The sequence below is a fragment of the Lepidochelys kempii genome, chromosome 14 (genome assembly GCF_965140265.1).
Source record: "Lepidochelys kempii isolate rLepKem1 chromosome 14, rLepKem1.hap2, whole genome shotgun sequence".
In the NCBI taxonomy this organism is placed as follows: domain Eukaryota; kingdom Metazoa; phylum Chordata; order Testudines; family Cheloniidae; genus Lepidochelys; species Lepidochelys kempii.
In genome coordinates, this window is record NC_133269.1 from 8,433,982 (window position 1) to 8,553,347 (window position 119,366).

The 119,366-nt window shown below is 39.6% G+C and overlaps 2 protein-coding genes across 12 annotated transcripts; one reads left to right on the plus strand and one right to left on the minus strand.

Annotated features, from left to right (window-relative positions):
- The first annotated feature begins 12,594 nt into the window (after positions 1 to 12,594).
- On the plus strand, positions 12,595 to 105,150 carry BPTF (bromodomain PHD finger transcription factor). Of its 9 annotated transcripts, none has more exons than XM_073310727.1 (32): positions 12,595 to 13,497; positions 34,478 to 35,300; positions 49,988 to 50,211; positions 52,911 to 53,120; positions 53,672 to 53,860; positions 59,076 to 59,246; positions 59,379 to 59,554; positions 64,005 to 64,360; positions 64,911 to 65,042; positions 65,719 to 65,848; positions 67,114 to 67,249; positions 68,542 to 68,793; positions 70,308 to 72,723; positions 75,632 to 75,756; positions 76,670 to 76,798; positions 77,658 to 77,808; positions 78,924 to 79,047; positions 80,775 to 81,021; positions 81,748 to 81,909; positions 82,969 to 83,120; positions 84,073 to 84,196; positions 84,772 to 84,998; positions 86,444 to 86,666; positions 87,879 to 88,789; positions 89,483 to 89,565; positions 91,634 to 91,859; positions 93,392 to 93,726; positions 97,340 to 97,513; positions 98,388 to 98,580; positions 99,718 to 99,802; positions 101,891 to 102,077; positions 103,470 to 105,150. In XM_073310727.1, exons 1-32 carry the CDS (start codon positions 12,855 to 12,857, stop codon positions 103,474 to 103,476), a joined length of 9,723 nt encoding a protein of 3,240 aa, XP_073166828.1. In that variant the 5' UTR covers positions 12,595 to 12,854; the 3' UTR covers positions 103,477 to 105,150. The 9 variants fall into 9 exon arrangements, with proteins under 9 accessions (XP_073166828.1, XP_073166827.1, XP_073166829.1 ...); XM_073310726.1 differs by having other exon boundaries at positions 84,073 to 84,181; positions 104,234 to 105,150; XM_073310728.1 differs by having other exon boundaries at positions 78,924 to 78,966; positions 104,234 to 105,150.
- Positions 105,151 to 110,699: 5,549 nt separating this feature from the next.
- Positions 110,700 to 118,304, minus strand: C14H17orf58 (chromosome 14 C17orf58 homolog). 3 transcript variants are annotated; one of them, XM_073310734.1, is made up of 5 exons: positions 117,923 to 118,296; positions 115,038 to 115,670; positions 114,817 to 114,906; positions 112,999 to 113,190; positions 110,700 to 112,279 (listed from the first exon to the last, which is right to left on the minus strand). In XM_073310734.1, exons 1-5 carry the CDS (start codon positions 117,984 to 117,986, stop codon positions 112,089 to 112,091), a joined length of 1,170 nt encoding a protein of 389 aa, XP_073166835.1. In that variant the 5' UTR covers positions 117,987 to 118,296; the 3' UTR covers positions 110,700 to 112,088. The 3 variants fall into 3 exon arrangements, with proteins under 3 accessions (XP_073166835.1, XP_073166837.1, XP_073166836.1); XM_073310736.1 differs by lacking the exon at positions 112,999 to 113,190 and having other exon boundaries at positions 117,923 to 118,304; XM_073310735.1 differs by lacking the exon at positions 114,817 to 114,906 and having other exon boundaries at positions 117,923 to 118,297.
- Positions 118,305 to 119,366: the final 1,062 nt, after the last annotated feature.

Sequence of the window (119,366 nt, forward strand, 5' to 3'; positions counted from 1 at the left end):
TCTGCAGATTAGAGCCCCTGCACTGCTTTGGGATCTCATTTCTTAACCAGCTCATGAAACAGCTGTTGTAGAAGCAACCCCATGACTAGTGGCTCAGTCCCTCTATGAAAAGGGCCTTATTGGGGGTCATCACCCCTACTCAAAGGGTTGGGGAGATGGGAGTTCTGATGGCAGGCCCTCCAATGTAAAGTGATCTCCAGGGAGAAGGTATCCTTACAACCTCATTCAAAAATTTTTACCTAAAGTTTCTTGAGTTTCATATTAACTAAACTATTCACCTTCCTTTTCCCTGCCCTGCCCTCCCCACCCCCCAAACTGCATCAGTCTACACTGTAATCTGACTTCCACACACTAAATGTTCAGAGGGCCTTAGCCTGTTCCTTGGACAGAAGTAGGCCATTCAGGGAGGTGCCTAGACTGTTTCTCTCGCAGGTTAGGTCTAGGGGAGCCTCTGTCTCCACTCAAACTTTCAAAATGGATCTCTGGGTGCATTATTGCCTCTTATGGTTCCACTGACGTTCCACTTCCCCCATAAGTGACTGCACGTTCTAGTAGATTGCAATCTATCTGTAGCATTACTCAAGGATGTTCCAGTTGCTGAAATCTGCAAGGCTGCAACCTGGTTGTCTTGCAGTGTGAACCAAAGCATATGCACAGATCAGACACTACAGTAGGCAATGCAGTTCTTCTCTCAGGGACTCTGTTCCGAAAATCCCACTGCCTTAAGGAATTACTTCTAGGGAGTCATCTGAAGCCGAGCACCCCCAGGGATGCTACTTGGAGGAGGAGAGGTGTGATATTCCACTACCTCCCCTCCTCTGCTCTAGAATTTCCTCTGTGTAATTCACAATAGAGAAGGAACTGAGGGTAGTTCACCCGCACAGCCCTATAGAACTTCAATACGAGGAATGAGGATATGTAGGATTCATGTGCAGGCCAATCAGGCATTGCTACCAAAAATCTCCAATCAAAGGCACAGGGCCCATGCATGCTATAGTGGGGCACCCACAGAGGGACACATCTTAAAGAACTCTGTTACTGCTCCAGTTACCTCTCCTTTCCAATTCTTGCAGCTCTTCTTTGACCCCTCCAATTAATTCATCAACATTCTTTTTGTCGTCAGTTCTGGTGCCCACAATTCAATCTTAAGATTCCCTTCTTCTGCATGATCAAACCTGTAGTAACAGTTGATAATAGAACTTAGCCAAACTGTTGGTGTGGTTTTTGTTTTGTTTTTAAGTTTAGCCTCTCACTAGAAAACTCTGGGGGGAGGGAGGGAATTAGTGCAGTTTGAATCCACAATAGATTTTTTTTTCCAGTTTTTCTCACCAGAATTAAACTGAACTTGATTACTATTTGCAAAATAAAAATGCATGTAACTAGTATGGGCCAGGACTCTGCTACAAAAGGGTTCTGAACCTCTGCAGAGGTATAATATTACTGGAATAGATAATTTATATAATTTTAAACTTTTATAGCAAGGGATAAATATTTCAGTCAAGAATCCAACTGGCTGGTTATCCTGTTGAGAGGGTTGTATTGTCTCCTGAGAGTAACTCACATAAATTTTGTATATTTACACTTTTGTTCCTAATCATATTCTGCTCATTTTTGACTGGCCTTTATTCAAATAAGACGTTAAAATATATTGGCTTAGTTCAAACCTAATCACATTTATTTTAAGAACATGTCTTGGCCAGTGCCTACATCTGTACTCTGCATAATTAGTGCAACATCTTTTCCAGGGTTTTTTTTTTTTCTGAAGACACCTAGCAACTTTTCCTTGTTAGATGGTAACCACAGAGTGGTTTTGAGTAATAAATCCTCCCCCGAGCAGTCTGTATTAATCAAAGCCGAAGTCTGTCTAAATAGCAGCTTAGCTCATGTCACAACTAACATTTGTATTATTGTATTATTTGTATTATTGAATGCAGTCTGTCAGCAAAGGTCAGATGGAAGTGAGTTGCTTAATTTCTCCGGCAGAGCTTACTGCTCTATGTAGTAAAAAACGTGGATATCACACCATATTTTTAGCATGGACATGTAAAAGTAATATGTAAGCTCAAAGGCCTGGCCCATATGCAAGTCATAAAATAATTTGAAAAGAAGCACAGTTTACAAAAAAAAGTACATGATTTAAGCAGGTCCCTACTGTAGTAAAGGCCAAGATTATAACAGGATTCAAAAAAGAACTAGATAAATTCATAGAGGATAGGTCTATCAATGGCTATTAGCCAAGATGAGCAGAGAGAGAGTGTCTCACTTGTGTTTGCCAGGAGTTGGGAATAGGCGACAAGCGACGGATCACTTGATTACCTGTTCTGTTCATTCCCTCTGAAGCATCTGGCATTGACCACTATCAATAGACAGGATACTGGGCTAGATGGACTTCTGGTCTGACCCAGTATGGCCATTCTTATGGACTGCTATACCTAATTCTACCAAGCGTTCCTATGGAGTTGGGTACGGCACCTGGCTGCCTCCAGATTGTCCTAGGGTTAGAGTGGAAGAGCCAGCAACATAAGTGGAACAAGAAATTCAGTCTTGGGGAAGGTCTACGCTACAAAGTTAAATCAGTATAGATCACCTTACGTTGACCTATTAGTGCATGTCTCCACTCAAATTTTGTCTCCCACCAACATAAGCAACACAGTAAAACCACACCATGGAGCCATGGTCAACTTATGGCAGTCAACGTAGCGTGAGAGTTGACAAGGGTTCGGCAATGTCTACATTAACAGTCTTCCACCGTCTGTCCCACAATGCCCCATTGCCTGCAGCAGTGATGTACTGCTCTGGTCACAACTGTGAACTCCACTACCATGGGGTCATGGAGACCAGAAGCCATAATCAGTTTAGCTGGCATCATTGCAATAAATGGGCTAAGGGCATACTGACAGGTGGCTTTGGGACCCCAGTAGTAGCTGTTTTCTGTGCTTTCTGTTACTCTCAACTGTGAGATATCAACTAAAGTCACCACCACCTCTGGAAAATAGCGGCAGTTTTCAGTGCCATTGCCCTATGCTTATACCCATGGAATAGAGAACAAAATTTGATTGCTTTGTGCAACTGAAATTCTTTTCCCTTGCTGGGCCATACTCACCATATCTGAGGTTGGGGAGCAGTGCTGTGCAGAGATGCTCCACAGCTAAAGTGTCAATAGGCATATCTTCTTAAAAGCTTTTATAGCAATAAGAGAAGGGAGTTTTGAAATTTCTTTCCTTTTCTGTTGTTACTGCCAATCCAATGCTACACCTGTCTGTTTTTATCAGCAACTGCTGCAGTTGCGGCCTTGAAGGCTGCCTCTCTCACATGTTGGTGCCTGACTGATGAGAAGGGAAAAGAAGAGGACTAGGGAGGACATGTTCACTGAGATCCTGCAAGCTAGTGCTTCATTGACTGTGAACACAGGGCCTGGAGGGCTGATGTGGCAGATGGCGTAGAGAGCAGAGCATACAGGAGACAGGCCCAGGAGAGGAATGCACCAGGACCTGATGGGTCTTCGTAGGCAGAAACTACCAATGCTGCAGACCCTGGTTGACCTACAGGTCCAAAAATCCCAGACTCCCCACTCTTTTGCAGTCCTTAGAGCACTCCATAGTAGCATCTCCCTTCTTCCCCAACCCTGCCATGTGGCCTGACAGGCTGTGTTCTTCCTTACTCCTACCACTCCACACCATGAGACACCAATGAATATCACAGCTTCATGTAAACTGAGTCGAGAGAACCACGGTTTGTGTGTGCATGTGGGTGCAATGGGCTACATTTGTGCACTGAAAGGGGCAGAAACACTTGTTGCCTTTCCAATTGCAAAGTCCCATGCCATTCATTTGTTTAAACTGTGTATTGCATTGCCTCCTCTTCTTTGCGCATTGTTTTTCTGAGCCTGAATTAGGTGGTGCTTTGTGCTTTGACACTGCAAAATGCATAGCAGTACTATGTTTGGAGTGGACAAAAACAGTGCAGAAAAAGTCATATCAGTAAATGTACACACATACCACATAATTCATAGCAGCAGCCAAAGCTCCAGGTCCAGAGAACAATCCAGTACAGAACACTATTGGCTGACTGTTAAAATGGTCTTTCAAAGCCTCTCTCAACTGCATGGCTCCAGGTTGAGCTCTTGTAATGGTTTGTGTCTGGTTGTTTGAAGTCAGCAAACGGCTCCTTCACCTCCACCGTCTCACAGCTTTTCCCCCTTTGCCTCACAGATACTGTGCAGGACACAACAGGCAACTATAACCAGTGGGATATTTTTCTTAGTGAGATCCAATCTCATGAGTAAATACTGCCAGCATCCCTTCAATTTATCAAAAGTGCATTCAGTTGTCATTCCACGCCTGTTGAGCTGGTAGTTTAATCTTTATTTGAGCTGTCAAGTGGGCCACTGTATGGCTTAATGACCACGGGGAGCATTGTGTAGGTTGGGGTCCCAAAAATCAGTACTGATATTTCAATGTTGCTTGTGGTAATCCACCAGTCAGGAAAGAATATTCCTGTTTACAGTTTTCTGAACAGTCCTACGTTCTTAAAGATGGAAGCACCATGCACCTTCCCTTACTAGCCCACACTGATAACAGTGTAGTGTCTCTGGTGAGCCATCAGTGTTTGCATAACTGTATAAAAGTAGTTGTTTCTATTGATGCGCTCTGTGGCAAAGTGTGGGGGATGCGTGCCATCTGTCGCCTCCACCCGCCACCCCGCAGTTCAGGAACTTCATTGCTGCAAATCCATCCACTATGTCCCGCCCAAAGCTGAGAGTCTCAGTCCTGTGTAGTGGAAAACGATTAATGGCCCTACACACTTGACGATAGCCCCCACTACGGATTTTCTGCCTCCAAAATGAATTCCTACTGACCGGTGGCCATCCAACTTTGCAAGAGTCAACGATGCAATTGCTACTCGCTTCTCCGCTGTCGACGCAACTCTAATTCTGGTTTCCCTATGCTGGAGGTGGGGGTGAGCTTGGCACAAAGATCCAGGAATGTGACCTTTTTGCATCCAAAAGTTCTGCAGCCTCTGCTTGTCAACCCAATCCTACATTATGATGTGATGCTACCAGTCAGTGCTCATTTCTTGGGCCCAGAAGTAAGCTTCACCATCTGCAGCTGCTCTATGGATGCCACCAACATCCCTTGAGTTGTCTCTCACCAAACTGCTTGGAGAAATCATCATGTCCACTGTTGTTGCAGTACTTCCTGCAGGTTTGTGAATACATAAGGATCACACATCTTGTATTTGCAACATTCGTGAGAATAGTGCAGAGCTCTGCAGGCTCCATGCTTTTGTCAGAGAGGACAGACCCCGAAAAGTGCCATGCGGGTTTGTAGGATTTTTAAAAAAAGGCAGGCAAATTATGGAATTAGGGATGGCATAAAGGGATGGAGAAAATTGCATGCTGCAAACTTGAGACTTGGCTCTTAGAGATCCTTGGCTGAATAGTTTTGTTTCTACAACATCTGAAAATTTCCCAAAAGGCATTATGCTAGACAGCGGTGCATGTCATATAGGGACACCTACTGGTGGTCCACAACACTTTGCATCAACACAAGCAGTCCTGGGTTAGTACGTATAACATTGACGCAAGCAGCTACATATGCATGTGCATGAGTGATATGTTAATTGGTGGCTGTCAGCTCATATGACTACAAAATTTGGTCAACAAAAGTTTAGACATGGCCTTGGTCTGTACTTGAAAGTAATAACACCATAGATATGTCAGTCAGCTGAAGAAAAGAACACACCCCTAGCTGATGTAGCTAAGCCAATGTAACTCCCAGTTTAGATGCAGCTGTGTCAACAAAAGAGGGCTTTACATTAACATATAGTGTGTCTACACTGGGAATTTTGTTATAGCTATAGCTAGCAGAAATGTGTGTTTTTTTTCATCGCCCGGACAGACATATACCTATGCTGATATAACTTTTAAGTAGGCCTGTCAAGTGATTAAAAATATAAAACAAGAATAGAATACTATTTATATAAATATTTTTGGATGTTTTCTACATTTTCAAATATATTGATTTCAATTACAACACAGAATACAAAGTGTACAGTGCTCACTTTATATTTATTATAAATATTTGCACTGTAAAAATAAAAGAAATAGTATTTTTCAATTCACTTAATACAACTACTCAAGTGCAATCTCTTTATTATTAAAGTTGAACTTACAAATGTAGAATTATGTACAAAAAAAAGTGCATTCAAAAATAAAACAATGTAAAACTTTAGAGCCTACAAATCCACTTACTCCTACTTTGTGTTCAGCCAGTCGCTCAAACAAGTTTACATTTGCAGGAGATAATGCTGCCCACTTCTTGTTTACATTGTCACCTGAAAGTGAGAATAGGTGTTCGCATGGCACTTTTATAGCCAGCGTTGCAAGATATTTACATGCCAGATGCGCTGAAGATTCATATGGCCTTTCATGCTTCAACCAGCATTCCAGAGTACATACGTCCATGCTGATGATGGGTTCTGCTTGATAATGATCCAAAGCAGAGCGGCCCGACGCATGTTCATTTTCATCATCTGAGTCAGATGCCACCAGCAGAAGGTTGATTTTCTTCTTTGGCGGTTCAGGTTCTGTAGTTTCTGCATCAGTGTTTCACTTTTAAGTCTCCTGAAAGCATGCTCCACACCCTGTCCCAATCAGATATTGGAAGGCAGTTCAGATTATTAAATCTTGGGTCGAGTGCTGTAGCTATCTTTAGAAATCTCACATTGGTACCTTCTTTTAGTTTTGTTAAATCTGCAGTAAAAGTGTTCTTGAACAACATGCTGAGTCATCATCCGAGACTGCTATAATATGAAATATAGGGCAGAATGCGCGTAAAACACAGAGCAGGAGACATACAATTCTCCCCCAAGGAGTTTGGTCACAAATTTAATTAATGCATTATTTTTTTAACCAGTGTCATCAGCATGGAAGCATGTCCTGTGGAATGCTGGCCAAAGCATGAAGGGGCATATGAATGTTTAGCATATCTGGCACGTAAATACTTTGCAATGCCGGCTACAAAAGTCCCATGCAAACGTCTGTTCTCACTTTCAGGTGACATTGTAAATAAGAAGTGGGCAGAATTATCTCCCATAATGTAAACAAACTTGTTTCTCTTAGCAATTGGCTGAACAAGAAGTAGGACTGAGTGGACCTGTAGGTGCTAAAGTTTTACATTGTTTTTGTTACATAACTGCACTCAAAAACAAAACAATCTACATTTGTAAGTTGCACTTTCCTGATAAAGAGATTGTATGAAGTGAATTGCAAAATACTGTTTCTTTTGTTTATCATTTTTGCAGTGCAAATACGTGTAATAAAAATAATATAAAGTGAGTACTGTACACTTTGTATTCTGTGTTGTAATTGAAATCAATATATTTGAAAATGAAGAACTTCCAAAATATTTAATAAATTTCATTTGGTATTCTATTTAACAGTGCGATTAACTCAAAAAAATTAATCACCATTAGTCACAGTTTTAATTGCGTGAGTTAACTGCGATTAATCGACAGCCCTACTTTTAAGTGTAGACCAAGGTACTGTAGAGTCTAGTAATCATGTGGCCATACTATAGCTGGGATCTTAGCATAGGCCTGTGGCATTCATGCCTTAATATCCAGCCCTAGGTATGAGCCAACTGGCTGTATGTAGGAGTTTTCTCTCAAAGAAAGATGTTTCTATCCCCTGTACTGTTCAGCTTCATTTACTCTCACAAACCAAAGAAGAGAATGAATGTCAATATCAACAAAAATGTTTTACTTTGCTGTACCACCTTTCATCCTGAAGGAACTCAAAGTAATTCACAAATTCTGGACATGTATATATTGCTAATCATAGCAGAGAAAATGTATCCATGAACTCACTTCCCAATGCTCAGAGAGGAGTCCTATATACATTTTAGTGCACTATACTTGTTGCATGAAAATAGGTATCAGGACGAGTGCTGTTTATTATACTGTTTTTTACAGCAGCCAGAAATAAAGTACTATTTATTTTGTTTCATATCCTGTGATAATTACTTGTGGCTGCATATTAATAAAGTACAAGTAAAACATTAAATATGCTAGTCATAGCATGAAAGCTAGCACCTTTGTGCTATAATGTGTATTTCTCCTTTTCTGGCTCTAGGTAACAGTTGAGACAAAAGTTTAAAACCTGAGCTGCGTGAGTTGCAACAGTTTTGGTATACAGGGGATTCATTAATGCCAGCCTCTTCTGATTCTAATTCACATGGGTTTTTGTATTTATTCCTTTGAGTTTAAAGTTTGACTTCAAAGCAAATTAAAACAAACCAGTTATGTTTCACCTGGTTTAGCATCAAAACTATAAACTGGCTCAGTTTCATGCTAAATGTTTAGTTTGGGGTTTATAAATAAACAGAACCAGATGCACTTTGTGGTTTTGGGCTCCATAATGAAAGTTTGGTTCAGATCTTAAAACTTGTGGGCCAAATGCTGTAAAATCATTGGGCTTACAGAGGCATTCTCCTTTTGGAAGGCTTTTTTCTGCTTTGCTTTTAATAATAATAGTATTTTTATAAAGCACCATTCCCATCCTTCTCCAACCCAACAAGCAGGTTTGTGAGCCTAACAGGGTTCGCAGATGGAGCAGCAAGTTAATTTAAAAATAGGCACCTTTTAAAAGAGATGAAATGTTGAGCATAGAAGAGTGCAAATTAAGTACAGGACTGTGGATATAATTGACAACTTTGGGGTGAGCAGGGTTGTCAGGCTGCGCAATAATTGCATATAGTGGACATGCACCCAAAAGGTAAAAGAACACAGGAGCATAAGCTGGGTTTGCTTGGTGCTGTAGCTGAACCTTGGAGTCTAGCAAGGTTCTAAAGCGCTATGCAACAGTACATTTTAAAAAGTAGAACTGAATATAAATGACGAGGCAGCTTTAAACATGACTAAGTCAGGTTTTGTCAACAAAACAGTGGAGGTGTACACACAACAATGCTCCTCCTGCCGATGTAACTTTCCTGCTATGCTGACATCATAAACCCACCTCGAGCTTTTTGTGATGAAGTTAGAGCAACTCCGTGTCAGAGTACCCATTGCACTTGCTAGGTGGTCCACAATAGCAATGCCCATCATGACCACTCTGGTAAGCAGTTTCTGCTCTGCTGCCCTGCAGCCAGAAATACAAGTATGTGCCCCATCCCTTCTAAAGCCTCAGGAATTTTTTTAATTCCACTTCATTTTTGCTCCTTGTGGACAGCTCACATTGCATCTTCCCAGCTGACCCCATGCCGGCTTTCCACAGGAAACACACTCCTGCCTGGAGTATACCGGAGTTACTGGGTCGATAGGGAAAGGAGGCTGTGCAGTGGCAGCTCCGATCCAGCCATAGGAACTTGAACACCTGTGAGCAGATTGCTCGTGGCATGGATGAGAAATTACATGAAAGGGACACGCGGCAATGCTGTGCTAAGACCAAGGAGCTGAGGCTGGTGTACTGGGAAGCCAACCATCACTCTGGTGCAGTGCTGAAAACATGCTTTTTCTACAAGGAGCTGCACACCATCCTTGGCTGTGACCTCACCTCTACCGCCAAGAGCTCCGTGGATTCTTTGGTGTGACAGGAGGCAGCGGACAGCGAAGTCAACCCCTAGGATGAAATGGATGAGAAGGTTGAGTTGAGGGGGACGTGGGACAGATGAAAGGCTCGTCTAGTGCCATGGTGAGCCAGTACCTCTTTTTGATTTCAGAGAGGTCTAGCCAGTCCCAGCAGTCCGGCTCTGGCATGCCTGAAACAGGAGAGGGGTGCTCCGGTAACTACTCATTTTGCTTTGATACTGCACAGTTACATGAGATAGAGGTATCCTTTATTTTCTTACACGGTGCACATGGGAGAAGGGATTGAAATTAACAACACAGGGTACTGTTTGCAAATGCTTCTCATTTCCCTGTGCATCTACACAGTGGGGGCCCTGCAGAAAAGTTTGGTAATGCAAATTGCACACCTAGATCTCCTGGAAATCCTCCATAGAGATCTCTAGGAAACTTGCCTGCAGGTACTCTGCAATCCTTGGCCAAAGATTCCTTGGCAGAGCTGCTTTGTTTCTTTCCCTATTGTAGGAAACTTTTCCATGTTAATAGGCAATTACTTCTGCAGGAACCAAAGCAGCACACAGGCAAGCAGCATATGGACCCAATTTGAAGCCGCACACGTGCAAGAGATGCACCCTTGCATCTTCAGTTACCCTCAGGAGTGTGATTTCAGCTTGATCACCCCCCATTTGTGGAAAACGATGCCAGTATTCAGAATAGTGTCCCTAGCCACTTGTGCTGATTCCCTTCTGAAGCCAACCAGACCCCTTTGTCTCATCTTGCACTTGTTCACCCCCCCCCCCAGGGTGAACTCACTATGTTTAATGTTTTGGCCATGCTGTGTGCTTGCCAAGGGAAAGTGAGAAAAAGGTTGTATAACTTTTATGATTCAAGACTGTGAGTGCACACACAATACTGACTCTGTGTATTGCTTTTTCCTGTTTCTGCAGATATGTTCTTGAGGGACAGCTCCTACACATCGGTGGAGTAGCTCCATCAGATAAGGAGGTGAATGAGGAGGAGTAAGAAGGACATGTTTTGAGAAGTGCTGCAATCATCTGTTCAAGCCAATAGCAAGCACAGAGCCTGGAGAGAGACTGTAAATGAAAAACTAGACATGGATAGCAAGAGAGGAGAGGGGGCAGGAGCGGATAATAGAGAGTCAGGAGCAGATGAGAAAACTCATGAAAGACCAAACAGAGATGCTCAGGTCCCTGATTCTGCTGCAGGCAGAACACATGTGTGCTTGATGCCCCCTGCAGCCCATACAGAACTGCATTCCATGCCCTCCCCATGCATGTTCCTGGGCTGTGTTAGTACCTCTTGAATTCCACCCCAAGGACATTTTCCATAACAGCAGCTGGACTTACACACAGCTGTGAAATCCTCATTTCAGAGAGTGCTGCTCAGTGTCATGTCCTTTTTAAGAAATGTTAATCTGTGTATTGCTGTTTAAGAAAAATTTAGTCTTAAAAAGACACTGATTCTTTATTTGTGACCTACACAAGGTGGTTGCAATAGAAATGTATACACAGTGGCAATTGGCACATTGGCAGACTACAGTTAATGTTCAGGCAAGAATCATTACAAGGGTCATGCGAGGTGGCAAGTAAACAGTGTCTGGCTGAATGCATTACAGAAAGACCTATTGTGGGTCTCATTGTCAAAATGCTGCTTCAAAGCCTCCCTGATTCAAATGGCCTCCCATTGAGCCCCTCTAATAACCCTGGCATCTGGCTGCTCAAAATCATCCTCCAGACAATCCACCTCAATGCTCCAAACTTTTCTCCTTTGGCTTCACAAATTTTATGCGGAGCACAGCAGGCTGCTATGACCATGGGAAGATTTTCCTCATTGATGTCTAACCTGACAAAAAGGCAGCATCAGCAACCCTTTAATCTGCCAAGCACACATTCTACTGTCCTTCTGCACCTACTGAGCCTGTTGTTGAAGCACGCCTTGCTGCTGTCAAGGTTTCCAATGTATGGCTGCATGAGCCACAGGACTAAAGGATAGGCTGGGTCTCCTAGGATTACTATGGGCATTTCAGGTCTGAAATGAAAGTCCCTGCATGCAGCTTTCTATACAGGCCAGTTTTCTTGAAGATTTATGTCCCGATATTTGGGGCTTTGTCTTATATAGGCACCTATTACCCTCACCCCCGTCCTGATTTTTCGCACTTGCTGTCTGGTCACTAGTGGTCTGGCACTGTTGCTTGCTTGGTGTTGGCTGTGGTTAGACATTGTGGGGGTCTAGGAGGGTTCTTAGCTACGCACACAACAGGGATGAAGACTGAAGATAGAATAGAGCAAGCCCGGTTACCTGCCTGGTACTGGGCTGTGTTGGAGGCAAGTGGGGTGCAGTAGAGCTGCCAGCTGCTATAGGAGGATAACACTGAGGACAGCCCTGCCCTCTGCCTGGTGAAGCTGGGAGAATCCCTACTGAGGGTGTGTGGTTTGGGTGGGAGTGCTATGGCTGGCCTGTGCAGCACTAGAGAGGGGGAAGAGCCCTGTGCCTAGACTCTGGAGCAGGGGGGAAATAGCAGACAGAGGGGATTGAAGCTGGCAAGGGGTGGAGGGATGCCGTGTTTTGTACACAGGTATAGAGTGGAGGGAGCCCTGGGGTTGGACTGTGTGAAGAGCTGAAGCTGTGAGGAGGGTGAGGCGAGCCCTGCGGCAGGTGCAGAGGCTAGAAAAGCCACAGGGAGCAGAGAGCCCTGTGGCAGGTGTTAGCCACAGGGAGCAGAGAGCCCTGGGCGGGGGCAGCCCCTGTGCTCTCTGTAGCTGTGGTGTGAGGAGAGCCCTGGGGTGGCCGCAGGGGCCCAGGGAATCGGTCGAGGGGAGCCTCGCGCCCTACTCTGCGCTGAGGGATGCGGCGCAGGGGGGCGTGAGAGCCCCGCAGCGGGGCTCGGGGGCTGGGAGCGCTGCCCGCCGCTGGGGCTCTAACATGGCTCTCCAGCCGAAGAGCGGCCGGCGCCGCAGCGCCACCTGGCGGGGCTCGGCGGTCTGGCAGGTCACGTGAGGCGCTCAGGGCCTGCTGCTGCCGCCGCTTCCCCCAGTCAGAGCGGAGCGAGCCGAGGCAGAGACGAAGAAACAAGATGGCGGCCGGTAGCGATCCGGAGCGGGACGCCGGCAATTCGGATTGATCCCCCGGCCCTCGCAGTTCGGCGGCCCCCCTCCCCGGCCCGGAACCCTCGCAGGGGGGGGAGCTTCCCCGCAGCTGCCTGTCCGGACTCCGAGCGCCCTCCCCAGCCTTCCCCGCCCCTCCCTTCCCCCCTCGGCCAGCGCCCAGAGATGCGGGGCCGGCGAGGCAGGCCGCCCAAGCAGCAGCAGCCTGCGGCGGCCACCGCTCAGGCGAGCTCCCCGGCTCCGCCCGCCCCACCGGGCCCCATTGGGGGGCTGAGGTCCCGGCAGCGGGGCAGCAGTCGGGGCAGGTGGGCGGCCTCGGCCCAGGTGGAGGCGGTGGGGCCCAGGCCGAGGGGGGTCGGGGCTGTCCAGGCCTCTTCCTCCTCCACCGCCTCCCCCAGAGCGGGCAGCAAGAGGAAGGGCGGCAGCGGCAGCAGCAGCACCCCTGGTGGGGGAGGCAGCAGCAGTAGGGGCAGGGGCAGGGCTGGGGCTGGAGGAGCAGGAGCAGGGGGAGGAGGCGCAGGAGGCAGCTGCAGCAGCCAAGGCAGGGCTGCCTCGTCCAGGAGGAGCATCAGCAAAGTGGTGTACGATGATCATGAGAGTGAAGAGGAGGAGGAGAGCGTGGTGTCCGAAGAGGAAGAGGAGGGGGACCCCGAGGATAACCAGGACTCCGAGGAGCAGGAGGAAGAGGAGATCATGGAGGAGGACGACGACGACTCCGATTACCCCGAGGAGATGGAGGATGAAGATGATGCCAGCTATTGCACTGAGAGCAGCTTCAGGAGCCACAGCACCTACAGCAGCACCCCAGGTATACAGTCAGTGGGATGTACTGTAAAAGAAGGAGAGGGCACCCCACATGCTCCCTCTAGGTTTGCAAACACACATTCACAGGGGAGGGGGAAGGCAAGCAATAGTAAGGGATGCCTGCAAGTAGACACGGGGGGAGAGAGGCATGCAAATCAAGTGGTGCTGGTAACCACACAGATGCGTTGAGAATGAGAAGGTGCTCATAAACTCTCACATGGAAGGAGAAATAATATGTGCACTATAGGGATGCTATCAGACAGAGAGAGAGAGGACTTGCAATTACATAGACGCATACTACACCAGAAAGTGTTCACAAACAGTGGCGAAGGAATTGTATAGAGCATCCAGTGGTACTTTTATAAAGGAAAAAATATGCATTCATACAAAAAGGGTCCTTGCAAATACATATAGACAGGGATGCCTGTAACATCAAGTTCTTCTTGTAGACATAAGGAAAGGAAGTGCATGCAACATGAGGTGTCCTCCAGAAATTAAACTCTGTGTGCCTTGCAGACATGCATACAGTATCTAGTGGCCACAGAACACAACAAGCTTTACTAGAAGGAAAAGGAGGTGCATTGTTCAAAATGGAGATTGCATTGTTGCAGTTTGGGGGAAAATTCACAGGGTTTCATTGCACTGGTTTAAACCCAGTTTTAGTTACTGGAATGTTTTAAAAAAACCCACATCCAAACATTGAACTGAAAGTGGTAAAAATGGAAATCAAAGGTGAAGTAGGTTTAAGTCTTCAGAACGCTTGCCTTTAAACACTGCATTTATTTTAAAATGTGGCAAACTTTAAAACTTGGTTTATTAATTAGGGGTTTGAGGCTCATTTTGATTATTTGGATTTACAGTTTATCTATTTTAATTATAAAATGTATTCATTCTACATCAGTAACAAATCTGGGCTTCTTTCAAGTTTTTAAACTCTACTCTCCTTTTTTCCCATAATTTGCTTTATTATAGGAGTTTTTGAAGCTTAACTCAAAAATTATGATTTGTCTAGATTTGCACCACTTTTTTAAAATTTAGGGGTTACTTTCATTCCAGTAGAGTTTAGGCTTGACCTTTTTTTTTTTTTTTTTTTTTAGGTCCTGATTCAGGGAGGCATTTAAGCCCAGGCATAAATTTAAATTAACTTGTTGAATTGGGCCATAGATTGCAAGAGTGTTTACCTAAGTTTTTAGGTATGGGGAGAAAAACAGATAGCTTGTGTGAATTTATTGTACTTAATAAAATAGCTCTGTGGTCTTGTACAACTTATAGACAACTTCTGAGAAGGAGAAAAAGAAGTTCAGGTTGCTAGAACATGTCACTTGTTTTAATTATTTGCCTACTTAATGGACACATGCAATGGGGATGCCATTATGTGGCTTTCAAAACTTCTAAAGGAGTAGAATTATTTTTAAAAGGGCACCTCTTTCATATCCTAAGGATTCTAAATGCGGTAGTTTTTAAAAAGAAATTGCAAGGCAATTTAAATGTAACTGCCAAAGAGAGATCATCTTTTGGAAAATGGATTTTAGTTCACCTGTAAGGATAGTACTTTGATCAGTTTGATGACTTTCAAATAGTTCTTGTTTAAAGATGAACTCTTGTACTAAGTTAGACCCAAGCACTGAAAGTTACTATTCTGCATTTTCTTAACTGTTACGTTTCTATTTAGTTATGTGGGAGCTTTTCGTAGTTACCCACCTTCTCCTGTTCGGTCAAGGGAAGAATTTGTTTGCTGACTTCATAGGCTTATGCTGAGAAATATTTTGATGCCAAAAATCCAGATGTAAGATCCATTTTACAGAATACAATATAGAAATACTCAAGTCTTGAGAAAAAGTACCTAAATTAAAGAGAGAGCTTTGGGCACGTGTGTGTATTGTCACTGTATGCATACACACGTATGTGGTATTTAAGTGCCTACTACTAAAATAATAGTACACTTTATAAGAACTGGTAGAATTATAAATGTATGTGCTTATTTGAGTTTAAATCTCAAATTTAAAAATGTGTACATTTAATGTTGTCTTTTGAGGTATCACATATATAGACCCCATACTTGTTGCTGAGTTGCCAGTTATATTGTAGCATGGCTGGTATTTTAGCGGTATGCTGAAAGGCTTACTTTTTAAGTTACTTAAATAATTTTGAGCCTTAAGTTGCTTCTCAAATTCTTATCTTCAGAAAAGAAGCAAGTGATGACTAATGTTGCTTATTGCAGTTGATGAATAATAAAATACCAACTTTTAGTTTGACCAGCTGTAAGTCTGTGTCCAGTTCCTGCTGAACAAATACATCTATCACAAAGACTGCCACTTACAGGTAGCAGTAACTGACATCTTAATCTCATCAGATCCTAGAAGTGATTTGGGAATGGAACCTGAACTCCCCTTTCATTGGAGATGTGGTCCTATTCACAGTTGCAGCATTTTTGCAGAGATGTGTGAGAGGAAATTATGATGCTGCTGCCTGTGCTGTGCAGACAATTTAAGTACAGGTGTCAGTCAAACACTTCTCACCAGCCTTATGTGGACACTTCAAGCAGAAATCACATTCAGTTTACCTGAATGAGAGAGATTTTTAAACTTTTAAGAATTGTATTCTTATATTGAAAGATAACATCATGGTGAATGTCCCTAGAACATAAGAACGACTATACTGGGTCAGACCAAAGGTCCATCTAGCTCAGTATCCTGTCTTCTGACAGTGGCCAATGCCAGGTGCCCCAGGGGGGATGAACAGAGCAGGTTATATCAAGTGATCCATCCCCTGTTGCCCATTTCCCAGCTTCTAACAAAGAGAGGCTAGGGACTCCATCCCCGCCCATCCTGGGTAATAGCCATTAATGGACCTGTCCTCCATGAATGTATCTAGTTCATTTTTATACCCTGTTATAGTCTTGGCCTTCACAACATCCTCGGGCAAGGAGTTCCACAGGTTGTCTGTGCATTGTGTGGAGAAAAAAGGGCTTCAATTTTTTTGCTCTACTGGAAAGTTAGTGATATCTCTTGAATGTGCATATTGGAGTATCTACTACTTTTGATGTTACTTGAATTTTAAGTTTAGGAAATAAAAAAAAGTCTTAGGAATATCATTATGGCATTGATATAAAGCTTGACAATTACTGCAGTCAGATTCAGTTGTAAGCACAACCATTATGGCTACTTGTTGCTTCCAAGGGATGCGATGTTTTTCTTTTGCTGGGGGAGCAAGCATCAGTCGTGGGACTTTGATTAGTTCAGCTAATTTACTGTAGTTTGACACACCCCTGAACCAGGTATCCCTACTCTGTTACGCCTTTGACTTCCATTATTTTGGCAAGCAAATTTTGAAATAGTTATCCTTTGTGTTCTGTATTTCAAAACATTGTTGCCACCACCTGTCCACTGTAACCTTTTACTTTAAGCTTGTTATGATGTAATTATGCATATCCAATACTTCAGGTACGTTGCTTAATTTAAAACCACATGTTTAAGCACGCCGAATGGCTAGGCAGCAGTTCTGCAGAAAAGGACCTGGGGGTTACAGTGGACGAGAAGCTGGATATGAGTCAACAGTGTGCCCTTGTTGCCAAGAAGGCCAATGGCATTTTGGGATGTATAAGTAGGGGCATTGCCAGCAGATCGAGGGACGTGATCGTTCCCCTCTATTCGACATTGGTGAGGCCTCATCTGGAGTACTGTGTCCAGTTTTGGGCCCCCCACTACAAGAAGGATGTGGAAAAATTGGAAGGAGTCCAGCGGAGGGCAACAAAAATGATTAGGGGACTGGAATGCATGAGTTATGAGGAGAGGCTGGGGATGTTTAGTCTACGGAAGAGAAGAATGAGGGGGGATTTGATCGCTGCTTTCAACTACCTGAAAGGGGTTTCCAAAGAGGATGTTGTCAGTGGTAGCAGATGACAGAACAAGGAGTAATGGTCTCAAGTTGCAGTGGGGGAGATTTAGGTTGGATATTAGGAAAAACTTTTTCACTAGGAGGGTGGTGAAACACTGGAATGCGTTACCTAGGGAGGTGGTGGAATCTCCTTCCTTAGAAGTTTTTAAGGTCAGGCTTGACAAAGCCCTGGCTGGGATGATCAAATTGGGGATCAGTCCTGTTTTGAGCAGGGGGTTGGACTAGATGACCTCCTGAGGTCCCTTCCAACCCTGATATTCTATGATTCCCGAACAGTCAGTCTTATCTTACCCTCCGTCTCAATTATTTTCTCCTTGTCCCACAAAACCCTGGGAAAGCAGTTGGTTCTTGCAGCATGTCTTAAAATCAGGGTTTTGGCTAAGTCAGAGAATGAAATGTCAGTGTGGCTGACAAATTATTCGAAAGCACTGGATTTGTGAAGAGCCAGAGGACTACGTATAAACACTTCATTAAATTTCTTGACTTGGATTCTGTCAATGTGAAAGTTAATGCAGCTATAAGCCATCATTATTTCCTTCTGAAACGAGTCACTTTACCAGAGTGCTCTTACTTTTGTAGCAGAATTATTCTATTGGAGAATTATAAGTGTTGCACATCTCTCAAACTTTTTAACTGTTTGTAATTTTTATTGCATAATATTCTTTTATGTCCCAGGTTATTTAAATGAAGGAGAGTTATTTAAATGGGGAGTTACTTAAATGAAGGCACTAAGGTTTGGTATTGAGGTATGTAAACAAAACTTTACTGATCGTGTCTGCACTGTCGGAATATTCACACAGCACTGACTAAACTCCTGAGGTCTTTACCCAGCATGCACTGGGCTTTAAATAAAACCTGGCATGGCTTCTCTTGAGGCAGTCTCTAACTGGTGGTTTAATTATGTAGAGGAGATGTCACCAAGATATCATGCTTATTATGAAGGAACACAAGCGATGATTTGACAATCCTAGTGAGAAGTTTGTGCAAAAGAACAAGTGAATAGGTTTGTGCCTAATTGTGTTGCGTTGACTTGCAGCTTTTACCAGAAAGGGGAGAATTTGCATGCAGCTTTTACCAGAAAGGGGAGAATTTGCATGCCAGCTCAAGAATTCCTTAAAAATCCATTTAAAATAAAATCCTAAACAATTATGGTCTATTTGCATACATTTTAAAAAGGAGCATTCTTTGTGTGAATAGTTGGATCTGGACTCCTTCTTGGCTTATTAGCAGTTGAATATTGTGCCATACCAGCTACCTTGTAACTTTCTTCTAGTTCTGCAGTAAGGTTTCAAATTTGACCTATGACCTCAGTGTCACATGGTATTAATATACAAACAAATAATTATTATAATTGATGAATATACTTTTTGGTGGATTTTCTTGTTTTTTTCCATGGAGAAATTTAAATATACATTATTCTAATTCCTAAATTAAGTCTACATATGGTGAACATAATTGTAGCTCCACTAATAATAAAGTAAAGCTGTCAGTCATCCTAAATTGCTGAAAAAGTAGCTAAATTGCATTAATCCTGTACATTTTCAATTTTGGATCCCTGGGTTGAAATTTTGCTTAGATGATAGGTGACTATGAGTACCTCTCAAATGGCCACACTGTACTTAAGTATTGATACAGTATATCTCATACTATTCACCAGAACATTTAAAAGGATGCGGGAAGTAGTTTAGGAAATGACATCATCTTTGTAGTTGACTAGTATTTAGAGGGATCCATATAGTTTTCATGCAGATGGTCAGGTTTTTAAGAAACTAAACTTATGTAAAACCAGCGTGTATCTGCTTGTTTCAGAAGCAACTAACACCCACTGTTTTTAGAAGTGTGCTGATATCCTTGATGCTCAAAAAAAAAAAAAAAAGCCACAATAACTTCAAATTCCATTTCACAGCAGTGTAAGTGGTGGGGAAGGGAGGGGTGTATGTTTGGGTCAGGTTCAGTGGCTCTCAGGGGAGTGCAATATTCTATAAATCATAAATTGAGCCCAGAAAATGATGCTCAAGCTCCAGTCAAAGGACCATATTCTGCTGTCTCATCCCTGCTGTCTGTGCCACGGTTCTACAAACAATTTGGTGTGTGGTGTTTTATAGGAAGCTGGTACAATTTCTGTGGCTAATCTTGATTTCTTTTTCAAGCAATATAAGGAAACTGAAAAAAGGTGCACCTTTTGCATAGCAACATCCAAACTGGTCCCATAGTTGTGAGTAGAGCTGGTCAGAAATTTTTTGACTGAATGTTTTTCTGTCGGAAAATGCTTATTTGTTGAAACTGAAACATTTTTTGGAAACATGTCTCGGTGTATGAAATTTCATTTTGAAAGAAAAATTGAAAAAGTATTTTGGTGAGGTTGAAACGTTCCATTTCGACCTCTTTGGAATAGAATGATTTTCCCTTTCAGAATGACTTCTTTGTTTTTTTATTATATAATATAAAAATGTGAAATAAAAAGAATGACCCAAAACAATTTTTAAAAAATTATTTTACAGGAAATATGGTTTTTTAATTTTCTTTCCATTTTGGATTGAAAAAACCCTCAAAATTGCGAATTTTCCTAGATATAGAAAATCTAGTTTGTGCCTAGCTCTAGTTATATCATCTCTTCAAACTATGAAAAGTTCTGTGGCACAGCACTTTTATCTGAAGCTTGGATAACTCAAAATAATATATAGTGTAGCAATCAACTGATCTTTAAAACTGCCTCTTTTCATATCTGTTAAAAACAAATCTTTAAAAAAAGGTTCTCTTTGACTAAGCGTGGCAATGTATTGAAAAGTGAGAATGCCTACTAGGTAGGAGCTGAGGAGAGCACCTGTTTCTAGGGAATCCTCATGCCTCCAGAGCAGCACATTATTAATTGGGAATAAACCTTCATGTTGAAGATGCTCTGTACAGGCCCTAAATCTGGAAGAAAATCCTGGTTTTATTTTAGTATGTAACTAGTCTGACTGGGTTATGTATGCATTACATTGTTTGAAAGATTCTGTGGGAACTGTCACCAAATACAAACAAGTAATCTCTCCTCTTCTTGGAGCTGCAAAACTCTTCACCTGCTAAGATCTGAATACTGAATTATGGGCTTGGGTTGTTTTTTTTATTGTACAACCTGACGAGGTCCTTTTCCTAATAGGACAGGGAACATCCTTTTGTTCCATGTGCTCTTTTATGTGTCTCCTGGCCTCTGTAAAAGGTGATGATATAACACAAAACCCTGAACTGAGGTCTTGGCAGGTAATTGAAGGAGGATTCGCAAAAAGAAAAGGAGGACTTGTGGCACCTTAGAGACTAACCAATTTATTAGAGCATAAGCTTTCGTGAGCTACAGCTCACTTCTTCAGATGCATATCGTGGAAACTGCAGCAGGCTTTATATATACACAGAGAATATGAAACAATACCTATTCCCACCCCACTGTCCTGCTGGTAATAGCTTATCTAAAGTGATTTCCAGCACAAATCCAGGTTTTCTCACCCTCCACCCCCCCACACAAATTCACTCTCCTGCTGGTGATAGCCCATCCAAAGTGATAACTCTTTACACAATGTGCATGACAATTAAGCTGGGCTATTTCTTGCATAAATCCAGGTTCTCACATCCCCCCCACCCCCATACACACACAAACTCACTCTCCTGCTGGTAATAGCTCATCCAAACTGACCACTCTTCAAGTTAAAATCCAAGTTAAACCAGAACATCTGGGGGGGGGGGGGGTAGGAAAAAACAAGAGGAAACAGGCTACCTTGCATAATGACTTAGCCACTCCAAGTCTCTATTTAAGCCTAAATTAATAGTATCCAATTTGCAAATGAATTCCAATTCAGCAGTTTCTCGCTGGAGTCTGGATTTGAAGTTTTTTTGTTTTAAGATAGCGACCTTCATGTCTGTGATCGCGTGACCAGAGAGATTGAAGTGTTCTCCGACTGGTTTATGAATGTTATAATTCTTGACATCTGATTTGTGTCCATTTATTCTTTTACGTAGAGACTGTCCAGTTTGACCAATGTACATGGCAGAGGGGCATTGCTGGCACATGATGGCATATATCACATTGGTGGATGTGCAGGTGAACGAGCCTCTGATAGTGTGGCTGATGTTATTAGGCCCTGTGATGGTGTCCCCTGAATAGATATGTGGGCACAGTTGGCAACGGGCTTTGTTGCAAGGATAAGTTCCTGGGTTAGTGGTTCTGTTGTGTGGTATGTGGTTGTTACTTACATTTTACCTGGCCTGGCTGTTCCTATTGGCAAGGAAAGTTAAGGGGAAGATTTTGGAGGAGAGAAACTAAAATTAGTTGAGAGCTTTCTGATCTAGCAGATGCTGGAAGCAGCTCCTATTGGTCTCGAGATCATGTTTGGTCAATTTAAGGCATGGCAGTAACTGTCTTTGGTGGAAGTAGAGTTTAAACCTTCCCTTGACTTCTGATTGGAATTCAATTTGTTGGTTCTTTATAACTTTCAAATTGGTTTTGGACCTGGTTAGCTGAGAGATTGCTTCTCCTTGTGTGACGCTACTGCATTTGTGGTTAGCTGGAATACACTCCGTTTAAACAAGAGGGGGCTTCTGAGAAGGCCTTCTCCATGAAGGTCCCTCCCACTGGAATTTGTTTCTTTCCTGCCCACCAGAGCCCACCTTTGTTAACTTTCAGGATCTGCTGCAAAGGCCATCTCTTCTAATACATTTAGAAGTGGCAGTATATGGGATATAAGATACAGCTTGGTTTTTGATTAACAGGTGAATAATTGAATCATTTAGTCTTTATTGTATTTGTTTTACAATTAAAATACACAATAATTAACTGGAAAAGTGCTCACAGACCTAATGGGTGCTTATTGTGGGTTATAAAATAAAAGAAATAGGGATAAGAATGGGCACAGTGACACAGATATATGCAATGTAATTGTAGCTGTGTTGGTCCCAGGATATTAGAGGGACAAGTGGGTGTGGTAGTATCTTTTCTTGGACCAACTTCTATTGGTGAGAGAGACAAGCATTCAAGCTACTCTTCAGGTCTGGAAAAGGCACTCCCAGCATCACAGCAAAATGCAAGGTGTGCCAAACTTTGTTTAGCAGCCTAAGTAGTCAGCATATTTTGCAATATGCTTGCAATATGCAAGGGACCATCTAGGGTAGAGTGGCCCATTAACACTTCTGTAGTCATAGGACAAAAAGAGAGGGTTAGTGGGTTACAGATCGTTGTAATAAGCCATAAATCCACTGTCCTTTTTTCAGTCCACGATTTTTAGTGTCTATCAGAGTAATGAATTTAAGCTCCTAGGCTCATCTTTTGAAAGTATTGTGCAGGTTTCCTTTGAGGATGAGGACTGATAGGTCAGATATAGAGTGATTGCTTTGTGAAGTGTTCACCCACAGGTGATAGTTGTTTTTTGTCTTTTCTCATTTTTTGGAGGGTGTTGGTTTGAGAGCATAGTGAGTGTCTGGTGTCACTGACATAGTTGTTGTTGGGGCATTTAGTGCAGTGGATGAGATACACCACATGTTGTGATAGGCATGTGTGGGATCCATGAATCTCGAAAGGTGTGTTGTGGATGTTCGTGGGAAAAGCAGTCGGGGAGGGAAAATTCTAAAGGACCTTGTAAAGTCAGTTGTGGGCTTGAAAAACCTTTGAATGCCCTCTTTAAATAAATATTCAATTTTCCTGTTATTGGAATGAAGATTTCTGAAGTCCCAAATCCATGCATTTGTTAGTATTGAGTTACATGTTATCTAATATCTAGGTTTATGGGTTGAATCCAGCCCAAGGAAGCAGTGACCAAAATTGTTGGCTGCTTGCTAATTGTTCACTGTAAAATGAGTTTGATCTCTGTTCCATTCCTGTTTGGTGAATTTTGTGATGTAGATGTTTATCCATCAAAGTTGGTACTAATGGACAGCTTTGATGATGATCTCAGCAAAAATAACAAGGATTAAGTGGTAGAGAGTGCCCCTTTATTCCTAGATCTGAACTGGATGTCATGGTGGGGATTGGTGAAACATATTATACTGGTAAAAATTCCTTCCTACCAGTAGAATTGTATACACAATAAGGGGTTGCACTAAGTTAACAACATTTTTTTTCTGTGCTGCACCAATAAACCGTAAGTCTGCCTCTCCAGTGACAATCCCAGATTCCTCTCATACATTACTCATACTGAGGGTTGTGAGGATCGAGCCTCTATATTACAAAATGTCATTCTTGGATTGAGGATTTATTTTCTAGGGGCCTCCAAAAGTTCATTAGAACTTGTGGCTGTGTATAGCTTAAATTTAGAAAATCTGTTGGCATAGTGACCATACCATGCAGCCATCTCTTGTCATTTTGTTAAAAGAATTTAAGAAATTTATAGTACGTGGCTGCAGAATTCTTATACAGCTTCTGTGTCGAGCAGTTATAAGTGTGTGTTTGTCAACACACCAATTATCTTGATGCTTCAAGTCAAAGCTTTCTGATCTGGGCATATTAGATTTATATGAATGCTCTTTCATTATTAATACTTGAATAATTGGTGCCTCATCAATTACATGGTTGTATTTAAAACTAAAGAATAAACAGTCTCCTCAGTCAGAGAGTAGAAAATGGGAAGGGGCTGCTAAATCAGGCTTTCTCATCTGGAAACTGCTGCTGAGCGGTAGGGTCTCATGCATACCCTAGATCACTAGAAAGCCATGGAACATGAGTTGAGCAGGAGTGGAGTTCTGCTCCTGCTTTGATTGGGCTCACCCAGAATGGCCTTGCTGGTGGGATTTTGATTCAGGGACTAGGTGAAAGGGTATGCATGAATTGTGAAAGGATGCATTACTCATGAAATAAAGTCCTGCTTCTTTGTGGGAACCAAAAGTATGAATAGTATGACTCTTTAAGTGTTAGGTTTAAATTTAGACCCCATCAACTTGAAATCTAGCCAACTAAAATAAAAAATGAAAAGTAGTTTCAGGTATTACACCTGCTTCTGAGTCCTTCTGACAATTTGTTGTGGTTTTTACAATCACGTTTTCTTTCTTTTTTTAAAATATTCCTTTCTGTTGCTATGTGAGAGAAAACAGCTATAAACTGACTGTAAGGGAAATAGCGAACTTGAAGTGGTACATAGAAGTGGAGTAAATCTGACTCTGATGCATATGTATTGGTGACATCAAAATAACCATGCCCCATGCATGTATTTCAGTGTGTAATTGTTATGAACACAGCTGTTAGTGTGTACATGTGATCTGATTTTTTTAAATCTTTTAATAAAGCTGAAGAAAGAGATGTCTAAAGTCATGTCTGCATGAGAAAGCTACACCAGTTTAATTTATATTGGCTTTTGAACAGTTTAAACTGATACACACCTCTGTGTGGACACTTTTTTAATTCAGTTTGTGTGGTTTATTTTAGTTTAGCATTAATAAAGTTAAACCAAGCGAAGCCTAGTTTTAAACCAAAATAAGTGTCCACACAGGTTTGTACTAGTTTAACTAAATTGGTTTAAAATCTTACGTTTAGTGTTGGTGTAACTTTCTTAAATAGACAAAGGCTAAGGCCTGTCTGCATTTAAAAAATAGATCGACCTAGCTACATGGCTCATGACTGTACAAAATGTTGTGCCCAGAGTGCTGTAGTTTTGACCTAACCCCCAGTGTAGACATGACAAGTTAGACTTTTTTAAAAAAAGTAAATTGTCAAATCTCAGTGTCTGAAAACTTAACCATGGAAGACATCTTCAGAAAAAAGCCAAACAGTTTTGCAAGGCAATCTTAAATCTCAGCCCAAAGGGAAGCTTTTGGGGAGATGTGTATACTTGAAAATAATGGGTTATAATGTAAATGCTCCCTCTGTAGTCATATTATTGTTAGAGCTGTCCAGCAATTAAAAAAAATTAATTGCGATTAATCGCCTGATTAAACAATAATAGAATACCATTTATTTAAATAGTTTTGGATATTTTCTACATTTTCAAATATACTGATTTCAGTTACAACACAGTACAAAGTATACAGTGCTCACTTTATATTTATTTTTATTACAAATATTTGCACTGTAAAAAACAAAAGAAATAGTATTTTTCAGTTCATCTAATACAAGTACTGTAGTGCAGTCTGTTTATCATGAAAGTTGAACTTACAAATGTAGAATTATGTACAAAAAAAGAACTGCATTCAAAAATAAAACAATGTAAAATTTAGAGCCTACAAGTCCACTCAGTCCTACTTCTTGTTCAGCCAATCACACAGATAAACAAGTTGCTTTACATTGCAGGAGATAATGCTGCCCACTTCTTGTTTACGATATCACCTGAAAGCAAGAGCAGGCGTTCACATGGCATTGTTGTAGCCGGCGTTGCAAGATATTTATGTGCCGGATGCACTAAAGATTCGTATGTCCCTTCATGCTTCAACCACTGTTTCAGAGGGCATGCATCCATGTTGATAATGGGTTCTGCTCGATAACTATCAAAGCAGTGTGGATCGACGCAAGTTCACTTTCATCATCTGAGTCAGATGCCACCAGGAGAAAGGTTGTCTTTCTTTTTTGGTGGTTCGGTTTCTATAGTTTCTGCATCGGAGTGTTGCTCCTTTAAGACTTCTGAAAGCATGGTCTGTACCTCATCCCTCTCAGATTTTGGAAGGCACTTCAGATTCTTAACCTTGGGTTGAGTGATATAGCTATCTTTAGAAATCTCACATTGGTACCTTCTTTGTGTTTTATCAAATCTGCGGTGAAAGTGTTCTTAAAATGAACAACATATGCTTGGTCGTCATCATCCGAGACTGCTATAACATGAAATATATGGCAGAACGAAGGTAAAACAGAGTAAGAGATATACAATTCTCCTCCAAGGAGTTCAGTCACAAATTTAATTAATACATTTTTTTTTTTTTAATGAGCATCATCAGCATGGAAGCATGTCCTCTGGAATGGTGGCTGAAGCATGAAGGGGCATACGAAAGTTTAGCATAACTGGCGTGTAAATACATTGCATGCCGGCTATAAAAGTGCCATGCAAACACCTGTTCTCACTTTCAGGTGCCATTATAAATAAGAAGCGGCCAGCATTATCTCCCGTAAATGTAAACAAACTTGTTTGTCTTAGCAATTGGCTGAACAAGAAGTAGGACTGAGTGGACTTGTAGGCTCTAAAGTTTTACATCGTTTTGTTTTTGAGTGCAGTTATGTAACAAAAAAAATCTACATTTGTAAATTGCACTTACACGATAAAGATTGCACGATAGAGATGGTACTTGTATGAGGTGAATTGAAAAATACTATTTTGTTTGCCATTTTTGCAGTGCAAATATTTGTAATAAAAATAATATAAAGTGAGCACTGTCAACTTTGTATACTGTTGTAATTGAAATCAATATCTTTAAAAAAGTAGAAAAACATCCAAAATATTTAATAAATTGCCATTGGTATACTATTGTTTAACAGTGCAATTAAAACTGATTAATCAAGATTAATTTTTTGAGTTAATCGCATGAGTTAAATGCGATTAATCGGCAGCCCTAATTATTGTTCATCTCTTAGACTGAGAAATCCATGTGATTAATGATGTATCCAGTTGAAGTCACAAATCAAAATATCCATATTCTTAAAGTAAAATATCTTAAATTACTTTTGAAAAATTGGGACTTCCCTGAGATTCTAAAAGAAGAAATAAACTGAATTCGGATTTTGGAAAGTTGAATCCAACCATTGTTGCAGAATTGTACTTCAGAATCCAAGCTTTTATTTTTTATCTTTAAAAGCCTTTTTCTTTGAAAAAGAATTTGAATGTAATAGCTCTGAGAGTTGGTAACTGCACTATCCATCTCAATGGAATAATTCCAAAACCTATAGATGATGCTTATCAGAATCATACACACAAATATAATGTGGTTGTGCCATGGTCCAAAACTCTTCTCTTGCCACGGAAGGTGCCAAAAGTCCCAGGTTCATCCTCTTCAAATGCCCAACTTCTCAGCTTCACCAGTAACAAATTCTGCAGTGTAATTATGTATTGTCAGTACAAAAACATATATAGAATATTGTAAATATGGGATGGTGTAAAATTGAATTTAATATCAAAATGGGCTGTGGTACTCCTGGTTTGATTTCATGTGTAATCATAAATTAATTTTAGTTTAAATGAAGCTGCCACAGTGGTGCAGAATTTAGGAACAGTTTACCCAGAAAGTACAGATTCTTCATTAGAGACTAGATTATTTGATTTCTTTTCTGTAAAGTTGTCGTTCTTTTTCCTGACTTATTGTTATTACAGTTCTGTGCTACATGTACTAACAATAATACGTTTACACACATGTAACATTATCTTCTGAATATTCCAGTGCATCTTGTCTTCTGTGTCTGTCTCATAATCTTCAGGCTTTGTGAGGGAGGATATAACACCAACCATATTAACAAATAGTATAAAAGCCCAAGATTGGCCTAAATACCATGCAGCTAAGCCAGTCATATAAGAAATGGCTGGGTATTGTTCTTTCCTAAAATGTTCTGCAACTTTTGTATGCTTTTCTTGCCTGGTTCTGGAAGCCACTCTGTATACATTGCTGAATTACTCAAAACAAAGTGAAAAGGAATACTTGTGGCACCTTAGAGACTAACCAATTTATTTGAGCATGAGCTTTCGTGCTTCCGCCGACGTGCACGGGCTGAAATTGTGGAAAAGCAGCATCACTTGCCCCATAACCTCAGCCATGCGGAACGCAATGCCATCCACAGCCTCAGAAACAACTCTGACATCATAATCAAAAAGGCTGACAAAGGAGGTGCTGTTGTCATCATGAATAGGTCGGAATATGAACAAGAGGCTGCTCGGCAGCTCTCCAACACGAGTTTCTACAAGCCATTACCCTATGATCCCACTGAGAGTTACCAAAAGCAACTACAGCATTTGCTCAAGAAACTTCCTGAAAAAGCACAAGATCAAATCCGCACAGACACACCCCTGGAACCCCGACCTGGGATATTCTATCTGCTACCCAAGATCCATAAACCTGGAAATCCTGGGCGTCCCATCATCTCAGGCATTGGCACCCTGACAGCAGGATTGTCTGGCTATGTAGACTCCCTCCTCAGGCCCTATGCTACCAGCACTCTATGATGGATCGTGTGGTGTGGTCAGGGTGAAAGCTGGAGGCATGTAGGTAGGAATAGCGGTTAGTAGGTTTCCGGTATAGGGTGGTGTTTATGTGACCATTGTTTGTTAGCACTGTAGTGTCCAGGAAGTGGATCTCTTGTGTGGACTGGACCAGGCTGAGGTTGATGGTGGGATGGAAGTTGTTGAAATCATGGTGGAATTCCTCAAGGGCTTCTTTTCCATGGGTCCAGATGATGAAGATGTCATCACTATAGCGCAAGTAGAGTAGGGGCTTTAGGGGACGAGAGCTGAGGAAGCGTTGTTCTAAATCAGCCATAAAAATGTTGGCATACTGTGGGGCCATGCGGGTACCCATAGCAGTGCCGCTGATCTGAAGGTATACATTGTCCCCAAATGTGAAATAGCTATGGGTAAGGACAAAGTCACAAAGTTCAGCCACCAGGTTAGCCGTGACATTATCGGGGATAGTGTTCTTGATGGCTTGTAGTCCATCTTTGTGTGGAATGTTGGTGTAGAGGGCTTCTACATCCATAGTGGCCAGGATGGGGTTATCAGGAAGATCACCGATGGATTGAAGTTTCCTCAGGAAGTCAGTGGTGTCTCGAAGGTAGCTGGGAGTGCTGGTAGCATCATCATGTGCCAGCAGTGCCCCTCTGCCATTTACATTGGTCAAACTGGACAGTCTCTACATAAAAGAATAAATGGACACAAATCAGATGTCAAGAATTATAACATTCATAAACCAGTCGGAGAACACTTCAATCTCTCTGGTCACGCAATCACAGACATGAAGGTCGCTATCTTAAAACAAAAAAACTTCAAATCCAGACTCCAGCGAGAAACTGCTGAATTGGAATTCATTTGCAAATTGGATACTATTAATTTAGGCTTAAATAGAGACTGGGAGTGGCTAAGTCATTATGCAAGGTAGCCTATTTCCCCTTGTTTTTTCCTACCCCCACCCCCCCCAGACGTTCTGGTTTAGCTTGGATTTAAACTTGGAGAGTGGTCAGTTTGGATGAGCTATTGCCAGCAGGAGAGTGAGTTTGTGTGTGTGTGTCCCTGGAAAAAAAAGGGGGGGTGTGTGAGAGAGCCTGGATTTGTGCTGGACATGGCCCACCTTGATTACCATGCACATTGTAGGGAGAGTGGTCACTTTGGATGAGCTATTACTAGCAGGAGAGTGAGTTTGTGTGTGAGTTTTTTGGAGGGGGGTGAGGGGGTGAGAGAACCTGGATTTGTGCAGGAAATGGCGCACATTGTGTAGAGAGTTGTCACTTTGGATGGGCTATTACCAGCAGGAGGGTGAATTTGTGTGTGGGGGGGTGAAGGGTGAGAAAACCTGGATTTGTGCTGGAAATGGCCCAACTTGATGATCACTTTAGATAAGCTATTAGCAGCAGGACAGTGGGGTGGGAGGAGGTATTGTTTCATATTCTCTGTGTGTATATAAAGTCTGCTGCAGTTTCCATGGTATGCATCCGATGAAGTGAGCTGTAGCTCACGAAAGCTCATGCTCAAATAAATTGGTTAGTCTCTAAGTTGCCACAAGTACTCCTTTTCTTTTTGCGAATACAGACTAACACGGCTGTTACTCTGAAACCTGTCAAAACAAAGTGTGCCTAAGCTGAGAGAGATGGCTCTGAGGTCTTAAGGAGAGGCTGTCAAATAATGTGTGTTTTACAATGGTATTAGTTGAAGTGGAATTTGAAGTAGTGTAAAGGAGAACCAGGTATGCTAGGCTGTAAACAGGCAATTTATAAAATTGTAACACAGGAAATTGATTAGGTGCATACTGCATGTGAATTTAATATTGCATAATGTGACCTATCATTGCTCATTTGCCACCCCTTAGATTTATTGCAATTTACCCCTTTCTGCTTTATACCAAGGCAAACTAGAGGCAAAGAGGTGTCAGAAGATACTTGAATGCTAATTGCAACCTATGTCCTGAAGTTAAGAGCTCAGTTTAATAATTGAAGCAGGTGTGAGAAGTAATGTAACTGGTATTTTACTTCTTCTGAGGGTCATCGGAGACCACAGTGTGTGTACCACTATATAAATAGATTTTCAGTAGAAGTTGGAGCATGATGGGAAGAATATAACTGTAACTGGTGCATTATTTCATATGCTGAACTGAAGTGCTTCATTTTGGTAAATACATTGTAAGGCTTCTCCATATTTTGACCAGTTATAAGCTTTTTTTCTTTGCATTTGAGACCAGCAGTTTCTCCTCAAAGTACTTAAAAAAAAATAATTTTTTTTCACCATGACAGGAAAGGCTAGGAATGCTCCACTTGATTGTCTTTATTTATGATATATATCAATTTTGCCTCTTAGGCTGGGAATACACAACTGAATCAGAGAAATGTAGCTCAATCTAAGTATCTGAGGGGTCAGGGTGAAGCCTTCAGTTTTCTCCAGTCTCCTAGCCAGTCATATCCTCTTCTAGTTCACTTCTGAACTCTGAGTACAGAGTTCATATTTTGAAAGCCTGATGATTTTAAGTCAACATTGAAGATGATCCAGACCTATCTTTCTCTCTCTTTGGGCTTCTTACTCTTCTTCTGTGGCCACCTTTATAGTACATAGAGGAGCTCTTTTAATTCAAAACTTGGGCAGCAAAAATTACATTTGTTAGTAGATTCCCTTGCATTTGGTTGAACGTTTCAGTGAAAAAAATTTTGAATAGGACCACAGCTACTGGGTTATTCTCCAGATTGTTCCACGGGAATCAGAAGTAAGTTTCAGGAGTCTAAGATAAATTCCAAGGAAATGCATGTTCTTTTGTCGTTGCTGAGTGTCTTCTTCAAACTGACTTTCAAGTTTGAGCCTAAAAGAATTCTGAATCCCAACAATAGAAGGAATGAATTATTCTACATATTCTTGCTGCCAACAGCATTTTGTATCTGTAGCTGTGAAATCCCGATGTTCTGCTGTGTCTGCCATGTTTAAACATTTTCCACTGACTTGTGCAGCTGTTTACTGAAAGAATGATTATATGCCCTCCTTCCATTTTCCGCAGAGTAACTGTAGCTTAACTAAACTTGGAAATTTATTTTTATACACTTCTCAATCTTGATTTATTTCTTCTATAATGGAAACATCTGGCAGTTCATCTTTTATACTGTATTATCCTTTCAGAGTGTGTAGTTCAAATGTTGCACAAGATTTTCATTCACATTATAAAGTAAATGTATTAAACTTGAAATTAGATAACTACTTTAAGGTTGGGAGCAATTTACCTAATATAGTAATTATTTTGAGTCTGTTATCCTCTTTCTGTACTGGCTCAACCCTTGATTTACTATTCCTGTAATGGAACTATCTGTCAAATCATCTTTTATGGAACATAACGCTCATTAAAAATAGATGTTTCTTTTTGTTTTGTATTTTTGTTAATTGTGAGTTTTTCTCTTTAATACCACCTTAAAGTTTGGGTGCTGCTTTAAAATGTATTCTACTCTGAAAAAACCCTGCAAAAATGGCACCCTCTAACTCAACAGTTCTGTCCTTTTATGTATTCATTCAGTCATCTCTCTGTCAAACCCTATGGCTGATGGATATCTGCTTTTGTTAGTGATTAGTTCTTTCAATTACAGGGTCGATAACTTACACCAGTGAAAACCATTTGAAGACAGTGGGGTTGAACAATGGTCGTCACTGAGGACATAATTTGGCCTGCCTGACCTCTCACTGGTGGCAATACACAAGAAGGAAAGAATCCATCTTGACTTTCAAATGTTGGGGTCAATTTGAACTTCTGTATAAACTCTGATTTTAGCCCATGAGGTTTAATATTATAAATACAAAACTTTATATAAAGTTTTATATGGCACTGTCTGTTTTAATTGGATCATTGGAAAATGCATCTAATTTATTACCTGTAATTGGAATTATCCTTGTGGATAATTTCACTTTCTCATTTATTTTTGTTTAGATTTTCCCTGTAAAGAAACTCTGGCAACAGAGTTCAGCTCAAACTGTTCCTTTTACATATTGACAGTTGCTGAGTTATTGGCTAAAATACAGCAAGATTACAAGATTGCTGTGTTGAATGAAAGAGACACATTTTTTAAAATTAGGTTTTCTTTTCAGTCTTTTTTGATTTTTAAGTTAATATTCACTTGTCTGGATGCCTAACCCTTTACTGAGTTTAAAAGCTCTAACAGCTTTGGTGAGTTCATCTGAATACTCAATCTAATATCTCCAAAACAATTACCTGTAGTTGAATCCTTTTAAATTAACCCAGTAAACATTGAACATATTTGTAGGTTTTTAAAAAAACTGCTGTAGCACCATGTAAAGAATAAACATTCCTTATCCTTCTTTATGATATTTTTTTTAAAGAAAAATCTTGTGACATTGCTCCCGTTCTAGAAAGCTGTGCTGATTATGCCTGGTTTTCCTGTGTGTGTTGAATAGCTTTTCTGATTGGTTAGGTGAGCTGGGATTTCCCCTGTCCTGCCCCTCCCTCCCCCTTTTCTAGGATGCTTCCCTGAAGAGTGACCTTCCCTCTAAATCTAAGGAAACTGAAATATTACTTTGGCGTTCTTAGGATCAGCACTGGCTTCTGATAATTAGAAAAGGCATAAGATTAATTTTTCTGAGGCTGGAAACTTTCTAAGGAGAGGTCCTTTTCTGTTTTATTGAAAGCATGGTTTTAAACATTTACCAGATACTGACAAGCCAGAAGTGAAGATCAAGTATAGATCTTTTTATTTTAGGGGTGGGTGTGTATGTGTGTGTGAGAGAGAGAGGGGCAGGGGGAAAAGAACCACCAGCAATGGCCAGAGGGAGTACTCTGGTTAGAAAGCCAATTTATCCGCAGTTCCCACCTGTTGTAAAAGGAGAGGGTGCTCTAACTCAACCCTGACTGGGACTCCATTTTCAGTAAATTTGAAAACCCCAATTGTCTCCTGATTGCAAAAAACAAAAGAAAGCTCTCCGTTCCAGAGTTTCCTGAAAGTTAGGGGTGGGTCTTTGCTAATCTGCTCCTTGCCTATTCTCTCTTTATGTCCTCCCCAGTAAGTAACCTACAGTGTTTGGCTCTGGTACTTCTGTCTTCCCCAAGCAGCTGCAGTGAAATTGACATACTGATCAGTTTCACCACTGGCATAAATTTTCATTAGCAATAGAGATGCTGATCAAACTCCTGTTAATTTTACTCTTCAGTTGATTATAGACAGGCAAAATAGCAGAGCATTGTATCTGTTTCCAAATTTAGGAAGACGGGACATCAGTACGTATTTGGAAGCTTTCCTTCACAACCATGTGGGCTGGAAACTTAATTTTTTTAAAGAAAAAACTTAGTTTCTGTAGAAACTGATAGTTGAAGACACCCACTTGCCACAAAGTGTTTGTACACCATTGCTGAGTAGGCAAATAGCAATGTGGTTTGTTGCTAGTACTCCAGTTTCATTTGAATAAAATGTCAATTTGAAGAATCGTATTAAGTATAAAAATCAATTAAGAATTAAAAGCTTTCAGAGATAGGAAATTTTACTGAAAGCTTTGGCAAAACAGCTAGCCATACTGAATTAAAATGAGAAACTATCAGTGTTTTGGGTGCTGAGGGCATTTGTCTACTTGTTTTCAATTTATTTAGGTTTCTGATTCTGCTTACTTTGCCAATATGAATACTCAGTCTGGATTTTACATTTTATTTTAAGAATTAGATGTCAGATTTAGATTAAAGTTAAAAACAATTTCATGAGTATTAAAAATTTGAAGTTTAAACATGAGTGTGAAGTGAGACTTGTGATCTAGACTTGTGAAGTAATTTTATTTAGTACTCTTAAATATAAGGGTAGGGTGAAAATACTGGGAGTAATTGGAGAAATACTACATTTAGCTGAGTGCAGCTGCTGATAAAACATGAAGATTTAATTTCCAGTAGCTCTGAAGGAAAATTTTACACGTGAAGTCTGTTCATAGGAGGCACACTCAAGTATACTGTTTTGTGATTAGCAAAACTCTTACTGTTACTTTTATTTACAGGTAGAAGAAGACAAAGAGTGCATCGTCCACGTTCTCCAATATTGGAAGAAAAAGACATACCACTCCTTGAGTTTCCTAAATCCTCTGAGGACTTAATGGTGCCTAATGAGCATATAATGAATGTTATTGCCATCTATGAGGTACTACGGAACTTTGGCACTGTTTTACGCCTGTCTCCTTTTCGTTTTGAGGACTTCTGTGCTGCTCTGGTAAGTCAAGAGCAATGCACACTTATGGCAGAGATGCATATAGTGCTTTTAAAAGCAGTTTTACGAGAAGAAGACACTTCAAATACTACCTTTGGACCTGCTGACCTCAAAGATAGCGTTAATTCCACTTTGTATTTCATAGATGGAATGACGTGGCCAGAGGTTCTGCGGGTATATTGTGAGAGTGACAAGGAATACCATCATGTTCTTCCTTATCAAGAGGCAGAGGATTATCCTTATGGACCAGTAGAGAATAAAATCAAAGTTCTACAGTTCTTAGTAGATCAGTTTCTTACAACAAACATTGCACGTGAGGAGCTAATGTCCGAAGGTGTTATCCAGTATGATGATCACTGTAGGGTTTGTCACAAACTGGGGGATTTGCTTTGCTGTGAAACTTGCTCAGCTGTGTACCATTTAGAGTGTGTGAAACCACCTCTTGAAGAGGTACCAGAGGACGAATGGCAGTGTGAGGTCTGTGTAGCACATAAGGTGCCTGGTGTAACTGACTGTGTTGCTGAAATCCAAAAAAATAAACCATATATTCGACATGAACCCATTGGATACGACAGAAACAGACGGAAATATTGGTTCCTGAACAGAAGACTTATTATGTAAGTAAATCCGGTCCTTTAGTCTATTCTGAAGAACATTAGGATGTTAAGTATTTGTTTAAAACCTTTTTCCTATAAGTACTGTTTTCATCTTAAAGGTGTGTGTGTGTGTGTGTGTGTGTATATATATATATATATATATATATTTTTTTTTTTTGTAATATAAGACCAAAGTTCCTGTGTACTTTTCTATGTAGGTTCCAAAATCCATGTATTTCATCCATGTAGTTTTGCCAAAACGAATGTTTAAATACTCTATGTATGACAGAATTTCAATACTTTCAGCCCAATGCTCATGTGCAAAAACAAACCAGCGTGTAGTAGGCATGAATGTGGGATAAGGGAAATGGAATCTCAGTAAAGGAATATGTTTTGGTCTTGAGCATCCACAGAGTTATTGCAGACAATAAGAGACGACTTTAAAAAATAAGAAAAATAACATTACAATATCCTTTCTAAAAATATTGAACTTCTTGTTAACATCACTTAAACTGGATCTATCCAGTGCCTTCGTAGCAGCAGGCTGCATAGAAACCAGGATTTAGGAGCAACTTCAGAATACTGTTTCCCCCTGCTGATGGAGATTTGATGGTTGAATATTGGTGACTGTTGATGGTCTGCCTGTGCCTGACTAGTAGAAATCCTCTTGGATCACTCTCTATTGTTCACAGCCAGGACTGCAGTGATGGAGAGCATGTACAAATGAAATAAGTCTTCAGGCTATAAAGAGGAAGTGAATGCATAGACCTATGAGTTCAAGCTGTCTATTGTTTTGTTTCTACAGTGCCTAGCACTTTGGGGACCCATTCTTGGTTGGTCTTTAGGTACTACTGTCATAAATGTGATTAATAATCATAATCTAAGATGCTTTATGGTAGCTCAGGGTACCTGATCTTTTTTTCTCCTCCCCGAAAAGTTAAATTTGGAGTTGTAAACAGATCTTTATTTTCTAATAGAAAATAGATAGTGGAATCCTGGCTACTACTGAAAATCTTGTCTAACACAGTAGCTGTGAAAAGGGAAAAGAAGTGGAAATTTATGAAGAGAGAAATAAAATGCTTAACATAGTGAGCTTTATTATCTCTTCATACCATCTCCCATTAAGCATTCAATCCTGGAGAAAATAGTCCATAGTAAGTTACAGTTAACAAAATTTTACAAAATTAATTACATTGAAATATATCAAAATGTTAGGTTTCAGAGGAACAGCCGTGTTAGTCTGTATTCGCAAAAAGAAAAGGAGGACTTGTGGCACCTTAGAGACTAACCAATTTATTTGAGCATGAGCTTTCGTGAGCTACAGCTCACTTCATCATGAAGTGAGCTGTAGCTCACGAAAGCTCATGCTCAAATAAATTGGTTAGTCTCTAAGGTGCCACAAGTCCTCCTTTTCTTTTTATCAAAATGTTAGACTCTCTGGGAGGAGGGGCCATCAATATGATTCTGTCACTTGCAAGACATCAGGCCAAACCATGCATTTGTAGTCCTTCAGAATGTACTGTCATCTCTTCCTGCTAGCATTAGTACATAATCATTCATTGATACTTAAAGTATTGACTAGTTCTTGAGGTTAAATCCACCAAGGGTATAACTTCAACTTGTTAACAGAGAATATTAGCATGTCCTATAATTGTGAGGTGAGGGTTTTTCCTGTCATTTTAATTACTTCACCAGATCATAAAAGCCACAGTTGTAGCAGTTAATCTTCTGTAAGATTCTTGAGGCTAACTGCAGCCTATTATGTATTGCTGAAGTTGATCAGCCTGATCTTGTTGTCAACTTTATTCTGTATGTGAGACCTCAATCAGATGAGGGCTGCCCTCTGTTGGTTTCTGTTGAATTACGTAGCCTGATTTGTCAGGCTATGAGACACGCTGCTCCTCAGCTCTTTGGAAGTGGGCATTTTCCATTAGTAGCAGATTATTCATCTGAATTCCCACTCGTGCATTTAAAGATTTGGGGAGCAGCTTTCATCCTAGGAAAAATATTAAATCCATTCACTACTTACAAAAAATCCAATAGACAGTGGCTATTAAATAGCACATTTCCTTCTCCAAATCTGACACCATAATTTCTATGACAGCATGAAATCATAAATCATAGAATCTTCATTTTACTACAGACTCAGAGAAACTGGAAGAGTTTCAGCAAAATAGTGATTTTTAACTTGTCTTTCCTCTTGCACTCCTGTAGTTCTGCAAAATACATACCCCATGATCAGAGATCCTGCTTTGTTGAGATTATCAGAATACTGCATACTGGGACATGTGAGCCCCTGTGATCAACTCCAGATTAGGGACTTGGTCTATGACAAAAAGGGGAATTTTTTTCCATAATAGTGAAGTTTTGTATTTCAATTAAGCAAGGTTGACTGCTGAAAGAATGGACATGCCTTTTTGTTGTTAACTGGACTTGGGAGCTTGCCCATCTGTTTTCTCTGCACTTCCCAGACATTATCTTTCTCTTGGAGGAAGGGTTTGAGGTGGAGGAATCTGGCAAATGTTAAATTTGTGTCCAAAGTAACTTTTTTCCAGTTAAACTGAATTTAACCTTTTATTCCATGTATGCTGTATTAGCATAACTTTTTAAAATTGAGCTGATTTAAATACTTCAGTAGACTTCTATACATTCTTAAATCTGATACACCACGCTTTCTTTTTAACCCCCCTTCTTATTAGTATAATCCAGTTTTTAGGTGTACATATCCACAAGGTGACACACATCTACATATTGTTTAAGGTTCATAGATTTGATATTCTATTGTAGAGACCATTATTGAAATAGATAAGTTTCAAACACGTATTTATGTTTAGAGATGGGGGTTCTCTACTTTAGTATGTCCCACTCTCTTGATGTACTAGATCTTCTGATTCTTAAAGTAATCTATAATATGACTTTCCAGAATGTTAAAAACTGGTTAAACTGTGCTGATTATTAAGGACAATCATGTTCAGCGCAAAGCATGAAAAAGATTGTATTACAAGAGGAAATAGTGATAGTATAGCACTCTCCTAGAGGGCAGGAAAAGGGGATGCCGCTTGGCAGTTAGAAAGCACTAGAGGAGAGCAGTAGCTCAGAACTGAAGACGACTAGGGTATGTCTTCACGGCAATCAGGAGGTGTGATTGCAGCATCTGTAGGCATACCTGATCTGGCTTTAATCTAGCTAGATCAATGCTAGCTTGAGTAACAATAACAGTGTAGCCATGGTGGCAGGGGCTATTCTCCTGAGTATAACCCTGCCCAGGCCCCTAGGTACATACTGGAGCAGCTAACCTGGTCTGCTGCAGCTACACTGCTATTGTTACTTAAACTAGCTTTGATCTAGCTGGGTAAAAGCTAGTTTGGGTATGACTACCCATTCTGCAATCATATTTCCTGTTTTTAGTGTAGCCATACTCTGTCAGAGGCTGCTGAGAGGTAAACAAGCAACTCTAAAAACTTTAAAATGGGGATCATTGGAGAACTTTAAGGAGAACTGACACTTCCTTTTCAGCTGAGAGGATTAGTTAGTCACAGTCTTTGCAGGAGAATAAAGAAGAAAATGAGGTTCGTGAAGGGTAATTGTTCCTAGGTTGTATTTACTCAGAGGAAAAAGGCTATCTAAAAATATATATTTTTCCTATTTGAATTATTTTGATTTTTTTCCGAACATCTCTTTTTGCAATAAACTTGCACTGGAGATGCATATGCCTGACTTTTCCAGCGCACTTCCTTTTTCCCTCAGCAAATGGAGGCTAGCAAATAAAGTGCTAAAGATGTTTGAACTTCCACTTCAGTCATAAGAGAATAGTCAAACATTTAAGAGTAAAATAAGTACTTGCCTCACTGCTCAAAATATAGAAGTGAACTAGTGGTGTAAACACTTTTTTCTCTTAAATGTTTTTTACAGAGCAAAGACAGAGTTCATCTCTGCATTGTTTGTGTGCTGATGTTCAAGTACTTCAGTGGTCCTGCATCATCTTGTTACCACCTTATTGTTACAAGGCTGGAGTCAGATGGGAGCTACTCAGTGTGTTTTCAGTGAGCAGCATCCTCTTGTCATTTTCCTCCTTAAACCCATTTTTGGGCCTAATCCAGAGTCCATGGAAGTCACTGATAATTCCTGTGGTTTTAGTGGGCTTTAGAGCAGACCCTATATGCCACTAGTCTTCTGGGGGAACAGTTGGTTGGAGGCTGTAGTTGAAACATATGTGGAATAAGATTTACATGTGAGAGTTTTTGGAACCACAGCTTTAAAGATTATACCTAAATGCACTGTACAGTACCCAGAAAGTAGTGATCTGATTGGTGTGCGAATAATTCTAAACTCTAAGTATTTGGAATCTTAAATAAATGTGAACACTTTAAAAGAAAATGAAATTGAGTCTCTTTATTATCTAAACTGCTTAATTGGAAATCTTTTAATTCTTTAAAGGTACATTGTCAGGTGTATTAGGCACAAAATATAAAGATTTTTTTGAAAAAGGGGGAAGACCTAAATTTCAGTTAAAGATTTTCCTTGAATTTAGACATTCCCTTGTAATATTGCCAATACTGATAATCCCAGTTGTGTGTGTGAGAACTAGAGCATGAAACTGATTAGGTTAAAGATTTTTGTAATACATGCTAACATAAATTCAGATAATGTTAATTATCTCCTCTCCCTTCCCTAAGATTCCAAAATGGTGGTGGGAGAAACTCAGTTCAGTTATGCAGGAGAAAAGGTTCTTTACAGTCTGAGAATGGTTACAGTATATCAGATTTAAATAATTTAGAAATCTTGTTATGCTAACATTACACTATTAAAACTGAAAATTAAAATTTTTATTTTTGCCATTTTTGGCACTATCTAGGCTTTCAGATACTTATCAGTGATTTACTTCAGTGTTAATATGGAGTCTCTACTCTTGCAGGTACAATTTGAAATTATAGTTTGCCATGGAATGGAATGGAAATCTTAACCCTCCCATTAAACAATCTTAATAACAAGAGAAAATATACCAGTATGGTTTGTCACAAATTTTAGTTTTTACAGTACTTGTTTTTCAGATTTAATTGTTGATGGTTGTTAATTGCAGTGTCAAATTTTACAGTCACAGTTTTATTGTTTTTTAGTGCATTTTTTGGTACTGAATATGCATTATGCTGAGTAGTAACTACTAACCTGAAAACAAAAAACAACTAAGGAAGGGGAAAAATTACTCCTGGGGGCATTCTATACCCAAAATTAAAAATTTTGCATACAGTATTTTTGAATTCTACAAAATTCTGCAAATTTTATTATTATAACACTACATAATCACACCAGTTTCAATTATTTTGGTAATTTATTTCAAAATGCAGGGTTGTCTTCACTACAGGGGTAAGTTGACCTAAGTTACACCAGTCCAGCTGCATGAATAACTTACTCCTGTGTCTTCACGGCACTGAATCGATGGGAGATGCACTCCGGTCGACTTCCCTTACTCTTCTCGGAGAGCTGGGGTACCAGTGTGAACTGGAGAGCATTCTGCCGTCGGTTTAGTGGGTCTTCACTAGATTGCAGCAGTGTCAGTCTCCCCAGTAGTGGAGACCAGCTCTACCTGTCAGCAAGTATGTCTATAATAATACAGACACACACAAACATTCCCCCAGGAATAGAGCATTAAAGAAACCCCTATGACAACCCCGTTCCTGTTTCTCTGCCTCCCCTGAGCCCAGCCAGGAGGCCAGACACCCACAACCCTCCCCGCAAGAGCCCAGAGATACAGAGGGAGAAACAGCCTTATGCTTGGTACCAGGCTTGCATGGAGTTTCCTGCACACTGCTTTTTCCTTCCCTCACAGAATGCTGGGAACAGCAGCTGCCAGGAACCTTCTAGCTCCCTCTCCCTCCCCCAGCAGTGTCTTCTATGTGCGAGTTGGGTTCTGCTGGGTCCAGTGGCCCCTGGTGGCAGCTAGCAGCACTGCAGCCCATTTCTGTGGGGGAAAGAAATTCTGTGCACACGTTAATTTCTGCAAAATTCTGCATTGTGCAGTGGTGCAGAATTCCCCCAGGAGTATACACCTGTCAGGGATGGTCTAGATAATACTTAGTCCTTCCATGAGTGCAGGGGACTGGACTAGATGACCTCCCAAGGTCCCTTCCAGTTCTATGATTCTGTAATTCTGTACATTAGCGTGCCACAGGAGCGAGCGAGAGGGACCGACCAAGTTTCACTCTCTCACACGCATGACTGTCCATTTTCCCCCCCACCCCTCCAAAACCTGTGATTGCCCATCCCCCCCCCCCAGTGGTGATTGCCCATCCTACTGCCTGCTACCCCCCTGCCCCCAACCGGTGACTTACGTTTCTACCAGCTGCTCCAGGCACCCAAACTGACTTGCCTGCGCTGCTAAGGAGGATCACACGACCGCTCTTGCGGCTTCCCTTTGCTTCCCCATCAGAAGTCATTTTTCTGCAGGGAAGCAAAGAAATCTGTGGGGGACATGAATTCTGCACAGAATTCCCCAGGAGTAAAAAATGCAACTAAAACAGTTAAATCAGTACGTAAGATAAAATTTTGAAGAAAGCTTTGCCCTAAAATGAGGACTGAGAGGGCAAGAAGGGGATGATGGTAGTTTAATTATCTAACATCTGTTAGTAATGTCAAATTTAGATCCTTTTTCTGTAGTAATTTGATTCTTACAAAACAGGTCTCAGATTCTCAATTTTGCGTTGATGTAACATATTTCAAAGTTTACCTTGACAAACTTCCATCTCCACTCAATACATTTTCTTAAAACTTAAAGCCAAAGGTGGTAGGTCGTGGCTCCACCAGTTTTATCAGGCATAGTGGCCCCAACTCAAACTTGTACCTCCCCTTATTAAGTCATTCTGGTTACACTGAAGGTCTTAACATTTTCCATTGGAGATATTGCTTAACCAGAATCTCTGGAAATGAGGAGGAAGTGGGAGAAACATCAACTGTAATAGTTCGGATTAACAGAGAGCCATAAATCAAGCTCCCAGGCTGTTTAGCAGCCTCTGATCCCTCTGTCAAAACTCAACATACTTACTAATATTAAATATTGAATTCCACACTTTAAAGATAAGATAGGGAATGTCTACACAGTGATTAAACACCCATAGCTGGCCCATGTCAACTGACTTGTGCTGTGGGACTGTAAAATTGCGGCGTAGATGTTCAGGCTCAAGCCGGAGCTCAAGCTCTGGTACCCCACAAGGCAGAAGGGCCCCAGAGCCTTGGTTGCAATCTGACCCAAACAGCTACACCACATTTTTACAGCCCTGCAGCTTGAGCTCTGCAAGCCCAAGTCAGCTGACTCAGGCCAGCTGCAGGTGTGTTGTTACTGTGTAGACATACTAAAATGTAAAATTTGTCTTGAGATTTCCCCCTCTTAAACCTGATATTGGCTAGTCTGGTAGCATGCTTGTGGTACTGCAGCCATATTTAAACCCAGACTCCATTTCAAGGCAGACAAAAGTTCCTCTGGGATGTTTGTGTCCTCTTTTTAGGCAGAAGTTTGGCCTTCTTTTTTTTCCCCTCCAATCCGCCAACGAATCAGGTGTGTGTGTGTGAGGGGAGGGGGGGCACTTTAGGGCAGTATATCAAGGACACCAGGGGGATTCCTTTTACTCAGTACTTCCTGTTTCGGTTGTCAGTAGTGCTGAGGTTTCCATAGGTTGGAGTCCTCTGCTCCTGTTCAGCTTTGTGTATGTGTGGTCTCCCGCACTCCATAGCAGCATCAGGAAGGGCTGGAAGCCTGTTTACTGAAGCAGGACCAGGCTTTACAGATATTCACAGTTTTTTCCTGTGATTTCATTATGTCAAGCTGAACATGTCCTCAAAACGAAAAGGCCAGGTTGGACAGAGGGGAAGAAAGTGCCCAAGGTATGGGAGTTTCCACTGACCCGTGCTCTAGCAGACTCCTTTTGTCCCAAATGCATCAGAAGCAGCAAGAGTCCTGGGCCCCATTCTGTCTCTCTGGTTCTATCCTCCGCTGTCTCTCCTGATTCATTCTCTAGGAGCAGTGCTGACTAACCCAGCCCAGAAATATCAGGTGTTTCTGTTGAAACAGCTTCTTTGAGTGGCAATGATCTACCTCCCACACTGTCAACACAAACTCCAGATCTCATCTCTCTCATTCTGTAAGGCTCCCAGCAGGCCCAGATCATGGGCATCAGTAGACCTGAGTCCTTGTTTTCTTTGGATCTCTTCATGTCTCATGCCCTTTCCAATCTTTATTTGACATCATCCCAAGAAGGGAAAATCCTCTGGCAGGGTGGATTTGATTTAAACCTCTAGTCAGGAAGACTCAATTTAATCATGGATTTCTACGTAAAAGTGCATTCTTGTTGGTTGTTATAACCTTTAATACATATTCTTCACAACTCAGAGATAGAGATGTAGGTTTCATTTTTAAAAGGTACACACTATACGTTTTTAAAGTGATTTATTTTGAAAACTTTTCAGATTAGTTTTATAGTTACATTGGAAAATGAATTATTGTTTGGTTATTTCATTTACCAAAGGTAATTGAAGCAGATATTTATGAAGTCATTGGGAGGTGAACTATCTCCAATTCAACAGGTTAATCATTAATATTTGGAGGATTTTCTTGCCATGCTGTATTAGGAGGAGAATATCACCAGACATTTAAACTGTTTTATTTGACTAAATCAATGTTGTGTATTCTGGATTTTTTTCCTTCAACAGCAAGCATATAATATTTTAACAAAACAAGCATATGAATTTTTGAATTTAAACATTCAAGTTTTTTAAAATCAGGTTTGTTTTTGTTAAAATTGTTTTTAACTAAAATAGTTAAATGACATTTGTTTTTTTAAATAAAAATTAAATCAACTGTGTCAGCCAGATCAACATGAGGAACATAAAATATTGGCTTCTGCAGCTAACTCAGTCATCTTCTGCTTCATTTTCCTGTTTGTTCATAATCTGGAAAAGAAAAACAAGCTTTCCTGCTTTTTCAGGTCCCAAACGATTTCTCAATTTGGAATGAATTAGTCCAAAGGAAGAAAATATTCTTTCTGCACCAGCAGAAGAAGCTACTGCTGTTAAAAGTGAGATTATCACTTCAACAGTCTCTGAATTGAAGTGCTTAAGTGACTTCCACCAGTTCAATGGAGTGACTTTCTTTAAAACATCATCAGCAAACATATATTTCTTGAATGGTGTATCATTCGCTCTGAAGTTTATTATAGTTGGCATAATGGAGGGATGATTGCTGGATATCCATGTCATAGCCAATTCCTCTTCTTCAGCAGTTAAGGTTTGACCCTGGTACCGAGTATTGCAAATATTGGCAAGAAAATGAGCTGGAGACAGTGCTTGTCCCATTCGTTTTTTTTAAATGCTTGTAATTTAACTCTGTCCTTGCATATTTATCTTTTTAAGATCTCAGTTCCTTCCAAATTTCAACAGCATCGGCAATAGAACAGCTATTTACAGCTATTTCCCTTCATTTTGTTCAAGGCTATAGAAATAGGCTTCAGGGCGCTCAGCATGTGTTCAACATTTCTCTTAAGCCCAATGTTGAGAACTTGGGCTATTTTTTCACTATTTTGTTCACAAACTGTCATCAGATTAGGCCAGATCTTGATATAGTGCTCAAAACAGTCCACTACTGAGTTCCGTCGTACGTCTTGTGGGAGAGTTAGCTTGGTTCCTCCCACTTTTTCAGAGCAGCTGCTGCAAAGTGGTTGTTACGGAAGTATTTTGCAATTTCAATATTATTAGCCTTTATTTCTGGAACACTGAAGTCTTTGGCTAGGAGGTGCATAAATGAGCACTGCAACCGTATGTTATTAGCTTGGGACTCTCTTCTCAGTTTCTTCTAATCTTGGATACATTTGTAGCATTGTCTGTGACCAAGCTGCATACTGGACATTTGAATTGTTTTTCAGTTTATTGCTTTTACTGCTACTTCTTGTAAGTATTCCGCTGTGTGTGCATTTCCTGATATATCAGTTGTTTCTATAAGGAAGACATTCCCTTCTTCAATGACAGGTTTCAGAGTAGCAGCCGTGTTAGTCTGTATCCACAAAAAGAAAATGAGTACATGTGGCACCTTAGAGACTAACAAATTTATTTGAGCATAAGCTTTCATGAGCTACAGCTCACTTCATCGGATGTGAGCTGTAGCTTATGAAAGCTTATGCTCAAATAAATTTGTTAGTCTCTAAGGTGCCACATGTACTCCCCTTCTTATTCCCTTCTTTGATTGTCAGACAAGCACATACAACAGGATCATTGTGGACATTGCTCCACCCGTCAAGACTCAGGTTAACAATTTCACCTTCTAGACCAGTGTTTCCCAGACTTGGGACACCACTTGTTCAGGGAAAGCCCCTGGAGGGCCCGGCCGGTTTGTTTATCTGCTGCATCTGCAGGTTCGGCTGATCACAGCTCCCACTGGCTGCGGTTCCCTGTGCCCAGCCAATGGGGACTGCGGGAAGTGGCAGCCAGTAAGTCCCTTGGCCCACGCCACTTCCCGCAGGAAGATCTGCCTATTTCAGCTTTATTTATTTTTTATCACAACTGCATCTAAAATGATAGAGTAACAAATATATTTTTTTGCTCAGACATGAGAATTCAAGAATAGACCAGAAGGAAGCCCTTAAGAAAGAAGTAATGAAATAAAAAAGTTTACCAACCTGAAGATTCTGCATGTTCAGATGTGTTCCTTTCATCATCTTCAACGCAGCTCCTTCCTGAGAAGGAACACTTCTAATGATGTTGTTTCATTCGGTCAACCAGGCTTTGCATTGCTTTTTTTGCACTGTTTTCGTTTTGCATGCATGCCTCTCTTACCCACAGGTAGAGGAACTTCATTAAAATATTCCCAAACTGGGTCTTTTTTACGGCCTGCTGTCATTATAGGTTTTCCCTTCTAGTGAGAGAATGGTATGGTAGATCTCAAATCAATGAGGGCTACACTCAGAAAGACCTCAAGACTTCTGGAATATGCTGCTCAAACAGTTTCACTTTTGTTTCTGCTGCCTGTCCCTCCCTTCTCACATTTATCTCTAGACTTCTTCTCCTTGTCCAGATCTACTCTGCCCCCAACAATCTTCTATTCATTGAACTTTCTGAAACTTTGCACTTTTAAAGAGAGGTAAGGGATTGACTCTTTGTACACAAATTTGCAGAGGGACAGTAGGGTTGAGGTCTGTTATTTTTCATCTCTCTAGATATTTATTTATTTTAAAACATTTTTGCTGTTAACAAGCATGTTATCTCTGGAGACACAAATCCACGGTTTGAGAACTGCAAACTAAGCATCTCTGATGGTATCTTCTAGACTGAGCACTGAGTCCCATTGGGTAGATAGAAAGGTAAACTAAATCTGTACAGAAGCCCCTGGAACCGCCTAAGATTGGGTCCCTAATCCATGAACTATTGGAACTCATTTACCAACTTTTCTTAAACATTATGTGAATATATTGTCTCATATAATAGAATTAGAATTTAAATCCCTATTCCAGAATGAGATGTTTTTGAGCTATAATGTATCTTAATTAAAACTATCTTTAGATAGGTTTTTTCCCTCAAAAAGCATTTTATCAGAAAAATGGATTTAAATAAAAAAATCAGATTTTTTATTTAAAAAAAAAATAATTGATTTTTATCCACCCTGTCCTCTGGGAAGAGCAGTTTCTAATCTAGAAAGGAACAGCCATTAGCTGAGTGTTCCTAAACCTCTGACTGGACAATGGAATGGATCACTCAATAAGTTGCTGTTTTGTTCACTCCCTCTGAAGGACCTAGCACTGGCCGCTGTCAGAAGACAGGATACTGGGATATATGGACTATTGGTCTGCCCAAGTGTGGCTGTCCTTATGTTCTTTGTAGCTTTCTTGCCAGGGAAATACCATGCCCAGTGAAACCCTGTGAAAAAATTAGATGGCACTCTCAAAAAATACTTTGTTTTTTAGTAGTCTGTTTCCTGTACATGATCAGAGCAGTCATGAAACGATTAGAGCTTTGACTAGATCCAGAAAGTTTACCTTTGTGGTCTCTCCTGTAAAATATCATCCCTTTGTGATGTAGCATCCATCTGGGTGGCTCAGGATTCTTTTGGGGTGTCAGACTATAACATGGCAATTTATAGATGGTAGGGTAAGCTCTCTGTCTCTATGCCTGGAGTGGAGAGAGAAATCTACTAGATGTGAATCTACATTGCTGTATGATGGGGTGACCTGAGGGAGCCCTGCAACACCGGAGTAAGAAGAAATGAGAACAGAGGGAGGGGGAGGAGGAGATGGGTGTCTTAGGCTGGGTAACTGTATGGTCAGAGCAACAGATATGACTTTAGCTGTGGCATTTTGGATTCATTGGTAGGAAGCTAGGTGGGGAAAAAAGGAGGTCAGAGGAAGAAACCTGCTTGATGGCCACAGCCAAAGTCTCGGTAAGTCGCGTAGCTTCTTTCTGCGTCCATTTCCAATCTGTAAAGTGGGAATAACAGTACTTTCCTACCTGACAGGGATGTTGAGAATAAATACAGTAAAGACTGAGAGGCACTCAGATACTTTGATAATGGGAGTCTTCTAAGTAGCTAAGATAGATAGGTGAGGTGGGCTTCTGTGTTGGTTAGCCAGTAATCTTGTGTGATTTATAAATTGGTTTCAAAATGAAAAACAAATATGCCTGCTGCTGAGTAATTAAGTAATTTCATAAAAGTATAACTCTTATCAACAATTACATGTGCTCCACAATATTACTAAGCAGCAAAATGACTGTCTAGCTCCTACAACAGCTCTGCCAACCCTTCCCACTCCCATCATTGCAGTGGTGTCTGCCAGGGATATAAAACGAGTAACAAATAAATACAACACTGTAAGCATGTATTCTTTTTTCTTTTCCTCTTGCTCTTTTACCACTTTTTTTCTCTTATCTGTTCTTTTCGTTTACAGTCTGTTCTTCTTTTTCTGAATAAGCTATATTGTCACTTGCGTGCTGTTTTCTCTCCCTTCTCTTCTTGAGTTTCTGCCTCCTCCTGCTTTTCCTTTCCATATCCCAGTAGTTCGACAGTCTCTTCACTCATAGGATTTGAAGCACCTATCAGACTAGCATAATTTTTTCTTAGTTTAGATGAAATATGGTTTAACCATTAACTCTGTTAAGTTTGAAAAACACATAGGTGGCTAAGTGTTAGAGTACACCACAGAGATAAATAAGAACAAAGAGTTGACAATATAAAAACTATTTTTGAACTATCCGTTGGATCTGTAATCTGTGTGAACAACTTGAAAATTTTCTTAAATAATCATTTTTGTTGGAAACCTTTTAAAACCACTAAATAACTAAAACATGCTAAACTATGAAGATCAGATGGAGATTAGAAAGACTAGAGCAGTAGTCCCCAAACTATGGGGCGTGCCTCTCTAGGAGGGCGGGGGATGCGGCGGGGCAGGGGCTAGCCCCCAAAGGGGGCAGGAAGGGAACACCACACAGTCCTGCTCTGCTTTGGCACTAGCTCCTGGCCTCGCTCCTAGCTCCCAGTGGCGGCTTTGGGGAAGGGAGGAGGTGCAGACAGCGGTAATGGGGACCCCCTGTAAAAAGTTTAGGGACCACTGGACTAGAAGAATAAATTAACTAGAGTCTTAGTTGCCTTCCAAAAGCAAGGAAAGATTCCCCTAAGTCCTTTTTAATGGAAAGGGTAGTATTTCTTTGCGATATGCCAGATTCTGTCAGCCAGTCAAAAACATATTTTGAAGTAATGTCTAGAAAGGTGTTGATTTAATGTAAAGTCATATTGCCATTACTTCCAAGCTCCTGATATTTTTGCAATTTTGAGGATGATTGTCTTCGTAACAACACTTTGGTGAATTTGAGTTTTTCTGCACTGTCTGTGTGTAACTGACTGTTTAGCTTGCTTTATAATCTTAATTTAAAGTATTCTAATATGTAAATAAACTCATCAAATCACTAAGGATACTTGTGTTCCTGAATGCATAAGGCCAAATCATATACTTTCATTGGGGAGAAAAAACACTGGAGAGGGCCAGTAGTGAGGGAAATTCAGCAAGTTCCCCTGATCGGGTTGCTTCAGACTGGTTTGTTTGGAAGAATTAGGTATAGAGGAGGAGCAGAGCATTGTGCTCCCCAAACCTCCAGATTATAGGGATCTGAATAGAGATCCTCTGCAGCGAGCGCAAGGGCCTGTGCCTTCTTCACCACTCTGATGCGTGCGCACACAGGTAAATACTATCTGAATAGTAATATAAAACATTTCATGGTGATTATGGGATTCCCCATCTTTAAATTTTCTGACTGAAATTTTAAATATATCAAAGCCATAATATTGCATTGGTTTTAGGAGTGCTTGGTAAGCATAGGCATTTAGTAATATTGTAATCATTGAAAAATAACTGTAGTAAATCCTACTGGAAGATGGACAAACCAGATTTGAGGCAATGATTTAAAAGCTTTTCTTTTAACCTCCCTGGGAAGTGATTGTGAATATTGGCTTTTTTGAGGGAACAGGGAGGAAGTGGTGTGAAAAGAACATTTGGAGGTGGAAAGAGAGGGAGCTTCTTTAGAAGCTTGGGAGGCCAAAGGTGAATCTCGGGTGTTAATCTTATTCAGCCCTTATTGCTTAATATTTTCTTGGAAAAAAGGAGCAGGTAAATTCATCTTATCTAATTTTCTTCACTTATCTAAAATAAATGTATAAAACAATTGTTCTCAAACTGTTATTGCAGAGAGGAAGATTCAGACAACGAGAAGGATAAGAAACTCTGGTACTATAGCACAAAGGTCCAGCTGGCACAGTTAATTGAATGCCTAGACAAAGATTACTGGGAAGCTGATCTTTGCAAAACTCTTGAAGAAATGTGCCAAGAAATCCATCGGCATATGGATATCACGGAAGACCTTACTAACAAAGCACGGGGCAACAACAAATCTTTCCTTGCTGCAGCAAATGGTAGGAATATCTGTCTATCATGGGAATGAATGTTAAACACTTTCAGATTATGATTTTACTTCAGAGTCTTTAAACATTGCAGTAATGTCTGCCCCCAAGTTTCACATATACAAATGCTTTTTTGAAATGTATTGTTAATAACTTTCTAACGTCAACCTGGCTGGCAGTAGCAATGTTAAGAATTTCTGAAGTTGCTTCCATACTTCCTGTTTTAAACAGTTTTAGTCCTGCTGGACTGCTTGATATATCCTCTAGACATATTTTTCTAGCACTGCCAAACATACTTATGTCCTGAATTTCCATTGACTTAATGTTATGTTCCACGTAAGAGAGAGTGTGTGGTGGGGAAAGGGAGAGAGATGGAGTGTTCATTAGTAAAATGGTTAAGTATCCTGTTAACTGAATTTTATGTGGTGATATGACCATTCCAGAGAAAAGTCCAAATCTATACCTTTTTTGGATTTCATATAGATATTAGTGGCAGGGGTTCAAAACGGAGTTGTCCTTCCTGTTAACTCTGTCTGGAGGTAATATTCTTTGAAGGGGTAGAATACAATTTTGAATTACCTGAGAAATATGACTTATATAACTTTTTAATTTTAGGTCTGTTAAGTTTTGTTTAGAGACCTAGACGTCTGCATCTGCAGGTCCACATATTTAATACTCTAGTAGCTTTCTAATTATTAGGAAATTTCTTCTGTACTTCCTATCTAGTACTTTGTAAACATTGACACTACAATTATGAATGAGATCTACTCAACCTTGTTTTAATTTAACATTTTTACTAACATTTCATTTCTCCACAGAACTTCTTGTTAAAAATTGAAGTCTGAGCCATTTGTTTTAATAGAATATTGTAGACTGCTGTCAAAGTACAGTCCCTTCCAAATGAGTGCCAAAGATATAAATTCCCTAATGTTAAATTTTAGAATTTCTAATTATCCAGCAATCTGGTGTAAAGTAAATGTTAAATGCTACTACTAACTGGGGGAAGTACATAATGCTCCTCAAACGCAACTGTATAATGTTACTAGTAAATGAAAGAATTAAGTGTTTTCTATGAGTTATGTGTATTGTGGCAATAATTCTTGGTTCAGATGTGAAAGATTTAAAGGAACTCCATGGATGTATGTGATTTGGCATTTGGTATAATCTGTTTTCTCTAGATAGCTTTGACAAAGTAAAAAATCTAGGGAAATTCTAGGCAGAGAAAACAAGCAAGATGAAGTATCAACTACATAGAAGCTGTATCTGAATCCTTGTTTACATGCGTGCCCTACACAAGCTAATGATTTGTATCACCTGTGTGGTTTCCTCAAGGAACGAAGGCTGTAACTTACACGCTCAATATTTATTTCAGCCTTTTTTTCTTACTGAAATACAATATGCATTTATGTAGCTTTGGCTATATTAAATTAACAGTTTAAGCAATTCAGCTTTTTATGTCTTGATGAAAGGATTTTTATTAGTTATGAGATATAATTACTGAAAGTATGAAGTCTTTCAAAGTTTAGAAAGCCTTCATTCAACATTGTGAGCAAAGCAGCTATTCTTACGTCATTCAGAGAAGGAGTACAAAATAACAAAAACTAGGAGGTAGGATGGTGCAGTATTATTGAGTTTCAATGATTAATGCTCAAATCCGTTATACTTTACTGGAAGCCAAAGTGGGTAAGGATAAGAATGGCATGACATGGAGAAGGAATTGACTTGGTGAGAATTCAGTCACATGCAATCTGAATTGAATTGAGAGCACCCTCAATTAATTCTCAATAATAAGTTACAGTAATCAAGTCAGAATCACTATTTCAAGGTTTTACTGGTCAAACCGGATCTTATAATGGCAGTATAAGTGATGTTTAAAAAAAATCCCAAAAAGACCTGTCTGGAGACAGTCTGATTCCATAATTAATTCTTTCTGCTTAATACTCAAAAGTTAAAATGTGAATGTGAATCGCCATGGGTGGAGTGCTGCTCAGCAGATATTTGGAGCCAACCATCAATACATGTACTCAACTCTCAGTAAATTACATGGCTTGGATTTTTATAGAAGCAGTTGAACAGAAATTACACTGTACTTCAGTGCTTAGCATGACAGTCTCATATAGCTGGTCTTTGGTGTATAGATGTGTAATCCCAAGGGAAGGAGACAAAAGGAAGCAACTATGTAGACCACTTTAAAAAAAAAAAAAAGGCAGAAATAGATTTGATCCTGACCTCCTGAATTCCCCCAGTGTAAAGAGGGGCAGGAATAAACAGGCATATGACACTGGCCATGCAAATATTTTCAACAAAAACACTGGAGCAAAACCCTAATCTTTTAGAGAAAGTGTGATAGCATCTTTAAACTTTATGTAGAACCCCATAAACAGTAAGTTGAAACTCAGTTTATCTACCATAGAACAATAAAGGACTGTGTAAAGGGGTTTGGTATTTTGTACATAACATAATGTTGAGAAATCAAGAACTCGAGCATTCCAATTTCCATGCATCTGAAAATGGAAAAAGGAGTAAGAACTTGGATGTTAATTTTTGTTCTTAGCTCCTGGCTTTTGTTTTGTGATTGTGAAAGGTAATGCTTTAAACCTGAAGGCCATCTTGATTTAAATGACTTTTGATTTAAGACTTCTACTTAATGGCTCTATAAAGGGTATTTTGATTCTTGTTGCCTGAATTTTACCGGTTTTTTCCTACTGTAGATGAAATATTGGATGCTCTTAGAGTCAAAAAAGGAGAAATAGTGGAGGATAAAAGTCAAGCAGCTGAGGAAACAGATAAGGACAAAAATGATGTTGAAAATAATGACCAAACAGATACTGAAAAAGGCAAGGAAGAACCTGCAGACCAACTACAGGAAAAAAATGAAGACACACCATCTGAACAAGACTCAGAAAAAGGAAAAACAGAAGGTAAAGAAACTGACCTTGCATTAGCAATATTTTTGTTGTTTTTAAATAACCTTTTACTAGCACATTTACTTCTGGAAATATTAATGTAATTTTTTACACTGGCAAGATTTTTTTAAAATTGCTTTTAAAGAGATAATGCTAGTTTGCTTCTTTATGGTTATATACCATTGTTTCTCTTTGGTAGTGTTGGATAGCTCATTTTCCCTACTGCTGTTTTACAATTTGACTCCATTTTTGCTTTGAGATGTCTGGCTTTTCTGGCATGAAGCTCACTGATGGCAGTCAATATGTGTACATCCACCAGTATCAAAGGATTGATTTCTAATGCTATTTTTAAAGTAGAATTAAGTAGTTTTGGCCTGTTTCTGTTCTCTGATTCTATGAAGACACTATCCTTACTGCAGAAATACACTCAATATATTTTGGTGCTACAAAGTGGACATAATACAAGGAACTGCACGAAGTCTGCTTTTTAGCATGGATAAGGCCAGATGACATCCTAAGGAAATGTTAAGAATATCCTTAAAGATTTGTTGTGCATTTTACTGTAGAGCCAACAGACGTTGGGGATAAAAGTAACTCTGGGGCATCAAGCACAGACGGCAGCACCACAAATCCTTCTGCAGGAGAAACTAGTTCCTCTGAAGGGAAGAACGCAATGGGGTGTCAGTCAGAAACCTTTGATAGCAACAATGTGGCAGAGAAGAAAGTGGCATCAGAGCTCCCTCAGGATCTCTCAGGTACAGAGGGCGCTGTATCAATGCCTCTGTAATTTGGGGAACCTTTAAGATTTTCTTCTTATAAATTATGGTTTGTCAACTAAAACCATTTACAGTGTATGTTCATTCATGCTATTTGCTTTCACTGCCATCCTTTACTGCTGCATTGTCATCTAACATTTAGAATTTTTTAATGTGGTCCTCCCTGCTGTTAGCATATGCTTCCATGCCCTCCAAAGATTACTGTGGCTAAGCTTTTCTCATATTCTGTTTACTATATATTTTATTTTTCTTCATTGCAAACCGTAGTGGTGGTGAACATCCTACAAAGGTTTATTTCAAGCTTTTATTTGCTAATGGCTGTTAAATCGTTGAACCTGTAATGTACTGTAAAAATAATTAACAAGAAAAAATTAGTATTTGCAGTTATTCATATAGGTTCTTGCATTGGGTTGCCTGGAGAAAAGTCTTGCATCATCCCAAAAATCTGTAGGCTGAAGCTTAATAATGTATGTACAAAGTTTGTTTTTCTTTTAAGCTGTTTTTTTTATTTCGTGCAGTAGTAATTTGCTACTCCATAAAATACAATTCTTTTCTTGAAACTCAGGAATGAGTATGACTTGCTTAGGTCTGGAGCATTAATTAGTACATTAAAACCATACAAATACTTTTTAGAAAAGAGAGAGAACATTGTACTTTTGACCAAATTCCTACATTAGCAACAGATAAGTTAATTTGAATAACTCATAGCATTAATTAAGATCATGAAAGTTGTATTTTCACTTGAATCAATATTACAACTAAGGTACATGCATCCGATGAAGTGAGCTGTAGCTCACGAAAGCTTATGCTCAAATAAATTTGTTAGTCTGTAAGGTGCCACAGGTACTCCTTTTCTTTTAACTAAGGTACTGCAGTTGAAAAAAGCACACTTGGTATGTTAGATTTGAAAGTTGGTTCTTGATAACTCATTGAAAAATATGGTGTGCTGTGTTCCAAGAACAAGTAAAATGCCTCCATACAGACGTAGTTTGTAATGTTTCTGGGTGGTTATTTAACTTTTAAAACATTACTGTATTTAATTCTTTTGTATGAAATGACCCTCATTATTCTCCACCACCAGTTAGTTTTATTTCTCTCCATTAGTAAATAGCTTCATAATTGGATTAGCAGTTTTATGTACATCTCCAATAGGGAAAATGTGCTTGTGCTTGGGGGAAAAAAAACATATTTTTGTTTAGGATTTATAGATCAAGCATAATTTTTTTCCATTACTGTTCACAAATCACCTGTTGAGTACATATTTCCTTTTAGAGTTAATGAGGAAATAATCCTTTTCTTACAGGATATTACTGAAGGTGCATGGGGAAAGCACATATGCTTGATGATTCAAAATTTGAGTTTATATTTTTTGTTGACAAATGCATTTATGAAGATGCTTATTGGGCTGGACTCGGGGCTGCTGTTCCTTGTTATGTTTTTGCAAGTAGCTCTAGCTGGTTGCATCCAGCCAAGCTTTTCTACCTGCAGCCTACCCTGAATTCTTTGCTACCTTGCAGTAATAAGTCTGCTGCTACTGCACAGTCATAGGGACCTTTATTCAAGAGCGTGGGGAGACCTATGACATACAACAGGCAGGCATCCATTCCCACATAGGTGGAGCAGAAGCTGAGATGTAGATATGGAAGAGAGAATCTACCTACTTTCTTCCCAGCTATATGCCCTCTGGATCTCAGTTCATCATGTGAATGTAGGTTGGGAGGGGGTGGTCTACCTTCCCGTTCTCCTCCAAACTCCAGGCCTTAGATGATTCTGTCCTCCCCAACCAGCAAATGGGCAGGTTTGGGACCAAACAATACTGATCATGTTCTGGATCTGTGTCTCACCCAAAACAAGGTGCAGTGAGGTTACGGGTGCTCTGAGAACCCTTGGATTCTCAGCAGATTTATTCCTCTGCTTTTTTGATGGTGAGTATTTCCCAGAGAGGGAGACATGACCCACCACCAGTCTCAAAAGGATGACAGGACCTTTCTGTTCGCCATTCTGTTCTCTATTCTATATAGGGCTGTATACCACTTCGGTATACTGTATACTACCAAAGTATCTGAGCACCTGACCTTCAGCACCCTTGGGGAGGTGATGTCCAAAGTCTGGATTTTGTCCAGGGAGGACTCCAGGAACAGAGGGCCCTCGGGAAGAGGTTGTTCAAGTTCAGGAAAAACCCCTCCTTGTGTTTCCCTTGTACAAGGTTATCAAGGAGATAGGGAACCCTGAAATAAGCCCAATGCTCACCAGGCCCTAAACCTAATTGCACCTTTTCTTTTCTGTGCCTGCTTAAGAGATAGTATGAGACCCAGGGGTCCGTCCTGCATGTTGGCATCCTAGTCACTAATTCGGAGAGTCCGAGTTCTAGATGGAGGAGGTGTGTTTCTTCTGTAAGATTCTGACCTCAGGAGAAATCCATGACCTGATCACAGACCATATTGGCAGGTTCATCCATAGCCTTTTGTTCCAAAACATCAACTGTTTGGTTCCAACTTCTGAATCTAGACTCTTTGACAGATCACAAGTACATGGAGATCTGGACCAACCTGCTTGGTTTCAGACTTACTGCCAGAGGTCTCCCTAGACACACAAACCTTGGTCTCCTTTCTACTTATGAGTAACCTCATGGTGGGAAGAGCTGCTGGTTAAGGGCAAGATGCCAAGAGCGACAGACGCTGAAACTCATTATTGCTGCTTTAAAAGTGGGAGGCCTTGAATCAAGCTCTTCAGAGCTTCCAGGTTCAGGACTGCCTGTGGAGCCCAAGTAGTCTTCTTTCGTCCTTCTTTCACTATAGTTGCTCAGATTCTCTTAAGTCTTGCTACCAGATGAGGTTCCAGAAGTCGAGGACTTTAAGGGATGGGCTCAAACTGGCAGACCAAGTAAATCAAACCAACTAAAATGTTTTTATGTCAGGGAAGCAAGACTCTTCCCATCCCTTTGGAGGGGCAGTCCATTTCTTCTACCAGTAGTGAGGGGATGGAACACGAAGTACCTGCTAGGTGGCCAATTACTTCACTAGAATACTTCATGGACGTCCACCCTCTTCTGAGTTCCTAAAGATTTTGTCCATCTTCTGTATCTCATAGAACAAAAAGCCAAAGCAGTAGGCAGGCACATCATTTTTAGAATATCAGAACCATCACAGGCGTGTTCTGCAGGGATCTACTCTGATTTTGCTAATTATAACATGACATGGATAAAGATTTAACTCTCACCATCCTGGATATTCAGAAAGCCATTGGAGTAACAGGAAAACATGATCAAATCAGGTTACATTAAAGATGTTATAGATGTTAATTCTGAATTTCCCTTCTTTTGTTACTGTCAAAACTGTTTAATTTTGTTGTAGAAAATGTCCTTTACAGATGTTACAGATAATAGATGGAGGGTCTTCATTTTTCATGTGGGCACTTGAACACTACAGTTATTTATACCATATATGTGAACTAGTCTGTGTAGAGACTTGTTTCCAGTATATGTGGACAGGTTTGGGGTTTTTTAAGAATTTCTAGTTTAAAAACGGCAATTCATCCAGTCAGAGTAGATGTTCCTATGTATATTCATTGTCTTGGTGAAGCTGTTGCTTAGCTCTAAGAAATGAGGGAGGAACTGCATTTTAAATACAACGACAGGCAGTGTGATCCATTTACATCTAATTCCGAGATGGTAAATAAAATACAGATTAAAAAAATACTTTATGGGCCACTGTCAGTTTAAAAAAATGTTCTTTATCTGTTACTAATAACACTTTTAATAATATAAACTGTAAGAATTCTAAAAAAACTTCTTACCATTAATGTTCCATTTTTGCATTCCCCCTAGTTTGGATAACAAAACAAGCTAGTCACTTTCATTTCTTGTTTTTTATTCTCTAGCACAGTACTGTAATGCTTAGGTTGCAGACACAAAACTAGGGAGTCTACTTTGTTGTATTAAAAAATATACTCAGTAAAAATGTATATAAAAATTAAAATGTTTGACTTCTATATAGTCTGTTTTACAAGGCTTGTTTTTATAAAACATTTAGGTTTTGTAATTTTGGGAAAAAAAGTTGTAAAAGTATAGCAGATATTTTTTTAAAATTTAAGTATTCTTCTTTGATGGATCCAGTGCTCTGGATAGAAGTCATAACTCATGGGTATTTCTCTGCAGTCTAGCAAAAGTCAGAGTTTCTTTGAGGGGAGGAGTAGGTCCTGGAAGCATCATCACCTGCACTCGTGCTTGCTGAATTAATCACACCTTTCCTCAGTAAACATTTCCAAAGAAGCAAAACTTAATTTTTTTAATTTTTTTTTAATGAGTTAAGCTAAAGAAATCCTGCTATTATGTTGTCAACACTGCATCAATTTTTAGCATGATTTAACATTCCCTCTTGTCCTGACTTGAAGACAGATAAGAAAATCTCATGCTAAACCAAACCTGTATAGAATACTAGACAAGTTTAGGGAGTATCTGTCCAGAGCACTGTATCTACATGAGGAGAAACCAAAACTGCAGGTAAGAAAACTAATTTTGTCTTTCTCTGAGAGTTTGACAGCATAGATCGTTTTTAACTTAGTATATGTTTGGTCTTTGCTGATTCACTCTTTCTTAATTTGTATTTTGATGAACATATATTTTGGTAATGTTAACCAGCAGTTTCAGAATATCAGGATGTGAAGAATATCTTGAATGGCAGGTTAGGCAGAAAATCCGGTTTGAAATCTAGGAGAGGTTAAATACAAAGAACAAAAGAAATAGTGATTAATTTTTTCACTTGTAGGTTTCAACTACTGAAAAGCATGTAATTGTCTATAAATAGACAAATGTTTATATTGGTAATATTTATGAAGATATTTATTTATGTAGAATTTGTCTATTTAATGCTTTGGGTTAAAACAATCACTTATTGTTTTTACTTTCTTGCTTATTTGACCATAGACATTTTGAACAGCTGTGATTGATTTGAAAGCTGATTGGGGAGAGGGAGATCTTTGTTTCCAGTAGGTGCATATGCCTGTGTATGCTTCATACATTGTTAAAGATTTTAGGTAGACTTTTTGAGGTAATTTAAAGCCACCAATTCTTCCATGTTACAAATGAGTTATTGATGTTTCAGTAGCTCATCTGACTCTTTGAGTTTTTAACTTTAAGAAAAAAAAGTAAGCTTAATTGATACAGTACTAAATATCTAAAGTCCTTCTTTTGTAGAAGAAACTGGTCAGATGACCCCCAGCATCAGTCCTAGTGCATCCGCTGCACCCCTCCAGTCTGCCGAAAACAGCAACAGCAGTGAGCTAAATTCTATGCAGAATGACTCCATTAAGACATCTGATGATGCTGAAAATGCAGAAGGAGGATCCCAGACCTCAGAGGAAACAGGTAAAAATAAGTGTCACTAAACTTGTTTCTAAACTTGATTCTTAAATTTCATAATTCCCATATATAAACACATTTGCAATGTATTACCTTCGTTCTTTTTTCATGTTTGTTTAAATTATGTTTTTGTGGCAGGGGAGAAATCCAATGGTGAAAGAAGTGATTCTCCATGCACAGGGAAAGGCACATCAGGCTCGACACGAATGCTTACCCGATTACGAAATCCAGATAGCAAGCTGAGCCAGATGAAAAGCCAGCAGGTTGCTGCTGCAGCACACGAAGCAAATAAATTATTTAAAGAAGGCAGAGAGGTTTGTACTCACTTTGAGAATTTCTAAAATATAAAATTATATTGGTAACATAAGAAGAAACCACCTTCCTGCTACAGTCTTAAGAAAATGGGGTCAGTGACATACTAGGAGGTACATGAGAAATTCACAAGTTGGTAGAATTGCCATATCAGAGGTAATTCTTAGGTTTTTTTGGTCCTTTATTCCACCCCCTTTCCCTCTGTGTAGCTGCTCTCTGATTTGCTCTCTGTAGAGTGGTGTGACAATAACAAAGTGGAGTAGAGTCGCTTTTCTTTAGTGTGAAGCAGGTTCTTTTGGTTTCCTTTTCCAGGAGAGTGATGCAGTGGGTATGGTGTACACATAAACTAGTTAAATATATTTTTACCCCTATTTTCGGTGATCAGATATGAAGAAATTCTCTTGCTAGTTGTAACATCCTGGTACTTTATGGTCATATTTGACTGTCATGTGCCTTTGTGTATTCCACTGAGGGGTGTGCATACGCTCCATGCCTCTGAGATTGAGGATTCTTGCTCGCAATGTGTGTTGGTCCATGCCTATTCCCTTCTCCTCCTCATGCTCTGAACTGAGGGCATAAGGGGCAGCAAAGACGGACAATTTCTGCAGTTCCTTTCTACTTCCTGTGGTCTGAGATGGAACCTCTTCTGTGTCTGCAGGGTTTGCTAATTGCTTCTGCGTCAAACTGTAAATATTTGTAAATAACTTTTAGATACAGTTTTTAGATAGATTTTATACTTTAGGTATAGTTTTGAGCAGTCAGGACCTTGGGAAGTCTTCCCCTACCTTGAGTCCCCACCCATACGGGGTGACCAGTATGCCCAACAACCATGCATTTAAGAACTGCGTTTCCTGCCGTTGTGCCTTCCCAGTCAGCGGTGGCCATCTCAAATGTTTCTACTGCCTCAGGGAAGCTCACGTCCCCTCCAAGTGCACTTTTAGCCAATCTATTCCAAGCTGAATGCATCAAACCTCTGAATATAGACTCTGGAGATTCCTAATAAATCATGCTATGAGGTGCCAGTTCAGCCTTCGCCCAACAGACCCCTATGTACATCAGGCAGAGGCATCAAGAAGTGCCTGTCGGAGCACAGTGACCTCTGCGGCTGTGGGACTTATAGGAGTAGAGCTGAGGACTCCTCCAAATGGACATGAGAAGAGTAGGAGACATTCTGATAAGAAGCAAGAGAAATCTGCCTCCAGGTATGCATCCGAACAAAGGACCTCTTCTCCGACATCCCCTAAGGCAGGTGTGGCTCTGTGCCCTGGTGGGAGTGTCAGGAGCTCACAAGGAGCACATCATTGTCTCACTGCTCCAAAGAGTAAACCACCCCAAAATTGGCATTAACCACAGGAGCAGGATCATACTCATTACCGGTCAGAGAGAAGCCAAAGTGGATGCCTTCTACATTGGTGGTACTGTCGTACTATGAGAGGGAGATGTCAGTACCAAAGGCCGTGACAAGATCGAGACTGCTGGTGCCACCGAAGAAAGAGAGTCCATGTCCATATGTCTGGGGATAGATACCCCGCCCCCATAGGACTTTGCCATCCTCTCAAACCTGGACTCTCTCATCCTGTAAGAATGGATCCTAACAAGGGAGATCACCACATTATCGATCCAAGGGATGGAAGAGAGGGAGAGCCGCTCACCAGTACCATCTACCAGCTGGAGCATATCAAGGTTGGCACCAATGTGGGAATCTGAAGCTACTGCCTCCTCTGAGTCAGTGTCAACACTACCATTGAGACATAGGGTCAGTCCAGACAGAGGATCCAGAGTCTCTTGGGCACTATCCTGATCTTATAGGAGCGATTATGCACCTCAGGACTCCATGGAGACCACCTCAGTTCCCATTTGACCCCTCGCACTGCCCTTTTGGGATCCCACGGGACCCATACATGCGATATCCCGAGTCAGACAAAATGAGCAGTGTGCTACTTCAAACAAGGGAGAGCAAGGTCCGCAACTCTCTGTACAGAAATGATCAATCTCTCAAACTGGTGTGCTTGCCACCAGATCATCCTCTCAGCATTGCATCTCCCAGGAATACACCACAAGTTAGACAGCCTCAGCAGGCACTTCTCCAGGGACAGCAAAAGAGAACTACACAATTTGGTAATAGAGAACGTATTTCAACAATGGGATCCCCATCTTCGGACTTCCTTGGGCATTTCTTGTTCTCTTGAGATGCAATCTGCTGTTGCAAGGGGACTCAAGGTCCAGGCTCCAAAGGAGAGGCATTTTTAATCCCTTTAATTAGTCAGGACACTAATATACACCTTTCTACCCGTTCCACTCTTACCTCAGGTTCCAAGAAGGATCAAGCAAAAGGGAGCATTGGTGATTCTTATTGCTCCAGATGTCCCAGATGGTTCTGGTTTCCCAACATTCTGCAGATGTCAAAATGTTCATACAGCTGTATTCAACTCTTCCCAGATTTATTGATCCAGGGACTGAGACAAAATCAGGCATCCCAATCCAGCATCCTTCCACCTAACAGCTTGGCATTTGGCTGGATGATGACCCTAGAAAAGACATGCTTGGAAGCAGTTCATTACCTCCTTAACAATAAAGGAGGAGACCATGTGAGAGTGCCACACAACAAAGTGGAAAAGATTTTTTTGATGTGGTGTCAACATTGTCAGCCCCAGGGGATTCCAATATCTGTGTCCTCTTGGAATAGCTTCTCTTCTTAAAGACTTCATGTCTACTGGTTAAATCCCTGTGGATGCAATTAGCAGCTGTAAGTGCCTGTCGCAATAACTTGATCTCCACCATGTTGTGACAGTTTCCTAAAGGGTATCGTTAAAACCTTTCCCTGGTACTGAAAATTACCCTGATTTGGGACCTCAGCATAGTCCTGTTGGCATTAATGGAGGATCCATTTGAACATTTAGACATATATTCCTTAGTCCATCTATTGATGAAGGTTGCTTTTTTGGTGGCCATCACACCAGCCATGTAGGCTAGGGGACCCTCATGGCACATCCACTGTACACAGCCTTCCAGAGGGACAGTCTCCTGAAGACTACACTTGAAATTCACACCCAAAGTGGTCACAGAAATCCATCTAAATCAGGCTGTTCACTTACCTGTTGTCTTCCCAAAGCCATATGCCACCAGTGAGGAGAGGAAGCCTAACTCGCTGTATGTCTGAGCCTTGGCATTCTACTTCTAGAGGACTAAACCTTTTAGCAAAATCACCTAGATTACTTGTATCCCTTGAAGAACATATGAGAGGTGAAACAATCTTGTCCCAAAGACTGTCCAAATGAAGTTTGGACTGCATCCTGCTCTATTACAAATTGATTCATAGATATTAAGGTCAGAAGGGACCATTATGATCATCTAGTCTGATCTCCTGCACAAGGCAGGCCACAGAATCTCACCCCCCTTTCCCCCCAACTCCTGCGAAAAACCTCTCCCCTATGTCTGAGCTATTGAAGTCCTCAAATCATGGTTTAAAGACTTCAAGGAGCAGAGAATCCTCCAGCAAGTGACCCGTGCCCGATGCTACAGAGGAAGACGAAAAACCTCCAGGGCCTCTTCCAATCTGCCCTGGAGGAAAATTCCTTCCCAACCCTACATTGTGTGAGGGACCACTTGACTGACCCAGGCTGCAATGTTTCAAGGAAATTTGCAGGGCAGCACTGCAGGGTTCTGTTCACACTTTTACGAGATATTACGCCGTAGTTTAAGCTTCTACAGCTGAGGAATCGTTTGGCAGAGCAATCCTCTAATTGGTGGTACCGCTAGGGTCCTCACCCTTCTCTTCAATGAATTGCCCTCAATAGAATATACATATGGACAACTCAAAGAAAGTTAGTTAGTTATTTACCTTATAATAATTGGAGTTCAATGAGATTTGTGGTCCCTATCAGTATTCTAATACTCACCCTCCTTCCCCACTGCTGCTGAGTCTTATTCTAAGGTTACTTGCATTAGGAAGGTAAATAGAGGGGCAGTCTGTCCACGCTGCTCCTCGTGCTCCAGACTGAGAGCATAAGGACCCAGGCGTGGACCTATAGACAGTGCTAGCTAGAATTGTCCAATCTGAGACACATGAAGCGCCTGCACATCCGTCAGTGGAAGACAGATAGGGACCACACATCTCGAAGAACTCCAGTTACTATAAGATAGGTAACCTTTATTTATTTTACTTATTTGCATACACAAATTCTAACTTCTTTGCACACCTATTTTGTGGGTGCAACTTGGGTGTCTACATTAGAAAACTTGGCCCCTAACTTTAATACTGTTAAAATGTTTTGAAGGTAAAAAAGATTAAAGAAGAAGAAACTAATACAATATATAATTCAGAATGAATGGATGTGACTTTGAAAATTGAAGGCCTGTATTGTAAACAGGAATATAATAGATATTATTAAAGATTTTAAATAAGTTAATTTAAAAAACAAACCAAAAAAACCCTTTTGTTTCTTTAACAAGGTTCTGGTGGTTAACTCCCAAGGGGAAATCTCCCGGTTGAATACCAAGAAAGAAATCGTGATGAAAGGAAACATCAGTAATTATTTCAAGTTAGGTCAAGAGGGGAAGTATCGTGTCTATCACAACCAGTATGCCACCAACTCATTTGCATTGAACAAACACCAGCACAGAGAAGACCATGACAAGAGACGGCACCTTGCGCATAAATTCTGCCTGACTCCTGCTGGAGAGTTCAAATGGAATGGGTCTGTACATGGGTCCAAGGTTCTTACCATATCTACTCTGAGGCTAACTATCATTCAGCTAGAGAGCAACATCCCTGCATCATTCCTTCACCCCAATTGGGCCTCCCACAGGTAAAGAAATAGCAAGTATTTTTTGATTACCCATATTTTATTTAATAACATTACTTTGTGGCACAGGTGCCAGCTTCCTCCTTTCCCTAAGGGTGTTCAACCCCTGCTCTGCCCCAGGCCCTGCCTGCACTCCACCCCTTCCCCCAAGATCCCACCCCCAATTATACCCCATTCCCACTCCTTCCCCACTCCCCCAGCGCTTCCTACACACCGCTGAACAGGCAGGCAGGAGGCTCTGGGACGGAGGGAGCGGGAGGAGCTAATCAGTGGGCCGCCAGCTGGCAGGAAGTGCTGGAGGGTGAGGGAGGAGCTGATCGGAGGGGCTGCCGGTGGGTGCTCATGCTTTGTGGTGTCCTAAGTCATATCACTCACATAGACAATAGATATCATTGGAACAGACACTTGAATAAATGTGATATGTAATGCATAACTGAAATAATGCAGTGTTTTAGCAAAGATATTTTAATAGTTTGTTTAGCCTACTTTAAAATCCTGTTGACGTATTGCTCATAAAATGAACTTGATATATTTTACATTCTTTCTAATGTAGGTCTAACTGGATTAAGGCTGTTCAAATGTGTAGCAAACCTAGAGAATTTGCACTAGCTTTGGCTATATTGGAGTGTGCAATTAAACCAGTTGTCATGCTGCCAATTTGGCGGGAGTCCTTGGGGCACACTAGGTAAGAGAATCTTTATGAATGTATTCTACTCTGATCTGCATCATTGGTTGAGCTAAAACTATAATTGAGAGTATTGATGAGAATTCAGTCAGACATCAAACATTCTACTAAATGATACTGAAATTCTTTATTGACAACGTATCCTGTTTCATTGCTCCTTTTCCTTCAAACAGTGATTTACTTAAACCCAATGATTTACCTAAGCCCCAGCCTCAAATGACATCAATGGGGAAAGTCTAAGAAAGCAACAGTGAAGAACTTTCAAAAACCCCAATTTGTTGGGATCTGACATTGTTCTCTAATCTTGGGATAAGAGTAGGTGTCACATTCATGATGTTGAATACTCTTGCCATCAACTGCTTTTGCAATTGTGTAAATGCTCATAAAAGCAACAGGTTTCAGAGTAGCAGCCGTGTTAGTCTGTATTTGCAAAAAGAAAAGGAGTACTTGTGGCACCTTAGAGACTAATCAATTTATTTGAGCATAAGCTTTTGTGAGCTACAGCTCACTTCATCAGATGCAACGTTATCACCAGTAATGTATATTAATGTTATTCCTTAACTTAATATTATTCATTGATAGTTTTTTCCCCTCATCTAAATCTTAGACATTCAAGGAGGTAGTATATGCCATTATTAGGGTGTTCAAATTTGCTTACAAAATTTGCCTGTATTAGATTACACAGAATGACAGCTATTGAAAGAGAAGAAAAGGAAAAGGTGAAAAAAAAAGAGAGGAAACAAGAGGAGGAAGAAACAATGCAACAGGCTACGTGGGTGAAATATACCTTTCCTATCAAACATCAGGTAACGTTTCTGCCTAGCAGTTTATTTTTAGAAATAAAAGGCTTTATTTTTGTAGCAATTGTCATTTATACAACTCTGTTTTATACTTAAGATGTTAATGACCAAATTCTTCACTCCATTGCATCAGTGAGAGCCATGTGCACATACTCAGAGTTAAATTTCTGATGTTATTTCTGGACTTGATCATTTGAGGTTGCCTGTGTCAAAAATTTTTATTTATGATTCAAAATATGCAACTGTTTTTAATGGAAGTATAATAGGTGAACAGTGGAGTATCATTGAATATAAAAAGTAAGAAGTCTTTTAGCTAAATTGTGCTGAAACGAGATGTGAAACAATGAAACATTGCTGTCGAAACACAAGAGTTACACATTAAAGGCTATGATATTCTTCAGTGGAGATTCATTCAAGGAATTGACTTGGTTGCATTTGCTTCTGAATTTTTTAGGGGATTTGGTTTTTGTTGCTCATATTCTCTAAAGTAGAAAACAACTAGAATAATATCCTGAGCTCAAGGGCTAACAAATAAAGATAGTCTTATTTTAAGCTAAGATTTTTTAGAATTTTGCTATCGGACTGAGTTGTATTGTCAGTTTATTTTTGGGTATACATTTTGCAACAGACATCTTCCAGTATGATGCAAAAGTGAACAAAATTGTTTATCTGCTGCTTTCAACTTATTAAAGAATTCCTACCCAGTGATGTTGGCATATGTACAATCTTCATAAACACGCCAGTGTAGTTAGACTGTGTCCAAAAGCTAAAATTTCTGGAGATTTTTTTCCCCTTCACCCCTCAAAAAAACCCTAAACTTTCTTACAACATCCTTTCATCCACCAACTGCTCCCTTCCCTCCAGATCAAAACCTTGGAGAACAGATAGGCTTCACAGCATGACCTGAAGATTAGCAAATTGGGTCTTGGTGGAAAGCGAATTCTAGTCAATGACTTTTTGCTGAAAACATTCAACTCCCAGCTGCATCACTGTTAAATTAGGATGCTGTAAACTGGAGTCCCTCAAACAAAGCAAGATCACACAAGGGAGGAAGTAAGGGAGTTACCAGCACCCAACTCATTTAAATGATTAAGGGGGGTAATGAATTTTCTTGAATAAAAATCTTTCAGCCTAAATTATTGTACTCCTGAAAAGTGCGACGTAAGTGCAAAGTAATAGTGTTATGGTGACTTGCCACACTTCTTTAAACCGTCTTTAAAGGTTTCAGTAAACAATGTTTTAAAAAATTAATGTTGCAAAATATTTAACAGGTTTGGAAACAAAAAGGAGAGGAATATAGAGTAACAGGATATGGTGGTTGGAGCTGGATTAGTAAAACACATGTTCATAGGTTTGTGCCTAAATTACCTGGAAATACTAATGTCAATTACAGAAAAGTGCTACCAAGTAAGTGAAATTTTATTTATTTTGAATTCATAACATACTACTTACTGAATTTACTGCATATTTAGTAGACTGCATCAAAAACATCCCAGATAAGTAGGCTTTGTTCTAAATAGTGTTCTATGTAAACTTTAGGAATTTGCTGTCGCCTTTTTTCTGTATATAGCGTGTATTTCAGCTGTCCTACAAAATTGATCATGTATGTTAAATTGGCTCATTTATGAAGTTGAGGTAGTTTGTAGTACTTATATATGTGCATCTTCACATCTGCTTTGTTCGTGGACAACCTATGTCCAAAAATAGCATTCATAAGCTAGTTATTGTAGATATATACCTATTTTCTATATTAACCAAATATTGTGCCATTAACCAGCTTGATTTGGAAACCATAGTTTTTGCAATGGGGAAGGAAGCCTGTCTGTACAGAAATAATGAAACGGGACTTCAATTTTTATGGGGAAGCGGTCCTATGAATGAACGTGACCTAAGCTCCATTTGGTACCGCTGACCCTTAAAATTGTCTGTCTGCAATTTTATTTAGAAAAGTAGTGGTTTGCAATTAATCTTGGAATTCCTTTTAAATATTAGAACATTGTGCGTGAACTTACTGCTATGAAACTTTTAAAAACATTTTCTGGAGTCCACAAAAACATGCAGGCTCCCTCTGCTGTATTACTTGTGGACACAGCCTTTGGGTTCCCTTTGTAACTGCTAGACTGGATTATTATTGCCTCATGGAGTCCAGAGTGCCAGTCAGGCACAAAATGTTTGCCAGTTGGATAGTTGGGTCCATCCAGGGTTTAAGGTGTATAGGCCAAAATTAAATAAATAAATAAAAAATTTGGAAGCCTATCTTGAGACACTGTAAAAGGGCCTGATTTTCAGAGGGTGGGTGCTCAGATCTTTCTGGAAATAAGGTCCTTTTAAGGTATCTCACACTGGGCTTCCAAAAACACGAGTTGCTTTTTAAAATCCAGACCAAAGAGCCTGAGCCTGCAGTGGATGGAATTTTTACTATTTTCCAGGATTGGGCCCATAGCATACATGTATATATTCAACATTTTGAGCCTGTTACTTGAATATATCACTGAAGTGTTGGGTTCTCTTTTGACATATTAACCGTGCCACGTGGTTAACTTTGATTTCAGGAGGGCTGAAAAGGTAAAATAGTGTACGTGATGCTTGTGAAATGGAGGAAATAATGTAATTAAATCATTAACAAAATGTACTGAGTTATTTTGAGCAAGTTAAAACATTTAAAACTTTTTTCTACTTTTTTAATCTATTGCTAATAGCAAAGAATGATGTTACCACTGAAAACCAGTGCGAACTGGATAAAAGAAAAAGTCCAGCAAAAGTAAAAATAGAGACTGATTCTTCTAAAGAAAGAATAAAAGATTCTCATGATCCACAAGAGAAGGACCAAACGAAAATAGAAATTTCTGAAACCTTGGAGAGAGCCCAAGTAAAGGAAGAAAACAAAATGAGTGAAGAAAAGGTGGAAATTGATATGAATTCTGAAAACTTAGATAATGCAAAAGCTGAAGGTAATACAGACATATTTCAGACCTGAATGTGACACATCAGGGTGCAGTCCAGACCAGTGAGGGACTATTTACCCCTGCCCTGCAACTTTGTGTGCCTTACAATACCTTGCTGTTAGTAGCTCCTACCTGGGCTGCTCACAAACAGCCTTCCAGCATGCAAGTCACACCCTGAGTGTCTGTGTGTAACTGCAGCCTGCCAGCCACACTTTTGTGTTACACTCTGGCTCTCACCAGCCTTGGTTTATACTGCAGGGTGACCCCACCACACTCCCAGTCCCAGATTCTTCCCCAGAAATGTATGTCTTATACTGGCCAGCCTTCTCCTGGAGAGTCTGAATATATTAAGTCCATTACTCTTTTAAGGGACTAATATACATCAGTTTACTGCCTTAAGTGGAGTCACCCAGACACTTTAAGTTAAACACTGGATTAGATAAAACAATAAAACAAGGTTATTAAGTACAAAGAGAAGTTTTAAGTGAGTACAAGGAATGAGTCATAAGAGTCAGAAATGGTTACAAGAAAAATAAAGATTTAAACTATATTAGATTCAAGTAAAGTTTCTCACCACGTGCTTCCAATAGCATTACTGACCAAAGTCTTCAAGTCAGGAACTCTCCCCCCAGAATCCAATGGCTGTTTTCTTTGTCTTCTCAGGTGTGGAGAATAAGAAGGGCAGGGGGAAGGGAGAGGGAGGGCCTCTTGAGGTGTTTGCCCCTCCATTTTATAGTTTCAGTCCCTCTTTGAAAGGCATTTCCAGCTGAGAACCAAGAGACTGGTCTGGTGGAGGAAGGAGACCTCATGCTGTTTCACTGCTAAGATGGAGATCTTTGTCCCTGCCCTCCTTCCTTGCCAAAAAATGGCCCCTTGATAGGTGGTAACCCATTAGCTATGTTGATGCCTGGATGGGGCATCGGCTTGCCTTTTGTGTTTGAGAAACTGGTTTAGCCACCCCCCAGATTTATCTGAGAAACACACTTCAGTCCTGATTTCAGCTGATGTTTATCTATAACTTTACACACAGTGTTGCTACATGCATTTTACCATATTACTGATCAACAAAGTATAAGTTTTTAAGTGATACCTCACAAGGCAAGCCTTGTACACAGATTATTACAATAGCGTGTAGGGTGTGTGAATACAGGGTTGCATTCTGTCACATTTTTATATATCCTACCTAGGATATATGTTATGTATTTTTATGTATGTTAAAGCACAAGAAATCTTTTAACAAATCCTTTTTTAGTTTTGAGAGTCTCAGGTGAAGTTTTTTGACTAGTTTTTAGTCATTGTATTTCATACTACTTGTCTGCAGTAGCGTACCGTATGAGAATGTCTTAAGAGTTCTCTGCTTCATGCTTTTCCTAGCCCAGTTAATGTCTATCCAGCCCTTTGAACATGTGTACTGCTGTAAGTGCAGTTATTACTTTAAACTTCATGTAAAATTGAAAGTTATTTATTGTACTGTCATTACTGAAAGGTCCTTCTGATTCAAAAATATTTATTGTTCACAGCGGAAAGAGAAGTTGATTGTATAAATAGAGCCATCAAAGAAGAACCCATGGAGATAGATGATGTAAAAATGGAATCCCCCACAAAAAATGAGGATATTCACTCTAAAGCAGATTTAATCAATGTCAGCGAGGGGTTTCACTTAAGGACTTGCTACAAAAGAAAAGTAAAAACATCAAAATTAGATGGACTACTTGAAAGAAGAGTAAAACAGTTTACGCTGGAAGAAAAACAGCGCCTAGAAAGGATGAAGCTGGAGGCTAGTTCTAAACCTGTAGGCAGTAGATCTGTGAGTCCACAGAAAAACATAGATGAGCCACAAACAACTAAAGCAAAAGAAGGAAGCCAGATTGACATGTCTCCCCAAGACAGAACCCATATTTCAGGTAAGATCCAAACTGAAGATTCAGTTCAGGACTGCTTGCCAACCAGCAGTACACCTTGTACAAAAACCAGTGAACCAGACCAGCCTTCTTTGCCTTCCATAGACAGACTGTCAAAAAGAGAAGGCCAAGTACTGGATGATGCCTCTGAAATTCAAAGCTCAGTTCAAAACATCACTAAAGAAGGTGATTCTGAACCAGTCGCTACTGATAATAGTCAAGGACAAGAAGTTCTTGAAAAGAGAGAGAGTGAGAATCCCCTCATGGATGACTTAAAACAAACACACACAGAAGATATAAGCAAGAGTGGCACCTTAAACAATGAAAAATCTTCAGAACAAAAAGTATTTAATACCACAGTGTCTCAGAGTAAATGTGAAAACCCCTTACAGCCAGTGGTAACTAAAAGCAGCTGTGAAACAGATGTTCAGCCCATTGCTGAAAAAGCAACCTTGAAAGAAAAACCTGAAAAACAGGTCAGTGACCCAGAAAATAATTGCACGCTGAAAAGCCATTCTGAACCAGTGTCCCCACAAGAAAATGATGAGGGAAAAGATATTGCTCAGAAAAGCAGTGATGGTAAAACTGAAAACAAGATTTTATTTGATCAGAAACAATCATTAAAAACCAAGTTAACTTTAGGAAAAACACCTGAAAGCCAAACTCCTGAACACATTGGTGGAATAAATGTTAGTGATGATTTATTGAATTCTAAAGTCACTGAAGCTAATGGTGAAAAGCAGGGTCAGGAACAGAAAATGGAAGCAAGTACCATAAACAAATGTCTCGATCAGCTGAATCTAAAAAGTATCACTGACAAAAAGAACAATAAGAATGGAGAAATAGAGACTAAAGTTGAGAGAGAGAAATCGGTGGCATTTCAAATTAATGGAAAAGACAGTGACATTAAGATATTGTCAAATGAAGAATGCTTAATGAAAGATACTTGTGATACTAAGGCAGGGAGTGATATTGAACCTAAAGTCAATAATATTAGTAAATCCATTCCTGAACATGAAATAAAACCATTGACTATTAAAGAATGCTCTGTAAAGCCATTAATGAATGGTGATATCACTATGGAGGATACAGATTTAAAAAATAACTTGGATGCTAAATCATGTTTACAGAGTTCTGCGGAGATTGGTGGTGAATCTGGAGAGTATCCTCTGCTTCCAAATAAAATGTCCAAATGTGTGCAAAATATTGGAGAAAAGCAGCATTCTCTTGAAAGATCCAACTTTGTTGATAGTGCTTCTACACAAGCACAGCTTTCCTGTAAGGAAAATGTGATTAGTGAAGCAGAATCCATGGAAACTGAAGCTGTTATGGGTAAGGACGTTGCACCCTCACCAGTAACTTCTTGTGAGGAATCTAGCTTGAGTAGTGACTTTACTGATCAGAATGGCCTGCAGATGTATAATAAAGTTGAAAATATCAATGGAGAAAATAAAACAAAAAATAAAACTGTTATTACAGAAGTGACCACCACAACATCAACTGTTTCCACAGAATCCAAAACGGTGTTTAAAGTAGCAGAGTTGTCAGCCTTCAAGGATGATAAACAAACTATGGTGTCATCTACAGAAAATTGTGCCATTTCCACTGTAACCACCACCACCACTGTAACTAAGCTTACTGCACCTGCTGCAGACAGCAATGTTGATGTCATCTCTGTACAGGAGCACAGTAAAACTGTGATTACAACAACAGTAACTGATTCATTAACTATTCCAGGAGGCACGTTAGTGACTTCCATGACTGTGAGCAAAGAATATTCCACAAGGGATAAAGTGAAGTTAATGAAATTTTCGAGACCCAAAAAGACTCGTTCTGGAACAGCCTTGCCATCTTACAGAAAATTTGTTACCAAAAGCAGTAAAAAGAGTATATTTGTTTTACCCAATGATGATTTAAAAAAGTTGGCCAGAAGAGGAGGTATCAGAGAGGTTCCCTATTTCAACTACAATGCAAAACCTGCCATGGATATTTGGCCGTATCCATCCCCAAGACCAACTTTTGGTATCACTTGGAGGTACATACTTAATGTTTACCTTTTTAAAGAAGAATTTGGGATGGGATGAAATTAACTGTAAAAATGGAAGCAATACAATAGGCATGCAAAAGGTAATTTTTTATTGACTTAAGGTACATCAAAATAGGGCATTCTTATTCCAAAATAAGCATCCACACACAGGTTTGCACTGAAATCACTAAAGGTGTTGGTTACAGGTGATGTAAGGATTGTCTCTATGGGAAGTTACTGCACAGCAAGCTAGGGTGTGAACTTACAGCACACTAGCTATTCCAGCGACACCTCTTACTGTGCACAAAAATGCCCTCTGGCAGTTTAGCTCTGAGCTAAACTGACAAGGGTGCATTAAGTGCTCAGTAAATGTGTTTAGGCCACGAAGGTCGTGCCAGAGTAGCAAGTGCACTGTAAATTTACACCCTAGCTTGCTGTCCACTAACTTCCCCATGTTTCAAGTCCAGTTTTTAGATGGATCCAAACAACATAAAACCAGAATTTAAAACAGTGTTGTAGAAAGGTTTACCATAAAATAAAAGTATCCTGTCCACGCTACACAAAAGTGGTGGAAATAGATTTATATGGAACTAATTCTCAGGCTCTGTTTAAAGACCAGTGGAGATGGAACCTCAGTGTTACCTATAATTGGTGAATAGGTAGAATAACCTGTTGGAACAAAATAGTTCTGAGACTGTTTATAATACTAACCATATTTAAACATGGTTGTGGCTCAGCTGCATTAAATGTTTTCTTTTTATCGAGTGTTTTGGTGGTGATGGTGGGAGGGAATGTTATAACGGTTTTCAAAGTCCCATGTTTTTCTTTCAGTAGCCTTATCTACACTAGGTGAAGATGGAGTAGTGGGAAATGTAAGAAAGTTTAGTGTAGACACAATTTCTATTACATTTAAAATGTAATTTAAAACATCTGATGAAGTGAGCTGTAGCTCACGAAAGCTCATGCTCAAATAAATTGGTTAGTCTCTAAGGTGCCACAAGTACTCCTTTTCTATTTAAAATGTAGTTATAAATTTACTTTTTATAGTCTGTGTGGATGTAAGATAAGCTGTAATATACTTTTAGCCATAACCATGTTTAAACATGTTTTTGTGTATGTAGACAGGGTCTGAATTTTATTTTCTTTCAACAGCCTAATTTTCTTGGTTTTATGTGATTATTCTTCTTTATAACACAAAACTCTTTGTACAGTTGGGCCTGAATGGTATATGGTGTCTTGTAGATTTGCCTGCTAAAGCTCTTCCTTAATTCCACTGCGTATCCACAGACTCTCATGCTTTAGGGCTTGGTTCTGCTCCCATTCAAGATGATGGAAAAACTCCTAGTAACTTTAATGATGCATAATCAAGGTTTTAGTGAGAATCATCTTAACAATTTTAGTCTCTTCTCATCACAAAATGCTTACTAAGAATCATTCTAATTGCTCTGTATTCACCTTAAAAGAAAAGGTGACCAAAATCTATTATTTTTAAAAAGCAATAACTATTGCTGAATTGTGTTATGAAAGTTTCTTTTGATTCATTCTTGATCTGTTTCTACAGCCCATTATTACTTGCAAAAATCTGCAGTATTATGATTAGGCACTGATATTTTATCTTTGATATTTAAATCATAATAATCATTGTTATAAATACAGCTGAAAACTGAGTTTCTCTGGTGGGGAGGGATTTGCAGATTCCTGCAGAAAATCTTCACTGCACTTTATGGACCTGCAGAAATACTGTTAATTTTTCAGCTTAACTCATTGAGAGAGCCCCCTAATTTGTCCCTGGGTACCTTTCAGATAAACTCCCAGCTTCAGACATTTAGTGTTAGCCACTTTGTGCTAAATCTGACTCCTTCCTGCACTGTCAGATATTGCTTAGATCTCAAACAAGGCTGCATTGTACCTACCTATCTTTTGTATGTGCTGTCTGTTAAGTTCCATATGTTTTTCCTCTGAGTGGTATTCGATGGAGGGATTTTTTTGGTCAGCCCCTTTTTGCATGTTCCTCCAGCTGCCCAGTGTCATTCCTGTAATGGCATGTAAATAACTCGATAAAATTCTCTCCTCTTCATCAAAATATGTTTAATCTATCCTCCACTTCCCAACTCATCACCTTAAGATGAGGTGTATTTGTGCACACGTGTCCTTTACCCACTTCCTAAGAGAATTCTGTATATGCATTGTCAGTAGGATGTAGAAATAAACTCAGAGAAACTTTTACAGTTAGGCCCTCCTCAGTGCCATCAACAGGTGACTGTGCCTTGCTGCAGACACTTTCAAAACAAATATACACTATGCATTCTTCTATGGCTTTTCAGTCTTAGTTTAGAATGTGCTAGGTTTTTATCTTTGTCAGTTTGTTCTGGACCATTTAAACACATGCCTACTAATAGAAGGCCCTGTTTCATTTACTTATGAAGAAAAGTGGAGGTCTTTATTTTATGCTTTCCAAATTTTGACCTCGTATGTCATCTAATAAAGATAATTCTATTCTGTAACACTATAGAATATATAGACTGTCATGTTTCTTGCACAGGGCTTTTTCTGGGGTCATGTGGAACAAAAGATATTTTTGAAGGACACGACAAACTGACGTTGCAGAATTTAGGGGTGTTTGGTACAGCATCTTATCCCATTGTGCCGTGGAGTACATAGGGGGACCTGTCATGTATCCAGCCTTGATCCACACATGCAGTACACACTGACATCAATGGGAAATCTTCTGGAGATCTAGGGCAGTATGAGTTCCAAAGAGTTTGAGGAACCGAATAAATTACAAGTGTTCATGCTACTTAAATACTGAAAAGATAAAATGAAAACCCTTTGAGTCTTTGGTTTGGTTAGTCATGAACTTAATGTGTTCAGTTTAAAATGTAACATATTTTATTTTTTTCTTTGTGGCTTGTTTTAGATATCGACTTCAAACGGTGAAGTCATTGGCTGGGGTGAGCCTTATGTTGCGGTTACTCTGGGCATGTTTACGTTGGGATGATATGGCTGCAAAACCCCCACCTGGGGGAGGAACTACACGCACAGGTAGTATTTCTTATAAGCTTTTGCCTTTTTAAAAATGAATAGTTTGTATTAATTTAGGATATTGGTACTGAGAGTCTGTCTAGAAAAGTGCAATATGCTACACAAATTTCAGTTGGTTAAAATCATATAAAATTAACATTATATGGTTTATACCAATTGCTATTTTACATATTTTGAGTATTTTGGAGAAATGGATGTATCAGTTTAATCTAAATGCTTTACTTTTCTGTGTACATTTTTGAAAAAATCTAACCAGAAACAAAGTGTGTAGAGTTGCTTCCAAACAGTTACTTCAGAATGATCATCTGAGGTTAAGAAAAATTTCCCTCACCTTGGGTGAAATCCTGGTTCTACTGAACCCAGTAATGCCAGGATTTTACACCTTCTTACTGGTGATAGTGTTACTTTACACAAGAGTGGGGTTTAAATTTTCCTCTGACAATCAAAATTGACCAGTGTGTGAGGTAGACAATCTATTCTGATATTACACCTCCTGTGGTTCTAGGAGTGGGCTGTCTCTTAAAATGTATTTCTCTGTTTTTTGTTTACTCCAAACCAATCTGCACACACAATCACTTATTTCTGCCGTTTTTAACTGCAATATTCTTTGATTTCCTCACTGTAGCCCATATTTTCAAATCAGCCTGCACGCTTTTGTGCATGCCTTATTTCCATGTGCACAATTCAGGAGTTATGTACACACATGCCTTCATACAGGTAAAAGCAAAAATCCAGATTTGTAAATCTGAGCCTGTTCATGCAGGCACTTGAAATAGCTTTTATGCTTGCCTGTGAAACTCAATGGATTTTTGAAAGTTATTTCTCCACAACTTCCTGTCTTTATTTCTGATGAACAAATTGTTTACCTTTTATTTTCTAACTTAATACATCGTATTGGGTTAAATCACTGTAGAAACATCTGAAACTGAAATTACAACAACTGAAATAATCAAACGGAGAGACGTTGGTCCTTATGGAATTCGTTCAGAGTACTGTATAAGAAAAATCATTTGCCCTATTGGTGTACCTGAGGCTCCAAAAGGTATGTTTGTTTATAAGTCTTCAAATGTCGTCATAAATTTTATAGAAATAAGTTTAACCAAATTTTTATGGTAACCCTGACCATCTAAGGAGAGGGCATTGTTGCACAAATTGAGATAAGTATTCATTCTCCATTCAGTTGTGTTAAACAAATCAATCTAGTCATTCTGTTAGATTTATTATCTTAAAGTCAAAGGCCTTCCTGTTTCTAAAATGAGATTTGCAGAAATGAATGGGGTAATATACAGTAAATCTTCTTTATAAGCAGGATATCCTGTCCTTAACATGTTAAAAGAAAATTATCAACTAATAAAAAGTTAACCCAACTCCATATCTAATCTACCATATGATATTGTAGATTCAAGTAGGTTACAATTGAAAAACAGCAAATTTGTGTGTGTGTGTAATATTTACTTTCTCTGGATTTTCAGTAGCCATGCCATCATACAAAAGAAGCTAAAATGAACCTACCCCTACAGATCTTTAAAACTCTAGACATTATTATATTTTTCTCCTGATTTCATTAAAATCTAACAGCCCTCCTGAATACAGTTTTAGCTTCTAGCTTCCTGAAAATCAAAAATAGCTTGTGGATCTGTTTTGCTTATTATAGAGTCTTGGATAATGATACTCAGATTACTTCTTTAACAGTTAGGTTAGAATTTTTAAAAGTTTTCAGCTTTGGCCTAACAGTGCTGCCATTGAATTCAGTGGGAGTTTGTTTGAAAAATTTATTCTGAATAACCCCCATTTTCAAACACTTCAGAATTTGTATAAAAATTGACACTAAATAACCTTAAATTTGGATCTTAATTTTATTTCCTGGTTTACTTTAATGAATGTTTGACTTTTCTCTAAAGAAACTCCTACACCTCAGAGGAAAGGCCTTCGATCAAGTGCATTGAGGCCAAAGAGGCCAGAAACGCCCAAGCAGACAGGACCTGTTATCATTGAAAGTTGGGTAGCAGAGGAGGAACTGGAATTATGGGAGATCAGGGCATTTGCTGAAAGGTAAACTGATGCAATTTAAATGACGCATTTTAGTTTGTGTGTACTTTGGTAAATAAATGCTCCAACCAGATTGCCCAAGCTATAGGTGATACCCATAATGAATAAAAAATTAAGCTTTTAATGTTGTCTTTGCTTTCTTTTTTAAAAATGGGCAAACTTTAAAGTTGAAGGAGCAAGTTACTGGTGATGCCAGAAACTAATTTAATTGTGGCAGATCTATAAACCTACACACTAATTTTGTGTTAATCTAGTATGTAGTAACTAAGTAAACTATTATTTGACTGCTGTATGAAGTAAACAGTGTTGTGTGCCAACAGAGTATTTCTGTACAGCATGAGTCCTTCTGACATGCACATTACTTACTAAAACGATAAAGGTTTTAAATCATTCGCAATACGAATGAAGCAAATGTGTCCCTTAAAACAAAGGGTAAAGTCAGCCTTTAAGTCCCAAAGTACAGTCACATGAAAGGAATATTCACAGTGCTTCACATTTAGAGGAAAAGTTATAGCTAGACCTTTATCTTGCTTATCTAACAAAATGCTATTGTTTTGAGCTGTTGGTGTTATGCAAAAAGTGGTGTTTTCAGTCTCTCAAAAATAGTTTTCAGAGTATCAGCCGTGTTAGTCTGTATCCGCAAAAAAAAAAGGAGGACTTGTGGCACCTTAGAGACTAACAAATTTATTTGAGCTTAAGCTTTCGTGAGCTACAGCTCACTTCATTGGATGCATTCAGTGGAAAATACAGTGGGGAGATTTATATACACAGAGAACATGAAACAATGGGTGTTACCATACACACTGTAACGAGAGTGATCAGGTAAGGTGAGCTATTACCAGCAGGAGAGTGGGGAGGTGGGGGGAAGAAACTTTTTGTAGTGATAATCAAGGTGGGCCATTTCCAGCAGTTGACAAGAACGTCTGAGGAATAGTTATAGACCACAGACTTGATAAATAGTTTCTTTGAAAGGCATTGCATTAATTTGCTTTAGAATATTTCAGGGAGTAGTCTAAGAAGCAGGACTAATTCTCAAAAAATCGGTTAAGCTGGATAAAATGAAATAGCCTTTTTGTGTACAGTAGTAATTTTTTTCTTTGGTTGCTTGTCTTTGGCAGGGTGGAGAAAGAAAAGGCACAGGCAGTTGAGCAGCAGGCTAAGGTTAGTGAACAGAAGAAGGCTGAGGAATTCAAGGCCCAAATGGAGGTTCAACTAAAACAGCAACGATTGGCTGCCCAGCAGGTGGGGGAGCCATTAGTAGTCCCACCTGTCAAAAAGTTTGCATTGTTAGTCTGCGTACATCCAAACACAAGAAATAAAGTATGCCTCTGTAATGTTATTTTTCAAGTATAATTGTAACTTTTCCAGTATATATACAAACTCAACATTCTGGAAAGTTCCCACTGAGATAGTAAACATTGTTACTTACTGTACGTAATACATACATTATTTTGAAGTACTGGGCTGTAAGAAGGATTTTTTTTTTATAATTGTCTTTCAGTTTTGTAGACCCAGTTTAGATTGTGTCCAAAAATGTTTTTCTTCCACTTTTAAAAGGGGGGTGTGAAATAGCATCCTCCAGGTGGGATCTGAAGCATTCCACAGTCCGATGGAAAGCAGCTTCAACACACAGTTGACTGTGAAATTGGCTAGATTGGTTCCCATGCTAGAATTAGGACAAAACTTTCTGATTTTGTCCAACCCTGAGTTTGTCTGGGTACAAGCATGGAAGGGGAGGGTTGTGTTTTAACCTGCTAATTAATAATCCCCAATACCTGATCGCAGGTTGATTTTTTATTTTATTTTATTTATTTTGCACCCTGATTTTTCCAGAATGGTTTCATTTTTCCTTTTGTTTTGTATTGTCTGTAGAGAATACATTTCTGCCTGTTAGTGACTGATACCACAAATAGTATTTTAGAATTATCTAAGCATAAAATGCCAACCCTTAGTTAACTTACAAACCCATTACTTTATTTTCTAATGTTTATGCTATTTTATATCTTAAATCATGGCTATTTTAATTCTTAAATCATTATTTATTCACTTGTAAATAGTGAAAAAGAAATAATGTTGGTGCCTAAGCAGTTCTACCCACTTTTCCCAGACTTGCAGTCACGATTCAAATTGATAAGGAGCACTGCTCAACGTGAAATATATTGGAAAACATGCAAATTACAGTTGGCATTTTTAATTGCTTGCAGATAGCAGTCTCTCTAAAATAAAAAAGCACCATTGCTTAGGGTAGTGACAGTATGGGAAGCCTACTGTCATGTAAGGGATTGTTGAATATGGTTTTGAAAGTAAGCTGGAGATTGGCTTCATTGTCAGATGAAAAACTTTAAATAATGATATTCTTTTGATTATGGTAAATTAGATAAAGTAGAAATGGAGATATCTTCACTTTCTGACACTTTTGTTACCATTAGCAAGATAAAGCTGCTGCCAGCAGTAAACTCAGGAAAGCCAACAGTAATTAAAAATTGAGCTGTGTGTGTAATACAGGTTTGCATCTGTCACTGAAATTGATGAAAGCCATGGACACATACTGAAACCCAAAATATGGGCATATATTTTCTGACTGTAGTTTATCATGATAAAAAACTTTCTACCTTTTGATCTTTCATATTTCTTGATAGTCTGAGAATAGTGAATAAATGCACTGGATTGATTATGTACAGCATTCAAAAGATGCTGTATACAATGTGCGGTGTAGCACAGTGGAATGTATACATCTGCAATACAGAAAGTATTTTATGGCAAATTATAATATTGCATGTGTATGTCAATTGTGATAGCTTGATAGCAATCTGTAATGTATTCTGCTTCAATAATTTAGTATTTAGATTTGCTAGATCCTGTTTGCATACCTTATTTTTCAGTGGGAAAAATTAGGTATTCATCCCTTGCAAAATCCACAAATTTTAACTCTTCATTCATTCATTGAGTTTTTCCTCTAACTTTGATAGAAGCGACTGGAACAACAGAAGCAGTTACCTACAACAGCCACTACGGTCACTACAGCAAGCAGTACTGCAACCACTGCCTCCACTCCACAGAAGGTTGTGGTAGGCCCATTAACAGGCCCAGTTCCTACTGGAACCAAAGTAGTGCTTACTACTAAAGTGGGCTCTCCAGCTACGGTAACATTCCAACAGAACAAGAACTTCCATCAGACTTTCGCTACCTGGGTTAAACAAGGCCAGTCCTCAGCAGGTAAATGATCTGTACCCTGGTCTATACTGGGGGGGTCGATCTAAGTTACGCAACTTCAGCTTCGTGAATAATGTAGCTGAAGTCGACGTACTTAGATCGACTTACTGTGGTGAAGAGTCGACTGCTGCTACTCCCCCGGCGACTCTGTCCGTGCCTCTCGCGGCGCTGGAGTACAGGAGTTGACGGGAGAGCGCTCGGGGGTCGATTTATCGTGTCTAGACTAGACGTGATAAATCGATCCCCTCTGGATCGATGGCTGCCCGCCGATCCGGCAGGTAGTGAAGACATACCTTAGGTGTCACTAAAGGAACCTGTTGTTAGTCATTGCTTCTATAGCACACCAACTTTTTCTCTATAATATAGCAATATTGGAATTTAATTTCTCATCTTTGTGGTTAACTTTATCAGTTTGGGAGGGAGCTGGGGAACAATTACTTTTGTCTAAAGATGAATGTCCTGTCCTTAGGCCAATATTTTTCCTGCACTCACAAGCCAGGTTGTTTCATTTCTTATCTATGCCAGTTTTATCTGTAATATTTATGGTGAAAGTGTTCTGTGCATAAATTCATTGTTTCAACAAACCTTTAAAAGATATATGAGGGGGAAATGATGACTCATTCAAAAGTGGTTGTATAATAACCTTCCAGTTTTACTCTTTTATACTTAAGACAAGTCATATTTACTAATAATAATCAAGTTCAAAAATTGACTTTCTTATTTCAATAGCTACCAGCACAGCTGCTACATCAGCTACAACCATTGCCAGCACAGGTCAGACGTTCCAGATTGCAGGCACTCCAGTAACTATGGCAGGCAAAGTGATAACAAAGTTGCCACTTCCAGCAAACAGCAAGATTGTTGCCGTTAATGTGCCATCAACCCAAGGAGGTAGGGGTAAAAAATGTATCTTCTAACTTTCTAATTCAGATTGCATTAACATTATTTTCCTAGTGAAATAAAATGTGACTTGCCTCTTTTTAAAAAACAAAAAAAACCACAACCACCCAACCGGAATAAGTCTCTACAGCTTTTTCTTTGCTGCCGCCAAAACAATGGCAGTTGTTTTCAGGCAAAAAATGTAGGTTTGTATCTTAAATTTCTGCCTCCTCTTATCCGTGACCTTGGGTCTTCTACTCTATGTTCCATAGTGCATAATCAGAAGCTCTAATTTCTTTCGACAACCTAGAATGCAAAATTCTTTTTTCTGCCTCTAAATTAGACATCAGCAAAAGGATTCTTTTAAAAGTGTAGCAGAACAGATGTAACCGCTAATTGTTGTAAATATTTGTTCCTTAGAAGCTGGTGTGATTCACTTTACTTATCAGTGCAGTACTGTTGGATCCTTTTCTTCTTGATTGGAAATGACAACATGACATTTTGTGAGCTTGTAGATGGCATATCACTTCTTCACCAAAGAAAAATACTCATTCCTCCATCTCCTTTATTTAATCTATGAAAAAGTCATGGAGACTGCTAGCTTTTGATGGTGCTTTTTTAGGTGGATGAATGGCACTTACCATGCTCTTCAGTTCCATGAGTTTGAGGCTCATTGAGATGTTTAAGTAGGTCACTTGGAAGCAGGGAGGCACAGGCCATCCATATCTAAATGTGTAAATAATAATCACCTGTATATGGGACCACACATGGGCAAGTACCTCATCATAAAGATCAATAGAGAGGTTCACAACTCTGAAATACCATTCTTTGCCCAAATCCTTTTAAAATATCAGTCTGTGGACTGATACTTTGGAGGGAGTTGTACAAGCAACAGAAGAGGTAATGCTACTTCTCTATAGAACGTGAAGAAGTTTCTGCCAAGAGACTTTGACAGAAGTCCCACAGAAGGGTCATAAAAACTCAGAGTGAGAGTACTGGATGTCAGTGTGGTGTCGCTATGATTTATCACATTTGCAATTTTTTGTATTGATTAATTCTTTTTTTTATTAGGTGTTGTTCAAGTTCAGCAAAAAGTGTTGGGTATCATTCCATCAACTACAGGTGCAAATCAACAAACATTTACTTCATTCCAGCCAAGGACAGCGACTGTAACTATTAGGCCAAATACCACAGGGACTCTAGGTACAACATGTACTTCACAAGTAAGATGTTTTTCTGAGCTTTATCAATTACATTGGGTAAATACATTGGAAGTCATGGAAGGGCACATGAGCAAACACAGAAGCAGGATCCTACATGCATATGCAGATGCACAGCAAGTCTCATAGACTCTAAGATTTCAGAATAGGATTTTTAATAGGATTATTGAATTATTAAAGTTTTCAAAGGTTGTGCTCTATTGCTATGTAAGACATGCAAGTTTTGATTCAGACTAGAAATAAGGTTGTACAGTGCCTAGCCTAGTACAGTGGGGTCTTGATCCATGGCTAGGGTGTGTAGGCACTATGGCAATACAAATAATAATGTGTAAATTTAACACGAAGGGAAATTAACAATTGAAATAATTTACCTAAGGATGTGGTGAATTCTCCTTCAGTGTAGTCTTTAAATCAAGACTGGAGATCTCTCTCAAAGATATACTGTAGCTCAATCAGAAGTTATGAGCATGATGCAGATGCTACCGAGTGAGGTTCTGTGGGCCTATATTATGCTGAAGTCAGACTCGATGATCTTAATGATCCCTGTTGCCTTGATATCAATCTGATTCCTGGATTCCGTCTCCCACTCTCTAGGCTGGCGTTCACATTTGGTCAGAGTGGGAGGATAAACCCACGCATAATTTTTTCACCAATCAAGGAGCCACTTCCATGTTGTCCTTCTTGGCTTTTGGCTGGTCTCTACAAGACAGGACCTCATAGCACATAGTTTTAATGAGTAATCGATACTTATCAGAGCTAAGAAACTTGTTAGGAGAGTAAATAGGACAGAGTTTTGCTAAAGTCGGCTTTAAAAGAATTTTCAAACATGCAACATATAAATATATGAGCTACTTGTATCCCTTTATTTCTCACTGTTTGTAAAGAATTCCAGGTTCAGCAGGATATGCGCTTTTTGAAAAGTTTGACATGTATGTTCTCCTTTTGCTGTCTCTAGATAATGCCAGGGACACCACTCCGCCCAGGTATGACAGTAATAAGGACACCACTTCAGTCATCAACATTAGGAAAGGCCATCATTCGAACACCTGTAGTGGTGCAGCAAGGTATTCTTCCATCCAGTAGGTTCATTTTAATTATAAATTTCCAATGTGTGAAAACCATGGTTTGTTTCTCCATAAACATTTTATGTATCATTCACCCTAACTCAGAAATTACTGTATTCAGTGCAGTGTTAACAAAAACAGTGTTGGGATCAATCATCAGTTTAATCAAGGTTACTGAATGAGAGTCCACTGAATAGTAACTCTTTCATTCGGGTGGGTACAAAGAACAGGTTTCCTAGTTTAATACAAAACTTGGATAAACGGTTTAATGAATAATGAAAATATAAAATTATTATTAATCAGTTTGTAGAAAGGTTTGAATTAAAAGTGTTGTGCGAAAACACTACATGTAATTAGAGGAAAGCTAGGTGTTTTAAAGTGTCTTGTAAGTAGATTGCAAAATGTTTTACTTGAATTCAGATTCATATTTTTGTTTAGTCAGATACAGAAGTGACTAATAGATGTTCTATGGCAAGCAGAAATGCTTGCTTAACTTCTCTCATGAAGTTGGGGTTTAGAAGTTTTGTGTGCTTTAATGAAAAATGTTGGAAATGTATTTTTAGCATAACAAATTTTGCTGTCTTTAACAGGTCAGACTCAACAGGTGGTGACTCAGATAATTAGAGGTCAGCCTGTCTCAACTGCAGTTTCTAGTACTAGCACAACTTCTTCAAGTCCTGGACAAAAGGTAGCAACAGCTCCTGGAACACCTCCACAGAATATACAACCACAAACCACAACGCCGCAGCCCACTCGTCCCCAGCAAGGACAAGTGAAACTTACTATGGCCCAACTCACGCAGTTAACTCAAGGACAGGTAAACATTTTTTTATAGACTCAGACATGAAAATATGCCCATACTGGTATCCTTTGATCTCATCAGTATGGGGGGGGGGTGTACATTTTCATACATGGTGTTTCAGTTTTACTTTTTGAGAAACCTATAACCTACGTACAAATCAAATGGTAATTAAATTAAGAAAATAGAGATTTATTTTCTCTAAATATCTTTTATCTATTTACCTTGTTGCCTTCAGAATGTGGATGCCCATCCACTGTCTTTGGCTGGGTGTTGAAGGACATTATAGCTGTCATTTATGTTTGCTTTAGTGCTGGGAAAGGAAGAGTTACATCATTTGGAACTGGGAAATAGCACTCTCTATTACTTCTGCCTAGACCACGAGAGTCTGGTCTGCATGTTAGTTTAGATTCATGCTGAGTTTGGCTGTAAATTGTAAATCCTTCCTTCAAGGGGCCCTCTTTTCTGTGTTTATATCTTTGAATCTTTGAGCACTACCATAATATAAGTACTTAATAATAATGTTAAGAATGGATATAAAGTTTAATTGTCAAAATATGCTCATGCCTTAGTGTCATTTTTGACATGTAGAACAACATGCAGGAATTATTTGCTAGGGCTGATTCAAAAAGTTATTGATTATTGAAGGTGTGGACAAGGGCAGGTATCAGTTGAAGGCAAGAGCTGCCACTGGTGGGACTGATTCAAAGAGACATGTCTGACACAGGGAGTCACTGTAAGGGTTAGAACTATCCTGATCTGTCTGCAAAACTGGGATGTTTCTGCCTGTATTAAAGACCTCCAAAAATATGGTATCCAAAGAAACAATTTAAGCAGTAACGTTCTACCAGCATGCTGAAAACCTGGATGAACAGTCAACACTTACAGTTTACAGTTGGGCAATGTGTGATATGCACTTAGGAAAATGTTTTATTGAATAACCTTGTGAACAGGCAGTTGGGATTCTTGAGGTTGGTCTTTGGGTCAGGAGGTGGTTAATAGGATGCCCCAAATTAATCTCACACCTGAATTTATTGCTCATACATTTTAAAGAGACACAAGATCAACTGTAGATTCTGTTGGCTAAGAATCTAGCCAAGTTTGACAGATAAAATCTTAACAGCCTTTTGTTGTTACAAATCTGCTTCAGTATTCTGATGAAAATGCATGTCGCTGAACCCAGCCCAATAGATAATCAGATCTGTCCATAAAGAACCAGGGTACTTTACCATCTTTTGACCTGAAATTTTGTTACTGGAATATTTTGTATGTGGTTTTTGTCATAAAACTTTGTATTTCCACGATACTGAACTTAAGCATCAGAGATGCAATATGTACCCTAGTGGTTCAGGTGTTGAATCCCCAGAATTCATAATCCTGGGTCTCCCGGATTACTGCATAATCCACCTAAGGCTTATATCATTGGGACAACAATACTAACATGACTTTTACTTTTTTTTTAGGGTGGCAGTCAGGGGTTGACTGTGGTAATTCAGGGACAGGGTCAAACTACTGGCCAGTTACAGTTGATACCTCAGGGTGTGACTGTCATACCAGGTCCAGGACAACAGCTAATGCAAGCGGCTATGCCGAATGGTACAATTCAGAGATTCCTTTTCACTCCGTTATCATCATCCGCTTCTACAGCTAGCGCAACTACTACGACGGTTTCCACTTCGACATCAGGTAGGGTTTCCTGTGCTCAAGAGAAGAGGGTGATTGGAGTTAGGTTTTTTTAATTTTTTTTATATAGTTGGAATTAGTCTCTTCATTAAAGTATCTTAGTTAAAAGAACAGTGTGTAGACTTAGAAATCTTCAGCTGACGCTCTGTATAAAGTATTGTAGTGCTTTTTAAACCGAAGGGGAAATAGTGCTTCCTCAACTTTCGAAAACCTAGGACCTTGTCTACACTACACAGTTTCGGTGACAAAAGGGAGCTTTTGCTGACAAAACAGTGGAGGTGTACAATGCTACTTTTGTCGGCAAAATAAAACCACCTCAACAAGAGGCATAAAGCTTTTTGCAGCAAAGTTAAGCAACAAAGTGTCAGAGTAGATGCTGCCATTTATTATGTCTCCATAACTGGCCTCCCCCAGTATCCCACAATACCCGCTGTGACCACTCTGATCAATGTTTTGAACTCTGCTGCCATGCATTCCAGCTGCACAGGCATGCACCCCTCCCCTTTCAAAGCTCCAGGAAGTTCTGACAGCTACACATGCCGCTCTGCTCAGGCAGCAAACAGCAAATCATTAACCTACTGGGCACTAGGAACAAAGCAGCAGGCAGGGGCATGTGTGCGCGCGGGAGGGCGGAGATGCAGAGCCAGGGAGGGAGGCAGCAGCCGCCGATGTCAGGGGTCTGCATCTGCTTTGGGACTGGTTGTTTCCAGCCGCTGTCTGAACTTAGAGACAGCATACCAACGCACTCACTCTCCCCCAGCACACGCACCTTCAACCTCCCTGTTTTCTCACACACTCCCCCAACACACACACTGTGTCTCCATCACACACATGCTCCCTGTCTCTCACACACAAACATACTTCAGTTAAAAAGCGACTGGCAATCTAGTAGGATGCCCATGGAATGATGGGATTTAGAAACCTGCATCATGTGATGCTCTAACTGCCCCAGGAGGCATTGCAAACCCTTCCCAAAGCACCCTGCGCCCAGTTGCAAAGTGGGATAGCTACCCACAGTGCACTGCTCTCTATGTTGATGCAAGAGCTGCTAGTGTGGATGCACTCTGCCGACACAAGGAGCATAGTGTGGACCTGCAACAGCGTAACTTTTGTCGATAAAACTGCAGTGTAGACGTGGCCTAATGGTTCTAATTAACAGAGCTTGTAGACACATTGCTTGGAATGAGTGGAATACTCTGTTTTTATCCTTCACAGCTACTGGAGAGCAGAAACAAGCCTCACAAACACAGACACAACCAGTGCTGCCACCAGTTCAGCCCCACCCTCACAGTCAGTTGCAAGCTCAGCCACAGGTGCAAACCCAGAGTGTTCAGCCTCAGCCCCCAGCCCAACCACAGACTACTCAGCCCTCACTTCAGCCTGAAGATCAGACACAGCCTGAGTCTCAGTCTCCAACATCAGCTCAGTCTCCAGTCGTATCTGAAGCACAAACTGTCGTGGCACAATCAACTAAAACTCCAGTCACAGTTCAGTCTCCACCACAGACCCAGGTTCAAGGGCTGTCTCAAATTCAAATCCAAAATCAACCACAGACTGTCATCCATCCACAAGCTCAGTCCCAAGTCCAAGCTCTGCAGCAAGCTCAGGTGCAGACTACAACTCAGCAACAGATACAAGTGCAACCCCAAGCTTCTTTACAAATACAAGCTCAACTGCAGCAGCAGTCACAACCCCAGATTCAGACTTCCCTTCAGACTCTTCCAACTGCACAAAATTTAAATCAAGTTACTGTACAATCTCCATCTCGCCCTCAACTGCAGATCCAGCAGCCTACAACAAAAGTTATTACTGTACCTCAGCTACAGCAGCAAGTCCAAGTTCTCTCCCAACTTCAGTCTCATGTTGTAGCTCAGATACAGGCCCAGCAAGGCGGAGTCCCCCAGCAGATTAAGCTTCAGTTGCCTATTCAGATTCAACAAGCCAGCCCAGTGCAGGCTCACCAGATTCAGAATGTGGTAACAGTTCAAGCAGCTAGTGTTCAAGAGCAGCTGCAGAGGGTTCAGCAGCTCAGGGAGCAACAGCAAAAGAAAAAGCAGCAACAGATAGAAATTAAACGTGAACACACTCTTCAGGCTTCTAATCAAAGTGACATTATCCAAAAACAGGTAATGTTCTCAGAAGTAAATACAAACCATGCTAAACACATGTTTCTGTTAATCCTATTGATTCATTAGATAGCCTGTGAATTGAGCCTCTGGGATTTTTATTTCTAAATTATATTGCAAAATTGTTTTTGCCAATTTAATAGCGCCTCTAAGTTAATTCTGCACATTAAGAAACTACCATGCTGTGCTTGCTCTCTGGCACTTTTGGCTTGATTGATTGTATCACTGGTTATTGGGAGAAATGTATCTTCAGTGTTAGTCCAGAAAAAGTGAGGACTGGTGGTTTGCAACACTTCTACTGTGCTTTCATTGACTGTTATAGAAAGGAGACTGTAAGAGCTGTATTAAGCATAATGCTGTTAACTACAGGGGGACGGACTGTGGGAGAAAAAATGGGCAGAAACTCTAAATATAGTGCAGCAATAGGAGCTTGGGAAAGTGCAACTGACTACAGAAGTGAAACTGACTTCACTTATTTTTTTCTCCAGAAATAATGAAAAATTAAGTTGAATCTCTAAATTCCTTAGTCATAATTTAAGATTAAGTATAAAAAGTTACCTTCAAAATAGTGTAAGTAATATAAGACTTATTTGTTCAAATGTGACTTAAGTTGGCAAGTGTCCGCATTTCCCCAAGTACTATTATCAGACACTACCTGAGGTTTTTAAATGTTGTTTGGACTTTGTGTTCAAGGTGGTGATGAAACACAATGCTGTCATAGAACACTTGAAACAGAAAAAGACACTGACCCCAGCTGAACGAGAAGAAAATCAGAGGTAGGAACACGTGATAATGTATCAATGGACATGGAGCAAATGTGTTCATTGGTGTCTGTTGTACAAAATAAGGCTTGCCTACATGGAGCTGTAAGGCACACTGTGAGAGTGGGATTTCTAACCAGTCTGTGTAGACAGTGCTGGTGCTCACTGAAAGTTCCCTATTTTGTTTTAACATAGTGCTATTTTAAACCCCAGTGTGCTTTAGAAATCACGCCCTGATAGTGCGCATTTCCCCATAGTGTAGTCACGCCTTCTGTCTCAGGCTTGGAAAGCTTAGTTGTATGAAATTTTTAAAACTGACTTCAAGTAATATACAAATCATGGTGACGAATCCATGACTTAAAAGTAACATTCCTAATTATGAGCAGTTTGATTCTCCTGTAATCAAAATAAACGTTGACTATCGTCAATTGTTGCCCAGAATATGGACTGTGATATGATGCATGTGGGTAGTGCTTGCCACAGGTTTTTAATACAAGCAGATAAATAACTTTGAGGGAGCTCACAAAAGGAAATGAAGGATTGCTCCATTGTAGCTAAGCCTGTTTCTCATTTCTGTTTGAGCACTCCATGTTATGGTTTCTTAATTTCATTCCCTTTGTTGGCAGGAGCTTGTCCTCTGTTTAACTATTTTACCTCCCAGCCAGCAGACAAAAGTAGGGAGACTTGTAGACATTGTCACTCCATAAATTAGTAGTAATTTCATCCCTTGCACTGGCAAATGTGTATATGGAGTGTTGGCTTTAGATATTCTTCCATTGCTATTTTGACTATTTTGTTATTCACATGTTTTATCAAATAATCCTGTGATCAGGAAAAGGAATTCCAGTTTTATAATGTTTTGATCCCCAAATCAGGTACAAGAACAATACTGTGCAACTTAGCTGTCCACTCAGTGTGAGAAACGAATAGTGAACACACAGTGGCTAGTTCACAAATCAAAAGTTAAAAATTTGTTGGCACAGACTGCTCTCTTAACAATTGCAAATGACCAAATTTGTTACTTTTAAAAAACAAAAGAACATCTTTGTTCATGATGTTTAACCAGCTCTGTTCGTGGCACTGTCATCTTTCCTCCCCAATTAGTCTTTTCTTCCCAAAGAGTATAATCTTTAACAGTGAAACCCAGACTAGACCAGGTAGATGTGGGACAGTGGAGAAGAACAGAATGATTGATGTCCTATGGCCCTACCAAACAACCAGTGTATTCCTACAGCTCTCAGTAAAATACCAGGTGGTTCCCTGAAACCACTTGATTTTCCATTCCGACATCTGCAGCAGCCACTTGCCACAAGCTTTTTTTTCTCTACTCTTGCTGCACTCAGCTTAGCTGCAGGTGTAAGTGTTGCCTGTTTATTTGAATACCCCCATGCCAAGCAACATTTAGTCTTCTGGTGAATTGGGGAACGGGGAGGAACAGAAACTTCAAAATGAATGAAAAGTACAAAGCAAAAATACAACTATACTACAAAAATTCAAACAGAAAATGGTCAGGAAAAGACAGTTGCAGCAACACTGGGGCATAGAGGGGACATATTGTATGGGGGTTTGCATCCAGCAGTCTATCATAAGGGGTGCTTCATGATGAAGCAGTTTGGGAACTACTATTTGTAGTGATCTTTACTGATAGAGAAAATGATTCTCTTGGACTTACTTTTGCTGGAACACCAAAGTTTAGTACTGTTCAGAGCTGTCAGAAGGACAATTCTGTTTTGCAGCAAGTTTTCAGGTCTTGAATTTTTTTTCTGCCTTCGAACAAAAATAAAACCTCAAAGGTTTTTGCAAAAATGGAATTGTCTCGAAATGTCTCTTTTTTGGATCAAAAGGTGAGCTTTTTTGATGCTCTAACCATCAGATTATATAGCGTGAGTCTTTGTTGAAATGGATAGGTCTCCACAAACTGTCAGTCAAGCAAGTGTTGCTGTTGTGGCTAAATCCATGATTTTACCGTCAGAATTAATAATACAGCTTTGTGATTTGTGGAGGCTGTAAAGAGAAAATAACTTTGATTTTGTGATTTATTAGACAACTTAGCACAATGTGCTTCTCTGTATTCCTTCCCTAGAATGATAGTGTGTAATCAGGTGATGAAGTATATTTTGGATAAGATAGATAAAGAAGAAAAACAGGCAGCTAAGAAACGGAAGCGAGAAGAGAGTGTTGAACAGAAGCGTAGTAAACAGAATGCTACCAAGCTCTCAGCTCTGCTTTTCAAACATAAAGAACAGCTTAAAGCTGAAATACTGAAAAAAAGAGCACTTCTGGACAAAGATCTACAAATTGAAGTACAGGTAAGAGCAGTTCTTCTCAATGAGCCAGGTGGGTTTTCTTAAGTTTGGGGAAAAAAATGTTCTGTTTATCAGCTTGTCCTTTGAGTCTTTACGGAAGCATGCAGGGTGAAATTCTTCTGCTGCATGCCTGTATCCCTGCTGAACCCCCAGATCAGTTTATTTACTGTATCTAGCATTTAATCTATGGTGAGATCTTAAAACAATTTCTGCCCTATTAAAGTTAAAGGTCCAAATCCTGCAGTCTTGCCGCTCACTGAAAAAGCTAACCCAAGGAGGTCAGAAATCCCCCTACCCTAGTTTTGGCTCCTTCCCCTGCCTTCAAAGGAAATATGACCCATTTGATTCCACTCCTGTTGAGATTTTCACACCAGTGGGGATACACTTCTAGAAGTGGGGGTGGAGTTGCATTAGACATGTTTTTGTGAAGGACCCAACAAAGCCTAGAGCTGGCCCTATCCTTTATTTCTGTGGCACTTTCTCCTTGTAAGGGCATCAGATTTCCAAGAAACAAACAGCAAATTGCAACACAAATGTACCAGAGCTCTTAAGGCAAAGGCCTCACAATTTATGGAACCTACTGGACCATCTGCAAGGTAAAGAATATGTGGTGGTTGTGTGGAAAACTGAAGTGATATAAAGACATACCAACAGGGAGCTCCTTCACCAATCATGGTCAAGAAGGAGCTGGAATGTCCAGAGGACAGCACTTAAACCACTGCTCTTAGATCAGAACTCTTTGATGACTGTGGAAGCTACCCCACTCTCCCATTAAGGAGTGAAAACCAGGAGTGAGAATTCTGGTGGATGGTATCACTGGAGTGAAATATTGTTTCTGTATGCTTCCCACACACAAGATTTTGTATCCTGGCAATTACACCTCTGGCTGGGGGAGCTGCCTTCTGTGTCATCTGACATTATAGTTTATTTGCCAGAGGGTCTGCTGTTGAATATCCCTAATCACCCTTTACATGCCCAAGGAGTGACTAATAGGGACTAGAAATTGAATAGGTTTCTCACATGATAATGCAGAGTTACCAGTGTGGGACTTCATTAGTATATTAAAGGTTCTGTGGATATTTCAATTCTGAATGCCACAGATACTATAAGAATCATATTAAATTTGACTTATTACTGTTAAAAGTACGAAGAGCTAGGTGATTAACAGTAGAGACTGACTGCATCCTTAATTCAACTTTTTATGCCTGATCACCATTTTTATTAGCAAGCATGTGTCCTCCATGTTCTTGACAGATCCCTGAAATTCCTCCCTCTTCTTTTGCCTTAGGATTAGACATGGGGTCACCTCCCCGGCGCTTATCATCAGACTTAAAACATTGAATCTTAAAGGAGCCCAGGGGCTGACTTACATTAATCTTGGAATTTGTACCTGAATGAGTAAATTATTTAAATGGTTTGTCTTTTTTTTTAAACTGGAGAAAGATTTGAGTCTGGATTCTGATCCTGTTCTAGAATGTCCTCATCAGGTGTCTCTTTTTTTTTTTTTTTTTGGCCTTTTTTTAAATGTGCTTCAGGAAGAGCTAAAGAAAGACTTGACTAAAATTAAGAGAGAAAAAGAAAAAGCTCAGGCAGCTGCCGCTGCAGCCGCTGCTGCTGCAGCCGCCGCCGCTGCGGCAACACCACCTCCGCCTCCGCCTCCCCCTCCGCCACCGCCGCAGCATGCCACCAGCATCGCAGCTGCCACCACAGTCCCAGTGCCAGCGTCTTCCCAGAAGAGAAAACGAGAGGAGGAGAAAGATTCTTCAGCTTCCAAGTCCAAGAAAAAGAAAATGATTTCTACTACCTCAAAGGAAACCAAGAAGGACACAAAGCTTTACTGCATCTGTAAAACACCTTATGATGAATCCAAGTGAGTGGTGAATGCAGCATGCTTGTTCCGTGCATTGTTTGGTTCAGCTTTAGCATTTAGCTATTAGTCTGAGATAGCGATTAGAAATGGGGGTAGAAAATCAGCCGGTATTGCAATGAGCATGGACTATGAAAGAATAAGCAGTGTCTGGATTACACGAGCAATTACAAATCTAGTAATTCTTGTGAGTTAATTTTTTTTACCTGTTTGCATGTTTCCATTGTATGATCTTTCTGTCTCACATGCACATACTCTTTATTTCGCTCTGTTCTTTGTTTTGCCTGTTCGCCTCTGCTTTGGGAGCAAATAATTATATACTTGTGTTCCTTCTTGTGACCAAGCTGGTTGGTGTTCCCTAGTGATAGCGTTGGTACCGTCTCCCCATAAATAAGTTTTTTTTTTGTAATTAAGTAGTTAACGAGAGATACTAACCTATTAGGCTGCAGTTCATTTTGGACAGCATTTCCAGTAGATGTATTTTCTCTTTTCATTTCTTAATATATTACCTACCCACACCAGACTCTTACTGAGTTGCATTAAGAAATGCAAACCAAGCAAAAAAAACCCATACTTTTCTATCAGACTCTAGTACGTTTTTGAAGTTTTAAGCATTTGACAAAATGAAAATGGCAGTTCCCCAATAAGTGGTTTAGAAACGAACTATGAAGAGAAAAAGAAGAATGCTATGTTTCCCGCTGAAAGGGATATTCCTTTATAGAAAGAATTGTTTATGGAGAAATTAATAAATGGTGGACTGGATGACTGAGTGGACTGGATCACCTCTAGTTTGCTGGCTCTACTTCCGCTCAAGTCAGTAATGATCAAAAGTTGTTACCGTCTGATCGCTGTGCGGTGGCATCTGAGAAATCAGTTGGTGTCAGTGTTCCAGGTTTTCCACTTGACAAAAATCACTCACTCCAAAAGCACTAATTAGCAGCTTTGTTTGGGGTTTCAGTAGAAATGCCGAGAATTAAAATGAGCCATGGAGACTGAACTAGCCTGTCACCCCAGTAGTGGTCCCTCCAAGTCACAACTGAGGGGGTTCATTTCTGTCTCATGGGTATTTATATAACTCCGATCACGATACCATCATGTCAGTGTTGGGAAGCTTAGACTGCTCCCTGCTGCAGCCATTCTATGAATAGAGTACTTCCATTCCAGGCTGCCAATCTGCCACAACTTATAAGTGCTAAATACCACTTTAAATGGGCATTGGTGGGGTGGGGAAGAGTAAGTGCTATATTAGGATTTTTGTCACTCAGTAAAACTTAGTAGGATGCCCTGTCCTCATTTTATTATAACATATTGAGCACAGGCCAGTGATACTGGTTCAGTCTCTTATAAGTAGTGGAAGCTTTATCACAAAAATAAAGTAAATACATGGATTTGATCTGATGCCTGCCTGTTCAAGTCAATAATCTTTCCGTTGATTTCAATGGGCACTGGATTGGGCCATAGATAATACATGATGACAGCACATTCTAGCATAGTGAACAGAGACAACCTTTATTTAAGCAGGAAATAAGATTTCACAAAAATGGAATGTTAATGCCTTAGCCTAATGTGATCCAGTTCAACCTCTCTGCTCATAAATTCTGAATCTCACAGGTTTTTAATGTACAGTGGCTATGCTGTTGAGCTTAATTATTTCACCACTTGATTGTGAAGAAGTTAATTACTTTTGAAAATATTGTTTTCTTATGTAATTTAGTGTTTTTTAATAAATATGTACAGTTATCAGATATGTTTTTTGTGCTGGTGCCTCATTTGCAGTTCAGGCAGGACAGAAGTGCAGCTTTCAGTTTTGTAGCCTGAACTGCTTCTGAGAGGCAGCCTGTAATATGAGATGAGGTGCCCTGTACATTTGTTACAATGCACTAGATTCACGAAGATCATTCTTTGCTTAAGTCATTTATATTATTTTACTGCAGGTCTTTCATGTTTATTTTTTCATTAATGACATTGAAACATGTTAGGGATTCACTCGTTATTGTATTCCAGATACAGGTTATGGGTTAGTCAGGGTATCCATCTAAGATTTAACCGATAAGTGGGAAATATAAAAATAAAACAACTTGTGAGGCAAAGGATCCAAGTTCTGGACCTGAATTTGCTTCCAGGCCAGCAGGAGCTGACAGCACTGTGGAGATGGTGCTATCTGCCCTTACAGTGTTGGGGGAGGAAGCAGAAGAAATACCTTGTGCAAGATTGAATTGGTGTTGATTCACTGTAGAGAGAGCTATATCTAGCCCTTCTTTGCAGAAAGATGATTTCATTAGATTGTTGAGATTTGACTGATAAGAAATAAGAAGCAATGGAAAAAAATAGGTTGAATGTGGCAGATATTGAGCTGCTAACAGGATTTTGGAGGCACCCACAGGAGGGGAAGCATTCCCAAATTAGCAAGAATGGTCTAGGTGAGGTGTGATTTGATGTGAAGTCTGGGTGCACATTCCAAGACTTCTAGTGCAAAAGTTTGGTAGAAATTAGAGATGTTTGTTTGTTTGGTGTGACATATATTGCGAGCCACCCTCGTATCGCCAGTTCGTCTTTGTCATGCCTGCCCAGTGATTTGGTTCTGTAGGTTAGCAGAAACTGGCATCATAACAGGTGATAAATGGTAAGGTTCTCACTAAATTCTAGAAAGCCTGAAAATCTGGAGTCAGCTAGCTTTAGCTCACTCAGAGAGAGAGGGAGACTGAGTGCCTAAGGTCTTGTCCCCATGGTTGATTCTGCAAGTCATAGGTACATTTGGGGCATCCATATCCAAAATACTGTCAAACATCCTTGCATAATTATTTACCAGTTTATCACACCATTCTGTGCAGGGTCCATTATTCACATGATTCTGTATGGAATTAAATTGTTTTTGTACCTTACCCAATTCTCCTTCACTTTGTATCATACCATATCTGGTTCTGTCCAATAGTGTTGTTTGAGAATAGACCTATATTCTCCAAAGAATGGTCTGTGTTCCAGTTTGTTGTAATTCTGATTAGTTGAATTGCTCTGTTTTCAGGATCCCACATAGAAATTTTAAAATTACAATACACATTCTTACAGTTTTCCTTCACATCATGTTATACCAATATGTATTCTACACATGGCTGGTATGCATGTTCCTTTGTAGTGTACTTGTAACTTCTAGTTGGTGTTTGTGCTTTGCTTTGTTTTTAAAATTAACTGAGACCTACATTTTCAAATCTTAAGAAATTACCTTGATACTTAACTGGCTTCTGAACTATAGTTTTGAAAATGTAAATCTTTTTCTTTGGCCATGTCTTTTTGTGCCTTTTACAGTTTTTCACATACGCATTCATGTTGGAGATACACATTTTCAGTCCAGTTTTTTCAAAATCTTGTAGCTATTGGTTGATCCACATTTACTAAACTGTCTATATCAAGATTGACCCAAGTGACCTTATTTACAGTGCAGCTGCAGTTTCAGATGTAGGCCTTGCAAGGATACAATGGTAGAGGACAGGGAGACTGAGTCAGAAAATTGCAGAAAGCAGGCTAGCAAGAAAGTGCATCAGAAACAGAAATGCAGGGAAAAGAGCCATGCCATTTGAAATGACAATTACATTGTCATTTTCATTGTGAACACTTTTAGGTTCTATATTGGCTGTGATCTTTGTACTAACTGGTATCATGGAGAATGTGTTGGCATCACAGAAAAGGAGGCTAAGAAAATGGATGTGTACATCTGTAATGATTGTAAACGGGCACAAGAGGGCAGCAGTGAGGAATTGTACTGTATCTGCAGAACACCTTATGATGAGTCACAGTGAGTTCTGATAAGAACCTCTTATTTAATATTTAGGGAGCAAACTGCTCTGACTTTGGTTACTTGTTCCTTAAAAAGAGAAAAAAATATTCTGCATATATTGTATCCCCTGGTATTACAAATTCCTTTTCAATATTTCTCTCTCCCAAATGTTGTTTTCAAGTGAATATTTTGGATATATAGGAAAAGTAAAGTTCTTAAGGTGGCCTCAATGTTTTAAATAAGACCAAGAATTTTACACTGGGATTAATTTTAACAAGGGAAGAGCTAGAAAGATTAAAACAAAATTGAATATTAGTTAGAATTTTTTGTGCTTGAAATTAGTCTCTTGTTCAATTTAGATTAGAAAAATTACTTGGAGTATTGGGTATTGGGTGCTATCTTTACGTTTATAAGGCTTTTTGTCACCAGAATACCCCTTCTATATTCAATCACAAGACTCTGGTTTCCATATGAAAAATGTTTGAACAAGGTGAAATGGGAGCCCTAGAATGTAGTCCTATTTTACATGTGTAAAATGTTCCTTTAATCACTGGTCGAGTGAGACTTCTGGCATTACACTGTTACTTTCAGCTTTAAAACTGATAAAGAACTTTTGAAACCTTGTTTCCTTGAAATTAATTCTCTAATTTTAGGCACTCCTGATAATTATGAAGTAAAATTGTCAGGTAATTTAGTTTGTAAATATTAAATTAGCATGCATGGTTTAATTAGCATATGTAAAACTGAAATGTCACAAGTTTAAATATATAATTGTTTTATATCATGCAGAACAACTACTGAGGTGCAAATTGTTAAAACTGAGCTTTAAAAAAATCTTTTGTTTTAAATGTAAAGGATAATGTTACTGATATTTTTCTTTCAAATCTTGCAGATTTTACATTGGCTGTGACCGATGTCAGAACTGGTATCACGGGCGCTGTGTTGGTATTTTGCAAAGTGAGGCAGATCTCATTGATGAGTATGTCTGTCCACAATGTCAGTCTACAGAAGATGCCATGACAGTACTCAGTCCACTGACTGATAAAGATTACGAGGGATTACGACGAGTACTACGTTCCTTACAGGTGAGGATAAACCATACTTAGAGTGGAAAATACAGGTACAGTAGAGGTTCATCCAAGAGGTGTTTTTTTTTGGCAGTAACCTTGGATCTCCGCTTGTCTGATTGTAAGACAACATGATTTTGTTAAGAGATGTAATAAGCTTCCTTTTCTGTGAGGGATGACAGTATGTTGGCCACAGCTTTCTCAAGCAGCATTGTCACATTGAATAACACTGATGGTAGCCTGGAAGAAAATCACTGCCTCCAGGTTCTGGGGTATTTTGTTTTTTTAATGAATGCGGATACCTCTGTTGAGCATGAAGGAAGCAGATTTCATCAGAATGTAAAGGGCAGAGCAGTTGTGTTTTGGGTAGGAAATGGACTTTTCAACATAAAATAAGTTGTGTTCTCTGGCTAGCCTGTATGATTTCCAGTCTGAAATTATATACACTTCAGCTAAACTGCAAGACTGACTTTTTTTTAAAAGATTAAAAAAATTATTAAAATTTTCTTCCATACAAGATCGCCTCCAGAAGATTGATTTCAGCATGCAAATGACTGGGTGTTGCTAAGAAAAATGAAAAGCCTCTGGCCCAGTTATAACATTTTTGTTAGTGTAAATATCTCTAATGGCTGAAAAGGGACATTTAAATTGCCATCAGCTAGAAATAATCCCATGTGTTAATAGAAGAGCAGGCTAGTGCAATATCTAACGTACAGCAAAATTTTTGTTTGATTTGAGCGGTTTTAATGGACATTTTTGGTGACAAGTTAATTTTAGATTTAATGAAAGTGAAAAACACTAACAGCCCAACTCTGTGAGGTGTGCAGCCCCTTCAATTCCCACTGACTTGAAAGGAAGCTTCTTCAGGAATAATGGCTGAAGTTGGCTATGTTCAGTCTCTCGATTCCCGTATGCCTCTCTCCTCATGAGGACAAACTGCTCATCATGCCAGATTACACTTTTTTAGGATACAGACAATCATCTGCTGGGACTAGAGCAAGATCAGCAAATAACACTTTAGTTGTTGCTGAAATTAGAATCAGATGCAAATCTCTAGCAATATATAATTAATTAAACTGCTATCAAGCCCTAGTTAATTTAAACATATATGTAATGTTTTCTTCTGAAACTGTTTATGTCTCATTTTCCTGATAGGCTCACAAGATGGCATGGCCATTCCTAGAACCAGTTGATCCCAATGATGCACCAGATTATTATGGTGTTATCAAAGAGCCTATGGGTAAGTATATTTCCAGTTAATAGCATGATTGGCTGAGTGGTAATTGTTAGTTAATATAGATTTAAATGTACATATATCGAATGGCTTCATCCGAGGATCTTTGGGTGCTTTATCAATATATCCTCATTAGGGAGGTGGGTAAAACGAGACAGAGATGGTGACTTGCTTATCAGCACGTAAGTCTGTGACCGAACTAAAAAAGAACCCTATATACTGACTCTCAGTCCTGCTCCTTAACCAAAATCCATCCTTCCTAACATACAAATAAAGTTGCAATTGGGTTATCAATCGTACAAACTTATTTTTTTCTGACCTTTCTGTGCTTCTGTGGTCACTTTCAAACAGAGTGAGTTGTACCACCGCACCATATCCTTTTTTCCTCTCCCCACACTCAGCATCTCCCAGTGAGAAAAGTAGAAGTATGTGCTCTTGTGATAGTTAAGAAAAAAGATTATTTTAGTAAACTGATAATGTAGTTGCCTAATGACTTATGTAATATAGGATGGAAAGATATAAAAGCAATCTTCATTTTCTTTGCTATTGTACAAGAAAATTTGGTTAGACTGAAAGCTTCATTGAAAAGGAAGAAAATCATGCTGGGGCAGATACTGTAGCTGTATAATAATCTGCAGCCATACTATGTTGCGCTGTGATCTTACTAAATCTCAAGGGCACAGCACTGGTGGGCTGCATCAGGACTTGGATGTAAGATCTCTAAGGAAAACCCAGCTGCTGCAGGACATAGTTACAAATGTTCGTGATCCTCTTCCTTCAAAGTCAGTATCAAACTAGAGTCTTAGAAGGAATTTTTTTAAGGCAGTTGAATCCTTTGCTCATTTTCTCAGCCAGGTTAAGAGGGACACTTGTTAATTTAAATTTAGAGACCATTTTGTTTATATTTTTCAATGCTTGTCCCTTTGTTTTTAACTAGGGAGTCGCACACTTTGTAACTTGTGTAGGCCGAGCTTATTGCACATACCAGGAGCTCCTTGCATTCTTTCATTCCCCTCCCCCAAAAAAACTTTGTGTGTCACTCTCCCATCCCCCTCTATTTCTAGCATTCCCTACAACTCTCCCCAAGTTCCCCACCATCATGGATTTTGTGTGCCTCCCAAACTCCTATACCAGGGTTTCCATTCTCCCTGCCTCACCACTGGCTCTGGCTGCGTGCCCATTTCCCCTTCCTCCATGGCAGGAACTCTGTGTGCCCCTCCCCCATTCCCCAGATGCCTGTGTGCGTGCCCCCATTCCTCACCACAATTGCTATTCTTTCTGTCTGGGAGATAAGTGATTCAGGATATCAACATATTAAACTCTCTGGGAAAGATGAGCAGTGATGAGTTGCAGTATTGTTATGCTGAAAGCTATTAATGGGTGTCATCAACCAGTTGTTGGATAGACAGTTGAGTAGCTGGCATTGGCAGGAACTTCATGTGTCCCCCATTTTCCCTCTCTTGATTTTCCCCCAAATCAGCACAGTTGGCTATGGATGCCTAGGACATTCCCTGAAATTTCAGAACTGATTAGCTGCGGTGTTCGAGTTATCAGTTTGCAGTCTGAAAGCCCTTGAAGGCGTTCTGTCCTCTGTGTGGTAATGTGTGCGTCTCAATGGCAGTTAATGGATGTCCCTAAAAGAGTTATGTATTCAAATAGGGAGTAATCAGCAGGAGCAGATGAACTGCAAATCCAGTGTATTTATTATGCATTGATTGACGATAGTATTAAAAAATAAGGAAAACAAAAAAATACAAAGGATAGAATCAGAATTCTCTAATGGCAGTGTCCTTTCTTCATAAGGAGTAAATAATAGCTCTGTAATGGAGGTTTCAAAAACTTGAGCTGCTGTAACTAAAAAATGTGTAAATTACATATAATAAATACATGTGACATGAGAGAAGCACACATTCTAAATGAGACCCCTCAGCTGACCTCATGTCACCAGCAACCTTGCAGAAAATGTAGCCAAGCCAGTTGTGCTTTTGTTACTTTATATCATCATCAAATGTTGTAACTTCTGTCTAGGAGACTAAAGATGTCTCATTTTAAATAACAGGTGTGGGTTGGTTTGTTCGTTTGTTTTCTTTTAAGACCTTGCTACCATGGAAGAAAGAATCCTGAAACGTTACTACAAAAAGGTGACAGAGTTTGTGGCAGATATGACCAAAATTTTTGATAACTGTCGTTACTACAATCCAAGTGACTCCCCTTTTTACCAATGTGCAGAGGTTCTTGAATCATTCTTTGTACAGAAGCTAAAAGGATTCAAGGCAAGCAGGTAAGGCAAAGTGTTCCCCATGCTGATAATCGTATGACTGTAACCTGAGTTTGTGTTAGAAAATCTTCCTACTACCCTAAGCTTATCTTACTACACTCCTATAAAGGCCTGCCTCTTCCCACACACGTGCCATTACAGCTAGATTTGGAAGGGAAGAATCTAGAGTCAATACATTCCAGCTGTTGATTTTTGTCAAACTTAGGGCTTGAACCTTATCCCACTTAAATATTTTTATAATTTTTGTTTAACATATGAATTCCATATCAATATGGGCATTATCATAATTATAAAGAAACTGAACATTAAAATAAATAAGACCTTTTCAGTTAATGTGAAAACCAAATCAAAGGGACCAGCTTCTGTTTTGAATACAGGTTATATATCATTATTAGCTACTTACAGTCCACTGGTGCCAGGTCCTTTCCTAACACGAAGGAAGTATGCTCCCCTACTCCAAAGAGCTCACAATCTAAGGAAAATTCAAATGTATGCGAAAGTAAACCGTTCCTTACTCTTACCTAACGAACTTCCATCTTTTCTCGTTGTTTTGTATTAGATAGATAACCTGTTCACCCTCATTTTTAAGCAATTAAATGTCCAATTGAATAATAGAAATTTAAATTGCAGACTAATAGTTTTTTTTTAAAAACGCAGAAACTTAGCTTTAAACTCCTTTTCTGCGGGAAAAGACTGGTACAGAATATTCCATCTGGGAACTTTGTTTGTAAAACTAACATGCAGTCTGCTTAATATGAACTATACAGCTTGTCAACTACGTTTCAGGCTATAATCCATATGTCCGTATGTGTAATGCATAGTATCATGAACGGACTTACATGAAACCAGGGAGCTGTGAGTGGTGGTACTGCTATAATTAGGTTGAGACTAGCTTACTCTTTAACACTAGTATAGTAATAGGACTCTCCATATGTCATTGCAGATTTGTATCCCAACAGTAAACCACCTATGACATAATTACAAATATTACTTTCATTAAATTCAACTTGAATCTGAATTCTGATTATGTACAGTCAGTTGGTAGATTAGTCAACTTGACCATTACACTTGAATTCTGGAAGGTTTAGATCAATTCAGGATTAAATCTGTTTGCAATTAACTCGGTTAGAAGCTGCACTTATATCCATCTTTGTGGAAGTTGCCAGTTTTCCAAATGGGGGAAGTGTAGGTGTGGCCAACTGAAGCAATTGTGTGTTTACCCTCTTAATTTAATTCTATGATACCTGCTTTTATCAGGCCATTACTGGCTCATGCTTCTTTCATTCAGTCATATTTGGTTATCCGACATTCATTGTTTGCACACTAATTTCATTGCTGCATTTTATTTATTGTGCTTTTTCATTTACACCATCCATGTTCTTTCTTTTCTTGCAGATTGTGATATCTTTAGTCTGACCTTTTTAACTGGAATCAGAACTGGATGTTGGGGTCACTCTTTCTTTTATTGTACAGTACCATGACATTAAACTGCCTTAAAAAATCCAGATCAATGTCCAAATATTAACTGTTCTTTTTAAAATGGAAACAATTATTTGCCAGCAGCCATGTTGGTAAACAAAAATGTATTAAGAAACTGTCTGTTCCTTGGAATACTGTATTTAAACAAAGTCAAATAATTTAGTCTTGGAAACTATGTATTTTAATTATTTGCAGTCACTAATAAAACTGTGAACTTTAGAAAGGGGATTCGCTCAACTCTGATTAGCAAAAATGTGGTATTAATTTCTTTTACTATTCAGTTTTTTATGTTTGAACGTTTATCCAAAGACTTCCCAAATCAATGTAACTTTGGTATATTTTGTATATTTTACCAAAAGTAATAACTTATGAATTGTCTTTATGCCTTCCCTATTACAGAATACTATTATGTATCTTGATTAGTAAAATTTTATTTTGGGCATTTTTGGATATTCCAGTGAAGCATCATGTTTTGTATACAATGGAATTTTTTTAATGCTGTAGCTGAAAACTTCTGTAAAGTTCAGAGATGCTTGTTTTAAATGGTGGTTGTCTCCAAAGATGAACAGACACAACATGGCTGCGTTCCCCTCCTAGTGATTGACCCGTGGCATCCTCTTAGAGAAACAGTGTTCTCAAAAATGAAGGGTGCTTAATTCACTTTTTTCTGTATTCTGCAGGTCTCATAACAACAAACTGCAGTCTACAGCTTCTTAGAGTTCAGCGTGTTAACCTAACACACACACAGCAAGAATCTGGTTGTCTGAAAATTTTTTAATTAAGAAGCCAGATGGTTTTTAGTCAGGTTATCCTGACCAGACTTGATGTAAACTGTGTTTTTATTGGTCACAGCAGTCAAATTATATTCTTGGCTTATTTTGTCCAAAGGACAAAGGAATAAAAATCAGCAGCACCACTTTCTTGTCAAGATCAAATTGTTGTACTATTGTGGCAGAAGTGAGAAACCTTTGTTTTGTTGGCGAGAGAGAGCAAGCAAGCAAGAAAAAAGATACAGTAAATGGGGTCAAGTTTAACTCCATGGAAATGCCACGTCTGTTCTTCAGTGAAGAAGCTGGTTTAAAGTCCACACAGAAAACTTTGACTGTATTTATTTATTGTTGCAAAAAAAGACGCTTTTTTATTGCTGCCCTCATTTGTCAGCTAATTATTTTTTCTTATAAAATCCGGCCCTGGTTACACGTAATCCATTCTGTATCTTAACATGATTCCTGTAGGTAAAAGTACAAGAAGACCTCTAGATGTCTTTTCTTTCTATGAAAGGAGCTGCTATGTACACATGTGCACACACAAAAAAACTGGGAATCAACAATGAGTTTATCATTCATGGTAGATAAAAATGATTAAGCTTGCATAAAAGTTGGGCTAAGTGGTCACAGACTGACTACAGACTCTGTTGCCTTGAATATAACAGTACAATTTGTCATTTACTCTGCACCAGACTGAAATGAGTAAAATCTATTTGAAGGTATCTTGTTTGTAAACATTTGTCAGATTCTAATTTTTTTTCTTTTTGTATTAAAATTCAAAACATGGATGTATAATGAAACAAAATAAATGGAGATAATTTTTCTCCCCACAGATGTAGGTGTCTTTGAATGTGCGCTAATATGTTTGTAAAGTTTTGTTTTTTTTGGTGGATGTGGGGGGGTCTGTTCGGAATTGGAAGTATCCCAAGTAGTAGGGGAGGAAAAGGGTAAGAAAAGGAGAAAGGGAAAGCGTTTTTCTTTTTCATTAAGCAACTACTGTCCCTTTAAAAAACAATTCTATTGTGGTGCCATAATTGCTGTATCAGATAATAAAGGCAGTATTGAGAAATTTCATTGCCTACTTCTGAATTAGAAAGTAGAAGGCAAAGTATCATCCAGGAATGATGTACCACGTGTTTGTAATTATATCTCGGAAGGGCACTCAGTGGTTTTGTCTCTTCCTGTCCAAGGAAAGCTAGCATGAGGGACAAATGGAAGCCAACAGAGGAAGATGTGACTTGCAGACTTTTTTTCCTTCTCCTCTCTCTGAGCTATCACTTGCACATTGCTTATGTAAGTGACTTTGTCACGTTAACTGCCTCCAGTAAATCAGCCAAGGCTGGTTTATGCAGCTCTACAACCATTTTGCACTATTTCACAATTAGCTTTGTCCTACAGTGATCTGGGATTTACCTGGTTTATGGATAAGCTTCCCTTGGGTTTAACCTCACCCTGCTATGCAAGAACCTTTCCTGTTAATTTCTTAGAAGTAAGACATTGCTACTGACCACAGTTTTCTTACAATTACATGCTCAGGTGTACAGGTTCTTCTGGGTTAATTTTATCTAATAAAACCCATACATTTTTGTACAGATATTGTCATTTAATCTAGATGTGAAAACTAAAAATGAATTGTTCAGTGTGAAAACAAAATCAGTTTATGCTTCTTAAAATATTATGAGAAGAGTAGTTGCATTTAGGTTATGTTGTCCTTTGACTTCTTAAAAGAAATGCTACATATTGTATGCATTGTGTTCGATGCCAGAAGGAAAATTCTCAATTTAATGAGTTCTGAAAATATTCTGCATCTCTTCACAACTTCATAGTATTTCTGTACTATTTATTCATATATACATATATATGATGTCATTTGAAACTTAATGCGAAAAGAACTTTCCTACCTGTAGCCAATAGATTGCTATGTTTTTAATAGTTGTGGCAAACTGAAGAGTACTTTTTTTGTACGTAATAGGACATTTCATCCTAGACAAATAAAGTCATGTGTTTGACATCGGATTTGGTGGTGTTTCTAATGAAACATTGGTTGATTATGTAGCTCTTGGCATTGCCAAATTTTATATAACTTCTTAGAAATTTTTAATACAAATTATTCTCTTGCTAGGGAAATGTTAATCTCATATAGACATTTTCACTTTCTTGACATCTTTTCAGTTTTTCTATTGCCAGCTAACATGTCGAGACATTTTCTAGCTCTATCAGCTATCAAGTTTTGTGGTTTTGTCTTTTTTAAAAGTGATATATTTAAAAAATTACCATATCTGCAATACCAGTATCATTCCTGAATATGTATTTCAAAAATTATACTTAAAACTGGTTCTTAAAAGCATGAGAATTCATAATACTTGAGACCTGCTATGTTGCTCCAGTGTCCTGTTTCTGTATATTATTACCATGTAAATTCCAAAGTTATTGAATTATGTTTTAACTTGAGTTTTTGGTGACACACTAAACCAAGTTGGGGTTTGTTTTTCTTTATGCTGTGTCATCAGAGGTCCTCAGATAAACCTGAGCGAATGTAATTAGTCCTTATGTAGAATTTAGTTCAAAAGCTTTTAAATTCTCATAAAATGTTGTAGAAAGATATGTTCATAATAGAACTGGGTAAATCACTGGAGAGACTGCAGTGTCTTATGTGCTCAGTGTGTCAGTTGATTGGCTGCAAAATACTCATGTTTGTCCTGCTAAAAAAAACACCAGGAGTTAACTTTGTTCTAAAGTAAAAGACCCTGTAAAATTTGTTAGAAATGTTGAGGGGCAAATACACTCTAAAGGGACACTGTCATCTAATTACTTTTAAAATCTTTTTGCTTTTCATTGTTTGTAATAAAACATACTAAAAGTTTTGAAAATAAAAATCCCTGCCAGATTTGTCCTTTTTGTTGTCTAAACTTTTATCTGTTTAGCAATTCATGTGGTTATATTTGCTTGTTTCTGTCTCTGCATTAGCATTGTTGCTGATGTCCTATTAAGGCCTGCTTCACTTGTAGCATTGGCCTTTTCACTGGTGCTTGTTGGAATATGGGTTTTTAGGGACTCTTAGAATTGGGGGGACATTTCCTGAGTTAACAACTTACTACCTAAGTTTGACAGTGTCCCTTTAATGAAGATAGATGTGTAGCCTGATACGTGCGTCTCATTTGCTATCCCAACACCACACAAAATAACCTGAAAGTGAAATGTAAACTGTCTTTTAATGATGAAATCATTAAAATCTGTGTAAAGCAAAACTGACTCAGTATGAAAAGCTAGCTGTACTATAGACCAGTTTTCTATTGCACATGTACTTTCCTGTACATTGAATACATTTTTGATATGCTTAGTAATCTGCCCCCTATTGGTTAATTATTGGAAGACTGCTAATGTAATTGAGTATGAAATGTTTTGATCTTTAAAGAAATTCTCACTTTTTTCTTTCCACTCCTTTGCTTCATTAGTAATCTATTGCAATTCAGAAGTTACTTTGCCACCTCCCCACTTGAGCTTGTAAAGCAAGTGTTCTAAATAATGGCCTCTTTTTTTCTTTTTCTTTTTAAATCGGGTACAGCTTTTAAAATAGTGTGATCTTGTTCAGTAAGAGAGTCTGGAAGAGCAATCCAAATGATTTATAAACATCTGTCTGCAGTATGTGACATCTACATATATTTTTAAACACCCCCAGTTAAAAACACACGCTGGGTTTACCAAAAAGTGAAAACAATGAATAGTTAAATGTTTAAGTAATAGACACTGAAACATATTGGACTGTTACCTCTTAACTTATTATATGATACAATAAATACCTTCCTTCTGGAAGAGGTGAAGTGGTTAAGATTTTGTGATGTGAAAGGAAAAATAAAGCATCTTGCTGCTTTTCCCTCTTTCAGTAACGTTGTGATGTCCTAGTCTCTGTGTAGCCAAATGAAAAAATAGATACACATCAAATAAGGGGTTGGGCACAAATAAAATGCCATTGTTGTGTAATTCAACTTTTCCTAATAAAGGGTTTATTTATTTCCTTAGTGGCTTAACTCTCCAGGTGCAATATTATTCTAGAGTAGTGGTTTAAATCTAGGGGTGGTCAAATGTTGTTGGTTTGTCCTAAGCTAGTGGTCTTGCTCCAGCTACTGTCCATTACCACCATTGATATCCTATTTGTCTCAGGTGGGGAGATGAAGTATTAAGTGAGCCAGGGCAATGGAGCTACCCTTCACCCTCCACTCCAGGTGTCTGCTTCAGATCACTGTCACGGATGAAGGTAGTGGGGGAAGTGTGCATTGCTGAATTTGGATAAATGGAAAACTGGGCATCATTGATCAACGCTCAAATATCAGTTGAAAATAGAGAACCCAAACTTGAGACATTCATGTAGCCCTTCCTCCAGTGCATTGAGTTGCTGCCAGGATGGAACAGTCTTATTCTGCCAAAGTAAAAGCCTCTCAGAGTTTTCTTGGGAAAATTTCAACTGACATCTCTATTGTAAATGTGCCATTCTCCATGCTCAACTCTGTTCTCACTGAAATGTACCATAATAAAAGCAGTAAGGAGGCACTGTGATCTTTTTAGATAGATGCAAGCTACTGGTTGTCAGGTAGCAAGCATCTCTGTGGGTACTACAATCATATGATAAAACTCTTCTGATTCTAAAAGCTAGCTAGTGTGTACAGCCCAGTAAACTAACCCTTCACTTCTCTCCCAGTTGACAATGCAAACAAATGCTGACTTACAGCAAGAATATATAGTGTTTTAGAAGCAACAGCAGTGTTTGCAGTCAGTGCTCTAAGTCTATTGCATGTCAAGAAATAAATCACATGAGAACAATTCTGGGAAGGTACTTTCGCTGCTCTATCAATGTCACCTTGCTTGCCTGCCCCTATCATTTTCGTTTCTTAATAGTCTCCTGGTAAAAGTAAAAAAAATCGATGTACAATGCTTTTTCCTCTTTAGCTAAATCCTTTGGTGTACTCTGCCATAATGCATAGTGACCTAGGTATACCGTTTTGCTGAGAGTCCTTTGCTTCAGCAGCCTTTAAAAAAAAAAAAATGTACCTCATTATATGGTGTAAATCTACAGCAGAGTCAAAAGTCAATGGTTCCAGACATGAATTCTACAGAGCTCTACAAAATGAATGTATTCTGGCTGGCTGTCCAGATTCATACAGAAATCAAGATTGATATTTGCCTCTGTGACTTTCTTCCCCCACTTCCCACCATGGCTATGCAACCTCTCATTGAAGCGAACACAAGTTTGGCTGCCTATATCTGAGAGGCAAATTTAGTTCATCTTTGTCTAATGGCATGTCTACACTTACTGGGGATCGATGCAGCAAGGGTCAATTTAGCGGGTCTAGTGAAGACCCGCTAAATCGACAGCAGATTGCTCTCCCGTCAACTCCGGCATGCCACTGGAACGAGAAGAGTAAGGTAAGTTGATGAGAGAGCGCCTCCCCTCGACACAGCACAGTGAAAACATCAGGGTAAGTCAACCTGGGGTAAGTCAACTCCAGCTACATTATTCACGTAGAGTAGCGTAACTTAGGTTAACTTACCCCTAACTTTGCCTAAGGAATAAAAGATGCTTGCTGGGGCCTCCATCTCTTTCCATCTGGATTTCAAGGTTTGGCTTTTTTTTTTTTAAATAAAAAATATTAGAATTAATTTTAACTTCTACAGCACTCTCTGAAAAGCCAAATTACCAGCTGCTTCTATTGGATTTGTCTGTGCCCATGGTCCCAGGCCGCTATCTGGGCTAGTGTTAGTCTCTGCTTGGTTTCTTCTTACGCTGACTGAAGCCCCTTCTCTGAACTGTTTTTAAGCAGGCTCCAGTCTTTTCATATGTTGTAATGATGATACATATCACAGGCGTGAGGTAGCTTAGCCAGGTCCCCATTGTAAAGGAAATTTCACTGGCTTAATACAAACTTTGGACTGATAAATCAGTGTTGAGAAGCTTTCATAGCCCACCTGCAAGATACTACTTTTATAACAGTTTGATGACAAGAAGAAGAGATTTTACTGCTATTCTAAAAGGCAGCTATTTTTCCCCACTGTTAGGGGAACTAGGCCCCCACAAGCTGTTTCAAAATAACTTTTTCATGACTAGCTAAGCAAGTTGATGCCTTTTTTTTGAAAAGGCATTGAATCTTTTTACTGGGTCTCCTCCTGAACTTCCTGAACTTTTTTTTTTAAGTTTCTGCCCGAAGAGTAGCGCCGATTAAAACAAACTGATAAAAAAGCTAAAAAGCTGGATTTGAGATAATTGGGGGGAGCTATTTAAGAATATTTAATACCAGCATTTCCTACAAAGGGTTAGACAAATATCTTTTTGACATTTAAGTCTCACTAGGGCTCTAAAAGTAAAAGATCAGGTCCAACATAGAACTGATTCCAAAGGTAACTTTACTGTTTTGCAGATCTAAACCTCATATCCGTGTCTTCCTAGAAAAATTATACCAAATACACTCAATAGTTTCAGGGTTGAACATCCACTTTAGAAGAGTAATTAGGCATGCAAAATGTGTATGCAATTGTATGACTGATTTGCATGCCTCGGTACCATAATTTGTACATGCAAATAGGTAACTGTACACATACTAATTGGTTATTTGTGCATGATTTGTATTCAATTAATGAAATACGGCATACATTTTTAACAGGGTAATTAAACATTGGAACAATTATCAAGGGTCATGGTGGATTCTCCATCACTGACAAGTTTAAAATCAAGATTGGATGTTTTAGAAAAAGCTTAGGAGTTATTTTGGGGAAGCTGCATGGCCTGTGTTATGCAGGAGGTCAAATTAAATTATCACAATTGTGCTGTCTAGCCTTGGAATCTATAAATGGAGCAATCTACGAACACACATGTAAGCTCTAATAAGGCATGCTGTGGCATATGTATTTTGAACATGTTTTTAAATGACAAGAAAAATCTAGTCCCTTATAGTCGAGAAAAAATGGTATAATTATACATTGTTTTCATAGTTTTAAAAAACAGTATTCTGTACTTTGAGGAAACCAAAGCGCTGCAAAAATTTTATTTATTTTGTCAGAATTCTTCATCTGATAAATCCTTTGATAGTGTTTCAAAACAAATGTCTACATATGTATGCTGTGCAGCCTTTGAGCTACAAATGATCATGCAACCCATTACAGATTAAGGATTTGAGTGCTCTTTTTTTAAAAATCTCATTGCACTGAGAAGTTTAATACTATTAAATATACGGTTTTGAATATTAATCTAAGCAATAAGTGACCGCTGTTCTTCTCAGTTAAACTGGTGTAAAGCTAGAGTGACTCCAGTTACTCCTGATGTACATAAGAGGTGCTGACAAAAGAATTTAGCTCTAAAAATAATCATAGTGGGTTATTTTCCAAACATTAAGATTTAAATTGTGTATTATAAAAACGATAACCTACTATTTTGGAATCACATTTAGAGAGAAATCCACTAACCAGTTAATATTCTCTACAGTGAGTGAATAGGTTTGATTTCTCGTCGGTGGGTTTTTTCTCTTTTTTTGTACACTACAGTGGTATCTACCTATATAATCAGAACCTTTGAAAGAAACATTGTTTTATAAACCACCTAAGACACCAGATGCTCATCAGTATTGGAGACCAAATTAAGCAAGAGCTGAGCTGCAGTCACTCTAAAAGGATCCTTACTCTGGAAGGAAGGTCAGACTCGATTAAAGGAGAGACCAGTTTTGTTCTTCTAGCTGAATACCAGTGCTGCTTAAGCCCTAGTAAAGCAGTTGGGACTGTAGCCTCATCTACACTTGGTGTGAGCTGCCCCTTGGACTTTACGATCCCTCTTCCTGTTGAATCTTTTTACGTAGTTGCTGCTGCTCCTTAGCAGCCCATCTCCTGGCCGCAGACGCCCTTTCAGGAACTGCAGCAGAGGTGTAGGTAGCTGCCGTCTCTTGTGGTATATCTGACCCATCACAATATATCGACTTCCTGCAAAACAACAAGTAACTTACTCTGGGTTGGTTGATTGTTGGTTTGGTTTCATTTCCTTGTTTCATTTTAGAAAAACACCTGCTCCACTGTGGATGATTGTAGCTTAGCCACATTTTCTTTTAACATAAATTAAGCTAAAACCAACTGTTAAAGTAGCAAAATTCAAATTACTAATAAAGCAAGAGATGGGCGAAAACTGGAACTGGTTATGCCAGCTCTCTTCTCTCTCCTCCCACCCCCCACCCAAGATCTTGACTTTTGGGAATTGGATAAAAGAAGACAGGTCTGCTTGCTGGTGAAGGCTTCAGCAGAGCAAAGATTCTACAGAATGACAGGTTTCAGAGTAGCAGCCCTGTTAGTCTGTATTCACAAAAAGAAAAGGAGTACTTGTGGCACCTTAGAGACTAACCAATTTATTTGAGCATAAGCTTTTGTGAGCTACAGCATCGAATGCATCTGATGAAGTCCTCCTTTTCATTCTACAGAATGTATTTTTTAGGGGATTGAACGGCTTTCACCATTCCGCCTTTCAGACGGTTGGGCTCGTTTTGCAGATATGGGGAAACCAGAGAGAAAACGGTATGTGTGCCCCCTGTTCCTAAATGAATCAGTTCCTTCTGCCCAAAATGTCCCATGAACTCCCGTTAAATCTGGGTTAACTGAAATCCCACAACAGCCAAAGGAGAAACTGACCAGATTTAGCTGGGATTCATTACCGAGTTTAAAATCTGGACATGGTTTATTGCAGTTCAAAGCATCCACAATGAGAATGTGAACTCGGAAGAAGAAGCCATCGGGCGTGATATACAGGCGACTCATCTTGTATAATCCGTCACTATTTACCAAGAGTGTAACCAGGCGGACTCCTTTCCCCAGTGTTTCCACATCATGAACAATCCCATTCACTGCTAGTTTAAGAAGGGAGAGAGGGAAAACAATCACTCGATATACTTGCTAGTGGAACATTGATACTCAGCTCATGATACGTGTGGAGGTGCTAAACGAATCACAATGCTGCAGTGAACAAAAGTCTTAATTAAAGTTTATAAAGTACTTCAAAGTTGAGTCCTATGTGTTGTTGGATAACATTGCAGGTTGGGAATAGTGGGGGTAAAGGTAGGGTTGAGTATTCACTTGAAAAGGAGAAGAAAAAGAAACATTCATTGGAGTATTAAGCTGTATTTCTATTACACTGGAGTATTATCTAATTTGAAGGGATAGTCCCCTTGCTCAGTGTCCTTCCAATGCAGCCTGATAAGGTACCATGAGTCTTAATCTTAGCAAACCACAGGGAGCTGCGCTACACCATTTCTGCCTCAGAAAGACCCAGGACTGGGCTGAGTTAACTGAGGGACTGGAAAATCCCCCACATGTATTCTAGACAGACAGTGATAAAGTTACTGAAGAGGTAAGGCTAGAAAACTTCCTTGACAAAGATCAAGGCCATACCTGCCTCATGGAGTGAAAACTTCTCTTTGATGCAGCCACTCGACCTTTAATCTCTAGATGTAAATTCATGAGGAGTAAAGCCCTTTCTGTGATCACTCTAGGGGAACCGTGGCTGTGCAGATTAATGTTCATTCAGGCCGGGTTAAGAGACATGCATTTTTTTAAATTTAAGAAATAAATGAAATTGTTAACCGTTAAAGAATGAAATATGCAGAAGGCCAGTACAAGACCTCAATCAGAGACCTATGTCCTGGGCATCACTCTAAAATTTTGACTAGAAGGAACTTAAGGAATGTTCACATTTGTAGAAAACTGCCTAATTTCTAGTCAGGCAAAACAGATGACTCATAATATGCTTATTTTCTGGAAATAGAAACACCTGTTAACTGGTACTAGGCATGTATTTTACTTATCTGCTTTTAAATATTGAGAAAGACACCATCTAATCCTCTGCTTCTTTGATAATGAGAGACAGCTCCATTCAGAAAACTTGTGCTCCAATTTCCAGTGCAATTAACCCAGACCTACACTATCTTTTTGTACCATCTGTGTGTGTGACATAATGGCCATTAGAATCTAATGCAGCATGACCGCTGCAGGCAGGAGTCCTAAGAAGCTAAAGCAAAGTCCTGAATGCCAAGAGCATGCTATTCAGGCCATCATCTGGCACAGTCTTCCATCCAAATTATATCCTAAAACTCATTAGGTAAATAATGCAATGCCAGTTAAACAATACAGCTACAAAGGCAGAGGGAGAGAGATGTTTCCAGCTGTGGGTTAATAAGAAATGGCTCGTGAAATGGCTTTAGCACTGACAGTGATGTGTGGATGGAGTAGGGGCACAAAGAAGGCCAGAGCCAGACCAACAGAAAGGGGATGAGACAGTGAAACACGATTGATGCTATTTGTTGTGTATGTATAGGAATATCTGTGATGGGTACCTTAAAAGCAGTTATTAGAATAGACTGGAGCAAGCCCAGGAAGGCTTTTAAAAACCAGAAAGGAAATGTATGTGCTCGTAGTATGGCCCAACGAGTGTCTCTGCCATGCCTGCCGGTAATGCAATGGGAACAAAACGGTCTTACCAAATTCACTCACACAGAAAGCCTCTGCTTCATCTCTCTCCCTCCTGCACTCTGTCAGGCACACCTTCTCCTTGTTGTCAGCATCTAGAACTGCAACAGGCACATGTGTTGTGGATGTGCAGCATTAACACAACATGGCCCCTGGAGTTCAGGAGTGAAAGTAAGTAACCCTGTTCTCCTGAGAGGTCACAAAGTCCCTTCCCATAGAGGTGCCCCCTTACCTTTCTTTAGCACGTTGAAGTGATACAGCAGGCTAGATGACTGGCGGTTGGTGACCCAGGAGGGCTTGCTGATGTTTCTTACAGGGTCATGCTGTTTGTAGGGATTCATCTTGCCAGGTCGGTTGAGGTGATCCACCATATTGGGATCTTCTGTCTCAGCTGCCCCTGTGTCTTGGAAAGGATGCGTCTCAGCTAAAGTTAAGGATCTGCCTTTATAATGGGAAAATGCTCTATGGTGGAAGTGTGCAGAGATGCTGTTCGCTGCCTCAGACTGAAGCCTATCTGTATGCATTCTGTTTGCGTAACTGAAGTCAAAGGAAGCAGGAGGAGACCCCTCCATGTGGCTCTCAGAAGCCAGGACCCTGCCATCCTGGTGAGGCTCTTTCCTCAGCCCCGTATTGTTTTCCACGGAGGTCTTGGCCTTTTTCTTTCTGTCGGGTGAGACTGAGAGGATGTCAGCAGCTTTTGGCCACTGCAGGTTAGCTGGAGACAGTAACCAATGCTCTGTGTGATTCTCTTCACCAATACTGCTGCCTCTAAATGGGAACTTAGCTTGGCTTGGTGTGGAGTCTGCTGCACCATACCCATCCTTGCTGAGTGCCCGAATGGGTTTTCCGATAAAGGGCAGGGCTCCTATGTACAAATAAACAGAAGAGGCAGAATTGTTTTAACTTTTTGGGGGGATGGGGGAGGCGACTTGTAAGCTCTTTGGGGCAGAGACTTTGTTATATGTATGTACAGTGCCTGGCACAAGGAGTGGAGGGGGCAATTGAAGCCTTGCCATTACCACAATATAAACAATAAATGGTCCACTAATGGGAATAAAGCAGAGTGCCCATATCTGACAGGCATTTGATTTCACTGTCCCCACATAAGGGAAGATAGCACCTGCCTTTCTGGGCCTCATAGCTTGTGGGACAAAATCTGAATTAGCTTCTCATTTCCAAAATGCTGCGGGGTGGAAAATAGCTGGGATTTGAACAACAAAACAGCCTTTCAAAAAATGCGGGGGCCAGAAACACAGGAAAGAGTGGAGGGGAACTTTCTAGCTCCTATTTCAGACAGAATCCCAGTAACTGCAGCATGGAACTTGGCCCAGCTGTGTGCGAGCTGAACCCTGGCGATCTGCATTTTTACTATTATTGTTACAAATTAAAAACACGATTTATAAACAAACCCTTCTCTCGAAAGAGCCCTGAAAGTCCAGGGAGCATCCGGGGGAGCCAGATTCACAGTGCAGCTTGGGCTGATTGTTTAAAAGGCTATGACAACAGAACTATTTGGTTTTCCCATCCATGGGACGCCTTATTGACAATGTCATCTGGACTTTTCAATGCTCATGGGCTTTGAGGATTGCTGAATAGATCTTTATCCAGTGTTTTGGACTTCTGACTTGTGCGCCATAGAGCTGTCAAGGAGCCCAAAAAGCTCATGTTTGGTAGAAAAGCCATTGCTTTTAAGTTACGATCCCTTGCAGTTTGTTCCTGATGGCAGAAAGATGGGACTGAGAGAGATCTGCCCTTTATTTCAAAATGAAAGTTAAGAAATGATGATTATGTTCAAATATAATTGTGTTTTTGGGTCAGGCAGGTTAACAGCACAGTGCAGGCCAACTGGGAAAATTTCCAGGTCTCATTTCACACCGTCCCTTTCCCCTTTCGAATCTCACAAAGCAAATTGACTTTCCTTTTAGACAGAGTTTTCTTTCCCCTGCAGTTTTTTCCCCTTCAAATTTGTGGTTCCCTCTTTCTTTTCAGCCTATTCTTGCCATGCAATTAGTTTGCCAATGTAGAGTATTTAAAACCAGTTTACCCACACACACAATGTGAGTGCTTGCTGTTTGCAGTTAACAGTTGCAGTGTGTAGGAGTACAAGTTGGCTGATCCTGACTCGTCCTGTGAAGTATTTGACATACACAGATGAATAAAGTCCTGGTTTATCTCCAAAGCCTGACTCTCAGCTGTTGACCTTACTATTACTTCTCCGTTGCTCTCACCAGCTGTTGTCATGGGAAAGATTTCCTGATATTTGGGTTGAATGCATATGAAGTCAGAAATTTCCATGAGACAAGTGGGGGCGGGAGAGGTACAAGCTGAAGCCAGGGACATGGCAGAGTGCCCTGGAGCTGTTCTCCCTGGAGCCATGGAGCCTGAACAAGTCCTTTCAAACACGTCTCCTACCTGCGATGTTTACCCCCAAGACACACTTTCACTAAGCACTGAATTTCTAAGGAGAAATTAAGCATTTTGTCTTGACTCAGATTTCCAATCCCCCTCAGTTCCTCTGTCAGATCTCTGGAGACTGGGAAAATAGAACTGCAACATAGCACCTGATCTTTTCTGTCCTCTGGGAGAGATGCACCTTTTACCTCCATACCCCTTGTGGGATGCAGTAACAAATCATCTGTTTAGTCTTACATGCAGAAGGCACAGGTGGGAGCTAAGAACAGCTGAACTAAACCACAAATTTGGAGCCTACAGGGATAGGAGGGGGGCTATAAAAGTCACACGAGAAACCACACACATGAACCACTACGTAATTCACAAACTGCTCAACACTGGCTAACTCAGGATTCGTGGCATTAGCTGATTCTCTGTTTCTTGCAGGTGCTCTCCAGCCTCCCCAGACACACACCTTCCTCTGACACATCAAGCATGTCTGCTTGTTTTCTTGACCAATGGACACGCTAAAATCTTCCTTTCCTTGGCTCTCATGTGCTTGCTGCTGCAGCATGCTGAAACGGATGCAGCTGGAGAGGGCTGTCAGGGCAAGAATTGGAAATAATGTGTCTAGTCTTTGTGGGAAAGAGCAACGCTCAGCCTCTCCCCTCCTTGCTGAAAACAGCAAATCTGCCCTTTTCTGCTTTGGAATGTTAAGAAACTTACCTGCCACCAAGTTGGACGATGGTCCCATGACAAAACAGAGGAGCCAGAATGCTTCAGTTGTCATTTTGAAGGAAACCGTTTCCAGACTCTAAATGACCTGGAGTCTTTTATGCCCTTCCCCCTGGTTCATGCTAATGAGAGGCAGCCTTAGGGGAAACATGAATCGCTCCCTGGACAAACCATTGGAGCAAGACCAAGCTGCCGCAATCCTGCTAACCTCCCACTGCCACTTTCTAAGAGAAATGTGTATGGAGCCCCCCCACGCTGGCTACAATTACCTGAAAATCTAAATGTCAGTTCTGTCTTTGCCTGATTAAACGCGTCTTCCCTAAACACCTACTCTCTACACAAAGTGGTGGGGGCTGGGGCGGGGGGTGTTGTTTTCCTTCCCTACCTCTGAGAGAAAATTGTACAAAACGTATCAATGCATAATTGGATACAAGGAACTGCATGAAAATGCAGCATGCAGAATCAGGGACCACATCACCTCTACATGTCAGCATCTACTTTGGGGCCGCGGAGGGATGAACTCAGCATTTATGCACAGTCGGTTATAATGGGTGCATGTTTTTTAAGGTCGGTTATATTGTACATCTGGCTATTTCAGTCCTTACTATATGGGGATTTTGCAAATTTTTATAGTCATTGTCCATTCTCAATAGAAAGGTCTGCTGTTCCCTGTAGTAGTTTCAATTTATTTTAAAACCCGGTTTCAGTAACTTGAATGAGTATCTAGAACTCTGACACCCCTCCTCTCATCTTACACACACTGAGCCAAATTCATCTTGAGAGTAACTTTATTGATGTGGGATTCATGTAGCCCAATATGCTTGTTCCTATCTAACCAGTTTAAACAGTTGAGGACTTTTCTTCTTATTACCAAGCCAGATGTTCACTGAAGCTGCTTACCCCACTGTCTGATAAGGGATGTTATGAGGATCATTCAGTTAGTTTATACCTGTATAGTGCTTTGAACACAAAAAGCACTATACACGTGTTGTTAAAGGTCATTAGAAATATCCTGTAGCCTGCTTACTGAAGCCCATCTTTACAGCCAGAGGAAAGCTATGCAATGGAAGACCCCAAAAGATTGCTGAATGTTGTAGTATCACTTAGTTTAAGCTTAAATGGTTTACTAAGAATGATCAATGCATCAGTAATAAATATATGTAATCGCTCTATGGATTTCTAATGCTCCTGTGGGCATGTTCTGTATCAAGTTACCAGTCAAGACAGAACATGGCTGGGAGAATACTGCAGCTTTAGGATTGGATATTTGCCCTCACTGATGTAAATGGTAAACTTCCAGTCTGTTGAATTATTTTAAATAAAACAGACCAAAGGTATATGAAAACTTATTTTGGTTGCTACCAGTTAGAGTGGAAATTTTATTTCTTTGATGTCTGATGTAGATAATTGATATTTCTTTATAGCTGGACTGTCT

Excerpts from the sequence above, each read along its gene's own strand:
- BPTF (XM_073310725.1), top strand. The coding sequence starts at position 12,855 with ATGCGGGGCCGGCGAGGCAGGCCGCCCAAGCAGCAGCAGCCTGCGGCG. Across the intron at positions 84,197-84,771 it reads GCAAGGTATTCTTCCATCCA|GTCAGACTCAACAGGTGGTG; the intron begins GTAGGTTCATTT and ends TGTCTTTAACAG. Across the intron at positions 91,860-93,391 it reads ATCTACAAATTGAAGTACAG|GAAGAGCTAAAGAAAGACTT; the intron begins GTAAGAGCAGTT and ends AATGTGCTTCAG.
- C14H17orf58 (XM_073310734.1), bottom strand. The coding sequence starts at position 117,986 with ATGACAACTGAAGCATTCTGGCTCCTCTGTTTTGTCATGGGACCATCG. Across the intron at positions 114,907-115,037 it reads CTTCAACGTGCTAAAGAAAG|TTCTAGATGCTGACAACAAG; the intron begins GTAAGGGGGCAC and ends TGCCTGTTGCAG. Across the intron at positions 113,191-114,816 it reads TTTCTGTGTGAGTGAATTTG|CAGTGAATGGGATTGTTCAT; the intron begins GTAAGACCGTTT and ends TTCTTAAACTAG.